The sequence below is a fragment of the Falco punctatus genome (genome assembly GCF_963210335.1).
Source record: "Falco punctatus genome assembly, chromosome: 9".
NCBI classification, from domain to species: domain Eukaryota; kingdom Metazoa; phylum Chordata; class Aves; order Falconiformes; family Falconidae; genus Falco; species Falco punctatus.
In genome coordinates, this window is record NC_137589.1 from 25,634,232 (window position 1) to 25,759,747 (window position 125,516).

At 41.2% G+C, this 125,516-nt stretch overlaps 3 protein-coding genes across 6 annotated transcripts; 1 reads left to right on the forward strand and 2 right to left on the reverse strand.

Annotated features, from left to right (window-relative positions):
- Positions 1 to 9,119: 9,119 nt before the first annotated feature.
- On the reverse strand, positions 9,120 to 57,086 carry HTR7 (5-hydroxytryptamine receptor 7). Of its 2 annotated transcripts, none has more exons than XM_080401688.1 (3): positions 50,757 to 57,086; positions 25,353 to 26,099; positions 9,120 to 16,111 (listed from the first exon to the last, which is right to left on the reverse strand). In XM_080401688.1, the coding sequence occupies exons 1-3, from the start codon at positions 51,281 to 51,283 to the stop codon at positions 16,075 to 16,077; spliced, it is 1,311 nt and encodes a 436-aa protein (XP_080257814.1). In that variant the 5' UTR covers positions 51,284 to 57,086; the 3' UTR covers positions 9,120 to 16,074. The 2 variants fall into 2 exon arrangements, with proteins under 2 accessions (XP_080257814.1, XP_080257815.1); XM_080401689.1 differs by having other exon boundaries at positions 25,348 to 26,099.
- Positions 57,087 to 58,021: 935 nt separating this feature from the next.
- RPP30 (ribonuclease P/MRP subunit p30) lies at positions 58,022 to 77,769 on the forward strand. Of its 3 annotated transcripts, none has more exons than XM_080401770.1 (11): positions 58,022 to 58,225; positions 59,078 to 59,202; positions 59,522 to 59,578; positions 60,441 to 60,515; positions 61,072 to 61,143; positions 66,801 to 66,890; positions 69,006 to 69,122; positions 72,645 to 72,674; positions 73,108 to 73,145; positions 74,259 to 74,338; positions 76,280 to 77,769. In XM_080401770.1, the coding sequence occupies exons 1-11, from the start codon at positions 58,144 to 58,146 to the stop codon at positions 76,354 to 76,356; spliced, it is 843 nt and encodes a 280-aa protein (XP_080257896.1). In that variant the 5' UTR covers positions 58,022 to 58,143; the 3' UTR covers positions 76,357 to 77,769. The 3 variants fall into 3 exon arrangements, with proteins under 3 accessions (XP_080257896.1, XP_080257895.1, XP_080257897.1); XM_080401769.1 differs by having other exon boundaries at positions 58,069 to 58,225; positions 76,299 to 77,769; XM_080401771.1 differs by having other exon boundaries at positions 58,089 to 58,225; positions 59,147 to 59,202; positions 76,299 to 77,690.
- Positions 77,770 to 79,133: 1,364 nt separating this feature from the next.
- ANKRD1 (ankyrin repeat domain 1) lies at positions 79,134 to 107,671 on the reverse strand. The gene is made up of 9 exons (XM_080401759.1): positions 87,671 to 107,671; positions 85,906 to 86,085; positions 83,974 to 84,117; positions 83,776 to 83,883; positions 83,014 to 83,112; positions 81,778 to 81,876; positions 81,557 to 81,655; positions 81,293 to 81,391; positions 79,134 to 80,049 (listed from the first exon to the last, which is right to left on the reverse strand). Exons 1-9 carry the CDS (start codon positions 87,695 to 87,697, stop codon positions 79,939 to 79,941), a joined length of 966 nt encoding a protein of 321 aa, XP_080257885.1. The 5' UTR covers positions 87,698 to 107,671; the 3' UTR covers positions 79,134 to 79,938.
- Between the last annotated feature and the right edge of the window lie 17,845 nt (positions 107,672 to 125,516).

The following is a 125,516-nucleotide window of genomic DNA, read 5'->3' on the forward strand; positions in this document are numbered from 1 at the left end:
AACTTGGATGGACTAAATGATACAAGGACTTAATGGTCAATGGGAAGACTTGCAGGGACAAAAGGGCAGCTGTCACAGGGATTAAATGAAGCAGCGCAGAGGTTCTACAAAAATGGTTTCAGTGGCATTGTATTGAATAGAAAGAAAAAGGATGCTTGTCAGGGTTTAAAAAAGGTAAGTTTAAACATAATATGTTGACATCTTGGAGATGTGGGTGGAATGACACAAAGGATGATGCAGTCTTTCAAAATAGCTAAGTAAAGAAAACCATCAAAATCTGGCAAAACCTCAAAGCACAGATTCAGATGAATTCTTGAAGTTACGAATTAAGTGGCAAATAATTTTAAAATTCCAGGACTATTATAAAATATTTGTGACAGTAGTGAGATTTTTCTTCATTTGAACTGTGCAGTTGGTCAAAAATGCCCAGAGCTGATCATTCATGACATGTAGTCTCATTATCAGAAGAAATTTTTGTCAAAATCTGTACTTGTGACATAATAAATAAATTTACTTCGAAGATCTAAAGGTGTTTAACTGAACTAATCACCTGTCGGTGAAACACCATCAAGACTACTGTGAGAAGAGCAGACTGTAGCTGCAGTTCACTAAATCAAACAAAAAGCAGTTTATCAGAAATACTTTATCTGAGGCTATTTAATTTCAGTGCATGCAAGCTGACTTCAGTCATACCTAATTATGAAATGGTTTGGGGAATGTGATGATAGTAATGCATCACCTCGTCACTTTGTTTAGAAATTATTTCCCTACAGAAATAGGAAAAATGCAAAAAGTATCCCAGTCACGGTTACCTCATCCTGACAGGCAGCACTGCTGGTGCAAAGTAAGTTTTGCCACTTGATGGTCACTCCTGCCTAAGTGATACGTGCGCTGCTTTGCTTTTATGATTTCCTTTCTGTCTTCCTCTTTGTATATCTGTTATTCTTAAATATTCACAAAATATTTAAGACTATCATGCTGGGGTTTATAATCGTGCTGTTAGGATTGATGTGTACAGTTAAGTTCATGGGGTTTTATACTGTATTTTATTTAAGTTAATTTTTAAAATAATATAACTGGTGGTTGAAATATGTACAGGAATGTTACACCGCAGGTGGAATGAAAAATCTAAATAACTTAACAATTTAAAATACAAAAGGAAGCTTTTCTAGAGTGAACTGGTATGCAAAAAGCTAAGAGAAGGAAAAAGTTATTTAAAAATATAAAAATAAAACAAAACAAAAAAGATAAAAATCTTTTTTCAGAATTGCTTCCTAAAAATCCATTGGTCTAGGATCAAAGCTCAAAGTGTATCACTAAACTGGAGGCCACCACTCTCTTTTCCCACCTCCCAATACCTCTGTTACAGAGGCTCTAGATAACAGAATTGCTTTTTGGATCAGAAATAGCTGCCAAGTTGGTTTTTGCTGTGTTAATGCAGGCAGAACCCCACAGTTACGTCTCACACAAATGTTTTTGTATTTATTTATGCCTTTGAAATAAGATCCTCAAAGAAAGTATCAAACAAACAGAAATTGTCTTAGATACAGCCATATTAATTCTCCTCTCTTTCCTCATTTTTGCCTAGTAGGGCTGTTTCATCAAACCACTTGAGCTCCACTTCATCTTATTGATTTCAATGAGACTGGCACATGATTAAATGTGTGCTTATATGCTTTTCTCACTAATGAGGGAATTAAATGTATGCTTAAATAGTTTGATGAAGCAGAACAATGTTCTTTGCTTGCCTTTTAAATAAGGGAGTGTGTATATAGATACATATTCATATTTATAGATAAATGCACATGCATAAATATACACATGCGCAGTACCGCTCAGGAGCCTAGCCAGCAAAGCAATAAATTCATTCAAAAATTTCCCAGAATCAAGTTGTCTCAGGACTGGAGCTGTACCTCACCAGACCTTTGCAGCATGGACCTTTGCACTATGTAGAAGTGCTGTGTACCAGACCCTCTAGAGAGGACAGTGTCATAAGACACCCTCTCTCGGTGTAGCCTACCACAGTTTTGACTAAAAATTCAAAATACAGTGAGTTCTGTTGTTGCCTAGATTTTGTGGCAGGTGGAAGGGACTATAATAATGGTGTCAGACCTTACCATGTTTGACGTGGTAATTGGATCTTGTCTCATTCAGGTAGCTTTATTTAATGCCCAGTACCTAAGGGCATTCACTAGTCCTGGGAATATGTAGGAGAGCTCCCTGGCAAGCCTGCTGTCTCTGTTCAGGGAAGGGTTGCAATTTTATTTTAGTTCTCTCACCTCTAAATCTCCAGGTTCCTGGTACTCTGCATCAATCTTCATACCATTTACATTATTAATTGTGCCATTCTGTTTTCACCATATGCTCCTACTTTTCAGCCATGCTCATCTTCTAGCATCTGGTCTCTTTTTAGTTCATCATGCATTTTCCTTGCTTCCATCATGGGTTATGCTCTTCTGTGCACATTCTTTAATTTCAAGCCTCACTTACTTTATCCCATTGATCATTCATTTATAGTACTTAAAGTACAAGCTGTAGCATACAGAAGCCATCTGTAGGGCCCTATAGCATTCATATTCGAGGTTTCATCACACCTTGTAGTCTACGCTATTAACTGAAGGAGGTGAATTTGGTATTCAGCTTATGCCACGTCCTCTTGTTCCATTTTACTCCAGGTGTTGCTCATTTTTCAACAGTCCTTCAGAGTAAAGGAATCTGACGGATTTGTTTTGCTCAGATTATGTCCATGAGGATGCAGTTCCATGTATATATAAGCCCCAAGCAGTTAGGTGCAATAAGTTGGTAGAATTAAAAAACTAATGCTGCTCAGCCTAGCTGAGGAGGAGGCGGCTGAAGCTACCTGGGAGGAGAATTGGCTTGTGCTGCTGCGGCAGGTGAGCATGCTGGCACAGCTTTGTCTTGCTACTGATAGGTGCCTTGCCATGCAGGAATGTCATGTTTAACTGCTCAGCGTTGCATACTGTGAACATCTTCACAATGAACTCATTTGATTTCACCCAGTGTCTCATAAATAAAAGCATTTCTACAAACTACTTGGTGTATTTATTGTTTGCAAACTCTATCTTTGCCTGCTTTTCCCGTTGGACCCATTCTGCCTCTCTAGCCAGCCAGGAGGCATTGCACGTGGGCTGACGATGAAGTTTGAATCAGGGATTATCAGCACAAAAAGCCCCAAAATGGCTAAATTGAAGTACCAACAGCTAAAGACACAAGCAGCTCAGTACAAGAGAAGGTGAAGGATTTTGTTTTGTGACACTATGCTAGAAAAGCATTTGATGTAATCACATGAGAGAGCTCTTTATGACTGTAAGAAAAAAAGGTAATAATTATGCTTGGAGACTCAAGGGGGTTGATAACCTCTGGATGTTAAATTATCTATGCTGACTGGAAATTGAAGTACTAGTGATTAATATTACTTCCTGCACCTTCAGTAACAAATGACAAATAATCACCTTTTATCGAAAAATAGTTTCATAATGTGATATGAAACACAGCAGAGTTAAGGAAAAAACAGACACATTTGTTAACAAACTAACCCTTTCAAAAGTGTTTTTTTCCAGAATGCCATTCATTCCCAAAGGGAATAATTAAATAGCTTGTAGAAAATTCGATTTGGTGTCATCCTTCAAAGTAACTTATGCCATTATTACAAACTTAGACTGAAGATCCTGCTTTATTGCTGCCGTATGTTAGAAAGCTTAAGCGTAAGGCCACAGGACCTTTCTTTTGTTCCAGTAGTGCAGAAACCTGTGGAACAGTCTTATCAGTCTATATGGCTCTGTATTTTACTTTCAATAACCGTGGAGAGTACTGAGGGTGGGTTTTGATTTATCTCTGAATTTTTTGAGTTCTACTGATTTATGTACAAATTCCGTGTTTTCCCTGCTATTATAAATGTGGAACTTTTTGCCCCCAGGGGATGTTTCAGGCAGACAATGGAGTTTAGATTTAACATAGCTCTTATTTAAAAACTACTGCTTCCCTTGCAATATATAACATGATACTGTTAAATAGATAATATCAATGGGGGATTCATTTATGGCAGTTGTATGTCAAAAAACGGTGAGGCAATCTGTTATTCTCAACAGGCTATGAAGAACTTGCTCTGGTACTGTTATATCCTAAACAATCCTTGAAACAAAAGAATGATGATGGAGTGAACCCTTTGTTTGGAACCTCCGGTGTTAACATGTATTAGTTAAGAACCTTCCTTTAAAATTCAAGAAATTTTATAGTTTTATTAGTGACAGCATGTGGTGTATGTTTACTGCCTTTTTGCATTACAGAGGGTGGTAAAATTATTGAGTTAGTTGGTCTCAAACTACAAATCTGACACCCCAGTGCTTTTAACTGCTAGGTCTGCTTTTGGTAAAAGTGATCTCAGACATGATGCCCTGTTTTGAGTGTTCTCAGTTTAATTCACTGTAAATCCAGGAAAGTTTCTTCTCTTTGAATCCATGAATGAAGTGTGCAATTAATTGTTACTAGTGAGTTCTGAAGCACTGAAGGACAGAGGGACCAGGAAGCCAGTAACTCAGCTCATTAAATACAGATCCTCTTACCACAGGTTAATAAACTCGTTAGGTTTTGAAGTGCAAAAATTTGTAATCCTTCTCCCTTGTTTTACAAAACTAATCAATTATAAGATGGTGCTCTTCATCAAATTCATTAATTTTGTTTCTCTTCTTAACCAGATATATAACACAGCTGAAACGGCTTTAACTGTAGCTCAGATCCGTTAAACTTTCAATTAGAAATGTCATTCACCTGTTACAAAACTTAAATTTTAAGGTTCTGAATACAGGTGCATTAAACTATATAACTTCTTTAACATCTGCATCGTACTCTTTTGGTTAACAAAGGCAAATATCAAATTAAAGTAAAAGCTATATTTATCTGCAAATCCATGTGTGTCAAGAATTTCTAATTCATGAGACTTCATTAGTCCTTTTGAAAGACAGCAGAACGTACAAATGCAAAACCTAAAACTGATCTTTTAATCCTGCTGTTTCAAATCTTCCATAAAAAGGTGATTTGAGAATTTCAGTTTAACAGTATTGCACAACCACTAAAAACTGGTTTAACTGCCAATTTTTAGAATCATCTTAAAGAAAAAGTGAACTTCTTAAAGCATCATTTTTTTGTGCTGAATCATCATCATGGCAGATCAAAGGACGTGTAGAAGAAACTTTTCTGTAGTTTGGTCCTCTGTGACCTTCTATAGTCGACATAAACTATAACTTGCTGACAGCTGCTGACAGGCTGTACGTGATACAGAGACATGCACCCAGACTTGGCTGTGCACCCCATAGCATATTTTATCAATCACAGGCCCATCATCTTGAGCTACTTATGTGCTGGGAAAAAATCCATAGTAAAAAAAAGCGTGCTCTAGTTGTCTCTTCCTGTAAGAGGAAGAAAATGAATCCTACATCTTCCAGTAAACAACTGGAAAACAGTTTGCTTCATGGGTCCTTGTGGATTCAAAGTATCCAGCTAGCAGACATATTTGTGTGACACCAGCAAAAGACACAGCTGTTTGTTACTGCTATCATCCACAAAGGGTTGATGTGTTCCAGTTTTCTTTCAAAGCCTTTGCTAGCCAAGAAGTAACATCTGTACTACAAATCAAAGACTGAAATACTTATCAAATGTCGGAGGACAGCGATACCTATGTGAGTTTGTATCCCAAGTAATCTCAGGACCATTTTCTCAAATAAAAGCTTAATCTTTCTCTGTATTTTATCAGAACTAGTCAGTCTTTTCTACTACATTGTTCACTAAACCACAGTTCAGGCTCTACGGACTGTAATTTGCAGGTAGGAGTTTGAAGCCTAAATTGAAAAAGGTGTATCTGTGTGAGTTGCAGTTTATGGAACTATAGCAGATAAAGAGAAATACATTTTTGGAGGTCATTCCGGTTATTTTTCTTCTAGGTATGCATTTTGCAACCTACTGTGCTGTTTAGCCAGCTAATTAGGTAGCCTGATTCATGGAAATGGAGAAAAATCGATCTATTTACAGCTACTTCTATGTAATAACTTAACAAAATAAACAACATTCTTTCACCCTGTCAGTTATCTGGGAGCAAGTTCTAAAGGGAGCATTTCAAAGGCTATAGTGTTCCTTTGTGGCAACAGAAAAATTCCGAATAACATTTTAAAACTTGCTTTGATACAAAAGCTTTTATGCTTGACAATCTGAAGATCTTTCACTGAGAAAAGTCGTATTGGAGCAAAAGAACAAGAGGCCACACATTGCAAAAGTTGCTGTCAGTTTTCGAGTTTTCAATATTATTTTGATATTTTTGGAGCTGTTACCTGGGCTTACTCTGCTAAACCCAAGCTTATACTATGTAAAATATATTAATATATGACATACAGCAAGTACTTTGTTAGCTTCAATTATGCTCTGAAAGTTTTTTTTCCACCTAAGAGTGTGTGGATAGCTAGGAGTCAGAAATAAATTCACTAGGACAAATCCAAATAACGGAGCTTGCCTGATTTCTGTTATGAGTTCCAAATGCTGAGTGTTAGGATGCAGAACATTTTTCATAAGGCCTCGCTGAAGCAAGTAATATTGCATCAGTATTAATGTAATGGCTGAGTAAGTGCCTCTGGTCTGAAGCCCTCCCTGTAAGTTACATTTTTCAGGTTGTGCGTAATGCATATTCATAGCACCCTCTCTGTTTTTTATTAACGGGCAAAATGTCAGTGCTTTCTGATTAAAGTCTTGTGAAGTTTCAACCATCACTTAGATGTGAGGGAACTTCACGATTGCATTTTGTGTATTTGTAAATCAGAGCGTAGAATTATGCTGGACTAAACAGTCAGAGCACAATCATAACGCCTGAGCCCCCTCTAAACCGGGCTCCCTCTGTGTGTGGGTTTGTCTGGCCTGCCTTCCACCTTGCAGACCTTGCTACAGCAAACACACTTTGTGCTCTGCCTTTTTTTAGTGGGAAATTAGTTGTCCTGCATTTTCATAAAACGTACAGAGTTAAGAGGTCCTAGTGCTGCTGAGGAAAAATTGAATTAATGAAATATCTTAAGTGAGAACACCTTTCAAATAGATGTGTGGTTACTTTTGCATGGCAGATGTCCACTGCTGATGGAGGTCAAAGACACAGTGATGGAGCTGCAGTGTAAGGGAGGATGTCCCGGCTTATAGGCTCTGTCTTTACAGTAGCAAGGTCAGACTGAGTATTCGGTTGGTCTGGAAAGGAGGGTCTTGCAGAAGCAAGGAGAACTTAGAAGTTAAGCACAGCAATAAATTCAGATAAAGGTTTTCCAGGAGAGTCCTAAAAGGTAAGAGACTTTGATAAAAAACATCAACATTTTAGACGGTTAGAAAATAATCTTGCAAAAATACATTGAGAAACATTGTGAAGAAATGACCTGTTAAAACAGTCAGTTTTCTGAGTGGAATATGTGCATCCACGTAGGATGAAATTATATGAGGAAACACATTTGTCATCATGTTGGCGTGCTCTGAGATGCAGAGTAATGTGTATAGCAACAAATAGCTGATGATTGTCTCAGCAGGATTTTGGATATATTAATTTTCTTGGATTTTAAGCAAATAATCAATAATGGATCAAAATATCCATAATGTATCAATAATATTGTATCCAATGACTACTTTAAATGAAGTGGTTAGTGGCCATATAGCATAAAAGCCTGTGAGAAGTAAATACGGAATAGTAGTTCAAAGCAGCAAGTTGAACATAGAATTAAAGGCTAAATGACTTAAATATACAAATTGGTTTATTTTGGCTTTTATCTTACAGAAGTTCACTATCTATATGCAAATTGCCAGTAACACTTTGCATTTTTCTTATTTACCATAACTCCAAAATGCATCATAACAAAGGAATTACTGCTGTTGCTAATGGAAACATATCTTCAAATACATGAAAATGAAAAGTTGCAAATGAAGGTTTAAGTCGCTCTCTGGTAAGCTGTATTAATGGATATAATCATTCACCGTAAAATAACATTTTTATCCCTGTTCTAGCTGCACTGTGGCTCTACAGTCTTAATAATTTTCATTGCATCTTAGTCAATCCTCAGAGAGAACAGTGTATCTTTTCATTTAGTTAATTAAAGCTGGTAATATAATATCCATGACTTCATCCACATGTTTGTGCCAGCATACTTTGAAAATAGTTGTATCAGGCCCAATGCTGGGTTAACTTCTTAGGTGCCTGATGCCCAAAATGAAATGCCAATGCCTATATTAGGTATATAGGCTTCTTCTGGAGCATCTGGGGATGGGCTGGGAGCCTCAGCGTGGGATCTGAAAGCAAAAAAGCTTCCTTCGATTAGCCAATATAATTCTGTTACACTTGAAACTACTTCCTGGAAGTGGGATGTGCCTACTATTTTTTGGATTCATTCCTAGAGATGGGCTTCTATGCTCTTTTCTCTGAAGATCTTAGTGAAGCTCTCTATTTCTTTTGAAAGGACAATTATATTGCGTGCATTTTATAGAAAAGAGTTAGTGTTTATAACACTCACTATGGACAGTGATCCTTATGCTAAGAGAGCTGATCTTCAGCTGTCTCTTGATAAAGCACCAAATCACCAAGGTCTTTTGACTTGGTGGTGGAATGGTTTCCCTTTCTGCTGTTGAAGTAATGCTCTTTTATGGGGAGAAGCATTTGGGATCTCTGGGCCGAACAGAGCCTCTAGAGGCTTGGTTCTGTAGGATCTCATCTGGGAAAAACAGTAAACTTGAGTCCCGGTTTCTGCCTCTGTAATTTTACCCACAACTTTGTGCCTTTACAATACATCCGCTTGATATAACCTCCTTAGATGTAAATTAACATCTGAAGTACTTGGCTATGGAGTCATGCACCCCTTCAGTTCCATTTTGATCCAATTAACGTTGAATTGCTTTCTGCAAAGAGTCTTCACTAGAAGGGCCAGACAATGTTTATGTCACTCTGAATAGCCTGCTGGCTGGACCGCTTGGGAATAAGTAGGCTGTGGGTTTGATGTGAGCCCTGATGGCAGATTTTCCATGTGGCAAGTGCCCTGACCATTTATAAGAAATAGAGATGCTACCCCTGTCACAACCATCTCTAAAAGGAGGTGACCAGATCTGGTTCTACTGGGTGTACAGTCCATGTTCTCACTGGATCGGCAACTTGAGTAGAGGATCTCTTCATAAGGGCTGGCTCTGGGTCTGCAGACCTCTGTGCCTTGCAGGAGCTTAGGGCTAAACAGGGTTTAGAGGCATCCATGATGCAGCAGCAGCCAGGTGGCCTTTTATTGGATCACAATTCTATAAAAATTTCATCCAATCCCACAAAACTTTTCCTTTAGGGTACTTAGGGGTTTTTTAGATATATCATATTCCTGCTCAAAAATTACTATTGGTTGGTCATACGTGTGGCAAAACTAGAGCTTGGTTTCACTTTATCACGCTCAAATTTGAAAGCGAGCATTTCCAGTGTGAGAGGTCTGAGTGATTTGAGATAGGCAGCAGCTTTTTTACCATTTTTCTCTTTGCTTTCTTCTTGCTCTTGCTGACCTTTTCAAGAAACTGACCATTCTCCATATCTTGATCTTCAGAATGTTTTAGAGAAGAGATAAGTTTGTAGTTGGGCATTTTTCTCCAGTGATTCATCTATAAATCATGTTAATTAATAAAATAATTGTATTTAGCTAATTGCTATCCCATTGTAAGTTGTTATTAAGATTTCATTTCCTACCCATAATTACTCCTCAGAAATCATATTTTATTTAATCTGTAAATCCGCTGCACCATTCATAGTGCTGTTATACCTGTGACATCGTAATAGCAAGAGTGAAAATCAAATCAACCTTCTGCTGACAGAATAGGAGCAGTAAATGTCAAACTAATGAATATAGAGTGGGCATATGTAAATGGCCTGGGAGAGCAGAGAGGTTCTTGGCAGTTCTCGTTGTAAGCATAGATCAGCCTAAGTTTCATCATGTGAAAGAAGCTTACACAGTTCATCTGTCCTGGTTGTAACTTCATCAGAAATCGTTTAAGAGCAGCTTCGCGTTCTTGCTAAAAGTTAAGTTATAGTTAATAGATGTCCAGCTTGGTAAGAGTAAATTAAGAACCGGGATAGCACAAAGACTCCTTTCTATTCAGTAAAATGACAGCTACAGTCAAGAAAATAGGCACTGGAAAGGTGAGGCTTTTTAGCTGTGCTCCATTCGCACCAACTACCTCCTCGGAGGGAGCAGGGTGAGACTTTTCACAGGGGACCTTTCCTGTTCTCCAAGAAGAGAGGGTTAATTGTGACCTGGTGTGCCCTGGGAAAGTTTGGTGATCTGACCTCACTGAGCTCTTGTTCCTTGGCAGTTTGTGCTTTGGGGGGCAGATGTGCCCTGTGGTGTGCTCCAGAGCAGGAGGCATGTTGGCCTGTGCCTCACCTTGCGCGGTGCCCACCGCCCTGCTCCCCACCCCATGGGCACAGCCTGGGGAACAGTGCTGGAGAGGAAACCTGCACTCAGATCTGGTGGTACACATCTGCGTTCAGGCACCGGGAAATAACCCTAGACTGAGGACACCGGTACAACCTGCTTCTTTGGTATACATTTGTCCTGGAGAACTATGTATATGTTTACTGCCTCAAATACTTCTCTCACCAGCTTTTTTCTGATGTGATTTCCCAGCCTGGTTTGTGTTGCTGTTTGTGTCTCTCATCTTTCCTGAATCTGGTAATCGAAACTGTAAGGGATGCGGTTTGCTCAGAACAGCTCAAATGGTTACACATAAAAGTGATTTTTTGAGAGCAGTTTCAAAATACTGTCTTCTAAAAATCTCTTTTATGATATGCTGGAAAAAGTAGTCAAACGGTCATATGTGGCTGTCTCATTTATTGGTTTGAGTCAGCTGGAAATCATGTCTGCTTATTTGAGTAAATACCCAAATTAGATACATTGTGCTTTTAACAAAAGAATTCAGTTAGGTAGTCAACTATAGGAGAAGATGTTGATATCAGCGTTGATACAGCAGAGGAAAAAGGAAGAAAACACTTGCATAAACAAAGCACCTTATTGGAAGTCTGAATATTTACTGTTTTCTGTGGATGTCTCAAGATGGATGCCCTCTGTGTATTGAATAGGGCATCAGAGGCATAATCTAGATGTCAAGTATTTATGCTAAAGGTCTGGTTTATCAAAATGATGTTTGGGTTGAGAGGTTGTGATCAGTGTTTCCTAGCCTGTGGCCTTTGAATTATCATTATCAGTAAAAACTCTGGAAGTGGTCTGCAAATTATGGGAAAAAAAGTTTGAAGGGAAAAAACAAAGCTATATAGTATTCATATATGCACTCCTGCAAGGAGACAAATAAAATGGGTGTGAATGTAAGTAGGATGCAAACAATATTTTTTTTTATAAATTAAAGTAGTTTTGACTACACTAGCCAAGTTCTTTGGGCTTTTTGAAAAGAAATGTTAGGTCATCCATTTTTAACAAACAAAACTAACATCAGAGGATTTCCTAGACAATATGCTATATGACTTCTTGAAATAGAACTAGAACCAAATCCAAATCTGTATTTAGATTATGTTATTTGAGAAATTGGACAAAATATCCTTTCTGGTCTGCGCGATCTTCTCTGGACTGAAATACAACTAAAATTTTTGAGCATTTGCCCTTCCCTTAAAAGGCTTGAATAGTTGAAATCAGTTTTTGGTTAGGAGCAATTAATCTCGACCTGCTCAGCAGGGCCTGAGCCAGTGTTCTTTGCAGCAGTGCTTGTGCTGAACAAACCAAACCACATGTTCCTCAGGAGCATCATTCAAATTTCCAATCTCTCACTCTTTCAGTTCAGTGCTATCCAACAAGTGTAGGTGCCTTTCTTTAACGTTAATTTTAATACAGTAAGGATTTTCAATAAGTCAAGCTGAAAAAAATCAGACATTTCTGTACATGAGAATGTCTTCAATGAATCTGAAATAAATCATTTAAACAAATGTATTCTCTATTTTCCATAGCATTACTTCAAAGAAAGCACATGACACAGGGATTAGTATTCAGTAGACTTCTTATTTTATTGTATAAAAGTAATTACCTTTTAAATACTATCCAAATGAACATTTTAATATCCCTCTGGGCTTACACATTTTAAAAGCATAATATAGCTCAGTACCTAATACAGAAGAACCCTATTTCCTTTTTTACTAAATTGGTCTGCTATATAAATTGGAATCATTTACAATGCAAGTGGCAGCAATTCTTTGTTTTAAAAATAAGACTCATATTGCAACCAAAGACACTCAGCATTTTCAGGGCAGGCCACTTACAACTTGAAGAACTTAATTTCCTTGTATTTGTATTTCTTGGTAAGCTATTTGTGGGAAGTAGTCTCTTATGTTAACCACCTTTACACTTTTACTAGATCTCATCAAGGAAAAATAAATTACTTAAAATATATAGAGTTTCAGCTCAATCCTCTGGTGAGTTTTGCATATTAAAAGTCCCGTCTGACTGAAATAATACATAAAATTCACTTTTATCTATTATAATTATCAAGAACATCTGACTGTTTTCATATTATACATAGATATGATTTTTTGTGCTTTCACACAACTTTTCCAGCAGTGCATCTTGTGGTAATAAGAAAAAAATTCTTCTTTTGTCATTGTATTTAGTTTTTGCTCAGGTCTGAAGTGAATTAATCACTTTGTCAAATGAATAAAGCTACCTTATATAGTAAGAATTTTACATTAGAATTAAGAGGGCAGCTAGGCAAAAAGCTTTAGGTTTGTAATGAACAGATGAACCTGGACAAAAAAATGATGATGAGGGAAGAACAGGAGAGATATAATAAAAGTGTTCTGGTCCACCAAATACCTTGGATGTCTGTTGACCCCAAGAATACATATGGAGAACAAGACAGGCTGGGGCACATAGTGAAACATCAAGGGGTTTGCAAAACTTTGGGGAACTGAATTTTATTTAGTAAAATTGATAAATGCAATGGTAACTACCATAAGGCAGCCCTTTGAAAACACAAGCTGCTCACTGTCACATCCCAGAACAGGTTTGGTGACGGAGCTAGAATGGCATCTTCTCAGACTGAGAGTCTGAGCCTTGTTCCTGGCATTATTCACTGTGCTAGTCTTATGCCTACAGCCCGGGACTTGCGTTATCTCAGTGTAAGGCAGGTCTGTGTGCAGCTTTTGTGCTGCTGGCTACAGAAACTATTGAAAGCTCAATTCATCGTCCCAGCAGGCCATCTAATCTCTAGACTTCTTTTGATCAGTCCCACTTTTTCCCTAATCGTCTAAAATACTGTATACATTGTTTGCTATGATGCATCTCTTGAATATTTACTATGATGCATCTCTTGAATATGTACTTATCCTTGAGTTATTCTTCTAGTTATTGTGTGGGTTTGTGCATTGCTTTGAGAGAGGTGACAGACCTGACAGTTACAGTAAGAAAAAAAAGGGCTTCATCTTGTATGATGAAGTATCAGTATTCTGTAGTTCCCAATGTTCTTTGTGTTGTTTACAAGTCCAAAAACTCCTGGATGAAAAACTCTTCATGAAAAAATCAGGCACAACTGCAACTTTATAGACCCATGATGCTGCAACTTATTCCAAAATATTCTCATAATTTCTGCAAGATTCTGGGAATCTAATAGATATTAAAAGAAACAAATGTTTGTTAGGTAATAACATTTGTTGCCTTCTTTTCATGAAGCAGTACTATTCTAAAATATGAGGGACTGGACGTGTGTTTTATATATATATGTATAAATATATCTATCTAGAACTGTAGATCCCTAACAGGTAAAAGCACTTTTTGACTCTTGTCCTTGGTTATATTTCTGCTAAAACATAAATTTTCACTTAAGCTTACAACAGCAGTATTAAAAAATCCCATGAATTTTCACAGAAAGGTATCATCTGTAGCATTTTTTTGGTTGTTTTTTTTTTAAAAAAAAACATTTTAATTATTCATATGATGTATAATTTTTCCATTTCACTTGTGAAGTTTTTGACACAATGTCATGAACAAGGGAAGTGACAGTCTAATTCATCTAAGTAAAATTGTTTCATTGCCTTTGTATAATGGACACGCAAATGAGACCATAAAGCTTAAAAATGAGTTTCAGAGTATGACTACTGCCCTTTATTTTAAGGTTTGGGTTTTTTAAAAGAAGAAACAGACTTTTTTTTCTTTTTAATGTTTTGGGGTTTTTTGTCCATTTATGACTCTATCATCTCTCTTTCTCATTAGATCCAGTTACAGTATTATTTGCCAGTGTAATTTTAACTTCAGCTGAGTTTCCCTGAATATATTCTCGTGTAATCCAACCAGAACTGGTCCATTGCCCATTGACAATAATTGTCCCATTTCCTCTTAAATACTTAAGGCTAACCCAGTGAAAAGCATTGCTGTCTCATTGCCTTTGGGAAATAAAGCAAATTATAAGACTCATTTTGTTTCAAATGCAGAGTTCACAGTGATTATTTTTATCAGTGAAATACTGAAAAGAGTCTTGCTGACCTCGTACAATGAAAATACGCTACCCTGGTGCTCTCTTGCCTAACTGCAGATGTCAGCTTAGGGTGTCAGACAGTGAGCAGAAAATGGGCTAGGCTTTCCGTCCTAGGTTTTATATAGACTTAGCATGGATTGATTTGCATTCTGTAGTCCTCTCTCGCTGATAAGTAATGAATTGTCTTGTGTTGGTCGATGCCTGGCTTCTTATTTAGACAACTATTGTGAACTTGTATGTTAATTTAAACACAGGAAATCAAAGCTGTAATGGTGTGTGTAGTCAGTGGATGATTTACCAGCAGCATTTTGGTTAAACTGCAAGTAGGAGACCAAGTTAGCACAAATCATATGGCTATGGAAATAAGGCAAGTGCTCATCAAGATGTAAAGATTTAAAGAAGATAGCATTTACGAATGCTATACCCTGCTGCACTGTGGATTTTTTAACCATGTATAGTTTAGAAACTGAGAAGAAATGAATATAATAAGCTCAAAAAACCCAAAAGTGTTCAAAGGCATGATCTCTTGAATCAATTTTCCCTGGGACAAATGGTCATTAACACTTGCCTATTTAAGTTTTGTCAAGTCAAAGGGGTTTATTTTAGTTATAACGAGACATTGGCATAAATAACAGTTCTTAAACACATTTTAAAAATTAACATGTATTTCTCAGTCTAGTCTGGCTAGGCAGTAGGACAAAAAGCAAAGTGCTATGGAAATTCTCCAGCCTTTTATAGTTGTTTGAGTTAAAATGAGATAGAATTGTTTTTTATAAACTGGCAGGTCAAGAAAATTAAAACATTAAAGCAAAGCAATCGTATCTGTAAATTAACTGTGTTGTAACAGGTGTGCGCTCTAATTCTGTCTCTTAACTTTTGTCAGACAGTAACTCGATGGCAGCTTTTTTAAAAGGTTATGGAGAACAAAGCATGTGTATGTTAACAAGTAAACAGACATTTACTTAGTACAACAGGATGCTTTTACAAAAATCAGTCTTTTATTGTTGCCTTTCTCAATCCCATTGCAGGTGCATAGCATCTCTTTAACACGAGCCCTGAAAGCATCCCCGAGCCACCATTGGCTCGAAAACTTCTTTTTGTAGTACAACAAAATACATTTGGTATCACTGATGATCCCTGAATATTAATACCAATATTACAATCCACAAGCATGATAAACATAAATGAATGCTCTTCTACATTATTTAATGTGATGGAAATCTGTACAGTGCTTCATCTTTGAGTTTTAGTTGCCTATTTTTCTCCTCCCCATATGCCAAGTTTATTGCTGAAATGATTTGGCTTTCTCAGGCAGAAAACTATTTTCATTTGTATATATCAGCACATTTCTTCATAACAAACAAGATGTGACTACTTCCGGTGGAAATGTATTTAACGTAATATATTGAGCTCATTGAGTATTTTTAGCATGTTCCCATCAAAAGAAGATGAAGTACATTTCACCAATCTATCTGGTTCTTCAGAAGCCAATTCTTCATTTTCCTTTCTCCAGTTCTGGCTTGGCCTTTACTGGCTGCTTTGATGCACATTTGGTCATGACTCTTTTTCCCTGGAGAAATCAGAACTTCTCCTGTTTTTAAAAAAGTGGATGAATTAGATGAGAAATGTCCTGGAGCAACTAAAAGTCCTGATCCAGATACCACTGAAATAAATGGAAATATTTCTTAAGAGGCAATTAGATCATGGCTAATAAGATAATTCTTAGAGGTCTTGTACAAAGGAGGAAACTAGGGGAAAGCGGAGGGTTCTGGTGGTTTTCGAGTCCTTTGTACTCATTGCATTTTGCGTGGCTGCAAGAACTAAGGAAGTTTCCCAGGCCATTTTACACAATTCAGTGGCAGAAGCCCAAAATGACTTCAGAAAATGCAGTTGGTTTTACTGAGCCCCCCACATCTGGCCCAGCCTTCCAGCCTCTGGTGGCAGCACAAGCCTACATGTGTCACTGCCCATGGAGATCTCATGTGTGCAAGAGAGGGAGTAAGAGGCCAGAGCCATAACGAAGGCTTCTCCCTCAATTTCATAAAACCATCTATAGGCAAGTAATTGCTGCAAAATCTTTGCATGAAACATATACATCTTAACTAGCTGGAATGACATTATATTTTATCCTACTTATAGCACCATCGCTCTAATTACAGTTAGGGCAAATTCCTGCCTCTCTTCCAGTTTGTTGAAGGGAAGAACCAACCCTCTACAGTAACCAGGCTGAAATGTTGTAACAGAAACATCTGTGAGATTACAAAGCAGCTTTCCAGGGCACCCCAACTCCATCTCTGCCTGGCTACAGCATGCTGCGAGGCACTCCTTTGTCTCATTATAACCTCCCTGTTGAAATTACTGAATTATTCACAACAGTAAATGGATCAGGAGCAAGTATTTGTACAGACAAACTGGCATTCTCCCTCATTTCAAAATTTTATTACATGAAAACACATCTTGGCCAAAATAGGTCTAAATTAAAGAAAGACAAGTAGGTAGGAACTTCTGAGAACTGACCAGGTAATTATATCCACGTTCAAAACTAGATATAAAGGAAAGCAAGGATTTTTTAAAATTATGTATTTTAATTCTAGGCAGTTTTTAAAGACAGAATAAAGTTCTGGACCTTATATAATTTGCCTTAGGAAATGTTATGTTCTGTTCATGTATTGCATTCATTGGAGGAACAGCCAGAAAATATATGGACAAAAGACGATGAGTTATTTCATTATCATGGCTAAACTTTTGCTTTTATAAATCTTTGTAATTACAAGCCATTTTGATGCTCATGATCTTTCCTGTTTTCTGGGCTGACAGGATTATTTTGGACAGAGAAGACTAATCTTAAAAAAAAAAGTAGTTGTTTTGCAGCATTAACTTTATCTGGCCAGTTGAACATTTGATTATTTATTTAATACTTTTTTGGGGGTAATTGCAAGTTAAAGGTCCTTAGCATGATTTTGTCTTGCTGTATTTACTGCTTTGTTTGAAGAGAGAAATATAATTTATGAGTTTCACAAAAATATCTGCTGTATACAAGCTAAGAAAAACTCTAAGTATTCTGTAAGGAACAGAAAGGCTCTCTGCACATTCACAATGAAGTATCCAAAAGGTTTCAAGTTCTGTCTGCTTGTTTGGTTCCCATTTTACTTTTTAAATATTTCTGTTATTTCTTCTTTCTCAGGATAAATACTGGGGTTCTTTAATGCCCTTAGCTTGGAGAGGCAATAAGTACCTTTAGTAGGTCCTCGATAGTACGTCAGTATACGGAAGATGTGCATCCTCCTTACATCAAACATATGCTAGGGTAAAATTATTTTACTGGACTGCAAAACCACAGCAACGTGCTAGAGCATTCCTTCGTCAAAGTCTCCATTAATTAAATATGCAAGGAAAACAGTCTCTAAAATTGTTGTTAAGTAGCTCTTACTCTGTTTGGAAACACATACTATTGAGGTATTAATTTCTGGATTTCTATGACACAGCTGTAATGTTTCGTCATTGTGCTGTTTAAGTGTTGAGATTACAAAAATATCTTCGTTTTTACTTATCGGGTGGGGTTGTATTGCTTTCGCAACTATTGTTTGGAATTAAATGTTCATTTAATTTGCCTATTTTATCTTTTCCTTGCAACCATCTTCACAATGGTTGATTTGACTGCAGAATCTCTTCTGTTTTATCACAGACCTGACAAAACCCTGGTTAGATTAGCTAAAGATGTAGAGTTTTCTGAGACATCAATGAGTTTGTCCAGATGCATTCTGCTATATTTTTCCATGCTTTAAAACACAGATTATCCAGAAGCGCTGAACTAAGTGTACTACAGTGGCTTTCTTTGTCTTCTCCAGCAGAAAGTAAAAATAAGTATACTGTAAACACAATTTTCTGGAACCAGCAGGTTCCATAGTCAGTTTCTGGAACTGACTTAATGAAATATTGTTTTTGATTAAGTAGATAGAAAACTAAAAGCAAAATATTTATTCAGTCTGGTATGTTGGTTTATAAAAGTGCATTGGTCTCTTCTGGAAACTTTGATACATCTGTATGCTTTTTTTTTGCTGACGTAACTTGACTAGTTCTATGTGAAAGATCACAAATGACAGAAATAATAATTTCAATCAAGAAAGTCATGAAGTTACAAATCATCAAAAATATTACCCTGTACAGTAACGATATATTAATATATCTTTAAGAAAAGAATATCTCAGTGGGTTTTTATTTGCTTGCAGCAGAGAAAAAACAATCTGGGGATTATAAGCATCTTTCAGTTTTCAGTAAATACGAGCTCTTCTGCCCTATTGGAAATACCACTGCACAGGAAGGGGGTTGGCAATGCAGCAGGGCAGCTGAGAGGGGGGCCAGAATAGCGAGGGTGGGGAACAACAACAGGCCTATTTGGCAAAACATTTAGAAAGCGGCTATAGAAAACAGTATTGATTCGCTTCAAACTCATGCTGAACCCACTCTTTAGCAGCAATAACGACTTAAGAGAATTAAAATCTGTGGAGATGGATAATATGTTTGTATTTCTTGCATGTTGCAAAGATTGCTCTTCTAATGCACTGTTTCTTTGGCTTTTTTCAAATGTATTTACTTGAGCCCTTCTCTTAAAATAAAAATAATCCAGTCCTCGCCTTTCCTACCTCCTCACCCTTTGAAATAAGGGGCAAGAGTCTTAATAATTTGTACATTAAGACCATTCCCCACATCTCTGAATTTTCTCCCTTCCCTCTCCCTGGTTCTTCCTGAGAAACAATGCTTTAAAAGATGAGAATGGATTCCTAAGCAAACTGCTAACAGGATTTGATGATACATGGATCTTGCACATTTTCTGAGACTACTATACTTTGAATAGTTTTTCCTGAAAGATAAGAAAAATAATATGGAAAGCTAAATTGATAACTAGGTGAAAGCAACAGAACAAATGACATTGCTTCAAAACACCTTCCAGTTCTTTACCTACAGCATCTTGGTCAGTGACCTCTAAACTTACCTCAATAATATCCTTCTAATGATGCTGTGCTGACTCCAGTGTCTGGAGCAGGGGCTGCCTAGAAATCCATTTTCCTGCCATAAAGCAGGGGGGAGGGAGTGAATGGATTCTGTCTGCATTGTTTATAGTATTAATTTGATAAATAATTCCCTTCTTTATGTCTCATTGTAGTAGATTTATTTCCCACATTTGACATACCTTTCTGCAGGTGGTGCTAGCTAGTTAATCATCTGAACAGAGCATGAAAGACATTGCTTTTCTTTTAACGAAACTGAAATGTGAAGCAATGGACATATAAAAATGAGATATTATCATAAATCCACATTTTATTACTCGGCTGTTTCTATTACTACCTAGTAAGTCTCTTGCTAAACAGAGGAATGTGGTAAGCGTCAATACTGTACTTGAGCACTAAACTTACAGGCTGGTAGACTGCAGGAGGTGGGAGAAAATGTTGGGAACAAGGTTTCTACCACAGGCGGTTTCCCTCAAAAAAGCATTACTGAGTGAGCAAGTGGAGTACAGTTTTCACTATATCTTGATACTGCAAAAAACCCACTTGAGTTTTATTTGAATGAGGTGGAAAAAATACCGTGGGGAATGCTGTATGTTGCTACTGCCTGGTTCATCTGCAGGTTGTTACTGCCTGGTTCTCCTGCAGATTAATTGCTACTGTGAAATCAGAGACTGGTTTCCAGTAGGCTAGCAGTATATTTACAGAGGCAGTTGTCAGCACGAATGACAATGAAGAAATACGGTCGTATTTATACGACAACATATTTATACGTATGACACTTGAGACCCTCCGAGCAACAGTTACAGATCTGACTCAGTAATTAACTCGATAGAAAGAAACAGAGGTGGGAGGCTGCAAGGTGGGCAGGGAAGGCTGTGAAATGAGCCAAACTAAACTCTTCACAAAACCATTATCTCAAATTCCCCTCCAAGGGCATTGCTTACACTGAGAATTGTTCAGCCTAAGTCTACGCTTCTAGAGCCCTTACTGTAAGCTGTTTTGTGCCCTGTTTACTGAGGAAAAATGACATAAACATGGGGCATCTGAGCAGGATGAGACTAAAAGGATGCAAGGGACTTCCTGATAAAGCACAACCCTTACACTGGCTGCTATATTACTGGCATGAGGCATGCTATGGAAAGACTATTTCAACTAAAGGAGGCTCATCCAGGACTGCCTCACCTGGGATCTGTTGATAGCTAGTGTTACCTTTATGGATAAATCACAGATAGGATAATACTAATACCACTTAATGAGCTGTGTTAGAGGGGTTTTTTGCATGTGTCCGTTTCAAAGCTTTGCTCTTTGGCTTTTAGTTTGGCCACAGGTGATGTTTATCTTCAGTAAAATGTGTTTGTGATACTGAAAGGTGGGCTCAGAGAAGGCTCTCTGGCACGGCCATGGCTAAAACTCCTTTTAGCAAACTGCCTCACTCAGCGGCTGCTCTCAAGGAGCTTTACATACACTTTAGAGGGGAACAAAGAGACACATAAAGTGAAGAAGGTCTGACTGGCATCCCCCTATGTTGATTTCTAGATAACTCTTGGCAGCAACTGAAGATCTCAGGCTGCAGCTGAAGACTCTCTGAGTGGCTGCTTGTGCTGGATGAAGAGGTAGTCTAGATGCTGTTGGCAGCTGCACAACTGCTGCCTGATTTCCTCAGCTCCTAGCACAAAATAGGGTAATCCCTCTGAAATTGCTGCCTGAGCATTTCCCAGTATAACTTTGTTTTTCCCAGTGTTTAGGTGTGGTACAGCTGAGTGATCATCCCATGAACCAGTATAGTTAGCTACGTTTCCCTAGAAATGCCAAGCAGAAAAGCAAAAAAAAAAAAAAAAAGCCCCAACGTAAAAAATGCTTTGTGGTGACTCCTTTCTCCCTGAATAAGGAGAGGTGAGTTCCCAAGTGAGAGCTATAGAGAAAACAAAACGTCTAAACAGCCTCATGAGATCCTGGAAAGCAAACATGAGTGCAATGTGTGCATAAACTAGGCACAACTGTTTTAAAAATCTTGTCAGTCTAGTAAATGGAAGCTAAATTTGCTCCCCTTTTTGTCACCATCACCAGCCAGGAATCACATAGCAGCTAGAAAGCAATTTTGGAATGACTGGCTGGTAGAAATACAGTCTAGGATGTACAGCAATATGACTAAGCTTTTCTAATTGGAAGTACTGCATGTGGCTACTGTAGCTAACAGCAAATGCTGCATTCAGTTTTCTCAGACAAAAAATTAAGCTGGGGTAAGGCCAGTTCTGCACTACAGTTAATGGGCAATCCTGTTCTCTAGGATAGCTTTTTCCACGCTATCTTGTTTTCCAGTCTATGCTGCCCTGTGCACCTAAGGACCAACTCCAGCCTTTCCTGATGTGGCTACAGTCTGTGGATTTAGACAACATGCACTGTTTCTTAAAAAGAAAGATTGGCTTAGATTTCATTGCTTTGACATCTCAACGGATCTTACGTAAAATCAAGATTCCATTCATGTTGTTATTTAAAAAAAAATTAAAAAGCCAAAATACTTTGGTTAAACCCAGAGCAGTGCTGACCTGCAGAGCCTAGCTCCCCTTTAAGCAATGAGGCAGCAAGTGTTTTCACTGGGATTGTACAAATGTATTTCAGAAAGGTTTGCATCTTCATCCTCAAAATCTTGCATATGTACCCTTGTTGCCAAAAGGCAGAACTTTTTCCAAAAGTACCTATCCAATCGCAAGTCTGAAACTTAGAACTGCTTCCAGGTCTTGCTTCCGATATCTTAACTGTCTTCGTTTGGTTTAGTGTTATGCTGGCTTCCCTGTACTCTGGCTTGTTCTGGGAGGTTTTTATCACCATTTTTTTCACCCCTCTTGCTTTCTCCTAGAAACATGTGAAAGGACACACAGACCAAGAGTGAGATCTTGTCTAGGGTTTGGTACTAGCACGTGCCAGGCTGCACACAGGATGATGTAGAGTTCTCATTCATCCATTTATATGTTACCCCTTTGTCAGATGAGTAGTGAATTACTCAGTTAAAAAAAACACTACTGCTGCAGTTAGGTATTTTGATACAGTTGTATTTATTTATCTTTTTAAAACGTAGTATGTCCTGTTCTGGAACCCAAGCAATTATTGCCTTGTGCTTCTTACCTAAGCCTCTTTCAGTTAAAGTTCTCTCTGAGAGCTTCCTCCTTTTCTCAGTGCCGTGTTACCTGTGTGCTTGGGTCATGGGACGTTCTTCTAACTTTCTCAATTTCTTCACTTTTCCCCTCAAATACAGCTCCATCTAACAGCTTCTGTTTGCCACATAGCTGTGTTTTGTTTTGGCTGTATGTTTTTTGTTTGGCTTTGTCTTTTCCTTTTCTTTCCAAACATACCCAGAGATGAAAAGTGTCTGTTTATCTTCCAAAACTTCAAGTACTGACCACAGCCCATAACAGCTGTTGTTCTTTCCTGGGCTCTCATTACCTGAAGCATATGGCAGAGGAGAGGTGGAGTACTGCAGGATGCTTTCCCTGAGGAAAGCAATTGCCTTTACTGACAGTTGGGGAAATATCAATTTCTGACTCATAAGACAACTATTTCATTTTAAAAAAATCTTATGTCAAGAAAACACAATTTCTCAGGCTTTCCTGCAGAATAAAGATGGCTGAAACTTCTGTCAGAATTCTCAAAATCCTTCAGAGTTTTGTAATCCCACCTGGAATCTTCACAGGTACATTTGTTTGTATAATCCAATACATATCCTCACATAGGGGAAAAAAAAAAAATACAGAAGGCCTGTGAAAACTCCTCACTCAGGCTAGGAACTCAGAAAAGGCTACTCTGATAGGTAACAAAGCCAGAAACATTAATTTCATGTCAAACATGGAAAATATGCTTGAATTAACATGAGCTCTACTCCATACTACAGAGTTTGTGGATAATCTGGGCCAAAACCTCTTCTTGTCCTTCTACACAGAATACTTTTGGAATATTTAAAAGAAATCGGACTGTTCCAAATGTATTTGAATCTTGTTTAGAAAATGTTTCTGAAGCTGAGATATAGCCTATCTCTTACTATTACAAAACTATGTATGAACCTTCGCTAAAAATGAGGCCAAAATGTACTTCCTACTGTGTGTATCCTAGTGTATAAATCCATCTAAAATGACTTAAGCTTGTTTCGGCACACATAGCACATCGATCCAGCTTTTGTGTATCTGCCACTTCAAAGCTCAGGTGTTTGCAACAATGTCTGTATGCTTTGAACAAGGATCTGGCACAAACTTCTCACTGCTTAGTCCAAATTAACATCGCTGAATTCATTAAAGTCATGTTGGCTTCAAACTTGAGAAAGCAGGGACAGAAGTTAGCCTCAAGTGTGATTTGCTGCTGAGGCAATTTGATAATGAATGTGTCTCCTCATCGATATCCCAATATCTGAAAAAGCAGACCGAGCTCTGAAACAGTCCTCATTCACTAACGTACCCTGTGCTTCATCTGGAACATGGTGTGCAGTGCAAACTCAGTCCAAAAAAAGCATCTTCTTATGATTTGCTTTAAGTTTATTATTATTTCAGGTTATTATCGTAATATATTACATAAGTGCATTTTATATTAATACATTTTGTATTAATATATTAATATAATTAATGCATTTGTTGATATTAAATTTTAATACAAATATTGTTATATTTGACCCTGTTCCACTGAGGGAAGAGCTTTGTTACCAGAGTCAGGAGAAGTAGAATCACATCCTGGGTTGAGCTGCAGTGGTAGGGGAAACAACTAGAATTAGAAACAGTAAATTATCTTGATTCTTACACAAGGCAAGGCTTTAAACCATTTTAAGCAGAAGCGATGACCAAAATCAATTTGTAAACATAAAGACCAGATACCTCTGAATTTCATAAAGTCTTACACTTATTTTTTCCTTACTGACTTCAGAAAGAAAAGAAATCCCAAGAAGCTAGAAGAGTTTTCAAATAGACAATAAATTAACTACTGAAGTGGAACATGGACTAGACATACATCAACAGAAAAGAAAGAAAAGATGGATAAAGACCAGACAGCTTCTGAAATAAATTGTAATCAGATATATTTGTTATGTTAGAAATGTAGAAGTATAGCACAAGGTCTTTACCTGGTGTAATTGGCATAGCAGCACTGCAGCTAATTGTGCTGCATGACTGTATGCAGCAGTAGATGTTGGTCCATGTGACTTTACTCAAACTCTTACATTCACATTGGAAGTGTAATGTACTCTTCCAGTGCCACTGTATTTCACAAAGTAGTTTATTTCCAGGCAATCCAGTAAATTAATGCTTAATGGGCATACGCTTTTTTTATAATAAAGAGTATTTTTAAGCAATAGAAGTTCTTTGATCCAGCTTTTTTTTTTTGCTTTTTTTTTTTTTTTTATATAGTAACAAAGTGGAAAGCTGTGAATTATACTGAACTTTTCACCATTTTCAGGTCTTTATTACAGCAAAAAATCTCTAGGATACAAGATGCATCCACCATTCAGACCCAAACATTTGTTTGGGGCCAGAGGCCAAACAAATGGCTTAGGCCAACTTTGCTATTTCCTCACTAGCAACTCAAACATCCTGCACCACCTTTTACCCTCCCCCTTTCTAGTATTTCTCTTACACCCAGATTCTTTAGATGGTGTTCTTATTTATCCAAGCTCACTAGGACTTAGTGGGCTGCACAAGAATTAACCTTGGTACCTTCCAGTTTCTTGATGACTGCATTAACAGTGCTCAAGAAGCCTGATTTTTCCTATCATTCTTCTTTCAAATCTGTGAGGAAAAAGCTAAGGTGAAAAAACGATAAATTATCACAGTAAAGGATGAGTGACCTTACAGAACAAATTCTGGCTTTTCTGCAAGCTTCAGAGCCTCGTGCATCCCTGCAGCTGATAGTTTCCGGTTGATGTTCCTGTATCTGCATTGCAGGAGGTTGCGATAAGTTGTCCTCAGGTCCCGATTGAAGAAGGCATATATAAAAGGGTTAATGAGAGAGTTTGCGTAACCCAACCATAGAAATGTTCTCTCAACCCACAGCGGGATACAGCTGCATGCTGTACCACAGATGAAGGGCCTGGCGGTTGAGAGGAGGAAGAAGGGCAGCCAGCAGATGGTGAAAGCCCCAACAATAATCCCAAGTGTAGTGGCAGCTTTCTGTTCTCTTTTAAAGATGGAAATGTTTTTCTTGTCATGCTTTAGGAGTCGTGAAAAATTAGTACATTCTTCAGATTCCTTGTGCAGTTTTACAACTCCGTTCATAGAAATTGCTTCCATTTCTTCCAGCCGGGGAAAGCCAGCAAACTTGTGTTTAGCAGCACTCCTCTTGGCAGCTTTGTAAATCTGATAGTACATGAAGAGCATCACTGACATTGGAATATAAAATGCAACTGCTGTGGAGTAAATGGTGTAGCCGAAGTCTTGACTGATCAAACAAACCTTTTCATCATTTACATTTTGGGCCCAGCCGAAGAGTGGGGGTATAGTGATAGAGGCAGATAAGAGCCATACACTCAGGATCATTTTGGCCATACACTTCCCATTCTGCCTTACAGGATACGTGAGAGGTCTCGTTATTCCCAGGTACCTAGAACAATAATGTAGAGTTGTTATACAGTGCAGTGGCTAACTGATAAATGTTATTTCACACAGTCTACCCTAAACCAAAACATCTTTGGCTAAGGTTTCTATTTTTCATTTTTCACTCTTCTATTTTTATGTATTTCAAGCTGGTAAATTCATCTCTCTCTTATGTTAAAATTTATGGTGCTGATATTCTGTATAAAAGGTCTTTTATTCTAGAAGGAAATCTCCTCTTGGCCATAACAAACTTGATTTTACTGAATTTGTACCATCTTCGTGCAGATAACTAATTTTTTTTGGCATTTAAGGAAATTCTGAAACCTACTTTTTATTTGCCTAACTTTTGAAATCTTGGAGTATAGATGAATGCTCACTCCACAAAGCGTACCACTTGTCGTATTGAGTGCATGGTTTAGTTAAAACAAGCATACATTCATCTGCATTCTTCTTACATATTCAACACTGCTGTTAAACTGAGAAATTATGAGTTGTCTTTCTTACCGTTATGTTTCAGATGGGAACAACAAACTGTAAACTTATGCTGGGAGTAGATTATTTTAATACTAGAACAATTCTCTTTATCATCTTTTAATTAGAAAGAAACCATATTTATTCAATTTTCAAACTTTTACTGAACAAAATAACAATCTGTCACAGTGTCAGAAGATCACCTGGGGGAAAAGAAACATAGTTTTACTAGGAGCTAAATTTAGGGTGGTAAATTGTAAACAGACACAGAAAACGTTCATGAAATGTCAAGTTTTCATAGAGAAACCCAGAGAGATCTGTTTACAACTTCTACATTTCCTAAGCTGTGATAGCTTAAACTATGTATATTTTTCTAATTAAAATAAACAGTACTACGGCCTTATATAGCTGGATAGCAATATCCTAAGTTTGTGTCTACTCTCAACTACTGAAAATTTCTGAATTTTCTCTCCAGCTATAGGAGCTTTCCCTTAGAAGGAATTAGATGTTTGTTTGGTTTTTTGTTTGTTTGTTTTTTACACCTAACATTTTTACTTTGAAATTTGGTTTCTGCTGAACTGGAACTTACCTATGAGTTACCATTAAGTTCTAAAATTGTTCTTTTTTCCTTCCCTCAAAAGAAAGAATTTTAAGAAAAAACATTGTGATTCACTTTGTTACTTGTAAAAGAAATGGTTTCAAATCAGGTTTCAGAACAACATTTGGTTTCAAGAGGTACTAGTGTTTCGTTTACACAGTGAAAGTCTTGGAGGGTTACAAACAAGAAATACAGTAACGTGATTAATTTTGTTTTTCCCCAGAGCATTTTTTCTCTCTCTGTTCACCTAGCAAATCAAATATGAGTATTTGCCTGGCTCTGTGGAATGCTGCATTGTTGATTTTACTGCAATGCAGTAAATTATGGCCAGTGCTGCTGCTTTATACAAGCACCCAGGTATGCTACAGTTCTGGAAGTAAAAAGAAGCATCATTTCAGGATCAGTTCTGATGGGTAACAGCAAATCCTTTCAACAACATCATTAATTTTATATTAATGCTGTGGGAAGTGTTACACAAAGGACAGAACTGGCTTATTGTGCCCTATTCTTGATAGTGTATACAAGTAAATACAGCAGGCCAGTATTTTGGCAGTGAAGCTGTGTGTAGTGGGGCTGTGAGCTAAGAACAGTTATTAAAATCCTCTTGGGCTGGGGTTAGACCGGTGCAATATATGGACCGTGTATTAAAAAAACTGCCATTCTTGTGCTCCTCACCATCAGCATTAGAATATAATCACCAGACCAGCTCCAGCAGCTGTGGGCACACTGTAGGGTCCACAGAGATTTTTGTTTTGCGGCATCACGGGCAAAACCCCAAGGAGCTGAGAGTTTTCCAAGGCACTCCAAGATGTAGAAGAGCAGGGTTAATGCAGTGAATTTCCGGAGTTAACTACCTAAGGGATACATCATACTGCTTTAAGTAACGTAACTGCAGCAAGGGTAAGTTATTAGCTGCAGCTGTTCTGGGACAAGAGTGGCACATCCTTAAAATGTCTCTGAGTAGCATGATAGTGCTACAAAAATTAAGCACACCCTTTGTGCAGAAAGCTTACTTGTCACTTACAACATGTTGTTTTAAAAAAGTCTTTGAGAAGTTGGTCTACCTTCCTGAAGTGTGTATTTTTCTAGGTATTACTCAATTGGTCATTAAAAATAACATACTTATGAAGTGAGCTTTATTATGTAGCTAAAAAAGTTAAACTGGATTTCTGTAAAAATCAGATCTGTGGGCTGCATGCTCTGAATGCCCACTGATGCATTCTCATACATCAGAATACAACAAAAAGAATTCATGAAAGCAGAAGTATACTGAAAAGAATTAAAATTCATTAGTTTTACGCTGGCACCACTTTTTGGGGAAGCTATCTGAGCTTCAAAATTGCTATTTGAAATTAAAATACATCAATTAACATAAAAATACACCAGCATCCTTTCTGCCTTATCCATTTTGCTAAATGTGGTATGATGGTGAAAAGAAATCAGCAGGCATAAATGAAGGAATGTTATCTTTTTATCTCTACATATGAAATACATTACCCTTGAAAACTTACTTGCAACTCTAAAATAATGTAGATCACTACTGTTGTCTAGAGAGTGTCCAAGACTTAATAGATTTTTTTAAAACAAATACGTGTAAACACATGAACACATCCCCATTCTGGGTTGGTTTATTATGATTTCTTCGGTGCCTCCTCTTCCCCGCTGGAGGATTAGAAACTGGCGTCTGTGCTGCAGTCCCATTCAGGTGTGAGGCGCACAGAGGGTGCCCAGCTCTAGGGAGGATGAATTATCCCTTGCCATCTTCTTTCTGGAGCTCTGTAGGTGGGGGGTAAAGAGCTCCTTCCTTTGTGGGGTGCTGTTATCAGCCACCATACTTAATTGTCATTTGCCACATTCACCCAGTGAATGCCAACAATGGAAAAGGTGAATGAGTAAATTCTTTCTTTCCCTTTGCTTATGAAAAATCGGGCTCCCTGTGATCCAGCATTCTTTCCCAGTACCTCTATATTGTTACCATTTAATGACAGGCAATTGTTACAGACAATTTAATGTAAAATCATAAATGCATAGGCCTGCTTCTGAGATCATTCAGTTTGTGGGTTTTACCATTCTGGCTTTTTTGATATTGATGCGTTACAACGACCACACAGAATAGGTTTTATCCTACAGCACTAAAAAAAGTCTCTATTGTCACTCGAACTGTAGATCACATAGGCATTTCTTATTACAGTGTCCTCAATATATTAAAGATTATAGCAAGTGTTAAGATGTAACGTATATGGAAAGTAGAATGGTATATGGCAGAGGGAATAGGCATCCACAGATCCTGGTGTCTGTTTCTGGCACCTCATTTTATCTCTCTGTGACTCTGTAGTTTGTCTTAGCTGTTTGCTTGTTGTGGTAGTTGTCACATGTTACCACTTACACAGTGATTATCAAACTGGAAACTGGACTGCTACTGTGCCCCGCTAGATGTTACTATATTTTAAAGGTTTGATACGGTTTCTTTTCTTGTAAATGTATCTATTTCATTCTCTAATTTAGAAAATTGTGAAAAGTAGTTTGCTTTATCTGCACTACTGTGGAGTGAGTTCACAGAGCCATCTACTTATCTCCTAGCAGAACTTTTCAGGAAGATCTTTCTCATCACCTTCACATGGATAACTCTCCATTTTTGGCTGAACTGATCAGTAATTCTATAGATGTATAGATATAGAATAAGATAACAAATTTTCCCCCAAGAAAAAAAAAAAAAGAAAGAGCAGTGCTGGCATGGTAGCATTTCAGGTTAACCAGGTATGAATTATTTTTTTTTTCAGCAGTAGGAAAGTTTATTTCCTTTTCTTTGTGTTTTTTTCCTGAGGAAGCTAAACATGGCTGTAATATTTAAGCTGTAAATGTGATGAATTGTTCATAGCTATGTTGGCAACTTTGAGATGGGTCTAGTCCTTGCACCTTTTGAAATATCCAGAAAGCAAACTGAGACTTAACAGCTACATCAACTTCAACAATAGAAAGAAAATAGTAATAGGATGGTCCAATTTGGGATCCTGTGTCCAAAATCTTTCTTTATTACCTCTGTTATATGGCTAAAAGATAAAGAAAAAAAAGTAAAAGGAATTCTCACTGTGAGCAAAGTCACAGAGTAATAGAAAACCTAACAGCTAAAAGCATTAAAACTGTTTTGAAGCCTCCTGCCCAACGCAATAATCAACTGAATGCACCATGACACCAGCATCACTTATGCCACTTTTGAAGCACACACACATGTAATTCCTTTGTCTCTGGTCTCCATGTACTTTATAGGCAGATAGAATTCCATTCTAATTAGTCCACGTTCATTTCTCGGAATTCACTGACCTGATCTAACAGACGATTGTTCCAGAATCAGATTAGCACCGTCTGACTTGGCTTTTATGAAGCAGATGTATTGCTATGGAATAGAGCTAGAAACGTTGTACTGGAATTATATAAATGTGTATTATAGCTATTTCTACCAGGAATCTTGACATATCATTGTTACCACTTATGATTTGAGTAGGAGTTGTGCTTAACCTGAGGTTCTTTCAGTTCTTCCCAGTTTTGTATTTTAAAAGAATCATAAAATCGATGTATTTCAAAGACACAAAAATGCTTACCACTTTGCTTTTGTGCTCTTTTTCTAGTACAGCAGCTTTCTGGCTTCAATACCTGTCTCCTTGTACTAGTTTCTTTGCCAGCCCACAGCTATATAATCCTGTCTAATGATTCACCTGCAATAATAACTTGTTCTGAAGAACAATGCTTATCTACTGGTTTTCCTTCAGTCACTAAAATTCTTTTATGATCTTTCATAATTTTTCTGTTTAATTCAGTGCAACATTAAGAGATACTTCACAAGAATAGGAGCACAATGCCATTCCTAAAAGCTATCCAGCGTTCAGAAATATTCTCCCTAGTATAGTGATCAATCTAGATTGTTTTCTTATACTTTGATACATTAAGAAGTAAACTAAACATAAATGTAACAAGTTGAAGCAATGATCAAAACTATTATTTCTGTTATGGCTACATCAAACTACCTAACAGAAGCTGTTCTTTCCTTTTCAAAGATACTGTATTTACACTATGCAAGAGATCTCTGTTCCACAGACCTGCTTTTAAATAGACCAAGGTATACAAAATGATCATGGAAATACTATTCCCATCACATATTTAAGTAACTGAGAAGGAAGTAAAGGGATAGAAACACAAAAATACTTAAATGCTGAGACACGAGCATTACAGTGCATGACTATGGTGTTACAATGTGAAAAGTAACCTTGTTAATTACTGTATGATAGTATTGTTAGCTGCCTTTCTGCAATACAGACTGGCTTTATAACCATATCGTGATATCTGCCATTTATTGTCTGGGAAGATATTTCAGAGGCAGTGAAACACTTTTCTCCTTCCCAGAACTGAACAAAGTTACTGCTTTCATTCCATATATGACAGCGTTCAGAATATAAATTAGATGGCTTTAAAACCTAAACATTAAATATTGTGCAGTGTTAGAGCAGGACAGCAGAACTAACAAAATCAAACCATTATTCACTCAGCGGAGAAAAAAAGACTTAACTAGTTCTGTGCTCCATCTAGTTAAATGTTGCATCTTTTCTATGTAGTGATTTTGAACATAGTTCAGATCAGCTTTCACACCTTAATTGCATTTGCTAAAAATGGTTAAAACTCTACTTTGTCCTTCTCAGTTGATGGCGAATGCAGTAATGTGAAAGATATTAATGTTTTGGTATCTATTTTTTTAGATGTTTGTGCTTCACATCTCATACGATTTCAGCATTATTCTTATTATTGAAACAGTCATACTTTAATTTTGATACTTAGAAGAATGAGAAGGAAATATTTCTTTTGCTTTCCACAAGGTCAACACTATCCATTATTACCCTTCTTGCTCTCAATTAAACGTATTTCCTTAAATTTTCTTCACAAAAGGAAGACATTCATTCCCACTGTTACAGTGGGTACACATAGAATACAGTACTATACTTTTATTGTACATAGTAAATGTTCTGACTTGATTTTTCTTTTTCTCAAAAATCATTCTAGGGGTTTATTTTTGATGGAACTCAAGAACTGTAGTCTTTCCTGGTGGTGGGGGAGGATTAAGTCAATCAAAATTAAATATCTGTTCGTTCTAAAGGAATGTAATTTGCATGGTAGATTGTTATCCTCTCTTACATTTCTTTCAGTTTCTCTGTACTTTCTTTCTCTCATATTGCATAACTTTATTTTTTTTTGTTTATTTTACCTCCTTTTTATTCTTTCATTTCACTCATTCCATTCCTACTTCACTTTCTTGCCCTGCCTTATTTCTCTCTTAGCTCTGTGTTTTCCCCTCTTTATTTTTGCGTACTGATCCAAGCCATCCATCCCATAGATGGGGGGGATATATTCTGCTCTTATTTTAAGAAATACGTAACCACTGTATTGCCAGAAACAGATGTGTAATGTCTTTCCATCCAACTTCTATCATCTTAAGTCATAATTTCTGGAATCATATTCCTCTTTCCTTTCAGACCTTGTCTTCACTCTTTGCCTTTCATTCTCCCCCTGTGTGACTGTCGAAGTATTTGTCACCAGTCACTGCCTTGTTCTTAGCTTCCTGACAAAACAGTTCTGTAGCTTTTGATTTTCCACTGCAAATAATATGCTGTTTGGAAGAAAAGGTCCCAACATGTAGCTGCTGATGTTTATCTTGCAACACTCTGAATTTTAGATACTATGTATTTCCCAGCCAATATTTTGCAATTACCCAAATAAAAATACTTTTTATTTATATAGACTAAGCACTCCTAACTGAAGAAACCTGTATATGTATATTTTCCTTTCTTCTATCTTCACCAGTGACATAAAATTAAGAGACATAAGGAGTAAAATGGATCTCGGTCCATTCCATCCTTCACCAGCCTCTTAGACTCTAGATGCATTTGAAAACTGAAAAGGTTTTGGCAAAAAAATATTTAGAATGAAGTTGCATGCTGAAATAGAAGACTTTGTATTTTTAATTTTTTCCAAAATGTTTGATCTCCAACTTTGTCGTTCTCATCATCTCTAGTTTCCTGTATATAAGTGTGGTTTGCTTACTGAGTGCAGTAGGATTAATTATATACAGAGCTCAAAAGTGCTTTTCACCCCACTTCTTGATAGATAATCTGTAACACTTCAAAAGCTCTCTAAATCTGGCCAAGTCACACATAGGAAGAATCCATTTTTCTTTACACTGTTCAACAGAATCCAAGGTTGAGGGAAAATTAAAAAAATAATGTCATGCTTTTCTAAAAGAAAATGTAAGGGGACACACTACCCACTTCTGCCCTTTCATCCCCCCTCCTAGATTTGCAAGTTCCCTTTATTTTATATTGATCTAAGTTTTTTGTGGAAAAAGAAGTGAGAAGAGGGTCCAAAAAGTAAAATTTTTCTTTCTTTTCAGAAGTAAAAAATTATATTAATTAAAATATAGAATAAAGTACTATTCACAATGCATATTACTAACATTTCAGGAACATTCCCTAGAGAAGGGCTTCTCAGGTTTTTTAAGTAATGTCTCACTTCACTGAAAAATTCTTCATGGCATTCATCATAGTATACACACAAACTGCTTCACAAGTGCAGAAGGCCAGGCCCTCGTACAGCTCCCTCTTACAGTTTTGTACCCTATGGTATAATTTACACTAGTTGTTAAATCATTTTATTGATCAAGGAGAGAAAGGAAAAGCAAGACTTCAGAAATGGCTGTTTGTTGCTATACTCAATAAAGTGATTCATGTCAGAAAACACTATTTTGTTTAAAATTCACATTGCCGTTTACTCCACATTGTCATCTTGTTATTCTGAAATATTTTGGACTCATAGCAACAAATGTGGTGTATTTGCACCATGTCAATTTTTTTTTAAATGAGTATCTAATTACATATGGACTGATATCTGTCTTCCGTGACTATTTTTTTGTCTTTATGTGGATGATGCAGTATCTCGTTTATAAAGTTATTAGAAGATGCTTGGCCCCTTTTTTGAGGGGGCAAAGAAGGTATTTCAGCCTTCTGATACTATCTTAGAAGACTAAGATAGGAAAAGCTTTATTCTAGAAAAGAAAGAGAAATCACATTCTCATTTATTTCTGTCTTGTGTTGCAATGTTCACTTGAGACTGGGTGTGCAGCAAAAAAGTTCAGGTTGGAAGAAAGCTAGGGAAGAGGTTTTATTTCATATGGTCTTTTGTATGGTAGCAGAGAACTGGTTGAATCTGAAAAGGGAAAATGATTCTGAGGACAAGTATATGATTTGCTGTGACTGGAGGGAGGTGTTGCTGGCAGTGAGCTTGAGTAGCAGCAGAGGAGACCTTGAGCATGAATGCATATATAGTTCAAAAGCTACTGAGGAGGGATGAGGCTTGACTTGATATGTTGCTTAATAGTGTTACGTGGGACTCAAGAGAGGGAAAAAAAGACAGAGGTGTACAGGGAATTACCTAGGTTTGTCCTTTGATCAGTCTAGGGAATCTAAAACGGCAAGTAAATGGATTGGATGCAGGACTGGACCACTGGATGCTGGTAAGGCACTGGAGGAGAAATGACATAGCTCTATTTTTTCTTGTTTGTAACAAAGAAATTGGGGAAGAATGCTTCAGCACTGGAAGTCATCTTTATGATGTCCTTAGTTCCTGAGGAGCTGATCTCATGTTCTGATCCTTACTCCCAAGCATTTCTACCTCCTGCACAATAAACCTCACCATTCTTCTGGCAATTACGGTCTGTCAGATAACAGGCACTAACCATGATCTTTTGCTGAATGCCTACACGTTTAGAGGATCTAAAGCCTTAGATGATTCATTTGCTCATTGGCCTGAGCCACCTATACAACTGAAGATAAGGGTCAAGTTCCTGTACTTAACTTGATCTACAGGCTAGCCAGTATAGAAAAAACATGAGAGTTGGATGTCATCAGGATAATGCAACTTGCCCAGCTGATAGGCAGAAGCACTCCATAGAGCCGATATTTGCTGATAGGAAAAGGTTTATTTGCTGCTTTGCCTTTCCTGTAGGGAAGAGTTACTTTAGGTAAAGATGTGATTTCTTGAAGCAGCAGCTGAGATGAAATCCCTACTGTGTTAAACAGAGGCAGTTCCTCTGTTTTTCGGACTTTGACAAAAGAAAACAAAGGAATGGAAAATAATAAGTTTTGCAGATTGGGAACTGGAAAATCCTCATTTTCCTCTTTCAGATTCCCCCATCTTACTCCTCTCGTTCCTCGCGCCCAGGGGTTATTGTCAAAGCCAATGAAGATTTCAAGCTTTTGTTAGAGTCTGCAGTACCTTTAACATATTTTCACACACACCTCTTACCGCCTCCAGGCTCAAACTCACAACTTGTTAACAGAGCTCAGATCTCTCGCCCTCCCCTATCCTGACTGGTGTTTTCCTGTGGCAAAGACAAGCACTCATGATTCCAGGCCAGCCTGCTGCCTTCAGCCAGGCCAGAAGAGATGTGCCAGGAGACAACCACCAGACATGCCTGAGTCCTGGGACCATCCTGTTCTGTGTAAGTATTCAAGTAGGCTGTAATAAAAAGTTGCAATGTGCCTCAGTTTTGTACTCTGCCAGACACCAGCACAAACATCCCTTAGGTGAGCAGAGGCATGCTGATAGACTGCTATGTAGGCTGATGGGATCTGTGTCTCTACTTTGGCCAAGGCATCAGCCTACCCCCTCCTCCTCCCACGTGTGTGCAGGCACATACACACACGCACCAGATGACTCTTTGCGTCTGGCAGCAAGGTGGATCCCAGCACCAAAGCAACCTCTAGGAGGATCTCCAGCGAGGGCACTGAAGTGCCAGATGTGCATGGGAGGCCCCTGTGGGTACAGCTTGATGCAGCCCAGAGTTTCTCAGGACAGGTGGTGGAGACCCAGACTTGGGGATAGGACACCAGGCCTTTGGACGGTTCTCAGGGGAAGCAAGTTGCCAAAACAGTACAGGAATGTCCAGTGCAACAACACAGAAAGGCAGGACTCCCAGGTGGCGGCGCCCAGCTGGGTGCTGTGGCTGTTCCCTGGCACCACACGAGCCAGGCCTCCTGTGCCCCCGGCTTTTCACAGGAGAAAGCCCAAAGGCAGAGGGGGCTGCAGGGAGCTCTGCTCTGGGCGGTCAGGGTACCTGAATATCCTGAGCGTACCGGGCTGTCACTTTAGATGCAGCTTAAGTGGCCTCCCCAAAACCGCAACGTAAGCCTGTAGATCCCGACCACTGGGCCATCACAAGGCAAGGGTGGTGCTTCTGTTGCATTACCAGGTTTTTCTGTGTTGCTTGAGGTAAGCTAACCTTCAACTGAAACGTGTGATGGCTCGATTGCGGAGCTGTGAAAAACTGTCTTTTATAAAAAGAAAATCCTCCTCGGGCTTCCATAAAGTAGAAATGGCTAAGGTGATTTTCTCCAACTTTACTACATGAGTCACGCTTGGATTGACACTAAACATCAGCTTAAAAGGAATTATTTTGAAAGTTATAATGGTGTTTCAAAATGAAAGCCTCCCACAACTTTAACTAGAAAATCATGACTGATGTCTTTAGTATAATTAAATGAAGCATTCCAGAAACTTTTAAAGTATAAGTGAATGAAATGAAAAATCACAGCCCATTGAACTGGTAATACCACTATATTAAAACAAAGTATCTTCAGGGAATAGCTATTTAAATGTGCTGATATTCATGTCCCCTCTCTTCCTTCCTTGAATACAAAGGATTTAAATGTAGTATCTCGACAAAGCACTTAAAAAACAACCTCTCTAGAATACTTCTTTCCTCCTCCCCCTTCTTTCTCTTCCTCTCTCTGGAGACAGGAAAAATACTGGAAGGACTTGGTCCAAATCCTCTTTGCTTCTCGGTGACAGTAATTTTGCAAGAACCCTAAGGAACACCTATATAGTCATTACAGGTGAATCTCAATACAGAACTAATCTACCTGGACATTTTTGGCTTTGTCTATAGCTGTACTGGCCTGAGGGTAGATCTGAATTTGTCAAAAATCACACAAAGATTTTGTTATGTTCTGCTGGATTGGATATTTAAAAATTGTAAATGTTTACCTCAGGTTTTCCATTTTTGCTTAAGTGCAGCAGAAAAAAACCCACGGTATATCAATGAACTGTGCTAAATACACAGGAAAATCTAAGTCTAAAGCAGTTTTAATTAGAAGTCTTATTTCTAAAACTTTGGGATGTGTAAAGCATCATATATGAAGTCTGTATAGAGCCTGGGTTTCTGTATAATATTACCTATGGAAATGTCAGCCAGAGTACCTACTGTTCCTAGAAAATGGGCACTGTGAGTTTTCATGTTCCTTGTTGCCCAAAAAATATTTTTTATACATTGTCATTGTAGTTCAGCGTAAAATACACTTTTCACTAATGTAATCCTCTCACAAAGGAACTCTCAATGCAAATAAGTCTGGAAGCATGAAGAAAACCCACTAACAGAATAAAAGTGAGAAATGGAAACGTTGGAATTGTAACTGAGGTACTGAAGCTGCTAAAGCATCTAAGTAATACTGTTTCATAAAAAAGTCTGAGATTAAAAAGGACACACTATCTCCACAAACACCAGTATTTTCTGGCTAACTTAGATCAGTGATGCTTTACTTGAGAATAGCAGCAAACAAAGCAGATTTTTTTTGGAAGGCTGAGTCAATTGAAAAAAAGAAAACAAACAAACAAACCCGACAAACCAGCAAACCATCCAAAACACGAGGTAGGGAGTTTGTGATAAATTCCCTGAGCACGAGCAACTAAGCACAACTCTAGTCAAAGCACTAGAAGAATAAGCTACCTCTGCTCCAAGTCACATGGTGGCAGGTATCTAGCAGTGCTGTGTGAAGAATGAAAAGAGCCGTGCTGTGTTTCAGGAAAGCTTTAGAACTGGCCTTCATTTTGAATTCTATAAAAGAAAAATCCAAAGTTTTTTTTCCTGAACGGACTGGTTTCCTGAACACAATGGCACACTGGACCCTGCTTTTCACATACAATCAAATGAACTGAACCAGCTTGTTCTGAAATATCAAAAGAGGACATCACCAGGAAATAACCCCTTTGCTTGATCTCTTACTCACAGGGATGCACCTATATTGATCTTGGAGGAAGCGATGCTTGAATATTAGCCAGCTCTCTTGGACCCTCCAAATTTCTGGAGCCCTAACCCATGGGATTCCTCCAAGTAGGTCCTTGAAGAAGCCAGTTAGCTCTTCTGAAGTTTAGGGTTGCAATCCTACTTATTGCCCTGCTTCCTCCACACAGGATCCTGAACTGCACCATCTCATGGTTACTGCAGCCAAGACTGTCCCCAACCTTTACATCCCCAACCAGTCCTTCTTTGTAAAGTACAAAGTCCAGTAGCACACCTCACTATCTTGTTGGCTCCTCCACTACCTGCATCAAAATGTTATCATCAGTGCTCTGCAGGAACCTCCACGACTGTATGAGCCTAGCTATGTTATCTTTCCAGAAGATATCAGGGAGGTTGAATCTCCCATTAGAACCAGGACCTGTGACCATGAGGCTACTTCCCCCATGTTGGCCTGTCCCTTAATCTTTACCCACAAGCTCTCGATTTATTCTGCATCCATCCTTGGGGAGAGCTCAATATGTTCTAGTTGCTCCCTCCCATAAGAAGAAACTCCACCACCTCTCCTTGCTGGCCTGTCTTTCCTAAAAATTTTGTAGCCACCCATGACAGCATTCCAGTGATGTGGGCTACCCCACCATGTCTCTGTAACTGTAATGAGATCGTGACCCTGCCACCACACACGGTTCTCCAACTCTTCCTGTTTATTCCCCGTGTGGGTGTACAGGCATTTCAGAGAGGTAATTGAGCACACAGGTTTCCCAGGAGGGCTGCAAGAGGATCCACCATGGCCATGCACACCCTTGAGGTGGCTGGCCTTCTGGTACCCATCTTGGGAGGCAGCAAGGGAACATACATCGCTGCCCCGGTTGGCCTGGTTTATTTCCCAGTCAGATGCAATGGCATGAGCATTGCCACCTTGGACTCCTCTCCCTGAGTCCTTCAGTGTAAATCCTGCCCCACCAGGTTGGCCAGCCTGCTGCCAAAGATTCTCTTGCCTTTTCTATACAGTTGGATCCCATCGCTGCCATACAGGCTATAGTCAAAGAACCTCCTGTTGTCTCATTCAGTGATATTTTGGAATTTACTTTCAATAAATAAATTGGTCAAGATCAAGCCTCTCCTCTATAAACTGGAAATAAAAAAATTGTAGGAATTTAGTGTCACTTTACAAATATTTCTTCCCCTTTCAATCACTCACAATCCTTAAAAACACAGCTCCAGGTGCCCTTTAATGAAGGAGAATGTTGAAGGGGGGAAACATCAAGTGATGAAAAATAACTGCAGTAAAACCCAAATTGCAGTGGGTGAAACTGTTATGTTCAGCCCTTTACAACCACAGTATTTAATAGTTCATTTGTCATAATATTTGTTCATTTTTACCAGCAGGTTTGGGAATGAATAATTTAATGGCCAAATGGACACTACTTCTTTCTAGCTAACCACTCCTCCACTGTAATGAATTCTGAGTCTCCGGGGTCTTGCTCAGACTTGCCAGGCTGCAGTTCCACATAGCTGTTTTTTTCCAGCTTGCTGCTTCAGTAAAATTTAATCCAAATCCAGAAGTCTATATTCCCCATTTCAGGTGTCAACGGGTCTACTTTTGCAAAGGCAGCTCCAAGAAAGCTTAGAGATCGCTAGACAAGAAACCCCAAAAAAGATTAGCCAGGATAATGTGTCCTCTTTGTCTTCTTGAATAAGAGCCTGCCCATGACAAGTTTCCACTACAGTATATTCTTTTCCTTCAGCAAAACATGTTATAATTTTCCTCATTTTTAAAATAATGCAAAATCCGAAACACTAAATATTTTTAAAATATAGGACAACTTTCAACACAACACAAATTGCTATCACCAACTTCACAGGCATGAAAACATAGTACATCCAATCTACAGAATGAATCTTGTGCCTTTCTCCTGTCAAGAAAGGAGTTTCTTGCCTTCTTCCCCTGGACTTTCTGTACAGAATGGCAAAGTTGGAGGCCAGATTCCACTACTGGTTATCCACAAATGACCATTTTCCCACCTCAGCGTGTGTATCACAATTCTTTTACAATGCCTTTTTATGTTCACCAGAATTTAGAGTTATACCTTTATGCTAAAACAGAAATAGATACAGCTGGTGATAAACCATCTCCTCCTCCAAAGTCTTTAAAAATAGTGGGATTTGGACATTACCAAGGATCCGAGGCCCCTGTTCTCTGTTCATTTCACAGATGCTACACCACACATGAAAGCAATGAAGTAAGTGGGATCAGCAGGAGGAGGCCCTTCTTCTTGTCTCTCGGTGAGCATGTCTTTCCGTTGCTCTTCCCAGCAGCAAGTTGGCAACTCTAAGGTTTTTTTCTGAGATGTAGTGGCATCAACTTTGTGTGAATAAAGACTAAAATACCTAAGGTTTATTGCTGTTCCTACAGCTTCCAATAATATCAGTTCTCATTGCCAGGCTGACAACTTCAAAGATGCATTTGAATTTAGGAGCAGAACTTTGGCGTCAGTGTGGGATGAATCACCAGAGGTGGCCTATGGACATTTCAGGGAGCTCACTGCAAACTGCAGGTCTTTGGGATATTTGATAAGATGCCCCCTTCAATGCTTAGGCAGCGGTGCAGAAGCTTTGTGTTAAGTAACAGGCTTTGGAAATGTTAAGCTCCTTCTTGTGTTGTTTAATTCACAGGCAGTCCGTCCACTGTGCTATTTTAATTTCAGTTATTTTTTGAAAAAAAAATGCAGATTGTGTTCTGCTAATGACCAAACTCATTTTACAAAAATAGCTTTTTAATATGGGACAATACACTCTTGAGAGACTACAATCAGTATTGTAGCTAAAACTGCTTGTGCTAAGTGGTCTCCAAATGCAGACTCTTCAGGTAAAAGGGAAACTTCAGTACATAACAATGCAAAAATTAAGTCTTTAGAGCTAAAGCTGTGCTATTTTTATCATCAAAACATCTTATTAGATTCTTAAAGAAAAGCTTTGCATCTTGTCAGCAGCTGTTTTGGGTCATGGGTATAAATATTTCCAAGTAATTTGTGGCCAGACAACACACTTTGTTCAGGGATTTAGTATTTCAACTGTTTGTTAAACGTTGACTTCTACAGCAAATAAACAAAATTTAACAACCCGCATAGAGAACTGCTTACAAAATATTATACTGGCAGATGGTACTGTGTATCTGAAATATTTCATGACAATCACAACAGGTTTTCATGGTTTGTATTCATTATGACAGTTATGTTGCAAATTCTACAGCAAGTTTAGATAACAGCATATACTTCTATTATCTGAGCTCATGCTTTCCATTTCCACCTTCTAAATTTTATGCCTATTGCCAATTTCTAAATACCTGTTACCAGAGTAACTCTTCTAGGCCATTATTCTTTACTTTGTTTCAAAAATTCCTACATTTTCTAGTATGGGAACAGTTCTCTAACCAGTAAATACATGCTACTGACAACAGACTTGGGTTTCTTGCAGTTACCTTTTATGTTCCTCTCTGGAGATCTGCAAACCATATGTTGAAATACATTGTCCCTAGTCTCTTAACACATCTCTCATAAAAAGTGAGCTGTTTATAAATAACGTACTTAAAGAAAGCTCTGTATCTGTGGCTCAATTTAACTTGCAGCAGCAATAGACCATATTTCTGATTGCAGGTATTTGTACAGCTGATGAGTGATGATGATTCCAATGCCAGCAAGGTTAGCGATCAGTAATCTTCAGTGGGAGTGAAGGTGACACAGCTGCAGGTCAGGTTACTGGGAGATCTCATGATCTGTCTGCCTAGACCTCTAATAACAAGCTCTCCCCAAGACTAAAAAGTTTTCAACTCAAAAAAGTAAGTTTATTTAAATGAAAACTAGATATTTGATATGTTTAAATACAGAAAATTCATCACATAGTGAGTTAGAAGTAAAACAGCTTGTACACAATTCTCCCACAAAATGGTGCCCTTGCAGTCAAGCCTTTGCTTCCAGTTCTGATTTTACTCAACTCAGTGAATTTCTGAGATACAACAAACTCTGCCCAGTCTCCTTTTGTCCCTGAGCAGTTTTTCCACCACCATTAATATGTGGCAAGCTGCTGCTTGCCCCTCAACCTGCTATACCCTGGAGAACAAATAGCTCCCAACATCAGAAAAGTGTTTCCTTTCATATGGCTCTACCTCCACTTCTCACAATTTCCTTACAGGAACATAGAAAACTGTAAACAAAAATGGATAACCAACTTTCCTTGTGGTTATATTTTTAACTTACTCTTCTTCAGCTAAAAAGCTTGGTTTCAAGTTTTTGACAGTACCAAAACCCCACCCATTTCCTTGATATATCTCAGGAAAAAACTTTGCTGCCAGCTTTTTCATCAAGACACAATGTACCTCTCAAAATAGACTCCACCCTGGTTTCTCCTTACTTTAAAAAACGTTATTTTTGTAATAGCTCTCCTTGTTTTTATGCTTTGGGTGTTTTTTTTTAAAACAATCATGACCATTTTGCAGTGAAATAGCTGTCCACGATGACGTTAACCCCTCTCAGAGGTCTCTTGTGCTAACTCACAGTTTCATAGCAGAGGCCAGATAAAGACAGAAATATACTGACTACTGGCTTGATCTCCCTGCATATCTCAGTTCTGCATGTTATTAGAACAGCTGGCATTATTAAAAATTTCATTCTTGTCTGTACATTACACAAAAAACTTGTTTACAGTTAGAGGTGAGTCACTACCTGATTTGCATACATACTAATATGTACAGAACCACCCATATGTATCAAATAATCTAGATGCTCTATCTATATAAAGCCTCCTGAGTAAAAAGCAAGGTACAAGAAGAAAATCAAAGCTGCTATGCTCTTTCATTTTGTTATGTTAGTTCAAACAGAATAGAAACAAATTTTCCCTATGACATATTTAATTACTGGGGTCTTGCGGAAAGGAAAACTTCACCTTTGTAGTAAGAGTTTCCTCAAAACTTTTAATCTGTTTTTTTCTATCTTCAGTATACATAGGAATAGATATACTATGAATCAATCCTTTAGAAATAGTTGGCCATGCAGTATAACATGAAAAACTAAAACTTGCAAGCTTTCCAGTTGGAAGAAGTTATCCTCACCTTACAAATAGTAGTGACCATTAGGACAAAGCTGCAGGGAGCATTGCTTTATGATGCTTGTGCTTTGTACACTCAGATAGCAGAACTTGTAATTTTGCTCCCCAGTCTTGCTTGTATGACAGCTGCAGCTTGGCAGACTCAACTATTCCTCAAGCTCTTTAATGTTCATGCAAAACCTGCAATGGCCAGCTCTGTCTGCAGATTTCCTAGTCCACAGAGGAAGGACCAGATCTTTGTATGATATACTGAGAGAAAAAAAAAATAGGTGTTTGTAGCTGAAAGACAGCACCATATGTACAGTATCAACTGCAGATTAAATGGGATGTCCTGTTTCAAAAGTTGCCACAAATGTTTCCAATAAAATATTTCAAATTCAACAAATACTGGATTTCTTTCAAAGTAATAAGATACTCTCTTTATATAATTTACAGGGATTTTTATAAATAAATTTCAGAGAAAATTATTCTAGAAAAGTCAAAGAACATTCCTTGATTAATTTCTGTTCCTGTAGAAGGCTGTGAGAGCATGCTGCCAGTGATAGTGTAAACTTGCTTCAAACACAGTATAACGACTACAAATGCTTTGATGGTTTTGTTCTATGATACTCATTCAGTTCAAGAACACTCGAGGAAAATATAGTTTGATACCAGTGTACACAGGTTGTACTACACCATCATGCCAGTATAGGTATTTGCATTTTTGTGATTTATATTAGGAGATATTTCTGAAAGCTCCCTTCAAAACCTAAGAGGAGTGTTTCTAGAATTGTATTTTTCCTGTGAATTTTGAGGCAAATCCAACCTTACTTTATGGAGACTATTTTTGTGACCTTGACAGGAACAAAGTCACTTCTTAAATGTCTCCAGAATGCCCTGTTTGGCAAAAATATGAATTAATGTTCCCTTACCTCTGTTTATTAGGCTCCTTTGAAATGTCTGGTTGAACCCCCAAGAATTAGAGACCCCAAAATAATTTCTGAAAACTCATCCAGTGTTAAACCCTAGTAGGAGCAAACAGAACATAGTTTCAAATGTGGGGGGAAAATGCAACATCATCTCAAGAAAAGGCATTCACATAAATGGGGTGTAATTCCAAATCTGATACTGGCTGAACTATAATTCTCCATTCATGCATACCTTGGAACATTACCATTTGCAGTCGCTATTTCACTGCCACCTCTAGGTTATCTTGCATGTCCATACTTCATGACTCCATTTCAGTGACACTACTTAAATGCATCCAGTATATAACAGCGATAGAATAATCAATCCACACGGTTTTTCTGTAACATCCTCTAGCTTCCCAAACTTTGTCAGCCTTTACTGTGCAGCCACAAGACACACCTACCAAACTTTAGATCTTACATCTATTCCCAGTGCAGAAGGACAAAACCACCACTCGTTTTGGTGGTAAAAGAACCCTCTTTACTTCTGAATTGTTAAGTCTTCACTAAATAGTCCCTCTGATAAAATATCTTTTATTTGCTACCTCCTATCTTACTTATTGTGCATCTGGCAGGCTAGTCATGAAGCACAATGTCTCTGCAAAGATGTAACAAAACAGTTCTTGTGGCCAAGACCAGGTTACGGTGTAAGTAACTGCATCTCTTGCAGGCTGCCTGCATGACATAGGAAAACATACCGGACAACGCCACGGAAAGGTACCTCAAGTGTGATCATTAGCACAGCAAAACACCCCATTTACTCTTTTGGAGGTGGCTCTCAGTGAGAGATACACATTGCACTGCCTTCTACTACTTAATGCTTCCAACTTCCAATTCAACTTCTTCATCTCAGGATTTGGGAGCAAAAATTTCTGTTGCATATATTTTCAATGTAAATAATAAAACTGAGATTGCAGAGGTGTTCAGCAAGAAATTCTCTGCAAAACGAATTTGCAGATTCAAACAACTTGAGGAACATTCTTTAAGTGGACTAAATTAGAAAAACTACATGGAAAGGAATAAAAACAAAACTTTTTTCCACTTTAGTGTATCAATGCTGCCTGTATCTTTCATAAGCTAGACAAGTTATGTACAGACTGAGAGAATACAGTTATTTATTGGGCTGAGCAATGGAAAGAATGGCTCTTGTGGTGGTGGTTAGGAGGGATATTAATCCCCAAACTTTATTCTGCAATGTAGACCTTAATTGCAGTAACTTCATCACACGCTTTTCCTATAGTTCCTTTTAGTTTTTTCCTAATTCCTCAGTTATTCCGGCATAAATACACATACTCACCAAAACCTCATGGGGGGCACTGCTGGTAGGTGCCTATATTTATTCTAGATCCAAAATACATTACATACGGGATTTTTTCATATCTGTCTCTACATATATATACTCTACATGTATTTTCTGACGGAACTGAGCAGAGCTGGCAGTACGACTGCAGCCTTTTCCACCCGTGGCCTGAAAGCAGAGGAGTTCCACACCGAATGGGAAGCCACGCAGGGCTCTTAGGTGTCATTAGGCTTAGGAAATCGCTGACATGGTTTTCAGGTGACATTTTCAGTTTGGGATGTAGGCACAATTTAGACACCTGGGTTCTATTGAAAGTGCTTAAGTCTTTATTTAAATCTAGCACCAAGTTTTTCCTGTGAGGCACTTGGAGGCCTCCTCAGTTCCGAGGTATGCAGCAAGGACACTGGAAATGGGTGAGCTTTTAGGGGCTGACATATTCTAAGGTGAAGCATAAGTACTCATACTTACTTGGAGCATGGCAAAAGATACAAAACAGGGATGGACAAAGAAGCGATCCTTGTGTACAAAAATCTCAGGATCAACAAAAACTTTGGTATCATTTGCACAAAATTCTAAACCCTCATCTATTTAATGGAAGTTTGGAATACTCACAAATTGTTGGCTAAGATACAGACTGGAAAAGTTCCCCAAAAGTGTTTCATTACTTGTGTGGGTGTGACGAAAGTGTTATAATTCATCAACTGTATTTGAGTAGTTATGTTACTTTATCACTTTCTAAGCCAAAGAGCTATTTTTAAATTGAATTAAAAATTGCTACTTCTGCAGTTATCCAGTGGATACTCTCCAAAACAAGATTTCTGTAGCTATCTTGGGTCAGAAGAACATGATGAATCAGCATGCAAACACCACCAGTTTAAATTCAATTAATTCCCTTTATATGTTCGTTCACCCACTAAGATGTGGTTCACATCCGTCCCTCATAATTCACGCCCAATGTTCTCTCACTCTTAAATGTAAAGGAATCTAAATGTGGTATAATTTATTTAACTCAGAACCAAAAAAGTAGAGCCTTAAGAGACAAAAAAACCCCCAACAAAACCTAAACAAAAAAAACACACTAATAAGAAATTCTTAAAAGAAGCTACTATTCACTGAGGCACAATTATCCTGCCAAAGTCTCTGTAATGCCTACCTTTCTCCAGAGATACCCCTTGTATCATGGATGGCGAGTATAGTGAATGTAATATTGATTGTTCGGGTATCAAGCTGTCTTGCCTGTTTAATCCTTCTGAAATTTGAAAAGGGAGAAATACTCTTGCCTCTTTGTCACATCTGTTTTCGTTCTGACAGACCTGCCTGTAAGCACATAGTCTTCTTCCAAAACAGGGTCTTAAATAAGGTAGAGATACTTTAAAAATAACATGCTTATCTCAGGTCACCCTGATAAAGATATGTGGAGGTTTTCAGGTTGTGAAATAAAAGGAAAGATGTTATCTGGAGAAAAGCGTAATAGTCCAAATCTTGGTATCACTACAGACATTAACTCATGATCACCACAAATTCAGTACTTTGTGGATAATAAAATAACCTTTTCAAATTACCTTCTTTCTTGTGCACCCTGTACAAAGTTAGAGATCCCCATAATAGCATGCTAACATCTACTTCACAGTCGTAACATTTACACAACTTCAGGGTAGAAGCAACTTAAACAGTACGACCAGTGCTTCATATATCTGACTAGGAAAAAAGGATGGCTTTTTTTCAACAGAATGATACCAGTCCATTTGCAGACTCCATGCTAATCTGCATCTTTCAGAGCTTTCCAACTCATAAATTCAGCTGAAAAACACATCCACCACTAAGGGCTGTGTAGCAAAATATCTCTGCATGCAATAGGCCTGCCAGCTGCTGGCATTTCATGGCTCTCAGTGCCATGTGTTGAGTAGCACATATTTGTGCAAGGGAAACAAATCAAAAAGCCTCTTCAATTTACTCATATCCTTTACTCAAACATATCCCGTTTGGAAGGGCCTCAAAGCCTCTTTTTTTACCAGTTGTATTTGTTTGTTTAACAAAAGATATTACATCTCCCTACAAACTTTGCCTAACAGTTATAACAAACTTTTTTTAAAAAAAAGCTTAATTCAATAGTAACATTCTTTCAGCTGTTTACCTTCAACAGATTTTCATATCTGCCTCAGGAAGAACCTAGAGTTTTAACAACAAAAATCTTAAAATACCCAACGCCATTTGCTGTCTCTGCACTGGCTCTAACAGCATCTTTCCCTTCAGGAGAGGCTTTACTGGATCACGACAAAGGCTTCCTAAACTGTCCTATAAAAACAGCTGGCAATGCAATTAATAATTATTATTCAAAAATGGGGGGGTTTGCCCTGTCTTAACACTTCTCCCTAAACAAATGTCTCACGTGTGACCCCAGGATACTTAACTGTGCTACAAGGCTTAAGTCTGTCTAAATGGCATCAAGGATAGTGGCAAAGTTGAAGGACGGTGAATTTCATTCACTTCTTCCCCGCTTCTGGATTTCCTGGTTCATCTTGTATTTGTATTCTTTGCACTGAGATAATAGGTACTGTGTCATCAGAGATGTCCTCCTCCAAGATAATATAAAACATGCAAGTGTTTCCATCAAACCCATGGAAAAATGGTCCTTGTGAAAATGGTCTGGCCCTCTAACGCACTATACATGTTGTGATTTGCAGGCTCCTGTACCACATACAATACTTTATCTGGAGGTACTCATTTTTTCAGAGATAAATCTCCCTTACTGATCATTCAAGGCTAAGTTCCTAAGTACAGAAGCGTAAGAACAACTGCCAGTAAGAGAGCACCATTAAAATCAATACTACACTGGCAACATTTCATCATTCACATTTATTTTAATCATTTCTCCCTGGTTTGCGTATTTTGTACGTATTCACTATTCAAAGATTAGTTAACATCCCAAGCTAATCTTTGGCCTGACTGAGCAGTGTTACAACAGTATAAGATTATTTATTTCTAAACAGGATTACAAATCATGGAGATTTTTCAATTCTTTGTTGCCAAGTGGTAGAGACATTTTGCTAATGAATTGCTGGCTTGTCACGTTTTATTTATATCACCTGTCTTAACTATATATAGGATTTGGGTGGCACAGGTTAACACATCATGATTCACAGAATTTTGGTTTTATGTAGCAAGCAGACAAGAGTATAATGAATTATGAAGAGATGATGTACAATAAACATTCAGTGATAGAAGTAAGAATGCAAGGACAAGAGGAGAATAACTCAAGTTTAAACCAGCAATTGTTAATGAAACCGAGTCACTCATAATAGGTTATATTCTGTTCTAAATATATAGCTATATCTCTTGTTGGTATTTGCGGGGGGCGGGGGGGGAGGAGAGTGGAGGGAGAATGGAAAGACGACAGCTGGAGATGCAATCATCACTGTGACCAGTTCAGCCAAAGCCCCTGCTCAGCATACAGCAGTGACCTCAATTGTTAAGCTAAGAAATGAAAAAGAGTAAAACTGAACTACTTCAGTGCTACAGTGTGAATCAGTCACACACACCCTTACTTGGGTAAGAAGGCTTAATTATACCTGTCTTCAAAAGGTTATTAGAAATGGAGGTGAAGAGTTCAGAGATGGACATCAAGAACAATCAGTAGAAATACTTTATGTGGAGAGAGTGGAAAAATTAAATCACCTATCTTAAAAATAGGTAGGATAGAAAAACACTGGGAAAGCAGATGAAACTATTAATATTTTCTTACAATACTGGAATTAAGTTAAAAGACAGCAAGCTTCAAGGCAACATCAACAAAAAAAACCCCACCGTTTGGTACTTGAAGTCTGTACACGGATTTCATTGCTACAAGATGCATTGCAGCATTCAGATAACTGCTAGCTATTACATAAGTCACAAAATAAAGAGCATTGAATTGAAGGAGGGCATGCTTATACAGAAACTAAAGTTTTGAAACTAATATAAACCATGATGTTCCTTGGCATGAAACAATCTCCAGTTATTGTGGGCAACTCTTTTGAGAGACTGTTTCTTTGCAGAAACCTAATACGGAGTTTTTTCCTAAAACTTTCTGAAGTACATAGTCAAGACGACTGCTGATATCAGACTTGAAAAACTACTTCTAGAGTCTAGTTAGGAAATTCTTCGATTTCTGCTAATTGTCTTGAGTTGTAATGAAAACAGTCTCCCTCTAGATGCTGAAATTCTTGGCATGGGATTTAGGCTGTGGAAGAGGGAAGTTACAGGCTGCAACTTACGTTAGAATGAGACCTGCATGGAATAAAGGGATCTGTTAGCTTTCCTCTGCAGAGGACAGCTTAGACATGGGCAAATGTAAGGTCTTAGGTATGGCCTTAACATCAGAAGTGAATGCCTAAGATCCTCTTCTACAGTCTGTCTACATCTTATTGCTCCAGTGTCTGCATCTTTTGGACGAAGCTAAATGTCAATGAGAATCTTGGTTTTTAAGAAGGCAGAAGAAAATGTTGAAAAAGCAAACACTCGAAAGCAATTTTTTCCTTCAAAGAAAACGTTATTTGTCAGAAATGGTTCTGTTAGTTAAAATGGAGCTATTCTGGGATTGTCCTAGAGCAATGATAAAACACTAATAAGCTGTAATTCTCTGATCCGGTAAAACTCCCCTGAACTCAGTGAGGTTACACTATCACCAGCTTCGGGAGAATCAGCTCCGATCTAGCTGTGGTATAAATAGTTTAAAGACGTAACGTTGCAAATTTTAAAGCGGTTGCAAATGCCCCGTGATTTGTACAGAGCCACAGAAAACTTACGGAGTCCAGCTCCAGCTTGGTTCTGACACTTGGACCTAACGACAGCGGGGAAGCTACCCCGAGGGATGACCAGGCACCCGGGCTGGGATAGCGGGGGGCAGCACGCCCCGCTCCGGCGGGCGCCTTCGAACAGGAGAGGCTGCAAGGCTGGCTCCCGCCTCCCGCCGTGCCTCCAGCTCGTCTGCAGCTCGTTTCCAAGGGGCCCGGAGGAGGCGAAAGAGACCCCTGGTGGCACCGCTGACGGCTGGCCCCAGCGGCGCGGCCACCCTCGGTCCCCGGGGCGGCGGGCAGCGGCGCGGAGCCGGCCCCCGGAGCGCGGGCAGCGACGGGCGCCGCCCCGTGTCTCACCTGTCGATACTTATCACGCAGAGAGTCATGATGGAGGCCGTGCAGCACATGACGTCCATGGCGATGAAGACGTTGCAGAAGAGGCGCCCGAAGATCCACTCGCCGCCGATGAGGTCGGTCACGCTGACGAAGGGCATGACGGCCAGGGCCACCGAGAGGTCGGCCAGGGCCAGCGAGACGATGAGATAGTTGGAGGGCTGCCGCAGCTTCTTCACGAAGCAGACGGAGATGACCACCAGGCAGTTGCCGGCGATGGTCAGCAGGGTGATGAGGGAGAGGACGGCCCCGATGACAACTTTCTCCACGTTGCCGTAGCTGAGGATCTGCTCCCCGCACTGGGAGTCGTTGGCGGGGAGGGGGCTCGCCGTGGGCAGCGCCGACGGAGGGGGCGACGGGCCAAGCTTGGCCAGGCTGCGCGGGGGCCAGGAGCCGGCGATCATCCTGCCGCCGCTCAGCGCCCGCGGGTCCTCCAGGACCGAGGGCCGGAGGTTACCGTAGAGGTGACTGCCGTTGAGGGCGAGGACCATGTTGGCGTGAGCCGCCCATGAAGCCCCTCCGCCCGCTCGCCAGCTCTCCCCGCCGCCCGGGATGCTCGGGCTCCTCCTCGGGCCCCCGGCGCCGCCCGCCCCCTCGCCGCCGGCGGAGCGGCCCGCCGGGGGGCCCAGCCTTCAACTTCCCCCGGCGCAGCCGGGCTCGCCCACGGCGCTCCCCGGGCGGCCGGGGAGTGGGCTCGGCGCCATCACCCCCAGCCCGCGGGGAGAGGGGGGCGGGCGGGCGGGGGTGGCGGCCGCTCCCCGCCCACCCGCGCCCACCGCCCGCTCCCACCCGCGGCTGAGTCCTCCGACGGCGGCGGGGCGGGAGCCGCTCCGCCCCCCGCTCCCGCCTCCCGCTCCGAGCGGCAGCTGGGGGGGAGCCCCTTGGCCACAGCCCGTCTGCGCGGCGGCCTCGGGCGCCGGCTTCGCCTGCGCGGCTGCCCCGGGCGGGGGGCGCTTCGGGAAAGCCCCTATGTATGTGCGTGTGTGTGTACATAGGTAGATAGAGATCGATCGGTACGTCTGTAGGGCGCGCCCCGAGCAGGAGCGCCGGCAGGCTGAGCGTCTCCAGCCGGCGGCGGGTGGGCGCCCCGCAGCCCTGCCTCTCCCGCGGCTGCTCCAGAAGAGCCGCTGTCCCCGCTACGGAAATGTCCCTGCTGCCAGATTCGGGTCCGGCAGGAGCGTGACAGCTGCTTGGAGAATTAATAGTGGCCACTCTTGTAAGATCTACCCCCAGCGTGGTCACCTGTGAAGTATTTCTTTGTATCTTCAAGCTTACAGATTCTCCTTTCTACTAAATTAATGTGAATCCCATTATCTATATTCTATCTTTTATTAATATTTATATAGCATTATTTGCAATGTATGCATTTGCTGTTACATGTGTAATCCTTTTGGTAAAGTTAGAAACAGCAGCAAAATCCCTTTGAATTACCTGCTTTTCCTGCAGATTCCTTGGACTCTTTGATACTAGCCCATTGCTGGGACTTGCTAGATTTTTCCATTCTTTAAGTCATATTGTTGCCTCCACGTGGGGTGAAAACTAACAATTTGAATTGTCCATTACCAATGGGAGACCAGCAGTCAATAACACCTCTTAGTATAGTGACAGCTAGACAGGAAGTATCAAAACCAGGAAAGACTTGCTCCTGAGCATCCCTTCGTATTTCCAACAAGAGAAAGAAACCAGATGAACTAGAGAGAGGAAAACAAAAAGACCATTGACACCTAGTAACCATTGACCAATGTCAGCGACACCTGAATTAGGGGAGGTCTTGGCAGGTAGCAACATTATAGCAAGTTTTATTTAAGTATGCACCAGACAGAAGGAAGAACTCTGTGTGTGGCCCAGCAGGAAGAGGGGTTGCAGTATGAGCTCACATTGTACAGACACAAAAATCTGCTTTGAAAAAAGACCTAACAAGTACCCAGCTACTGGAAAAAAACTCATCTGACAGTCATAGGCACTATTGAAACATAAATCCATAGCAATTGAGTCTTCCATACTCAGCTCACAGAATTTCTTGTTTTTAATGAAATCTTCCATTCTGTCACCATCACCTGTTCTTGAGAGCAGGCTGCATTGGCCCAGCTCCCCTGTGAGCATGCACGGGGCTGAGGGGTTGGGGTCAGATGTGTCTGATGCAATCTGGGCACAGGCAGTCAGTCTCCTGTGGTCAGAAATGCAGCAGGCAGCGAGCAGGGTTTGGGAATTCAGTTGCTTGCTTTCCCTTCCACCCACCCCCCCATCTTGATTTGACTAAGGTAATGGAATAAACAAGTTTCACATGATAAGGATGAGATCTAGCTAGCTGGGCAGCTATTTGACCATTATCAAGCTGAAAGTGTTTTCCTTTTCGGTCATGTATTTTGCTACATGTTTTTACTTGCCTCACTGTGTCCACTGGCAATAAAAGCTTTCCCCGGTTAACCACCCAGAATGTGTTCATGAGCCTTGCGCTTCAGGTGACTTACCCCTCCAGGTGATAAAAGCAAGTCCCTTCTGCCAGCAAATCAAATATTAGGAAGAAAAAGATCTTTAGAAATGGAAAGAGTGCATCAAAGTGAAAGCATTAAGTCAAAACGTGGAGAAAGGAGAATATTTCCTTGTTGTGTGAATACATTTTTAAAAAATAGTGTCTGAAGTACAGCTAAGGAGATAAGAACTGGGTAAATTTTGTTCAAAATAGATTCGTATCATAAAAGCTGATAACATTGTACAGTTTAATACTCACTGTAAAAGAAATTTTTCAGTTGTTTAAAATGTCACTAAGGCAGAGCAAATTATAATCTGGTGCTTCCAGCAAATGTGTTGACACAGTTCATTAAATCAGTCATTCTTCTTGACAGCTTTTCAATACACTTTCTGGAACGTGACTCTATACTCAGTGGATGATACACAGGATCATTTGTGTGTTACTGTGACCCATTCCAACCTGAAGGAAGGATTTTAGCCTCATCTTTTGTTCTGTACCTTAAATACCCATACAGTTCATTAAAGTTAATCACCTGCTTTCTTTCCTTCTCAAAGGTCATGTTACTATTCTTTGTATTTACTCTTATAATCTTATCTTTGAGGAGACAAACCAATTTTAAGTCAATTTACATACTATTATAGAAAGGGGTTTATGTACTAGTGCAGAGAAAATAAGAAACCTTGGCAAGATGAAGCAGCTGATACTCTCTAAAACCTTTTCCTTGAAAGCTTTACATTAGGACACACCTAGAATAACATTCCAGTTTCCAGGTCTGGGCCGAATCTTGTGAGGTGCTTTCCTAGAGGGATTTAGAGGCTTTCACAGCCCCAGTGCCTGGGAAAGCAGAGAGCACCCATAGCTATATGAGACTACATATAGTCTATGCATTTAGAATAATGATATGTGAAGGTAGGAGTTGATCCTTCCAAGTGTACATTTTGCTTTTGTCTTCAGTGACCTTACTTACAAATTCTAACATGCTGTTCTAGACAGCATACAGAAATTAAACAAATGGCTGATTGGGTGTCAAAAATAACAAGCTGACATTTGTTCTCACCCTGCCGTCCCACCCCAAGATATTATTTCTTCACCTGCCATTATGCTTCAATAAATACCATCAAATCAGTTTTCTGGCTGAGCTTAGTAGCATCCTCTCCTTTGAGTAATTTAGGCTCTTTATGTCTAAAAGCCTCTTAGTATTTCTCTATACCCCCAATTCTGTGCTAAGACTCTTGCCCCTCATTCTTCATGCACTTACTGAAGTTAAATTATTTTGTTCACACCTGATAATGTACTTTATTTGCAAGTCTCATCTTTGATATTTCATTTTTGTTATGTAGAAGTGTTCCAGATTAGAGAGAAAAAAAATAAAAAGAAAAAAAAAAGGTAAGGGACCCTTTTTCTTTGCTTCTTTTTTCCTCTCCAAAACCAATTAACTTCTTTGTTCAATTTTTTCTCCCCTCCTCCAGAAATAGTGTTAATCTCATAACATCTGCATTTGTGATTTATACTAAGTATATAACAGAACAGTGTGTATTGGTATCAATTCTTTGCCCCCGTGTTAGTGAGGTAAAGTAAGATAGGCATCGTCAGAGCTAGCTAAGGAAATGCAGTTTTCCCAGCAAGTGTTGATTTAGTGAGACCAGACTGCCTCTATCAAAGTATTTGTGTTGAAAGAACTTGCACTAAATCCTGGATCTTTCACCCCTTTCCAGAAGAGTCTGTTGACACAGCAGGTCTTTGCTAACTTGGAGCACCCTGACTGAAACAGGTCAAGGAGTGCAGAGCAAGAGCTTCACCAGTGGAGGAGAAAGCATTGACAGCCAGGCACGGTAACTCGTTCCCCCACACAGCCACCTCTGGAAAACAACCACCGTGGCCATATTAGCACAAAAGCTTAAAGGTGCTGCTACATTCCCCTCCTTAAACAATTTGATTTTGGATGCATGGCAGGAAGCTAATACAAGATGAGTATGCAATGTAAGAAATAAACATAAGAAATTTTTCTTGCTCTTTTTCCTTTCTTATCATCCTCTTTTTTGTCCTTTCTTGCCTGAGCCAGTCTATCTTCATAAACTGTTGTTTTCATTTGTCTGTTGTATTTTTTTTTTCTTTCCTTTTGTTTTCATCTTCTTTTCTTGGAAACCAATAAAAGACTGGTGAGGACTTGCTGTTGGGAACAATAAATAAAGTATAGGTATATGTTTCTTCTGCCTTGGGGAAATACGTTGTCAAAATGTTTAGAATATTTTGTCAGAGACTGGTTAGAATTCCATGGACAAATATTACTGAAACCTCGATTTTCATTCCCAGCATGTACTGTTTAGCAAATAACAGTCTTGTCCAGCTTCTAGCAAAGATGTTGCAGCTGCAGTTTTCTTTTCTGCCTTTTCTTGTCTTTGTGAAAATAAATCATCACCACTCTGTGGCAGTAAAACAGAGAGGTAACCGTTCTCATCTTTGGCATTTCTTATCATTGTCAGAATAAATACTTGCATCTGTGCAACCTAAATACAAAATGATGTCTTCTCTTTTTACATTTAGCAAACACTAACAACAGCAAGCTGTCATCTGAACAGAAAACAAATAATTAAGGTGAAATTTATGCTAAAAAATCTGTATCGCTCAGAAAAACAGAGCTCACATCCCTGAAAATTCAGCCTGCACCTTTACAAAGGAGGTGAGGTTATGATAAAAGTGACTGTGACATTCATGTTACCGAGTTACTAAGACAGATGGTACCAAATAATACCTTAGTTCCCTAAAAGTGCTGAATGCAAACCTAAGGCAAAAAAATGTAAAATTGTGACCATGGGCTGTCCATTGAAAATATATCAAATTAATTTATAGGGTTTCTGCATAACAATTTGCTGAAAGGACTGCCTTGAGATCCCAGTTTATTGAGAAAGAAAACACCTGGAGGGAGGAGATCTGGCTTTACCAGGAGGACTTCAGGACACCAAAGAAAAAAGCACGTTAGAAGCTTGCAGCATAACAGTGAAAATCACAGAGCTATTTTAAGTAGGTCACTGGGGCTGGCCTAAACAAAAGCAGTAAGGTCTGAGTAATTAATGTAGGAAATCAGGTTGTACACTGGTCTGAGTACATGATTCCTGATACCTGATGCTGAAAGTGCTTCATACTCAGATTCTTACACCATTACGGCAAATAAGGTTCTGCAGATCTTCTGCATGAAGATCTGTTTAAATGTTCTCCATTTTAAGTGCTTGAGGAAAGCTTTGTTTTCTTGTGTATTGCCAGACACAAAGATGCGTAATCCTGTTTGATGTCTCTGAACACTGCTGTGGTAGAGCCATTCAAAAGTAACTCATACATGCTTATGGATTGCTTCTTAAAATCCTTAAGACAAATTAAATTAAGTTCCATCATACACTCAGTCAACGAAAATCTGGAATAATACCTCCAGCTCTTCCATTTTCACACACACTGAAGAAAAGTCTTGACAATACCATTCAGGCTATGCTGCTTGTTTGGCTGACAGTGAAGCAGTACTGATCTACTGTAATACCAAGCACCTTACAGATGTAGACAGGCTAAAACGGTGCTCCTTTACTGAAGTACCTTGACTCAACATTGTCAAGAACAGAATGCTGCCATAGGTGTGGCAAGAACAAAAGCAGTTTAGCAGCTGTTTTCTTCTCCCCTTTCAGGGTGATGTGTCTTTTCCCTGCCACAGCGATGTGACAGCTGTTGTGTGCCATCCCTCAAAGCTGCCCTGAACTCCTAGCCCAGTCTCTGCAGCCCACAACTGGCTTCTCTGCTGCCACCATCCCAGGTCTCCGTAACTCATCAGACAGCAAGGCCAGAAACGTGCTGAGAAGGCACTACCGTTTCTCAGTCATTCATCGCAAGCCATATGATCTCTGCGGTAGAAATGAGCCACAAGTCTGCAGGCACAGCGGGCATCAGCTGCACCAAGGACAGACCCCGTAAGCAGGGACATACCGGGAGGTGGCAGCATCAATGCCTCGGCCTGGGTTGGAAGCACTTTTGCCTCACTAAGCATCCAGAGCTCCAGACAGCTCACACACTGCCCTTTGTGAACAGGTAGCCCAGTGAAGAACGAGAAAGCTGAGGACCCCTGGCCTGGCCAGGGCCCTGGAGAGAGGCAGGAATCGCAGACCTGCTGTCTTCAACAGCTGCTCCAAGTCCCCAGACAAAAAAAGCCTAGTGATGATTACCGCCTGTAGTTTACATGTTCTGTGTTATTTATCAATGGCAGAACGATGTTCGTGCGTTTTGTAACAGTGCTGCACAGTGAATGTTGGTTTGGTTTTTGGTCTGTTACAATTCCTCAGTCCTTTTGCATGTGAGGGGACATCTCTTGACATGGCAGCTTGGGGCCTTGTTTCACTTTTTTTTTCTTAGCTAACATAGGAAGGAGAAGCGCTTTCAATAACTGGAAAGGATTCCTTTTTTTAATTGACGGTGTTCAGATGGAGCTCAACTAGTTTAACTGGTAATGCATCAGTCCAGCAAGGTTACTGCTCCACCTGGTGGGTGCAAGCCAGGCCTCTGAGGGGAGCGAGCGGCGCTTCGGCTGGGTGGCACAGAGCCGGCTCTGGTCTCCCTCGGGGCCACCTTTGGTCCTCCTCAGACCCCCGCCTGAGACCCGGGGAATTCACCGCACAGGCCTTCCCCTAAGCCACCGCAGCCCCTCTGGCGGAGCACAGGTACCCGCCGCGGCGTGAAGCACGCTCTCCGCCTACTGCCGCCGCTCCGTGCCGGCGGCTGCGAAGCCCGGCAGGCCGACACCTGCCCGGCCGGCACTGGCGGGACTACAAGGCCCAGGCTGCCGCGGGCCGCCGGGGGGCGGTGCCGGGGGCCGGGGACCGTGCCCGCCCCGCCGCGCACAGCATGGCAGGCTTCGCCGACCTGAACGTGCCGCAGGGCCCGGACAAGAAGTGCCTGCAGAGCTTGCTGGAGGCCGCGGCCCACTGTGAGTCACCGCCTCGGGCGCGGCGGGAGCGGGGAGGGCGGTGGCGCCGGCGCGGGGCTCGGCCGCGGTGCGGAGCTGCGGGGACCGGGCTGGGGAGGGCCGGGCCCGGCGTGGCTCCCTAGGCTGGCTTCTGCCTCCCCGGGGGCCGAGCCTCGCCCGCTGCCGCCCTGCCCCTCGCCCTGCCCCGGGCCCCTCGCCCGGCGGCTTTCTGCAAGCGGCGTGGCTGGGGCCGAGGCCTCCCCGGGGCTGAGCCGCGAGGAGCTCGCGGTGTGGCTGGCAGGCTCCGGCTCTGCCAGTTTATCCCAGTGTAGCAGCTGGGCTTTCCCCAGCGTGGACACATGTTCCCGCCCGCGGTTTCTTACGGCCTACATCGGCTGTCGTGCGGAAGTGTTGTGCAGCCGGGCGCTGCCAGCGCCGTGCGGGGGGCGGCCCTTTGGCGAGCGCGGCGGCTGCCTCTGGTCCTGCCGGGGTGACCGTGCCTCCGGTTCTGCCGGCACAGTTGGGAATGCTCGCCTTGCCCCCTCCTAACTCCAACCCTCCCACCTCTGCGTCGTCCGCAGTTTTAACAGCTATCCTGAATGGTCTCAACCATTTTTTCCATGAGAAAAGTCGTCAACAGAAACAAACTGTGCCAGAGCCCTCGGGGAGCCCAGCCCCGAGTGTGCAGGCTCACAGAGCTCTGCCTCGAGTGACAGTTGTCAGGGCTGGGGAGCATTTAAAAGCTAAACATTTATTTATTTATTTATTTTAAGGCACTCTTTGGGTGAATTCATCTTCAGGAAAAAAAATGTTAAAGGTGAATATGCACGTGATTACTAATTCAGGGACATTTAAGTGTTGACTGTTTAACAGGTTTCTGCATGGATTTGTTTCCATTCATTTACTGGACAAAATATTCGTACTATGTGTTTACTTTTTCAGTGGGATATTCTGCAGTTGCTCTTAATCATGTCATCGATTTTAAAGAAAAGAAACAGGTAATTTTGGGGGGTTTATTTGTTCTTAGTGGGTTTTCTTTTATAAACCTACACGCTTTATAGCACGTTCCCAAACAGCTTTATCTGCAGAAGGCACTTCTAGACACAAGTACAAATGTCTGAATTTGTGACAGAACTCCCAGTTTATAATTCAGTATAACTGCCCTGGAGTTAACTTTTAATATGGTCTGTGTATTGTCCCTAGGAAATAGTTTTGTTAGCATGGCAAATTTCTTGTTAGGATTGGAACACAGCTTTTGTTTACGTTGTAAACTTAACCTATGACATTTTTAATAAGTTTGTTTTGTTCTCTTTTAAGGAAATCGTCAAGCCAGTATCTCCTTCAGAGTTGTTTCCATCTTTGCCTATTGTACAAGTATGTCTACTTATAATCTATCTATGTGCTATTATTCTGAGTTATGTTTTTTACCTTGGTGTGTTTGTATATTTCGTGTTAATCAAAAAAAAGAAATCTATTCATTGCTTGATTGTTAAAACTCTCATCATTGGGAGAATGGTACAGTCATGTTAGAGTAGGCTCTATTGGTTATTTTAGAAATTATTAAATTAATTGCTTTGTGTGAATTTTGACTCTTCTTGTCAGTTATATATATATATATATATTTTATATATATTATATATATATTATATATATTTTTATTATATATATATTTTTATATATAAATATATAAATATATATATTTATTATATATATTTTATTATATATATATTATATATATTATTATATATATATATTATATATATATATATATAATATATATATATATATATTATATATATATATATAATTACAGTATAATTCTTGAAATTTGAGTTTGGGAAATAAATTCCTGATTTTGATGGAGCAAGATTTGGATATAATGAACCAAGTCTGTGTTTCAAATCCCTGAGGAACTGCTTTTGCCTTCAGTTGTGGTCTGCCTGGGGAACCATAGCAGTATTAAAACATACTCTGTTTTTCTTCATTATTTTACTTCTCTTTATCTCCCTCCCTCTCTTTTCCCTTCCTCAGAGAAACAGTAAGTTATTCTTTGTTAAGGGCAGATAAAATATTGAACAGATCAATATAAAATAGGAAAATGTAAATACAGACTTTAAAAGATTAGTATAGGCAAGAATATGAGCAAGGCACCATTTTCTTTTTATAATGGAGAGGGTCAAAGTCACCACAGAGTTTTGCTTTGGAGCTTTTTAAATATGTTATTTTGTTTTTGTAGGGGACATCTAAAAGAATTAAAGTCTTAACGCGGCTAACACTTGTTGTTTCTGATCCTTCCCACTGTAATCTCTTGGTAAGTATGATTAGTATATGTATTTTTAAATTTTTATTTCCTTTTCTCAATGACATAAATGGAACTTTGGAAATTGTATGGGGAGAACTTTATGGATTTTGTAGGACAATCACCAGTGATTTCTCAGATCACGCCTTTAGCAAATAATGTGATCATGAAGAGATGCAGACTTGCAAGACTAGATATGGCTTCTGTTGATCATTTTTCAATATGGGACAACAGTTCTGTTATTCTGTTCTATTCTTTGATTTCTGGACTTCTGTGTGTAAACTAGAAGACCATGAGCAAGCCTTGTGTCTGCTTATTTTTAGCGCTACATGATCGAAGCAAAAGATGTTAAGTGCCTTATCAGGTGGGTGGGCCAAGCCTCAAAATAAGAATGACTTCACAGTATGGCTCACAGTAGACACCTCTATGTAATTGGGTGATTATTTGCTTTATTTTAGTACTTGAAAATGAAAAAGGGATTTTCTTCTCATTATTTTGGTCGTCATCGTTGTATATAGCTTTGGCATCTGCGAGAATTCAAGGTAGTAATTGTTTCCTCCTTTTGTAGAGATCAACATCAGCAAATATAAGGTTATATGACATAATAGCGGTATTTCCAAAGACCGAGAAACTGTTTCATGTAAGTACAATAATCTGATTGGTATTGCTCATTCATTAACTTCTAGTGCCTTGTGCTAGTTTGAGTACATGCTTTGATTTGATTTTATTTCCCATTTCATACAGGTCTGCATGATGTGGGGCTAATTTAGCAACACAGGCTACCTGGTCAGTTGGTAGACTGAGAAAGTTGGGAGGGATTGCAGGGGGCTGCACGGCCTTGAGGTGACTGGTTGAAGTCTGAAATGTCTACTAGATTAATGGACTTGTATGCCTCTGTTCTGTGGTTTTCTTTGTGTGTCTTGTACTCTACTGAGTACTCCTTTCTAGTGGGGAGAGAAAACATCCTCCTTTTTTTCTGATACATAAGTATGTATATATACTATCAGCATGTAGAAGACTTCTGTCTTGAACTTTAACTTCTCAAACTCAGACAGCTTCCCCAAAACACATTTGCTGTCTTCTGTTAGCACCGCTATTGGTTCCTGGTCTCTGAAATGCCAGGGAAAGTGAGAGGATTTTAAAACAGAACTAACATCGTTCTGAGAGTTACTGTCTTCCTTTTAGTCTTAGGTCTTCTCTTGAAAGTTCACCCAAATGAATAGCGGATCACTTTTTCTTTTGATTTTTCCTTTTATTTATTTTAAATCAAAAGAGGAGCAAGAGCTTATGAAACAGAGCTAGTTCTGGTTGTCATAGCATCTTATAAACAGATAAAATTTCTAGATATAAACATGGCTGATTAAACATAACAGCCCTTGCTGCGTTGCCAGAGTGAGATTTCTGGTTGTCTTTTGAATGTTTTGGATGCTCAGGTTGAGTGAGAGAAGCTTCACTTATGTGGCTTCATGACATGTTTGTTACTTTGCCCGCTGGGAAAACCATTGAGGCTGAATAAAAATACAGCGGTCTTGGGGGACATATTTGAAGGCAAGACGGTCATTTTCTCACTCAGGTTTTGTCCTGGCTGTTCAGAGCAACCTTGCAACTGGAACTGCCTCCACAAAGTTTGTGAGCATTTGAAGGTGTGCATGTCTCAGTGTTACCAAACAAATGCTAATGTTTGTAACAGCAGTGGTAGTGCTCCAAGTGTGCTAGTGAGAGAAAACAGTGGGTGTGAATCATTTTCAAAACTTCACTTAGGACTAATTTGTGACCTTAGCCCAACGCTGTTGTTTCTCACCTTGGTTTATGTTGATAGAAATGCAGATATTTTGAACAAAACACCCAATATACTCTGTCACTTCTATGATTTTAGAAAAACAAGGTGTTAGAAGTGTGTTTGACCGTGAACTGGTTTGGTCCATTTCTGGTGTTTGACTGAAAAAGACACATTATTTAGAGGTTATACCTAAATACAGCGATGTGCAGTAATTCAACCATTAATAACGGCACCAAGCATCTTACTGTCTTCCAACTTTTATCCATAGCTGCTGTATCTTGAATAAACCCTTCCTACCAATAAAATTCCTAGTTTTAAAACACTGTGCGAGGCAGAATTATCTCAGCTTGGCTTGTTGGGTGATAGGTGTTCATTATCTCAGTCTCTGTCATATTTTTAATCACATTGTTGTCAAATACTTGGTAACAGCTGATGTGAATGGTCTTATCAAGTGGAGCATCTGGAAGCAAGTTATCTTTTTGTCAGAATGTTTTTCTTACAGAACCCAAAATTGTGACATCTGACCTGTTGCAAGCTCATAAATAATATTAACTCTGACTGGAAGAGTAGGTGGAAGTGTCTCATCTCTGTTAGCCTTGGCAGGCAACAAGCAGGTGTGCAGTTTAAGGCAGTGTGAAGAAGGCACAGGGGCACCAAAAGCAGATGTGAATCTCTCTGGAGAATTTACTTTCGAAGGGAGCTTATGAATATAAAACTGAGTCTGTTTTGTTTGTTTGTTAAAATAAGTTAAAGCAACCTTCTAGTACTGTTGAGTACCTGTTTTGACACGTTAAAATTATATTGTTCTGTTTTGTTTTTTCTAAATTATTTCCCCTCCTTTTTGAAAATTTGTCCAAGTACGATACAAAGCAAGAGGCTGTAGAAGTAGGGAAACTTAAATGAATCTTTCAGCAGAATAATTCAGGCATTGGTTTTAACAGTTACAGCTTAATGAAACTAACTTCTGACTGCTTTTATTTCCCTTGCAAGATTTTAGGACTCTTGGGGGTGTGAGAGAGGCAAATAGTTGTAAAATACTTTTAAGTGCCAATTTCTACCAGTCTCTTTTGGTCTCCAGGAACAATGTAAAATCTCACTTCTCAAGTGAGGTCAGTCAGTTTGTCATGTGTTTAAACAAGCACCTGAAGCCAGGTAATCAGCAGGACCATGCTTTGTTGTTTTTTGGGGAAAAGAGCTCTCTCATTTAAGGGTGGATGGTTTTTATTTTCAGCTGTTGTGAATGCTGCTGCAGTTGGACATCCAGCTGTGGAAGTGTTTAAGCTTGCATAAACAGCCACTCATTTCTGCAGGTCCTTGTGTGCTCTGCTGGTGAAGCTGCTTGCTTGGCTGCATGGCAGTTTGGTCTGGGGAATACGCTTTTGGCTAAGAAGTAACCAGAGTTTTTGCCAAGTTGTTTTGCAGGCAGATCTGCTTTCCTGCTCTGATTTCAGCATTCAGCCACGCAGATGGTTGTGCTGGCAAAAAGAGGATGGCTGTGCTCTGGGCAGGCCAATGCAGACAGTGACTGTTTAAGCTGACACCCTCGCAGGTGATGGACAGTGTGTTAGGAAGGAAGCAGGACTGTCTGTGAGGCCATCTTCATGGCTTCCGTGCTGGCAGCACTTCGAGTTGGGGAGGGAACCAAAGCATTTTTCTTGCAAACTGCGTGAGGTGGAAGACTTCATCCACACACGTTCACATTCAGGGCAGATTTGTATGTTTATCTTTTGTATAAAGATTTTAGGTTTTCTAACTCTGTGGAGAGCTGTGTCAATTTTGTAGAGGTATCTACAGGAGTCTGGCGCAAGTGACACTATGCATAGAGTTTCAGCATATACCTCTGGATCTTGCAACTCATGGATCTTTCACTGTTAAGGATAAAGCCTTCTAGGGTGGGTGGGTCTTGCACCACAAATTATATTTTAAAATTGGCTGTTGGTAGTGAAGCATTACCTCAAGAACATCATTTTTCTCACCAACAATTTGGCACTTGCATTATTCTCCATAGAACAGGATTTTTCGTTTTTGTAGAAGAAATATGTGACCATTGGAGATGTGGTCTAATTTTAGCATGACCCAAAACCAGTCGTGACAAGGTCACGAGCCAGGGAAGCTTTTCTGTGACTGAGTGTGGCAGTCATATGTACTGAAAGATGTCCTCAAATTCTCCAAAGGGTTTATATCCTCAGGGGTATGAGGACGCTGTGTTTGCCAAGATAATTGCAGAACATGCTCCTTCTTTAAGTCACTCAAAGATTGTTTTGGGCTGCAGCAGCAATGCCCACTCCATGCCAGTAAGAAAGTCTGTGCATGTTGCTTTTAAAAATTTTTGCTTTTTAAGACTTTTGACTGGTTTAATGATATTGGTTAGTTCTGCCTGCTGTTTTTAAGCAATCAGCAGACCACCAGTATCTAAAAAAAACTTGCTTATATAAGTCTGAGGCTGTAGTGCAAAGCCAAATTTCAATGTTTATTGCTAAAATGTTTGCCAGAGCTTTCTTCGGGCCATCCAAGCCGTGTCAATTTATTTATTTCTGGCTGCCTGGAGTTTCCCAGCAGATGGGGCTCTTGCCCACCGTGTGACCGGGCAGGCGCTGGGCTGTGTAACTGCTGCATATCATTTTCTGTGTGAAGTTTTTGCTCTTCAGATCCTTTCAGCAGGCAGGGTAACTTAACTTGCCTGTGTGCGTGACTTCTCCAGGAGCCAAAACTCGGCTGAACATTGGAGTGTTTGGAAAATTCTCCTCTCCAGCTTCCCATGTAGTGCAAGAATTCTCTCTCGTGGGGAAGTACGACTCTTAACTTTATTTTTCATTGGTGGTGTTTTCTGAAATGTTCTTGTCACTGGAATCCTGTAGATAGCCTGACATTTGGGTCACTCTCTTCCCTACTGTACTTTGCAAAATGGAAAAGTGTCTTCCACTGTTTCTGGAGCTGATTAGGAAGGCTTGTTTTCTCATCACATAGGGCAGCTTGTATGTTTCTGATATGTATTCTCACTATCCTTCATTTTCAGCTTTCTCTCTTCCTGAATTTCCTACGGCCTCACTGACCTTTTTTCTAGGACATGACTCAGAGATGTGCTGATTCCCATAAATCACCTCTGTCTAGGTGGTAGTTTGTATTCCACCTGAGAAAAGGCGTAAAACTGGCTGTAGTAGGGCTAAACTTACACATGTAAGTCTAATTTGATGCATTAGATTCCAGCTGTGCCCTGCCTAACAGAGTTGGTAAAGATGGGGCATAAAGTTCTGTCTGAATGGCCTGGCAGAGACATTTTAACATCAAAACCCTTGTGATTTGCTAGATCTTTGAATTGCCTGCATGTGTGCTGTGGCTCTTCTGTCTAGGAGGGAGTGCTGTCAGCAGCTAAGAAACATTCCTAAAGCTGGGCTTCTGCTCTCATCTCCATCCAAATTTCATATGGACGAACTGGTAGAAGACTACTTTGCAAAGCAAGAGCCTGCCCTGCGTTAGAGCAGCCCAGCCCTGGGATTCCCCACAACACCTACTGCTTTCATGCTGGTGCGAGGAGGGATGAATGGCTGGCGCCTGGCCCAGGCGTATTTGGAGCAGTTGCTGGCAGGTTTCTGAATGCAGAAAGTTCCCCTATGCGTAGAAAATTCCTTTCAAACTACTTCAGCCTATTTTATCTTCTCTGTTACTATGTTGCTTACAGACATTAATCTGGCCCTGTGTGATTGTCTTTATGGGGTAGGTATATATAATTCCTACATATCTTGTGTGCGTGAGATTATATGTAAATTGAGGGTTCCCTTTTATGTGCACTCGATTTTCTCTGTCAGTGTGGAGATTCTCCACTCTTTGTTCATTCCTTCTGTCTTTTAATACAGGCTGTAAATTGTGGTATGAGTTCAAAGCTAAGCTTTTAAACTATAACCTTCAGTGCCATCTTCAGACTCCAGAGACGTGGCTTTCAGGAAGGGCTGCACTTTCCCCACCCAGCAGGAAAGTGAGGCCCTCTGCGTCAACTTCCAGTACTGGGCATATGGCACCACCAGTCACTGTCTTAACAGTCTCCTTTTCTTTCAGTCTTTTCTCAGTTTCTTCTGGTAAAAATAACCAATCCTGAAAACAAACAGTTGCTATATTGGAACTGGAGAGTGGTGGTCTAAGGGTCAGTTCCTGGGCTGTTCTCTTCGTAAACAGGGGCTGTCCTTGATTAGCTGTGAGTTCTTTTGCCAAAAGCCAATGTTGCTTCTGCATGTCCTATGTCAGATAAAAACAAAGCAGTAAGTCTTGCCTTTGGGTTTGTCATTATTTTATTGGAAAAGTAGTTCTGTGAGAGAAGGCTTGGATTTTAAGCCCAAAATGCTCAAGCTGTGCACCTGTAGCCCAGCTGTTTTATTGGCATACCTGCAAACCTCACTTTAAAACTGAACTCACCCTGGAGAGACATTTGTTGCATTAAGAAATGAAGGAGAATATTAGTGCACCTAAAGTTGGTTATGCATTTTTGAGCATATTAATAATCTGTTCCTATTTCTTTGCTGTAGATCGCTTGCACAACTCTAGATGTGGATCTGGTATGCATAAACGTAACAGAAAAGCTGCCATTCTACTTCCGAAGGCCCCCTGTGAATATGGTAAATTTACATCTAAATTGTTTCCTTGCTGTTAATTTCTGTATTTAATGTCAGTCTGTGCTGAATTCCCTCCCACCATTCCCATCCAAGTGTTTCTTTTATGTTCTTGCATAATATATAGTGTTGTTTCAGATGTCCTTCACTTCAGGGCCTCCACTGCAGCATTTAATACACAGTGATGTACGTTCTTTCTTTTTCTGCTTCCTGTCCCCCACTTAAGAAGGCAGAAGTGGTGTTCTCGAGGAATGGAAACAGAGCCTTAAGGCCACTACTATGCTAAGCAGTGAGATGTGGTGTGATTGCTGACTAAGCTGCTTCCCAAACCAGAAGTGGTACGGCTGTGTCAGAATAGATAAACAGCCCTGTGACTTAAAAGACAGAAGAATGTGAATGACACTGTTAATCTGGGAGAAGGATGCCCTGGCAGTTATTTGGAAGACAACTGTATTGAATCCATACGTAGATAAAGGAATGTCTTGGCAAATAAACCAAATGTGGAATTGCTACATATCTGCTGTGGGATGCAAGATGACTATCAGCATGGATCAAGTATTTTGTTAATACAATTCTGCCTACTGTTGGTGGTTTGCCAGAAAGCTTAATCTGAACGTGCCTTTAGGTAAACTATTTTTTTCCTGTGAGTATATGTCAGGGTTCATTCCACATGGGCATTCTTGGCAGATGTAGTCCTTAGTGCTTAAAAGTTTAAATTTGGAATTGGCTAGAAATCCTACTTCCTTCTATACAGAAGGCTTAACCTAGAATAAAAAATAACTATAATTAATCCTGAAACAGAACAGAAGTAATACTTTGGAATTTACTATAGACTGGGAATTTTAGCATTCCACTTGGAATAACAATTTTGTTTGCAATGCTGTTTGAAAGTATCCTAGCAGTCTAAAACTCCAGCAATTGACCCAGGTGAGGAGCTGGGAAGCTCTTAGAGCCCTATTTTTGGAGATGTTTTCCTTGCAAGCTACTTCTCAGCTTCCACACTCACAGCTTTAAGGCAGTCTGACTGTCAGTCAGACTGGTTTTGTGTGTCGGGCAGTCAGTTTTGGTTGTTGTGATGCCAACCAGACAGATTAGTAGGCAGCTGAAGTGGTGGGGATGCGGTTAAAATCTCCTTGACTGGAAATTGGTGTGTTGTCATCACCTGCTTTTGGTTTCGGTAAATTCTTTTTGTTTGAAGATGCTGGACCAGTTCTGTCTAAAACATTTGATGTGTACATAGTTTCTGTTGTGCTCGCATGCAGAGGTCATGTGTGGATGTGAGCTGGATTAATTCCATCTGGATTCAGTTACTGGACTTTCTTACATTATTAACACTGCAGCATTTTTAATAATACGAGTATAAAGCATAAAGTAACATTTCAGGCAAATGTATTCTAGGCCATGGAACAGACAACTTCTAGCTTTGAACTGTGTCTTTATCACTAACTCACTGTGTCCTGTAGCAGGTTGCTTAATCTTTCTGTGTATGTTTGCAAAACCAAGAATACTAGGCTTTTGGTGAGGTACTTTGACAGATAGCAAAGGGTTTTAAAGCAGTTGGAAATATAGTCGGTATTGCTATTTATAACATCTCCTGTGACTCGCTGTTATTTAACATTGTCACAAATACCAGAGTGTTCTGTGAGACAGGAGAGAAGGGTCCTCGTTGCTCCTTCTTTGCAAGGATGAATTCCTCATCTGCAGGATGTGGGTACTGTGGGAAGCGATGGCCTGCCTTACAGCAGGCTGTGGAGCTAGAGGAGAGTCCTCAACATTTCAGGGCTTGTTTCTGACCAGCAGTGGTTACTGGCTTCCTCAACTCTGTGATAGTGGAAAGCCAATTACAACTAATAAATGGATGGTATATTTTTGTTTGTTGAACTTCACTGATCTGTCATCCCAAGATTCAAGTAGACATATCTGGTGTACAGTGAAACTTCCCACATCGCCCCCCCTGCCTCCCTTCAGGCTAGGCTGTGCTCTTGCTGGAGCAATTCCGCCTTAATTTTTTCATATATAACACAGTTAAACTGAGAATAAACTACATCAATAATAGACAGCAGTTGTTACATTGTTATGCTTCTTTCCTTTTGACTTTTGATCACTCTCTTTCATGTGAAGGCAATAGATCGAGGCATTTACTTTGAACTTCTTTACACGCCTGCCATCAAAGACTCCACAATGAGAAGATACACAATTTCAAATGCGATCAGCTTGATGCAGATCTGCAAAGGAAAGGTAAGCTCTCAAACTGAAAGCGAGCTAATTAATTCAGTTCAAATTCTTCTGGAGTTGCACAGACTGAATCATTTTAAATTAGTTTGACGCTGGGGTTTCTGAAGTTGTGACTGAATCTTTGCCTACTAATACAAGGACACAGTTATTCTAGCTCCAGATGCTTTCAGCCATGCACCACTGCATGCTTTCTTTTTAAGTTGTCAAACTGTTAGGTTGCTCTGAAAAAAAGAATCTATCTGTTATTACAGTATGCAACACCCAAAACAAAAGGCGGAGGCGGAGGGGAGTGCCAGAGATCTCAGGTTTGCACTAGAACTGAAATCTGTGCATGTCTTTAAAATCTCCCATTTCATATTTCTGATTGACCAAAACCACTTTTTGATAGTATAGCTTGAATATGGGAGTAGGAAATAATAAGAAAAATTGGAAATCTTGTTTTGTTAAACAGTTAGTAAATTCCCAGTCTATAAGACAGACCCAACAGCTAGCTGGCTGTCAGCCAGGGCTTTGCTGCAGTCGGATCAACTGCATTCTTCCTTGCTACTGAAACCCAAGGAAGAAGTAATGTTTGCAGCTGAGACGCCTGTAATCCATTGCTTTCATACCTTGCCTCCTCCTAGGCTACCAGGCTAAGCTGCCTGTCATGCTGGGTCCTCTCAGGCCATGTTTTTTTTTTAACAGAGAAGCATATCATAATACATAACCAAGTTAAAAGAGATTGTAGCTCCCACCACCTTTACTGGAAAGGGCTTTGCCACACGTTGCTAGTCCGTAGAAACCAAAATTGGCATTACCCTGCAAATCTAGTCTGAAGTGGGGTATACAGCTTGGAAGGCCAATTAAAAGCAAATCTATTGTTAACTCGGTTCCCCTCAGGCGTGGCAACCTATTTTATAGGGCAGCAGAGTGGGTCAAACAGATTAATTCCCTTGGTGCTACAGATAAAAGTATTTGCATGGCCTTTCCTGAGAAGCCCAGTTCTGGGAATTAATTGCACAAAATACTGACTTGGTGATGAGGTACATACATGCAAACCCCCTTTTCTTTGGGATTCCTTTTTGTCAGTGCTCCTGTTTCCTTTGTGCAGTTAAAGATGTGCTTCTGGTGTGGTTGTTGATTTGGGGAGCACTGCTTAAGCTGGCATCACAAACAGAGCAACTGAGATATTCAGGCACTCGGTCCGCACACAGTGCCCCTTCTTTCTGCATCTGTCCATCTAGTGCATTATCTGTGCCTAGAAAGAAAATCAGCTGGAACTGGACATGACAAGTTGTTGTTAGGTGCTGCAGGAGCTGAGAGAGGACTGCTAGCTTGTCTTTATTTTTTGCTGTGAGGCTCGGTACCTGCTGGGCCAGCAGAGGTGGTTATTAGCTGTTGCTGGCGGTTTCCATCAGTTATGTAAGGCCTTTTTTTTAACAAGATGCAGGATGGCTGGTCCATGGGCTGCTTGCATTGGCACCTGGCATTCAGCTGTCACCTTCTATAACCTATAGTTGCTGAACATGTAGCAGCTTTTGGATCCTTTTGTTCCTCTCCTGTTGTAGCAAGGCAGAGAAACTTCCAGAAATGTACCGGTGTCCTCAGAACTGGTGTTGAGCAGAGTCCTTAAAACATATTAAAGCATGCAGGGAATGAGGGAGGAACTTGCCTGCTTTGCCAGACAGGTGGTGTGCATAGCCACGGTCCCTCGCCTCTTGTGTTTTGGTAACTGAGTGTGGGTACTTTGCCTGGAGCAGTGTACTGAACAGCTGCTGTCTCCTTTACCTGGGGAGATGATGTTTTGCCTTTGAATTCTTCTCTTTAGCCCTTCCCTTGCATTTACCTTTGCCTGCCTCTCCCTCACTTGCTAGCAGTGCTTTTCTTGTCCGCTCTTGTTTCCTTCTCCCATCTTACCCATCCCCCAGCCGGTAGCCAGTTGCCTTTGAACCAGGTGGAGCATACCTCCAATGCACAGCAGTGAACCACAATCCTGTGCTGGTTCAAGATGGCTCACACAGCTGCTCTGGGAGCTTCTCTGAGCCTGGGAGACAAGTGTTAGTTGCTACAACTCAGAGCAAGAGACTTGAATTTTCCCAGAAAACTCTTGCAGCCAGCACCACTGAAGCTCAAAAGCACCTTTGGGATCCATAGTCTAGTCATTTTAAAGGTGAGCTATGCAGAAAGAAATATCCTGGGCTCCATCGTGATGTGTGCTGTTAAGTCACTTTGTATGTATTGCTTCTGCCTCTGGCTTTCCTTATGCTAAGGCAGTTGTCTGTCCCGTCCTATCCTCCTTAGCACACAAAGGAGCCTTGGGCACAGTGTGAACATGCAGCTGTGTCCATGCAGATAGCTCTTATACAGGTTGAGTTCCAACTGCACACAGAGCATTAATTTCCAGTGTCTGTCCTGTTCTTTGTGCTGGGGAGGTGGCAGGAGAAGCAAAGCAAGGCGAGGAAGGGATGAAAAGCCCCGCCACTTGTAATCAGGGGTGGTGTGGTGTGTTGGTGGTACTGATGTCAGAAAGGGAAAGTCTTTTTTGATGCCTTAGTACAATCCCATTCCCGCCCACTCAAGCAGGAATTCCCAAAGCCTTTTATTCAGTATAATAAAAGGTGCAAGGAATTTTTTTGCTGCTGCAAAGTTTGCACCTGTGCAAAACAGTCTTCCCTCTGGGTGAGTATCCTTGGAGGTTTAACGTCAGAAGAGCACTGGCAGCTGGGCTATGGTACCTGCCAACCCCCAAGCAGTCATGTACCTGTTCTGCAGAAAGCCTGTGGGAGAAAAGGGAGAAAGATATCTGTATATTCACGGGGGTGCCAGTGTTGAGGAAAGCGAGCGTATGGTGTGGATTGGCAGCCACTGCATAGCTGCAGACTGCTTTCTTGAACCAGTGTGTTTAAGGCCATCGTGAATGCTGAGGTTAGGACTGAGTCGTACTGCAACACTGAGTAGGCTGAAAATTTGGGAGCACCAAACTGTCTAAAGGCACGATCTGTAAGGTGCTTCTGGGGGATCCTAGACTCCTAAGTCCATTTCTGTTAAGCTCAGCCCGAATTGTCATTTGTGTGGGGCCTCTTTCAGCTAGTGTAAATAAAGGGGGCACTTTGGAACACAGTGTGTGCATTTCTTCTTTATCCTTAAGGTCCCTTTAAAGTCTGCTATGAAAGATAGGGCTGGTAGGTGTTGGCTTAATGCCATCACTCCAACATTTAAACTGCTTAGCCTGTCCTTCTACTAGGTGCAGTGCTTCTTCAACTCACATCTGTCTGCGAGGGGCTTGTAACTGCAAGGGAGGGCTCGTCCGTGTGCCCCACTGTCTGTAGGGGACAGGGGGATAACCTGGGTTTATTCATGTCCCCAAACTAAGATCCATAGCCTGCTAGAATTCGCTAAGTCTGAGAGCACCAGGTACTCTGATGTTTAATTGGGCTCTGAGCCTGAGCTTAGCTAACACTCATGAAGTCTTTGCTGCTGGCTGATTTTTTTTTCACTTCTTGATGCTGTCTGACAGATGAACGTTTGTTCTCTTTTGTTTTCCAGAATGTTGTTATATCTAGTGCAGCTGAAAGGGTAAGTCCCAGATTATTATTTTTTTTTAAGTCAGAACAATTTGAGGATTTATCTGTGGCTGAAAATACAGCTTTAATCATACATTAAACATATAAAAATTGTGATTTTCAATATGGTTGCCATCTTGTGGGTTTTTTAATCAATCTGGTTCATCAAAGATTTATATTGTGGGGTTTGGGATATTTTTTTTTTTGTTTGGATGGGTGGGGTTTTTTTTTACCACTGTGGTACCTTCTGTGACAGTTTTCTCCCAAATGGGGACTCTGTTTTCCAGAATAGTAGTATGTGTTTGATTTCCTAGTGCATCTTCAGCAGCTTGCTATTATGTAGCATTTAATTTTGGCTTCCTGATAGCCCTGTCCTGCCTGCTTACATTTTTGTCAGCCTGCGAGAGAATGCATGCCCACATACAACCTTCTTTGTTTTGTTTTAGCCTCTAGAACTACGAGGTCCTTATGATGTGGCTAATCTGTATCCTTTTCCCAAGTCAAAGACAACAGTTACTGCTAACATGTGAAAGTTCAAAGTGGTTCCATCTTTTACACTCCTTGAACTTTACACAGCGATGCTTGTTGGTGACCAGTTCAATGAATCAGGGCTCTGAGTGGGTGTGAAAGAAGCAACATGAGGTGGTCATGGGGTGGCCTGAGCAGTCACTGTAAACAGTGATGTCTGTGTTCAGCTACAGGTATGTTTTGTTGTGATATGCATTGATACTGTGTGGGTGTAAGTGAAGAAATTAATAAAACCCACAAAAATCTGTGGACACTGGGAACCAAACCAGAAATTATTACTTGTATTCCTTGGGGTGCCCCATCTTTTGCAGAAAAAGCTATAAAATCGTATTTATGTTAAGAAAGAAAAAGTTTCTCTCTGAGTACTGGTTACTTTTGTTCTGAATTTTCCACTCCTTAGTTACATGTATGCTTTTAAATAAGTGGATGTATTCTAGCAACCAAGGAGAGTGTCTTTTCTCCCCTTCTTTCGGGAATTTAGATGCATTTTAACTACTCTCCCCCGCTCCCTGCCCTGCAAGCACGAATCTGGACTGTCCCTTAGAAAGAAGGAGCGTGCTCTGAGTCATGAGAACCGTGTGGGAGGGTGTGTGGCCTGGAAGGATTTTACACACAGCATTTCCTTCCCTCTTAAAAAGAGCAGTCAAGCTCAACCAATTAACGTATCTACGCTGGTGTCATCCCTGCTCGAGGTGGCTGGGAACTTTTTGGCACGATGCTTTCGTATCAGACCATGCCCTTTCCCCATAACTGAAATTTTCAATGGGGTAATTGTGATTACGCATATAAAAATGTTCCTGTGTTGATAGACTTTCATTTGTAAAAGTACAGCTTCTTGTCTGGAAAAAAGCAATGCTGCCAGCAGCTTTCCAGGAGCGCTGCTGGGGAACTGCAGCCAGGAGAGCTGGGTACCTCAGTTCCCTGCCTCTGGGTAACCTTATGCGAAATGTCACTTAGAGTTACAGTTTGCCAATTCCCAGTTATTTGTAGAGTAAGCAAACCTATCATGCAGACAGACTTCCCTATTCTGTTTGTTCCTGTGTATTTTGATCCTGAACAAAGGTGACAGAGGTTTGCTGTTTGGCCTGTCAGAAAGTGAAGCCAAGGCAGCTGTGTCTACCAACTGCAGAGCCGCAGTGCTTCATGGAGGTAGGTGAAAAGCACATGCAAGCTCGTTTAAGTAGCACATGCATTTGTTAAACTAAGTTCATGTTAATGCCTATGTTCCAAGAGGTCCGAGACCTTATAGAGCAAGGCACACCTTGGGGTTTTAGCTGCCCTGTCCAATGCGTGAAGAGGAGCTTGTGTGGCAAGGGTGTTTTATTTTCCCTTGTGGCCATGTTAGCAAATCAGTGGCTGAGCTGATGGTGCTGTCTGTACCAGAGTACTCACTTAACTACGTTAATGAGTCATAAACCATTTAGCCAAAACACATCTGCCTGTTGTGACTCCTAGTGAAACTGTCCCTTGTTTCAGAAAGGGTTGAACACTGATGAGGGATGACATCAGCAGATATTACATCATTGACTTCAAGAAAATCAGGATGCATATGTTTTGTGTTTATCCTCTTGCAGCATGAGCGGAGAAGCAACCTATGCCATGTCACTTTCTGATGCTTTATTATGTGATCTATTTCAGAGTTACTCTTCATGTGGAGCGTTTCAAATTTGACGCAAAATCAAATACCCTGAGTGTTTACTGCTTAGGAAAAAATGTTACATATAATGTACAATGGCTTGCAGTGTTTTGGTGAAACAAAACTTGCTTCCTCATGCTCTCTGCAGATGCAGCTCACAGTAGCTCTCTTCTAGTTGCCCATTTTTAATATTAAGAAAGTGAAAATTTAGCTTGTGACTCCCTGCACTGGAAACCAAACGTTTACAGTTTATTTTGTGTGCTGGTGTCAGTGCAGGAAAGAGCCACATTTTGCATTCCAGCAATCAATTCAGACCCTTGCTTTCCACTGTAGCACCAATTTCATCATCATTATTTATTCTTGATATGTTATTTATTTTTATAATAATCAGAATATAAAAGGCAGTTTAACTTTGACGGAGTAGTTGCATGAGGCTCTTAATTTCTGCCTCTGTCAAGATTTTTTGGGTAGGTACGATTTCTAGTCACCTTCCCAACAACTTGAGTTGCTGTAAATTTCAAATGCACGGTAGGATTTGGTTTGTATCTCTTGTTTCAGAGGAGCTGGGGCTTGAACCTGCTGTAAATTTACAGCAGCAGGTAGCTTTGATCTCTTGGAAAGGGCATTTCTGTGAACAGGTTCCTCCTCCAGCCTTTTACTCGTCTACATAGAGACAGCGTGTCGGAAGAATTTTTGTCAAGTTTATGTGCAATTCTCAAGACTGTCATCTATCTCATCTGTGAAATTAAATAGCAGATGCCATTTCCCTGTCCCCCAAAGAATACTAGCCCAGAATAAGTCAATATATTTTGGCAAAGTTCTTGTAGAGATCCTTCGCTAACAGAGTGTAGGGAATCTCTTCTACCTCAAATTTTGCAGGGAAGGCTCCCACCAGCAGTTATGAAATTGGATTGGGCTCACTAGGTTGTTTGGCAAACATGAGAAGTTGGATAACATCACACAGTAGTATTTATGGTAATGCTTAGGGTTCTGTAAATAAAATATTCTTGAATACTTTATTCAAAGTATTGAATATATAAAGCCACTTGGTATGTATAGGGGAGCCTCTGCCGATATAACTGTGCCAGTGTAGTCTAAGAAGCCTGGGGTATGTGAATACATGGGTTTTATTTCTTTTTTTTTTTAGGAATAGTATGTTTTGCTTAGAAATGCTTTTTACAATGCTTCAGGAATGTGTCCTTCTGTGGCTATTGAACTGATTAAGCCTGGTTTCCTATGGTATTGTGTGTCTGCAGACCTCAGCTTTCCCTTACATTTGATGTAATTCTGCACCCACTGTTGGGTTTCCCCACTCCATAACGCAGCATATCCCCAAGCTGCCTGCCCATCCAGATTGCTTACCTACTGTGTGTGCTGGCTGGCTGGCAGGCAAACATGTTGAACTGTGCTTTGCGGCGTGGACACCTGAAATGAGTCTGCATTAAATGCATTAGTGTCACTTTTATATTCCAGAAACTCGGAAGAGTGCCTGTGGGGTAGTGTACACTGTGAAGAAGCCTCGAAAGGTTGAGGAGGAAGAAACAGCACTGCCAGCCTGCAAAAAAGCTAAGACTCAAGCTTGAGGACTGAACCAGTTGTCAGCAGGAGCCTCTACCCCTCTTTACCCAGTGCTGAATCTTCCCCTGTCCTCTAGCCAGCCCAGTTCCTCCCTTACTATTATATTTAGCCTGGAGAAGAATTATTCTTCTGGTGTTCAAGTGAGGAAAGCTGTGGGACTGAGACTGCTGCATGGTAATTCACCACATCTGAAAGGTCATGCTGGGCTTCTGGCCATGGGCTGGAGACTGTCTCTCCACCCTGTCTTAGGTCTTTGGAGTCAGTGCAAACTCAACACCATGTGTCTAACATATGAAAATTTTCAGTTATACAAGTGCATTCCTTTTTTATTAAAAAAGTTTCTAAGAATGCATGCATTCAAAGTCTAGCTCTTATGGTTTCTCAGATTTTGAACACATCTCTACTAAACCTTACAACCACAAGCCAGTAGGTGAAGTTCACCTGCAGTGGGCTCTGAAGAATAATAGTGCAGTTAAAAAAAAAATAAAATAAATCTGCTTCCCATTCTGTTTTGTGATCAATAGCTATAAAGAAGATCCCAGGATCTGTCACTTGCTAGGAGGTGTCTTGGATTTGTGTTACAGTCTGACTGACTGACCTGACCTGCCAGACACGCATCCCGAAGGCCATCCCTGTCCTGCAGCTCTTAAAACCAAACAGTAACATGAGGTGGTGACCGCAGGCGGGAAGGAAAAGCCCAAGGTTACGGTGAACGTGTGCTCAGCATGCTGTATTGCAGTCACAGCATAACAGCTGTCTCACCTAGGCCTGAGCAGTCTCCCCGTCACATCATTTTTACTGCATCATTTCCTTCTTCATGTCCTGGTCTGGCAGTGTTGTCTATGAGAGTGTTCATTTTGTTGCCTCCTGCCTTTCTGTTTTCCTTCCTGTTAATGCCTCAGTAAACCTAATCTAGCTGCCAAAAAAGCAATCATAACAGATTTATAATCAGCAGAGCATTTTCAGAGCTCTTCCAAATGTTGACTGAAGTTTTTCTTTTGATTAAACCAACATAAAAATTATGTAAGCTGCTGTACTCTAGATACTTCTGAGCCAGCTTTACTGTGAATATTCCAGTTCTCTCTTTGCATCTGACAAGTTGAGAAGTGGAAGTTACAGCATTTAAGATATTGCAGAAGTCTTGCAGTGGGTCATCTCTGAGCTCTTAGTAACTTGACTGAGCAGAATAGATGAAGTTCTCACTAGACTAATGGTACTATATAATGCTGATGTAAGTCACAACAACTTTTACTTCAACAAATAATGAAATATTTTTCCGTTACGTTATTTTACTTGTTGACCTTGTGTTTTGAGTCTGTTTTATTGTACATATTGGGATTGTAATATATATACATGCATACATACAGTAGTTTGTCACTTACAGACTTATCTCCAAAATGATGCTTTAACCAGAGAAGCAACAAAATGTGTTTATCTGGTGCAATTTTCTGAATGACGCATTATCCTGCCTTGGCCAGAGAATAACCTACCTTGAGCGTGACAAAAGTTGTTTGGTAACTAGCATATGGACAGAACCTTTTAATTGCTAGGGATCCTTCTGACTACTTGTCTGACTTGATTTTGAAAACTTACAGTCTGCATCTTTGACCTTTAAATAGATACAGTGCTTCAGGAACTGACTGCAAAGTTTCTTCTCCCCCAGTTTCCTGAAGTGTGTTGTTCTGGCCAGTTTGGTGGTGCCTGAACAATTGAACTGCTTCTTGGTTAGAATGACAAACAGACAGAGTCAGCCAGCACTGATGTCATTTCTGTTTCCTGCAAGGCGTGCTCCCAGTGTCCGGGTGATCATGCAGAAACAAGTAGCGAAGTAGTGGCTTGCAGAGAAGAGCAGCAAGCAGAGGTGTGCCAGATTTTTATGGAGAAGAGTGTTCACAAATAAAGCCTACAGCTGGCAAGGTGATACTTGTGAGTTGTGGTGCTTGTGTGAGGAAAGTCTCATCTGCCTAAAGCTGTTGGCCTCACTCTAGGATAGCTGGCTCCAGACAGAATAGGTATTTCTTCTGCTTGCTCTTCTGCAGGGTTTCTGTAAATTCACTTTGTCTCCAGAATTTGCACTCCAGTAGCAACTATTCATTGCTGCCCACTCCTGACCCTGCCTCATTGCCCAGGACGTTGCTTTGGCCAGACTAAAGCCTGCTGGCTAGAAGCCAGCTGACATGGGTGGATGAAGGTGTGCCAGGAGCCTGTGGCATATTTTGCTGGGAAGCTACGCTATGGAGTATTAGGATTTTAACTGAATGTAGCATGTAACAGCCCAATGAAATTGGACATTGATGTCCATGTTGGCAGCACCGTTACGGTTCTGCGTCTGCTAAAGCAAAGGGAGAGGTGCTTGCCTTTCCTAGCAGGACTCAGCATCTCCCTTGGCTTGGCTAACTGAAGGTGTCTTGTGCTCCACATAGTAAGTACTGACTTGCTGAGAAACAGAGATTTTAAGTCAAACTCGGTAATAAAACAAAGTTACAGTTTTATGTACAAAGTACTGTCCTTCTGCTTTTGTATATGTGTCTCCATTTAACAAAACAAGTAAGAGACTGCATTTATCTATCAGTGGCAGGGAGGTAGTTCAAGGGCTGGCTGCTCTAGGCAGGCGAAATACTTTTTTTTTTGAGGTTGTTAAGAATTTTACAGAGGCCAAAATGTGAACTTCCTTTAAAGAGGCAGAATTATCCTGTGCATGCTCACCACTCCATAAGCCACCACAGCAAATAAAAAGAACCACTCTGTTTATTCAATCTGAAGTAGATCAGTACAAAATGTACAGAAAAAGCAGTACAAATTTACAAATATACATAATCTGTTTTTGCATTCTTCAGTCACCGGACTTTGTAGGAGCCTAGCTTAAAAAAAATTCACATTCCTGATACTGTCTCCTCTGACCTTCGTAACATTGCATCTGAATCCTGCAGTCCAAACAGTTAAGTGGTAGTTGGAGGTCTGTCCTCGAGCTCTTTATCGACCACAATTGCCAAACCCTGTGTAAACGCCATTATTTAACTGCTTCTTTAAATCCTCTTGGCACCTCAGTACACCTTCTTCCATTGCTCTTTCACATACCACCACTCATTTAACATTATTTTAATAGAATTTGGCAGAGACAAGGCAACAGGTCCAAGCATTTGCTGTTTAGAGCTATTGGAAGGCTTGAGGGAAGTTGCTAATGTAGCTGGAAATACTGCCATCCAAGGCAAAAGGGTCTATGCTGCTGGCAAAGATTGCATTAGGATGTAAAGCTATTTTTAAAAAAAGCTACAGTAATAACGAGAATCATTAAAAGTGATGTTTAAAATAAATAAATAATAAATAGTAATAAATAAAGCTATTTTAGAACCAGTGGAATTTTAACACTCAGCTAGCCTTTTAAAATAATTTCTTTGCATGTTTTCCGTGAAGGTACTACCTCAAATAATTAAGTATCATAAATATCGTCAATTAAAATACTATGTTCAGGGTTGTTTTCCTCCAGGTTCATAAGCTTTTAAAAGCAGCAAGAAGAGTGGTCTGGTTTCTCTCCTCAGAACTTGCTTAGATGGACGCTTTTATAGGAATTGTCTTTAAGGCTGTTGAATATTTCTTTGGTGCCGTTCTGCCACTGAAGAACAAGATCCATAGGGGTTTTCCCTTGCTGGTTAAAAAAGCAGAGGAAGGAAGATTTAATTTCAGCCAGTGATTGTTGAGTCCTTTGTCCTTCCCTAAATGTTTGTACAGCGCATCTGCCTGGTGTGAGACCCTTCTGCATGTGCAGGGCCAGACTTATTCTCGCCTCCTTGAGATGAGAGTCCTGCTCGGGCAAATCTGGTCCCAGTCATGGTCAGACTCGTGACAAAATTTCCCTGGGTTTCAGTGAGTCTAAGCCGTGTTAGCAAATGCCATGACTAGCACAGCGTGCAGGTGTTTCTTTTGATCTAGTTTAAACTGATTAGAAATACATCTAGCTGAAGCCTCCATAGGACACTCTTCTGTTTAATTGAGAACTCGGATAAGAGTTTGTACTGGTTTAATTAGGTTATGAACCACATCTAAATTAAACGGGAGTAACTTTTGTATGCAGCCAGAGCCTGAGGGAGCAAGTCTTTGGCCTTTGGGGCTGTACCTTTCATCATTTTCATACCCTGATGAGGGATAATGCTGCTTCAGAGAGCGTGGGCAGCGAGTAGGGAGTACCATGTGCTGCAGTGGCTGTTTTCTTCCTTGCCCCCTGATTTGATTGATTGCCAGTCAGTCAAAACCATTGTCTGGCATTGGTAAAACCCACGGTCCATCCCACCGCTGCTTGGTTTGGGTTTGGGAGAAAGGGTTTGTGATGTGCTATGCTTTTAACCAGTGTTACATTGCTCCAGCAACCAGCTCGCTGCTGCTGTGGCAGCTATGAACAGAGCCAAGTTTGGGGCTTCTCAAATTGAAGCTCTGCCGAGCCACAGGGGTTTGCTGCCCAGTGGTCAGGTTAACAGCCAGTCATCTAGATGTAGTGCTTGGGCTTGTCATCAGCTGTGGGCTTAACAGAAAGGAGATTTCTCTGACAAGCCATGATCTTTGTTGTCTCAGCAGCTGTGCAGAGAGCAAGTGTCTGCTGTATCTTTTCAATATGTGATAATGTGTAATTAAAATAAGTCATAGAAAGATGTGATGATGTTTTAAGTTGCAGCTGATGGGTTCTGGTTTTAGAAGAGGTACTGGTTTTTCCTCTTCTCCCTGACCTCACCCATGTTACGCTTTCCCTGTGTCATCTCTGCTTTAATTAACTCTGCAGCGATCTAATTAAGCCTGTTCACAACAGTCTCTCCCAGCCTTGAAACCTATGAAACTGCTCTGAAGGGAAACTTATCCTAGAGCATTTTGAATTACTGCATTTTTAAAATATTACTTACACAGTTCTTTATGGTTAGATCTGCTCCATACAGAATCAGAAGCCTGATCATTTTGTAGCGGTTCAGCCTTACAGCATCGTGCATCGGTGTGTCTCCTTCCTAGAGGCGTGAGACATGGACCACAGCATCAATCCCACTGGTCCCACACCACAGTCCAGCCTCAACCATGTAGCCAGGGATATTTACAGGCAAGTGGAACTACTGAGGCAAACAGCAGCTTGATGCTACCTGATAACTGACAGGTAAGAAGTTGTTGGTACTTACTCTGTCTCTGGCATTGAGATCTGCTTCACAGGCGATGAGGTGCTCCCCACAGTCATACTGACCCGTTCTCACAGCCACGTGCAAAGGGGTGCTGAGCAGCTGAGAGGTGGGAGGAGAAAGCAATCAGTGGCATGGAACAGGTAAAAAAAGCTTCAAGAACAGCTGCCAAAAGAGCTTTTCATCTCCAATTTAAAAAGCTGCAGAGTCCCCAAAGCACATACCTTGTCTCTTGCATTTATGTTTATCCCTTTGTCCAGTAAGAATTTCAGAACATCCAGGTTCCCCCCCCGGCATGCCCAGTGCAGGGCTGTAGATTCAAGCTGTGGCAGGAAAAGCAAAAGGAAAGTAATTTAATTAATTCATGATTTTATTTAAAAAAAATCCAAAGCATTTTGATCAAATTTCTAAATTAATCCAAAATAATTTTCATGCAATTTAACCTAAAGCACTTCACTGTGATTACTGAGTTGCTTCTAGTAACAGCTTTTCTTGTTTTGCCCTGATTTCTTTACTACTGTGAGTTTCTCACTCTTCACACTTGTTGAATATTGCTCTTAAAGACAGAGATATTGGCAATGCTGCTGTGAGAAAGGACGTGTTTTGTCTACTCTGTGAACTTAGAAGTTATCTTTAGCCAGATACCTGGCTGGTATGTGCTAGTTAATATTTTTTATTTAGGGCCTTTTGTGTTCTAAAATGCATAGAAGATGAAGCTCAAGGGAAAGAATAGGTTTTTCTTTAAAACAAACAAATTTATGCAGGTTCACAAAGTGAATTAGAACCCTTTTCATCTGCAAGATTCAGCTTGTCTACCCTCAGTTCTGCTAGGACCAGTGGAGTGTCCCTTGAAGGTCTCACTCTGCCTGTCATTCCTCCTCTTTCTTACGCTCTCTGTGAGCACTGATGGGTTAAGTAAGGGGGAGCAAGCCAAACCTTTAGCAAAGGGACACATTACTAGGAGTGGAGAAGTAAAAAAAACAACCAAAACCACCAGCTGCAGAAGCTGTTGATACTCTGCTACCCTCATGGCTGGCATTCCAGAGGAGCAGGGGTTCCTCCTGAGTGCAGCCTTGAAATCCTGGTCGAGAATGCATGCGTTGCGTGTAGCACGAGATATGTGCGTGGGACAGTGATATCTCCACCACCTGCTAGCAGGCCGAAGTGGTAGCCTGACCTCAGCTCTTTTACCCCACGTTAGGCTTTGTTGTTTGTGGCAGTCTGCTGGCCAGCATGTTCCTCCGCTTCCTGTGTTTTTCCAGCAACCATTTTGGAAATGGGAGGCAGACGCCCCCTCCTGAAACCTCTTCTCAGCAGTGTTATTTTAAGGATAGACTTACAATATGCTGTAAGGCCTTTTAATGCTCCTCTTCTATAAGAAGCACTTCTATAAGTGCTTCTCTTGGCACTTAGAAAACAAAGAGCAGTTTTTTGACAGAAGTGTGAACTGATGTACATACCATGTCTTTCTGTTCAAGCCGGGCTCCGGCTTCCACCAGCTTCTTCACCACCTCTAGATGTCCTTCAGAGCATGCCCTGTGCAATGCAGTGCGTTTGTACTGGCAAATAAAGCAGTGCAAAGTCAGACATTAAATATGGCACAGAGAGGTATCTTTAAATCTTTTCTCTCCTCCTCCCTAGGATGATGGCAAAAACATACTTTATGCTGATTCATTTTCAAGAGCTAATACTTTTGAGACCTGAAATCTGCTAAATTTTAATAGCATCGTGATAGCTCAGAGCTGCCTACCCAGCATTTTAAAGGGTATGAGAAATACCTGCAGTATGGCATTCAAATTTAAAATTATGCCTGCTGAGTTCCCCCATCGAACATGCTACGCTGTGTTTTGCAAATGCAGCTTATGCATTATGGAGTATGAGGGCAGGCAGCATCACTTTTTTTGTCATTTTGCAGGCAAATTTCTTGTCTCTTCATCTGTAGCATTGGGTGATCACCTGTTACAGAAAATCAGGGTCTCCTGGACACCAACAGCTTGCTTTTAAATAAAAAAAAGCCTTCTGGGGTAATATTTAAAGGGTCTTCATGGCCCCTTTATCACTAGAAAACTTGATATACAAAATTTCCAGCATTTATTTACTTCCCCCTACCCTTTTTTCTCCTCCTAACTGTGGAAGCTACAAAACCTAGTGGTAAAAGTTATTTTTGCTCTGTAGTGACCTCTGTTCTGTAGCCTGCTTTGCAGTAAGAAGGAAGATTGTACCTCATCACAGACATTTGGATCCCCTTTGTCTGACAGGTATTTTTCAATTACTGGCAACTTATTCTCCAGTGCAGCTCTAAAGAATGTTGGTATATCCACTGGTCCTGTCTGATGGAAAGAAATAAACAGGGCATCAATGTGTGTGGTGCAAAACCCCATCAATGTTTTCCCAGAAAAGGGTGCTTTGAGATAACTTACAATGACTTCTGGTTCTGGTTCAGGTTCCTTTAAAACAGGTGCTTTCACTTTCTTGCATTTTTTCTTCTTCCTCAGCTGAATAATTTTTTCAAGGTCATCCAAGTTTTCAAGTTTTGACCTGTCCTCTAATTTCTTCTTCTTCAGCTGAAATAAATCAGGGAAGCCAGCAAGGTGAGCTGAGTGTGACCACCGCTCCCGTTCAGAGTGGCAGGACAGCATGTGATACTATTTCAGCTGTGAATTCAGCTAAGACTGGATGAACTTTGAAATGAGTTGGCTGGTTTTTTTACAGCTGGGGCTAATTGGCCATTAGAATAAGTTACTAAGTGTGCGAGAAATTCTACATCATCTGTAGTTTTTCATACACCGTTGGACCTGTTCTTAAATGCTGCTTCAGCCGTACATTGTGGCCTGGGTGGCATTAATTTTTGGTCCATGTTAGGCCAGGAGTCAGAGCAGCACTGCAGCCCCTTTGGGCCCAGCAATGTAAGAAATCTCACGTCTCGTGCGGCTGACAAGAGCTGGGAAGCCGCTACCATTTTAGCTGACTTCCACCGAGCATATCTTCTTCAACCACCTTTATGATGCAGCCCCTTGTTTATTGTAACTGATCCTCTTTGATAAAAAAACCACCCTCAAGTGAAGAGCAAGATTTATACCAATCTTAGAATTTCAGTCAGCAAGTGTTACAGTTTGGTCAGCTGCAGCGAGTGTCCTCTGTGTCCTTGGAGGGGCAGTTCAAGCCTGCTTGTAAAAAGCATCCCTGCATGAAGTCGGCATGGGACACTGCTAACATCAAGGGCAAATGTGTTGCCCGAACTGAGATCCCAGGTGCTGTGGGGTGTCCGTGGCTTCAGAAGGGGGGTTCACAAACAAGGGGTAACTCAGGGTGAATACAGATGACAGATTCTGTCCCATCGTGATGTGAAGGTAAATACATTGGTGAAAACTTGTCATATGGTATACATTTTTTTTTCAACTGAATTATTTTCAAGTTATTTCCACCTGTTCTTTTATTGTTCTCTGCATTTAGGATTTGATCTGTAGATCATTGACTTAATGGAAAATAATAAAGTTGGCTGAGTGGACTGTGGGTCAACTAGAAACCCAAATAGTTCTTAGGACCTTGTTTTGGAGGTACTCAAAAAACCTCTGTAGCAAGTATTGATATCTCTGTTGAAGTGAATGTCAGTAGCGTTTATTTAATATTTCTGAGGCTCACTTTCCCACCCTTCTTTTTTCAGAACAAAGTCTTATGGCCCCTGCTAGTTAAACCTTTTCATTCCCAAAATGCTTTAAATTTTTAGGCCAGTTGATTGATTATTCACCAAAGAAAGCAAGATGTTACAGCTACTGTATTTTTTGGGGGAAAAGCATCAGTTCTTTGGGCTATGGAATTGTTGTGCTCTAGGAATGCAAAATGGTACTTTTCTGTAGACCAGTATCACTTTCATTTGTAATTGCTTTTCCCAAATGTGCTAGTGTTTTCATTCAGTGTTTTCATAAAAATAATATTTTCAAGGTAGATAATGCTTCTGGCTACAGAAATGCTCTCTTACATCCTTTTTGGGTTAGTTATTTTTGGTGCTGGTCATTAGGTGTGCAAGCTGGAGGTGTTTCACCAGCCAGGATTGCTCCCGACCCCATACTGAAAGCAGGAGGGACCCCCCAGGGTTTCCATCAGACATTACAGGGAGAATTTTGGGTTCTGCTTCACAGCGTTACTGCCTGCACCCACAGGCTACAGGAGTCAGCAGGTCTCCATGGCCTTCAGTGGACTTTAGACCAACCCCTTTGGTGGTGATCTCCCAAGGGTTTACCTAGCTCACCATGCATGTATTTCTAGCTTAGAAAGGAGGCAAAATTTCAAGAACTGCAGCAGAGAGTGCACACAAGATGATAGAAAGCCAAGCACAAAACCCAGGAGCCTACCTCCGCTTCTCGTTTTTTCTCCTTCTCATAAGCCAGATCACCTCGGGTCAGTGAGTGTTCAGAGACTGTCTTTAGGTCCTCCTGCTTCTCTAATCTTACAGCAGCTTCATACTCTCCATTTCTGAAGTCCTCAGGGAGGAAGCTGCCAGTCTCTTTATCGTCAGCTTTCTTCCCAGTCACCTGTAGAAGCAAACGTGATCTAATGTAAGTAGCAGTTTCAGGAATGCAGTACCCACCCCCTGGGAGCATGGATTACGGGGGGGGCTAATTGCTTGTCATTCCTGTCCTGCTCTAGGGGTGTGTGACAGACAGAGCGCAGACCTGGTTCAGCCTGTGCCTGGATTAACTGTGTATGCGGACGCACACAGCAATCTCACTTGCAGGCATGCAGCAACCCCCCTTGGCATCTTCGGGGCTTGGATCGCCATCCATGAGGCCAACTCAGTCGGCTTCCTGCCTGGCAGGGGCTGGAGTGCTGCTGTACTGGAAAATGCCGGGGAGTTGGGAAGAGCATCCTTTTTGTTCAGGGTTTCCATGTTGGCTTGCCAGAATACGTGAGGCTCATGAGAAGGCTGTAAAAGGCTGTGGGGGGAAAAAGCCACCAGCACCCTGTGAGTGCTGAGCGGGGGAGCTGCGCAGGTAGAGTGGGAGGAGAGCCTTTCTTCCTTGGCACCTTACGGTTTTATTGAAGCACATTCAATGCAGTTACATCGGGTTGCTGGGTAATTCCAAGGCTGGTTTTACCCGTCGCTGGCAGTACCAAAGTCCCCGTGTACAGCACTCAGCAGAATAGCAGGAGGCGGCTCCTGTGCAGCAGCTCTGCAGCAGCGCGGCTTTCCAGAGCTTTCACAAATACTTCTGGTGCTCAGTTGAGGGTGTACAAAGAGATAACTTGTGAAACTTGGTAGAGGCTGTTGTGTATTTTGAGAGTGTTTCAGTAAATTCACACGGTCTGGACTGCCTTTCCCTTCAATCACCTTGTAAAAATGTGTGTGCTGTAACGTTTAACGCTACAGGAGCTGCCAGGGCCTTGCCAAGGAGCGCAGGACAGCACTGACCAGTCAGGCCGCGTGGCATTGCATCCTAACAGAGCCATCCGGGGATAAAACAGTTCCTGCGTGATGTTCCAGTGTTTCACTGGATCATTCCTGTTTTCTCAGTTTATTGATCCAATCAGGCTTACTTAGTGTGGACCCTGCAATGGGATGTCCCATTACTTGTGGTCTGGTTTAGACATTTTTTTTCAAAGACTTGATACACCGTGAACAGCAGTGGGTGTAGGAACCCACTAATTTTCTAATAATAAACTAACAGTTTATTATTAGAAAATAATACTATTACTACACTGTTTTTTTAGTTTTAGAAAATACTTCTGTTTCCCTGCATGGATACCTCTTCCTAGTCCCTTACTAGATTGGAATTTATCAGTGTGATATAAACTTAACAGCTTCTAGAAAAATAAAAATGAAAATCAAGGTCAAAGGACAATACTTAGCTAAATTTTGGTCATTCTCTTCTTCCTGGCAAACAATGTTCTGATGCAAAATCCAAACAGCTATGCAGTTGTATCAGTGGTGAGCCCCCTTCCCAAGGAAAAGTTAAAGTGAGAATATAATAGGATAATGTAGGGTATATACAGGGTTTGCACCTAGAGCGCAGCAGTGCTGGTAACCTGTTAAATCACCTCAACGATCCACAAAGGTTGTTTCTCTCTGCCTGGTATAAGAAAAGAAATTATGAATAAATGAAAGAAGATTGTACCTACCAGGTCTTCTACTTTCATCATCATCATATTGGCTGGTGTCTGGAGGTTGTACTTCTGTATGGCTGAAACTCCCAAGCACTCAGGCCGGCTCTGCAGGGACCGCCACGCTAGCTTTGCTTATATATCTTTGGGAGAACTGTGTTTGAATGAGATAATCTTCCAACCTGGGAATCCAAGTATGCTCCTTGGGCTTGCCAGCTGAGAGGTAGGCTCACGCTCATTCCAGACACGTTAACGAGCCAGATCTGGTGTCCGGGCAGGGAGGGGGCGTCAGTCGGTTGGTGAGGAGGGGTGAGCCTCACAGTCTAACCACACCGAGTATGTCAGTCGGAATGAAATGTGACCTCATCGTTCCTTTGGTGGTGACTGCACGGCTCAGCAATGCGAGTCATTCTGTGTGCCCGGTGCCCACTAGGACAGCTGTCTGTTGATAGAGCATTATAACTTCATCTTTTTTTTTTTTTTTTTTAATAACTGACATTCAGATGACTGTAAGACACTGGAAAGGGTAAGTGGTTTATGTACAATAGTCATAGTAATATCTTCCTGAGAAATGGATTATGACCCCTTAAGTCTCGGAAAGCCACTCTTTTCACTGCTATTTATTCTTGGATGATAAACAGTTTTAGGGGAAAGGATTTTTCTCATCATGATGGCAGTCTTCTATATTTGTTGGAAGGAATTCTCTGAAGGGATTACTGAGCCAGAATGATGTCTCTGGTGCTAAAAGGGCCTATGACATGATAAGTTACAATCAGTATAAGATCCTAAAACAGCAAGCTTTGCATTTTTCTGGGACTTTGTCAGTGATCATAAGCAGAATAATAAATTATGTCCTATTGTGCCAAAAAATATATAAAACTAATACTGTTTTCTCAGGCAATATTTTTCTTTTGGATATTAGATATTAGGGGTAAAGAAGTGATTTGTTCATTTTTGGAGATAAGATGGGATCTGGGCAAATACATATACAAGTGACGTGTGTGTTTTGGGGAAAAGGAGTTACCGAGTCCTTTGGAAAAGCTTTTCTTGTGCTGTGAATCAGAGCAGCCTGGAAGCAGAAGAATGAACATCAGCAGAAGGGAATTTTATAAAAGGAAGATGCACTAATCCTTGCATTTGAAGAGTGTGGATAAATGCCAAGAAAAATCAGTTCTGCAATGCTTGGAGCTCCTGTCTGGTATAGGCCTGACTGTAGGCATGCGGGTCCCCTGGCTGAAATGAATACAACTGCTCAGGTGCTTCCAGTACAACATGTACATAAATGCTCCACCAAATGGAGAACTATCTTGGGTGTTGTTTATATCATTAGCATCATTAACATGCTGCGTTCCTGACATTGACCTTTCAAGGTGTCTCTCCTCTGAACTATCCCCCAGTAATCTGAGTACATCCAAACTTGTCTTCTAGTGCCCATCATACCTATGCCCTCCCTTTCCCTGAAATGAAGCTGGACATCAGGTGGTTCCTTTACTACTCAGAATATATATGACATTAGAGGATGAGCCCCAGAACTAAAATAGAGTATGTGGCAGCAAGAGAACCTTTCAGAACATTTTTTTCCAAACCTAAGTACAGCCAGGCTATCATTCCCCCCGAGTGGTATGTCCTGAATCACGCTACCAGGCTTTTTTTCACAGAGTTTTGTACTCCTGCTATATGTCTCTACGATAAGAGGCAGCTTGGTTTAGCTTTTTCTTGTTTACAAATGTGCTCTAACAGCTTATCTTGGTCTGTTTTGTTCTGTGACACTTATTTGGGAGATTGTCTTGAAATCTATAGCCCTAGCAGGGCAGCTGCAGACTGCTTCTGGTTTAGTGGAAACAGGTCACAGTAGAGACCTGATGTGGGAAGAAAAATTTAGGGGTTTGCTTAAAAAAAAAAACAAACTGTTTTAAAATCTGTGAATTACCTCTGGCTCCATTGTATTTGAAGCTTACTTTTCCTTTTTTTTTTTCTTTGCTTTCCTTTTTTTTTTTTTACACAGCCTTTTCTTTTTTCTTTTTTTATTTTTTTTGCTTCCCTTTTTTTTTAAACAGCCCGATCCATAACCCTGACTCAGCAAAACCTAAACTGGAAAGTTTAAGCGGATAGCTCTTCCTCTGCAAATGGTATGTAAATCCAGAGCTAGAGTCGCTTTACGGGAAAACTCAGTGCTTTGAGGGGAGACACAAACCCACTTCTCACATCATGAGTGCCAACAAAAAAACCCAGCTTATTTAGAGATAATTTAGTAATTATCTTTAAAACATCCCTTCCCTGATGACTAAAAGAACAATAAAGAACAGAAAAGGATCTTCCTTGATTATCCTGAGTTTCTGTGTGAAAATGGCAGCACACAGAAACTCACTTTAACCAAAGGCTGGAATCTAAATGAACCTAATGGTAAATGGTGTTAAGCTAAATGTCATGTAAACCAAGGTAACCCCATTGAAATAGTAGAAATGCACCGATTCATATCGGCTAAGACTCATGGCTTACTGCTGTTGCTTAATATTGGAGGGGGAAGTAGTATAATGAGCTTGCAACCTTGTGCTGGACTGTAACCACTTAATCACCTTTCAACAAGTGATTTCTCATCAAGGTGGTAATAGCAGATGGTCAGTGGGAGATGTGTAACAGGAATCTGAACAACTCGTGCCACTCCGCTAAAGGATAAGGGCAGAGCAATGATCTGCAAGGTGTAAGGCAATCGGATATTGTCACAAAAATATTTCACAGACAAAACCACAAAAGAGCAGTAGGTTCAGCATGACAGAGAGAAAACTATATGGCACACCCCGTTCCCTGCTGTCAAAAGAGAAGTTGCTTGAATAGTGTAAAGAATTTTTGTAATTAATTTTTTGAAGAGGTTAATGGTACAGTGAAAGTGTTGTGTGTGATGCAGATGATATTGCCACCTCCTGTCAAGTGTATTACCATCATGTTTTCAATGCCGTCACTGCTGTACTTGGCTATCTTATATTTTCCAGCACTCTGCCCTTGGCTCTGTCCTTGCATCTGAAGATGTTGCCCTTTGGAATGCTATTGTGCCTGGCTGTCTCTGTCCTTTTCCTGCTGCTAAATAAGTAAAGACATGAAAATGATCAGTTGCTGGGGAGTGGTTATGCACCTAAGAGGGTATTAATCCAGCAAACTATGTTCCATGTGTGTCATGTCAAGGATTAATTCATATCCAAGGTACACATAAGCAGCAGTAACCCATAGCTTATTCCTCCTGGATTACTGGTCTGTTGGTGCGTAATGGCTTGTTTATTTCGCAGTATGTGTGAGCATCCAGCGTGCCTTACATATACACACATGCAGCAGAGCAGTAAAAATGTATTGCAAGAACTGTATTTATTTCCTCCTCTTTTTTAGCTGTTTGTTTTCCAGGAAAGGCAGGAAACACTTTTATTTGTCTAACATATACTCTTTGACATTTACTGTAAAAAAGCGGTTTGAGTATGAGTTAACTATAATATGCAAGTTATACTGCTTGTGCTCTAACTTTTTCAACATAGTGGTATATTTCTAAAGTGATGAGGGAATTGCTACAGCAACCACCTAAAAACAACTTGGAGAGTTCTTATCAATGTATACTTTTGCATATAAAACTGCTAAAGAGAAACACATTGTCTCCTTAGGGGGAAAAAAAAGACCAACCAGAATTATTTCACCTAGGAATATAAAGTTAGTTTTAAGTACAAAATTAGCAAATGAGAAATTATTAAATTAAAGGATAAAGCTATAATTCGATTTCTTCAGATCAGTTGTTACCAAAAAACCAAGTCACAGTCTGGTAGGTTGCTGGTCTGGCCAGCACAGTCCTCTGGTGTCAAAACCCAAACCAGCAATGAGTCAATAGTTGCATCACTTACTGTAGGGCTTAAAAAAAACCCTCCTCAAATGACATTAGGGTTGAGGATTTCACATAATAGAAAAAAAAATTACTGTGATTTCTGTCTAAAACAAGGGATTTGAATTTATCTGATGCCGTGAGCTTTATCATGATGGCATTTGTATGACACGCGAATCTGGCTAATTCACCTTAATGGGTCTCAGCTAATAAGCAAGTGCAGCAGAACACACCAGAAGCGTCTGTTACCTGTGGTCGGATGGGTTTATCTGCTGGCTACTTGGCCTTCCCAATCAGCAGCGTAGGGCTAGGGCATGCTCCTGGTGCTCCAGCCCACACATGCAGGTGCTCTGTCACGTAACCTCTGAGTACGGTTTTGCATGGTTGAGGCAGAGCGTTGTTCCCTCAGCCACTACAAAAAGGCTTTTCTGTATTGACGTTGAGTTGTCCAATAGGTTTCTGCCATTCATAAATAGTCCAGAACAACTCCAAGCCAGTCAGGGAAGGAAAAGTGCTTAAAGAGCTGCAGAAGAAGTTGTTATAGTGAGAGCACGCCTGCAAATCCTGGTTGCTTGAGTCACGATCCAACAGGAACCTATGCTGGCCAGCTGTTCTGCAGTAAAGCATGGCCAGTGCTTTTGACTGGCAGCAGGGGAGAATTGAGCTTCACTCCAGAGAAGCTGTGACATTTAAAATTTATTTTTATTTTGAATTTCAAACTGTCTAACTTAAAGCCCCCAGTTGAATTGTATTGTACCTTTGCCTGAAAGCTCCTAAGTGCGCTCTCTCATCCCAGTAGTACAATGCCTTTTTCCTGTGTAAATTATAGGGATGCTGTAGTTTTGGGTGATACCAACATCCCTCTGAAATGTGACATAGCATGTGCAGGACTGTTCCTTGTTTGTGCCGAAAAACCCCAGCTCCTAGCTGTCCTTCTCTCCACTTACACAGCAAAAGTAGCAGCTCAGGAGACAGGGAAGTGCTTCGCTGGGCAGCAGTGCCAGGCTTCAGGGGCTGTTCACGAGGGAGCGATGTCACTTGCAAGTGGCTGCTTCAGTTTGGGGAATTCCCCCCTGCAAAGGTGGCACATTTTGTGCGGGGCTGCTTACCAGCAGTGGCCAAATAACATCCAACCATTGTTTTTTCCCTGTAGCGTTATGTTACAGCACATGTTGAAGTAGTTATATAGCAGGATTCCCAAATCGCGCTTCAGGCAAAATCAACCAAATTACAGTCACAATATGCGATAACAGGGAGGACCTTGGTAGGTCATCTAGTCTGAGTTTCTGCTCAAAACAAGATCAAAATCTAATTCAGGTAAGGTTGCTCAGGGTTTCGTCCAGTTACATCTCGAAAACTTCCAAGTTAAGAGATTTCATAACCTCCCTGGCCATCCTGATCCAATGCCTGAGTATCCTTAGAGTAATTTTTTTTTTTCCCTTATACACAGTTGAAACTGCCCCTGTTTCAATTTATGATCACGGTCTCTCATTCTCTTCCCATAAACCTCTGTAAAGAGCCGGGCTCTGCTTTCTTTGTAACCTCCTCGTAGGCTGCCTTTAGTTTCCCTGAAACCTTGTCTTCTCCAGGCTGAACAAGCCCAGCTCACCCAGACATTTCTTACACCGTTAAGTGCTCCAGCCCCCAACCATCTCAGGACTGATGTTACATCATTGTTTGGACACATGATGAAAACACTAAACAGTGTTGTACCAGGAACTGATCCTTGTGGGAATCTGCTGGAAATAGTTCCATTTGTTACTCTCATCACTTTGTGATCTGTCAGTCAGCCAGCTTTTAATTCTTCCAAAGTGCACCCTTTTAATTCCATATAATGGATGCTTTTTAATCATACCAACATATGCCCCGAAATGAAATGCTTTGGCAAGACCCAAGTAAACTGCATTAACATGAACGCTGCTCTCAACCAGACCTTTCATCCTGTGGAAAGAGACTTGTTTAAAAAGATCCAGCCACATGGATTGGCATTTGGTGCATCTAACGTGTCTGATTCTTTCTTGGTAAAGCTCTGTTTAACCCTTCCCCCTGTTTTCCCAGAACCAAGTCAGGTCACCCTGCCTGTTGTTCTCTTTCATCATTTTAAACCAGTCAAAATATCTTGGGAGATAAGGAAAACCAAAAAGGAGCTTCTCTGCTTTGCTGGCACTGAGACTGGCCTGTGAGATCGTTGGATGCAACCCAAGCAAATACTCTACCTCAGGGACATTCCTCCTCAGGGAGCTTCCTTGGGAATAAAAGGGAGCTCAGGGACTCAAGGTGAGAACGAATTGGATGGATTGTGCTTAAAACTGTGAGAATATTTTCAGAGGACATTGGTTTTGTAATCTCTTAGCGAAACAATAGTATGTCGCAACACTGGTATAATACGTGCACCCGGGCATAGCAGCCTCTTTCTTTCGCGTTTATTGAAACCATATCCTCTATAATGTTAGAAACAGGTTAAGGAGATTTTGAAAATCACCGTTACCTGGAAAAAACAACCTTTTATGGGTTTTTTTTGCTTTCTTTTTAACATATTGCAATTAAAATGTAAATGCATAAATCTGCCTCACGTTAAATTTGATGAAAAGTTTCTTCCCTCCTTTCACGAGATGAGGTTTCACCGGCAGTGGGGTATTATTGGATTTCTATCCAAGCTGTTTTTAACAAATATCTCCTTTGATTGCCATAATACCAGTGAGGGTGGAAAAGCATTGATGCAGCTCTGGAATTACATTATATCATATTACATTGGTCATCCTCTTGGGGCTAGAGGGTAAGTATTTTTGTGATTGTCAACATTGATGGAAGAATCAATTTTCTCTTTTTTATCAATTTGTAAAAGTGTGGTGCATATACGAAAAAATGCAATTTGAGTTTAATTTTAGAGAAGAGAGTAATTCAAAACCAACCAAACAAAACCACACACACACACACACACACACACACACACCCCAAACCCACCTTTTCCTCTGAAGTATCAAAATCACAGGCAAATTTATGTCAGATGATGCACTTGGAAAAAGCCTTGTGCCCTTCTGTAACACCCAGAAGTTTTACAGGAGCCTGTTACAACGCTTCGGCATGGTATTTCTGTATTCTGTTTTATTTCAGGAGAAAATGTAGGGAATGCCTGGAAAAGGAGAAAAGAGGAGTGAATGATCTAACCTGATTTCTCTGGGCCCGCAAACTGCAATGTATTCATCTGCAGGCACTATTTTTAGTAAGTTGTTATTTCACAAGAGAAAATACCAAAAACTTCCCCCCTAGCTATTTTCTTTAAGCAAAGGCATCTTCACGCCAGAGCCAGTTGGATAAGAAGACCATAGGGTAGGCATTTCCCCAAAAAACAGTTATCCACATTAAGGAGCTGACTAGGCCGTGACTAGCCGGTTCTTGCTGAGGCTGCACTAAGCTCATATTCTGCCTGTATCTGACTCACACATGTATCATGTAAGAAATTTTCTATCACCTTTGGGTTTTTTTCATGTCTTTGTAGACCATCTGTGTGGCAAAGCCAGTGTAGGGGTAGGCTGTTCTCGCTGCAACATGACAGAAACACCAGGGAGAGCCTTCTTTTTCCTCCCCCCGGGCACTGAGGGGGAGGATAAAGGACAGCATTAATCCAAATGAAACACTGAATTTCATGGTGAAGAAAGGTAACATTTCTTCAATTGCAACAGAAATTGCAACAGATACATACTTTCCTTTCTCTGATAGATACCAGAAAAAATATACATATATATATTGAGAAACTGAGAGTACTGACTGACATTCTCATTATCTGTGCCCAACTTTTCAGATGGCCAAGGGTTCTGTCTGAACAGAACGAAAAGGCCGCTGCCTTCTCTGACACTCATTCAGACCGCTGTGTTGCCTTTATTTCAAATAAGTGGCCATTTGGTTCTGTTGAGTAACCTTATGCTTTTGCATCACGTTGCATGATGAGGAGGGGAGAGGGCATTGCTTTCCTGCTTAGCAGCATGAGTGGGAGAGCTGGTCTGGAGGAAATAAGAAATCACCAGGATCTTTGCCAAGAAACTGCAGCTTGTGAAACATAGCATAGTTTTGTCTAGTTATTTTGTTTTCTTCATAAAGTCTCTCTGCAATTCTTAGTTTTGGCAGAAAGTGGAAGACAAACACTGAAACTGCATGTCCATCTAAATTGCGCTGGACTCCTGGCTTTCCAAGACATCTCCAACTGACAACAACTTTGTCTGATCTCTAGCCCAAATAGGTCTAGAAAACCTTTTTCCTTTCCTTTTCAATGTTCTTGAGCCGTATTTGTCAGAGATCAAACTCACGGTCACAGTCAAACTCGTACATTTGCACATACTGGCTCAACATGCCAGGCTGCTGAGCGTCTAGCCAGGTACAGGTGAATGTGTGTTTGTCCTTGCAGGTTCCTATCGGGGTTTCCTCTTTTAGTGTTTGATCATAGAAACCAGGAGAAAGATTTTTGCTTTTTTGAGGGGAAAAAAAGGAAAAGATTCACTTGGGACGTATATGACATTTGTTACCTCCTATCAGAAATCCCTGCTAGGTGACCTGGAGACCTGCACAGATGGAAGATATAAGAACTGTTGCTTTAATCAAAAGTCAATCAATACATCAGCATCAAAAGAAAAAATATATTCTGAAAAGAGCCAAAATAAAGCACTGCCATGTGCTTTGAACATCCACCCAGCAGTAAGAACACTGGGTACATTCTGTGTGCTACAATGGTCATGTCATTTTTAAGGGCTACTGTGATGTGCATCCCATCCTGGCAACACTAACACAGGGACTTCAAACACTGAATTTGTGATACCACCTCTAGTAAAACCTGAAGAAATGAATCCCAAGAGTATGCATCCATGCTTCCCTCAGCTTAATGCCTCAGATTTAATGGAAAATTGTATAGCTTAGTGCTGATGAGATTGAAAATTATGCTGCTTTCACTAGGGATTTTTAAGGGAGAAAGAGCACCACATTCTATATCAACCATAAATTGTTGATGAGGGAAAGCATCTTCTCATTGGAAATGAATGTTTGGTAGGATGAGCTCTCAAGGCATTACAGTATCATTCACAGGAACACATACAACTGTGAAGCAGGCCTCCAGTCTGTTGGAACCAAATGAATTAATTCCAAATAATATATTAGACCTGTTGGTGCCAGTTGATTGAGAAAGTCAAGTCAACTACTAAACGCATTTTGCAAGTGCAGAGGACTTTCTACTTACAATATGCACAACCCAGAACTAGTGGGAAAAAACAGTAGATGAAAAATGTAGATGAAACCATTCCCAGATAGGAAATCATAAGGCTGTAGTGCCAGGTTTTACTTTTGCTGTCTGAATATTTTTTTCAAAACTGAGGAATAGTCATGTGAAGGTGATTTTTCCAAAGACAGAACTTCTAGTCAACTGCAGCATTAAAATGCTCAGATCTGGAGAAGTCCTACCCTTTCTGCTCTGAAGTTAACATCAAGCACCTGCAAATACTTCTGTGGTCCCAGAGCCACTGAAGAACCATGTTGAGTTGCCCATTTCTCTGATGCTGCAAGGGAACAGTCAGAATGCATCTTCCCATGCTAGCTGTAAGGTAACAAAAAAAAAAAAAAAAAAAAGAAACAAAGGATATTCACATTTGTAATTACTTAGGACTTTACTGCTTAATTTTCCATTGACCTTTCAAAGAACTACTTTTTTAACTGAGCTGCATAAGCAACAGTGTGCATGTGTTCATTACGTTCTAGGACAAGAAGTAGCTGCAGAAAATAGATGAAAGAAATCCAATTTTGCTTTTCTTTTCTTTTCTTTATTGCAAGTTGGTAAATACTTAGCTAGCAACTCAGGAAAATCAGCAGCCTTGCTGTCTGATTGTCTCTTTACCATTTTGCTGCAGCATGTCACCTAGTCTTTCTAAAAGTGACACCACCCCCTGCAAAGCCCATGTCCTGTATCAGAACTCTTGGTGCATGTATAAAAATAATGATTGTGTGCTTATTTGGTGGCTGGTTGTAACAGATTGAAAACATTGAAAAAGCTGTCTTTATCCCTGGGTGCCAGAAGTCATTCATAAATAGAACTAGAAAAAAACATAAACATAATACCTCAAATAAGGGGTTAAAATGTAATTTGGTATTGTGGGTTTTTTTTTGTTTTTTTTTTTAATTACAACTGTACATTTGAGAGTGGCATTTGTTAATCTTTTATCAAAGCATTCTATTTTTCTTTGATCTAACTCTAATTTATTGAGAGCAGTTGCCATAGGCATCTGTAATCCTGCTTTAAATCCCTCTATGCATTCCACTCTGTTCCAGGCTGGCCTTTTTCCATGCAGCATGAGGAATGCATTCTCCATTTTCTTTGTGTGTGCATCTCCCATTTGTCTCCGTCAGAGTTACAGGCACTCACATACACATGAATAGTCCCTTCAAGTGTATGTCCTCTTCGTATTTTGTTTCACGTGTTCATTAATTAATGTGATTGTTTGCTCCTCAGGAACATCTCAGTTGTCTGTATTAATGGACCCTTCAGAATATGGGGAAAACATAAATGTTTTCTTGCTTGTTTTTGTCTAAGAATAATGGCAGAGACATGTGGGAGCAGCTTTCACGGAGCGACAGTGTTTCATTGACATCTATATGACATTGTTATTAAAAATATTACAAGGGACACTTTGGAACCTCAGACTAAGAAGTGCAAAATGGTGTAACTTCTGCCACTTGTAAATGCCAAGGTAAGTGGCCTGAGCAATTCTGAAGCAATTCCATAGCCATTCCATACTTGCAGTGAGGCGCTGGTCTTCCTTATGCTCATAAGGCGTTTTGCATTGGTGGACTGTTCCAAAGCCATTGATTTGGCAGAAGCGTTCTCCAGTGAAATGTACGCTGCTGAAGCTGATATCTTATACATTCAGAGACGAATGCACCCCCATTTCTTACGGAAAATAAGACCAAGCACAGTGGCTGGAGCGATTGCTTAGCTATCAGAAATCACAACCGAGTTGGTGCCAACTAGGAAACAGAGTCAGGTTGGCTTGCAGGTTCTTGGCCTGATGCACCTCCATGTTCGCAACAAAGTTACAGTGGGGTGGGATCAGTCCATGTGGTGCGTACAGATTTTTTTAAAAGTATAAACCTACAAATACATAACTGAACAGATGAGTATTCAAGCAATTCTATGGCTAACCTGAACTGCTGCATGTTAACCTAGTCACGATGGGCACAGCTATCCCTAGGCCACCAGTGTTAGGCAGATGGATGTGGTGTTATGGACTGTGACCTCCCCTTGCTCCTCAGGTCCCCACAGTGAACCACCACACAGAGATGCGCACATTGGCTTAGCCCAAGGAAGCACTGCTATGCAGGAGTTTTTCTCATTTCACCCTTTCCACAGTAACAGGTGACTGATAAAGTATATACAGAGTAGATTTTTAAATCCAGTGAAGTCTCCTCACTATCCCAGTGACAAGTCAGTGTTTACCCTTAAGTTACTTAAAACTGTTATTGCACCACTGCAGGTGAATCAATGCAAACTTCAAAAAATAGTCAGTGGTTTCCAGATATTGTAAAAAAAACAGCATTTGAACTTCGGTTTCATCTTTGGCACTTTTATCTCACATGATTGTTCGTGTTTCTTACCAGTGCTAGGGAGTGGAGGCTTGGTCAAGGCTGGAATGTGTGACAACAGGTGACTCACCTTGTTCACCTGGTTTTCACTCAGGTGGCTTTTCTGTGGAAGGCACTTCTGTGTGGCTTCAGATGCCATTAGCAGTTTAAGAGCCAGAGGCAGAGGTGTACCTCAAGTCTTGCAGAAAGATCACTTCTCATTTGCTTTGTGTTAGAGCCTGCCTTCTCAGGTTTAAAGGCCAAGTACCACTCCACACGTTCTGGGTTCTCAACCCCATCCTGCTCTTTCAACACAGGCACTTGCCTGAGGAAGAACCAGACCAGCCAGTGAGAATGACCAGTTGACTTTTCCATACATGTGAAAGCAGGTAATATGGGAGAAGTCTGGCAAAAAATAGAGTGAAGTAGTGGATGGAAGATCTGACCTCAGCAAAAATGATTTCGAAAAAAACCCACCCAACAGTTAATAGCTTGATGACTACCTTACCTTAGGCATCCATTTTCTTTAAAGCAGTTACTTCAGTGATCACAGCATTCCTTGACCCAAAACTGGGGACTAATATAAGCTTGTGCTATGTTCTGTTGACTTTTGATCTGAAAACCTCCACTGTTCACGTTACACGTTTACTTCCAGGCTGAACTCAAATCTGGACTCATGTTCTCCCCAACATTGCTAAGGAATAAAATCTATTTTGCAAGATGGTTGGTTTTTTAACAATTCCTGCTAGAATTCTGTTGTTCTGTTAGGTGTGAGTTTCTAATTCTTTTGTATTCTTCCCTTAATAGCATACTTTCAGACAGACATCCACGCGCCTCTCTTAGGGTTCGTTTCCATGAGTTGGTTATTGTGCTGGAAGGGTTCCTTTTGGTACATTTCCCCTGCATCTATATGGCATCCTGCAGTCCCACCCTTGGTGGGATCGGAGTCAAGTCACTCACCAGGGTGCCCTGGAAGCAGATTTTCTGCCGGTGTGGGTGCAGGGTCCTCCAGCAGCCACCGCACCAGCTGTGCACACCGGGCCAGGGCAGGCAGCCTCCTTGCTGCTAAAGGCAAGGTGCGGCCACGCAGCCCCAGCACCGTAACACACTGCAGCAACGGCCCCCAGCCCTTCCCCACGCCTGCTGCACCCACTGGGCAGCGTAACCCGCAGGCAGCTCACGAACGCCTAAGGACCGGACGTACAGGCTGGCCACTAGCTGAGGGAGCGAGGGAGGGAGGGGAAAATCTACTCTGCACGTAGGAACTGCTTCGTTCCTATGGTTGTCGTGAGTCTTGTGTTGCAAATCACAAGTCATGTCCTGGTGCAAGAGCTGGTGAGAGGGGCAGACCGGTTCCTTTATGGGCTGGTGGTTTTGACCACCTGCTGACAGACATTTGACATGCAGGATGCTAATCACAGCATAAGGATCTGCCAGTTCCATCTTGACCGAAATAGCCACAAGCACAAATTACAGAAATTCCACCTAAGTATACAGTCTATAAAATGCAAGTGAATTAATGGGATACAGGTTATTGAAACATAGTAAGACCTAATGAACTGTTCATTGCGGAGAAAAGTGTTAGCCCAGGCACAGCCCGTGTTTTATTTTGCAGTCTTATGCTGTAGACACTGAATGTCTAATGGCTTTAGACCTGTTAGAAGGAGCTATAATTCTGTAGCTGTCAGAATAGTCAAAACCATTTTGTTCAGAAGTTACTTCAAACCCAGAATTTACAAACATATTTGACTGGAAGTTTCAACTTATTTTAAATTGTCATACTCCCAGCATTTTGTTCAAGAAAATGGAATTATTTTTTTAATCAACTGGTAAGTTTTACCCATGGATTATCTGTATTTCAGGATATTCTCTCTATTTCTTGTTCCAGGTAGTAAGCTCCTCAGTTCATAACTGATATATGTCAAAGGCTATGGCCTAAAAGCCATAGTCTCCTGAGATGCCATAGATGAGTTTGAAGCTTCCCCAATAATCAGCTCTTACCTTCTGGCTAAGAAACAGCTGGCTGAAGCTAATACACTCAAAACAGAGACAATGCTAACAGAAGAATCCCTTGAACTATGCCATTGCTATGTTAAGAGCACCATTAGTTAAAAGCAGAAATCCCAAAGTCATAAATTAGTCTACAATGCCTTTTGAAAACCCAGTAACCACAAAATACTTCAGCATCTTTGCAGAAGGTTGTGCCATAGTTATACTGGACTTGACCTTGATTGCTCCAGTTCACTTAAGGTGACAGCCAACCATTTTACACTCCCTTTGACCAGCACACAGCAAATCTGTCTCACTTATGTTCTGCGAGCTGTGTGCTGTCAGCCAGTGAGACGGCTCATGAAGAACTGTCACACAAAGCAGAGCATCTATGCGGGAGGCATTGCTAGATGCAACAAAATGACCACAAACGTCACCATGCTGAAGTGCACACCTTGTTTCTGTGTCAAGGCTTTTCACCCCTCTTCCAGGACAGTATTTGTCCAAAGTCAGCTAAACACAAAAACTCAACAGGACTTCCCAGCTGATGGGATCAAGTTATTAATACCAGTTCTGCTCACAGGAGGGGAAAAGCTTCTCTGAAAAATTCACCGAGTGCTGCTTGTTCTAAGCGTAGACAATCCTCCACACTCACCTCCTCCCAGCTTGCCAGGGCAGTTAACTGCGAGGTTACTGCTGGGCTGAGTGAGTGCGGCAGACTCCTCGAGCTCAGCATACTTCCGACCTCATTAAGATGGCTTGAGCATGAGGGGTGAAAGGGAACAGCTGCTAACAGTATCTTCTAAAAGATGACGTGAGGTATTTATTAATCGTAATAGTCCCAAGTGAGAAAGAGTCAAGTGGCTGTTAGCAGCATCAGGCAGAAGTGGGCAAACTCGGCTGCGCTGAGGAGCTGGACACGGAGCTGCGGACACCCTTCCCTGGCACAGCAAATGCAGCGCCACCGCTGCAGCTTCCGCGGCTGCATGTTCATGGAGCCACCAAGTCCAGGGGAAACATGTGGGGTCAGAAGCTTGGAGAGTTTTGGCCAAGGACTAATAACCTCAGCAGCTGCTGACTCTCCCTTCTACTCTGTCTGTACAGGGAATGCAAGCCCTTCACACTAGAAACTATTCCCAGCTGCAGCTGCTAGGTATTCATAACAAATGTCTAATGGCTAAAATTGTGTGCTGTGGACAGTGTCACCTTTCATGCCACATGGGGACAACTGTGTATTCCTCACTGCGGCTGGGATACTGAGCTGTCATCCCAACATCATCTGGAGCCATTCTTTCTATCAAGTTACTGTTTTCTAACATTACAGACACAGCAGAACCAGACAGCTGCTGCTGTGCCTCGCTGCAAGAGGGGAAGTGCAACTGTAGTGGCCTGTGTATGACTTGCATTTGCATCAGGTTTGATTCCAGGTTGCAGCAGGACAAGGGACATGCAGGTCCTGTTCAGGTCCCTGCAGGTCTGTGCTCTCTAAGGTAGCGTGCCTTTTGTGCTGATATTTGGTATCATCAGGAGAAAACGCAAGGAGGATTTATTCCTGATGGATGAAGGGAGCTGAGCTGCTGCTGACCAAAGCGAAGTTTCTGCTGGATTGCTCTGAAATGCCTTTCTTCAAGTAATCCTGGATCAGTCTTCTGGGAAGAACATACCTTTCTACCAATTTACAATGTAGAACTAATCTGAAATAATATTTCCATGAATCAATCAGTTTTCCAACCCCCAGATTTTGCAATTTTACAAAAATCTGCTTTTTGTTAGAAATAGTTTTGTTAAGATACAATGTGATGCCACGAACAGCCTGATGACCCATAAAGCTCACAGAGAAGCTACTACACTGTGTAGGGATGCCAGTGCAGGCCAGTGACCAGAAAGCGCAATGTACCCCACGCATCAGACCTGCTAGGGACACACACCACACCAGCACCATGCGGGCCCCAGCGCCTTCAGGTCACTTCAGTCCAAGCACAAGTGGGTGGTACAGTTGACCTGATCATGTATCATGTTCAGACACATCCTGGATATGCTAGACTTAGTGAAAATATTTGGGACAACTCTGTTGTGTGCACAGCAACAAGTTGGGTGGGATTTCCTGATGTTCAACAGCCAAATAATCAGGAAGTTTCCTCTTGAAGCGATAGGTTGCGTATTGCCACCCCAGATCAGTAGAACTGGTGCATCTGATAATCATATACAACTGCCTTTCTCCAGCTCTAAATCTAATTTGATGGACAGAGGTGTGAACTCCAGGCCAAAGGCTCGTACAGACGATTGCTTTCTCCTACATCACTTGCTTTCTCTGCTTTGTAACAGAAAAATACATCGGAGCCCAGTTCTGCTCCTGTGAAAGGACAGGACATGTCCAAGGTTTAAAGGTTCTGGGATTATTTTTAAAATGACAAGAACAACCACATGATTTCTTTCTTGCTTACAGGACAAATACTCTCACAAAATAAATCCAGCAACAAAGGGGAGTGGTGGGGAAAGCTGAATAGCATTTGGTTTCACTGGAAGTCTAGTTGGATGAAAATATACTTCCTATATCTGTATCTCAGGGTGTGTTGCTGGTCAAGTGAAGCCAAGCTGCATCATGTTCAGTCAAGACAGCACCAGATGTGTTGATGATGAGACTTATTAGAGTGTATGTGTACAGAATCAGTATAAAGAGGCACTGCAACCTTTGTTATCAAGTAGAGAAATGGCCTCATCCTAAAATGCACGGAGATCACTTGCCCGGTGCTGAGCCACTGGACTCCTGTGGGAGTTAACCGGAGCTGAGAGCTTTGGATGTCTTAGGGTGTACCTCATACAGGGGGTGATGTACAGGGTTCTGCTTCTCAAATACTGACAGGCCCTCATTCTTTCCTGCAATTTAATTCTAGAATTTGGCACTGGCGTGTGTATTTTTTGCCCCCTTTTGTCATCGTATATGACACACATAAATTAAGGTGCAATTGTTATTGAGAGATGAGAGGTAAAAGTCCTTTTTGCGTAATTTTACCATAACTGAAAGAACTTCTCATGATGCAAAGCAGGAAAATAGTGTCTGTCCCAATGGAAAACTGGAAGTTAGCATAACTTCAAGTCAGTAACACCTCTTCCCTTCTCTCTGATGTGCATCCTTTATTTATGTACTGATTTAATCCTTCATTTCATAATGAAGCAATCCTTGCAAAGGGTAAGGTTTCTTAACATTTGCAAGAATCTTGTCTCTGAGTTTCACTTGGGTTTTAGTTTGGGTTTCTGCTGTTGAAGAAACAGTCTTAGAAGACCATTGAAGCCAATCTATCACTTGATTGATCTGGGTTTCTAAATTCACTTATACCTCTTACAGAAGAGTATAAACTATTTTTAAGGACTCTTTTAGTTCAAACTGACCCTCTGAAATGGATGCCAAGAAACAAGCAGTGTATATGAAATGATGCATCTGGGAAGAAAGAACTAAACCTAATGGATTAGCAAATTCAGGTACTTGTTCAGAGTTTAAATGTATAGAGGATCTGAGGTTTTGGCTTTCATGCACATAAGAAGGATCCTTCCCAGTCCCTCTGACAGTGGCATTGTGTCTGCACTTAGGAATGACATGAACAGATCGTACCAAATCCATTCACAGTTACATTCCTTAAATTTACACTCACAATATGTTTCATCATGAATAGCATTATACTAAAAATAAAAGGAATAGTGATTAATTATAATAAATGCAAATGTATACATTGCTCTTTGCTATTCCTCTACTATTCCTTCACCGTTTCTTTTACAACCTTTCTAACATGACAGTAAATCTCTAATCCATAACCTCTAATCTCTGATACTGTATTATATCATACTAAGCTGTTCCTGAAATAAAACCCTTTACTTTCTTATGTCATTTGTATTCTCCAGCTCCCACCCACATGTTTGGAAGCTTTTGAGGTGTTCTATGTGTGTTCATACCACGACACAAAAGACTGGGCTGCAGAATTGTGTGGTGTTAATTTAGATGAGTTAGGTACTTATAAGTCACAAGACACTTCTCTGTGACAGCATGATTTAAGGTCATTTATTCACATTCATACCATATCTTTTTAAAGCAATCAGAAACAGTGCTATTTGCATATTATTGTATTCTCATAAAATGGTGTAACTCTTTATTAGACCACTAGGATGGTATTGATCAAGTCTGAATGCAGCTGGTTTTAACCAGAAAGCTAACATAAAAATGTCCATTAATGCTCATGGATGGTTAGAATTGCAACAAACTTCATAAAGAATCATTAACTGTATTCTTCTGTTTTAAATCCCAGTCATCCCTGCACTCTGCTAACAAGCTGTGCTGCACTGGCAGGTGTTTCTACTAAGGACCACGGACTGGCCAACCTGCTGGCAGTTAGGTAATAAGGGAGGAGAGGAGATACAACCAGCCCCACGTGGAAACGCGAGCTAGAGTGGAGCAGTTTTGGGTTACAGCAGTTTCCTTTTTTAGCTCTGAACTGAAGTAAGTCCTCCCTTTTCTTTGGGCTATGGGTGAGAGAGATCTGCTTGCTTTGTTTGCAGTAATATGTTGTAGTCTAATTACTATGTTTGTGTTTAATTGTCATATATAATGATGCCTCAAAAGAGCTGTGCTTTGAAATTATTGCTTGTGTGATCTGAGATGTTGTGTAGATTTTCAGATTTTGTTTGGGTGTTTGGAATCTGTTCTTGAACTTGTTGCCTTTCCCCTGGGTGACTGACAAAAAAAAAAAAAAAAAAGTCAGGTAAAAACTTCACTAAGTTCTCTGACTTTGCAACTCTAAGCTACTTGTTATGCTTTTAAGAGTTCCTTAATGTCTAGGACAGAAGATAACTGAGAAGAGAAGATGGGTATGATACCTGTGTTTCTTGTAGAGCAGCAAGAAAAGGGATGAGATGTGAATAGAAACATTCAGTTTGTGTGATGTACCACTAGCTGATCTTCTAGAGGAACAGTTCTTTAAGTGGGTTGGAGGAAAAAAATCCTAGATGGCTTTTCTTGAGGAATCTGTTTTTCTTGGCTACAGCCTTCTAGTTCCTCATTTGAAGAAAAAAATCCCAAACCCCTGACCCCTCAGATAGCTGCTCTAATATTTGTGAAAAAAATTGCACTCTTCTCTTAAAAATCTGTTATAAATCTGAGTTCCTTAAACCCCTTGTTCCTTTTGTGATGCCAGTTCCCCCCACAGGCTGCAGAAGGGATGTGGGATAGTGAACTTGGAAACCATCAAAGCATGGGAGATACCATGAGATGTACTAATTACTGCAATACATCTATGAAAGGTACTACTAAGTATTCCAGGGCAGGGGGAAAGAAAATGTGGGAAATGTTGTTGGCTGTTCTGGAAGCTGGAATGTTCACACAGACTCCCACATGCAGAGAGGTGCTCGTGTCTGGCTGCAGTGGGGCATGGCCAGGAGCTCTGCAGTAGCCCTGTGTGGCCTCTGCTCTAAGGGCTTTGTCTCTGCTGATGGTGAGGGATTGCTGAGCACAGGAGGCAGCAGGTTCCTCTGTTTCTGCCGCATGGTGAGAGGCAGAGGTGGTTAGTGAGAAGTGCCTGCTGACATTGAGCTGTGTTTTGGCTGGGAGTGCTCAGTGTCTATCTTGCTATTTGTTTGTAGGTCTCGAGGAGTGTGAAAACCATGTTTAGAAGAGTTGCCAAACACTGTAGAAGCAAAGGAGCTTTGTCTTTGTAGGCGTCTTTCCCTTTTGGTCTTGCTGCTTCACCAGAGTTGGATGGCTCTCCAGGCAGCTCTGTAGCAGGTCCCTGTCAAAAGCCTAACTTCATCACTGACCTTCCCGAGCAGCTACAGGCTTGGAGACACGGCAGGATACTATCTGCCTGGTATCCGTGATGGTGTGTTGTGACTGACTTTTCCCCTCAAAATGTTTAAAAATGCAGTGACTTATGCTTTGTGCCTCCTGAATCTGTCACCCGGAGCAGGTGAACAGGATGACTAAACCTTGCTTGGTTGTGGCTCTCGGCCAGAGTCTTGCTGTGACTATCTAGTGTTGCTAATACCCTGCTAATTCTCTGCAGAGCTCCTTGTTACAGGTGCTGTCATTACAGACACTAATTGTTCCTTCCCCCCGGTCCCCCAGCAGCAGTGAGGCTGCAGGGGAATAATGCACAGCAAATAGTTTGACTCATGCCCACCTTTAGCCTTACTTTGCAATGAGACCTGCATTTGCACATCGGCTTACGGAAGGATGATTTCCATAGCAACAGCAAGGATATGTGGGATAGCACAAATACTGCCTTAGAGAGCATGTAAAGCACCTTCTTAAGAAATGACTGATTACACAGGCTCTAAAAAAAACCCACAATTGGCAACGTGGAGGAAGCATTGTGTAATGTTACCTTTTTGTGGCAAAAAAAGTTTATATTAGTATTTTGTTTTGGACACCACTTTTCTTTAAAACAAATTCTGGGTATAGAGAATGAGGGACTTCTGCTTTATGTAAATTGTTAGTGGATGCAGATGGCATGGTTTTTACCTGGGGTGATTCTTCAGCAGCACAGTAAACTAATACTCTTACAGAAGATCTAAAGGGGAGTTACTAAGGCAAGCATCAAGGGGGAGGGGAGAATGACAGCTGGGTTGATTGAGGGGAGGAGGGAAGCGGGATCAGCTGGCAGTCTCTTTAAATAACAGGTTTGTGGTTATTACAGGGAGGCAGGCTTTTTGCTATCAGAAGACAGGGAGGCGATGCTCTGTGCTTGGAGATGCGGAGAAACAAGACGGGAAATGTGCAGGAAGGAATGAAAAACGTTTAATTCTTGGTTACATACATACACCTCTCTTCCCCTTGCTGCTGTTGTCCTGCTGCTCTTTCTGCTTTTTGTTGCATAACTCCATGTAGACACAAAACAGTCCTGTATCGGGACACCCTCCCCAGGCTCCTCTGGGGAAGACGGGCAGACAAGCAGGTTGGCTTCTGCAGGTTCGGGTGCATTGCTGGTTTAGGAGGGTTGGCCCTTCATTCTTGGCCCTTTCATGAGCTCGGGGGAGATGTGTCCCTTGGCACACATCTGCAGCAAGCTCTGCGGTGCCAGCAGTGGTTACCTGGATACACACGGCTGTGTCTTTCTGAATGGCATGAGAGTGGGAGGAATAGCTTCAACTCATTATAGGTGGAATGAATAAAAGTAACAATGCTGATTTCATCACTTCCTTAGTAAGGTGATAGCTAATCAACGCTGTGTGCTGCACTGCAGCACAAGTATCTTAAAAATAAGCAGTTTTGGCAGGGGAGAATTTTTTCATGTTTCAGATATTTGATTTAATCTGTTAAACTTATTAATGCTGGGGACAGCTAAAACCACTGGAAATCTTGAATCCCATGCTTGAGCTGGATGCTGCAAAAGACTTCCATGTGCTATGCAATTTCTGCACCCTCCACACAAAGAAATCTGGATGAGTTTGCACAGCCCATCCTCCTAGATATTTCCCTCACCTCTTGATAAATGGCTATGGTTCCTGGCCAGGTTTATTTGCTTACTCAACCAGCCAATTTTATTTTTTTCTTCTTCCTCAGCCTGAAGGTTGTATCCTGTAACTTTCATGTGTGCATGCAAAGTTAGCGGCAACAGCAAGAGATTTAGGAGCATCCAACGGGGATGGGGAGGGAAGATGACACATCCATTCTTGTGTGCTTTAATAGTGAGAAGGGCAGGGTGGCATCAGTGACAACTGGCTGTTGGCTCTGCAGAGGTCTGCCTGTCAAGCAGCAGCTGAAAGACTAACTGGGCCCTTATATTTGCAAATTCCCTTTGGCAATGCATGCGTTCTCCCTCTGGCAGTTGTGCTGAGTAGGGATCCTAGACCTGTGTCTTCATATGGGAGCTACGAGCAGGGCTGTGGGATTTTTTCAGGCAGTGAAACTAGGGATGGCAAGTCCTGCCTGTGGAGATTAATAATGGTGGGCTATCCCACAGGGTCTGCTGCTGTGGGGTTTAAATCTCTGGAACAAAGCAAGCTATTTTCTTTTAATGAGTATTATGTGCTCCAAGCTTATGCTTTAATAGGATTAAACAGTCTCAGCATGGCCTTGGCAGGGTTGCACATACCCTAGGGCAGGAGAGTCTAGACTCCCTGTCTGCCCCAGGCATCCTCACCCCCTTGATGCTGGCAGGTGAGGAGCATGGCTCTGAGGGCAGCTTGGCAGGCGTGGTGTGGCTGGATCCAGCCCTAACACAGGCTGCCTTAGTCTGGGATCAGGTTATTGTCCTGTAAGCATGTATTTACCTGCGAACTTTAACTTAAAAAAAAAAAAAAAAGTGAAAGATGAGCTGAAATGAAGCATGCACTGATGCAAGCATTGTACTGAGGGATGCATTTCTCTCTGAAGAGAACTGGGCAGGATCCATTAGGAGCTCAGTGCCATCTTCCTCTACGGGAATCTTTCTTTCCTGCCTGTTCCGTCATCTTCCTTTCTTTTGTCTGTATATGACTTGGTCATATAGAGATGTGTAGTGTCTAACATAGTGTGACCATCTGAGGGTGCCCTTGTTCGTAGGGTTGCTTATTCCAGGCTGATCTGTTGCAAAGCAAAAAGAGGTTGAGAGTCTGAAACAGGGTGGGATGGCAACCAGGGCTAGACTGGTGTAAGCAACAAGCTTTATGTTGGGAGAAGAGGTCTTGTGACGAGAGGCATGAGTGCCTTCTCTTCACTCTTGCTCCTCTGCAAAGAAAGTACAACTTCTTTTCATTCACTCTGTCTCACCAGCTACAGCTGCTCTGCTCTTATGCCAGCCCTCCTGGCAGGTCTGAGATATGGAAGTTGTGGGCCCACGTTTCAGTGCCTGCCCAGCAAACACTGTGAAGGAAGAGTGCAGTTCCAGGATGGAGCTTTCCTCTTGCTCTGAAGGCAGCTCTGTGGAAGCGAGTTCCAATTAAAATAGATGACTCTAGAAGACCAGTGCTGGAAGCTGTTTTGTTTTATTCCACGTATCAGTTTTCCTCATGGAAATGCAATGTGTCTGTGTCAAGGCTATAAAATAAAATACCTCTTTTTCCAGAAATGAATAAATTAATCATGAATGTCAGATGGCATTGCCACATATGCTGAAGAGAGAACAAAAAGGCAACAGCAGCTTGTAATAAAATTCCTTTTATTGAAGCAGTAAAGATCCACATGATCTTCCACCTACCCTTTAAGATGGTAATAAAAGTGACTCAGCTTGGCAGCACTGGTAACAAGTGGTAGATGGCTTCAGAGTTGTTTTGTTAAAGGAAAAACACGCATTAAATACAGCCTTGGGTTGATCAGGTATTGGCTTCTGAAATAAGTGTGAGGAGGAGGATCCGCCTTTACTGCTGGAAGGTTCATGATAAACTTGCACCGTGAAATGAAAGCATCCTCTGCTACTAACACTTCCCCTCTCTGCCATCTTTCTGCAAAGGCACATGTAAAGAGGAGCTGAGCAAGCAAACAAGAAGTAGTTCAGAGTCTTGCCAATGATTTCAGGGTGATGCTGTGGCAGAAATGGGAAGATGAAGTTCTCTGTGACCTTAACTGTGTTCTCACTTCTCACGGTTGTTTCTAAGTCAAAATCACCACTTTGAGGTCTTGTAATGGAAAGCTCTGTAGCAGGGTGGGATATTGAACTCTTTGTCACATAAATGGCATCAGGAAATAGACACCCCCTCATCCCATCTTCATTCAGCTACTTCTCTATCATCTTTTCCAAACACAGCATATCTGTAGGAGTTTCCAATGAGAATGATCTAGTGATCTGCTTACCTAAAATAAGCAGGCAAAAAGTCATTTACAAGGCACTGTAGTACTTGGAGCAAAATCAGCAGAGAATCGAACTGGAAGCACTTATGAGATAGGCAAGCAAGTCTGGTGCTTCTGCGATGGTGAGAGTGCAAAGGGAGGGATGGTGGGGAAGAGCTGATTGTGACAAGCTGCAGAAATAATAACGTACCTGTTCAGGGATCCTTGTGAACAACGAGGGGTGGGGTAAATCTCTGCAGGGGAAGCACCCCTGCAGAGGATGGCAACAAATGCTGCTCTGGGGGTTCATTTCGTGTGCAGGCTGGTAGAAGTTCGTGCCAGCTGAGGTACTCTGCTCTGACAAAGCTGGTTTGACAGGCCAACGTGACTCTCTGAAATGAGCAATCTTTCTGCCTGCCTGCAGCCCTTTGGGATCTGACTTCTGAAGGCAAACCACTGGCCTACGCAGAAACTTGCATTGTGTTTAGCATCTTTGGTAGGAAGCTCAGCTGCAGTTCTGGGGTTCTGGTGGGACTTTATCAAAGCAGTCACCTGCTTTCAGGATTTGGGGCTGAAGAGAGATCAGGGAAAGCTTTTGTGGCTCCACATGAAACATAATGTCCAGGACAAGAGGAAGAGAGGGAAGGAAATCTGTTTTGCTTTAACTTACTTAGTTTTCCTAGATGCTCTGCTAGACAGAGCATGTACTGATGCAACTGGCTGTACATCCTGGAAGCTTGTAGAGAGCATGTTGGTGATCTCATGGCTGAAAAAGTGTAGCTGAGGGGTTATGGCACTGATTCTTAGTGGTCTGAATCTTGTGTAGGTACCTGTGTTGCAGCAACATGGTAGTAGTATTTCTGGTTTTGTTTCTCTGCCAGAAGCTGAATTTTTACTACTTAAAAGGTCTCTGAATGCATCCTCAGCTTTGACCGCTGAGTGCACAAACCACTGCTTTAATCTTTGACAGGGCCTGCACGCCTTTGGCTTTAGGCCAGGAAATCCTGCAGGTCCATACTCAAACCCATACAGTATTGCTTGGGAGTTTAATTATCTCCCACTGTAGGCTGTGCCTGCAAACATCCGGAGTTTGGATTCAATCATCTGCAGGAAGATGCCTTAAAGGGTATCTTAGAAGAGCAGAGTTGAGCTGGTGCCCTGTGGTGCTGCTGCGTGAAATGGAAAGATACCGCGGATGGCTTTGGGTGGCGGGGAACCAGCTCAGTTTAACTTGGAAACACTTTGGCAAGTGAGAAGTTCAATGCAAGGAAAAGATGCTGAAAGCTGAGGAGGAAAGGGGATTTTAGCTGTTGTGCTGAAAATGCTTGTTTCTCAGTGTTGGGGTATGTGTGAGGTCTGCTGGTGCCTGGGGCAGAAGAATTGAAGTTGTGCCCCTGCTGGTCTTTGTGGAGGTTTTTGGGAGAGAAGAGCATGGGCAGTAGGGCCCTGCATCCCAAACAGCAATGAAAGAGGGAGAAGAACTTCTGTTAATAACCTGCTGGAGAAAACTGCTCAGATTTTCCCAGAGTAGCACTACACTGTAACAGGGCTTGGTTAGCAACCTCTGGGGATGAGAAGTTATTCAACCTTGTCATCTGGTACAGCAGCAACCCAAGAACAAAATATCTTGGCGCATTGCGTAGCGAGACCTTTCCAACACCAGCTCTCTGAGGGTGGGAGTGATCCTCTTGCTGCACACACACCACATGGTAATGCTTCCATAAGCTTCTGCAGACCCTCACTTTTTAACATGCATAGCTCCTAGTAGTCTCTCTTCTGATCATTTCAGCAATTGAAGGGGGCTCATGTTTTGTGATGGGAACAGATGTGGATACCCATATTTTGTTCTCAAAGGGTATGTCTGCTTCATGCAACAGAGTGCAAAACTAACCCCCCCACACACACACACTCTCAGCTATCGCTGGCTATGCTCTGGACTTCACATGGGGCAGCTCTGTGCAGCATGACCTTTCCCCTGGACACCAAAAGCAGCAGAGCTATTAAGAGGGCTGCAGGCAGCACACCAGCTGATCTGGGTTCTGCCCTGTGTGGATGTTGCTTCTGCTGTGAAGCTCGCCTGGCTCTGTGCACCTACGCTGTCCCACAGCACTGGAGGCACCAGCAGAGCCGGCACAGAGGTGGCTGCTGTGTCTTGCCACAGAGCAGCTGTGCCTGTAGCACCTCGAGCAATAGTAGCACTGAACAGAGATTTCTGTCTTGGACTCCTTCAGGTAACCTATTGCCCACTCATTTATACTGGCATCCTGCTGTGCCGTCAGCTAAGCCTCCAGGTCTCCCATGGTCAGCAACTGAACTTTCACATGCAAGTTTGCAAAGGAGATGAATCTTTCCTGGGACAGTCTCCAAGACGGTGAAGCATGTTCCTCTTCCAGCTAGAGATCACCACAGCTTTTAGCAAAACAAATCCCAAGAACATCCTCCAACCTATAACACAAACATATAGCAGTGTCTATGTTCTTAGAAGGGGGAAAAAAAAAAAAAAAAAAAAAAGCCCTACCACAACAAGGTACTCCTCTGCCTGTGCCTCAAGGGAGAGATAGGAACAAACAGCATGTGACAGACCTTAGCTGTGTTTTCTAGTTCCAGGCTGGAAGGCACTCAGCTGATAAGCTGGATGTAGGAACCTAGACAGAACAGTGCTGAAGAGACTTCCACAGATCAACATGCTTTGGTTACTAGAGCATTAAGCAGTCTGCTTCAGTCCTCCTAGAAATTTAATTTAAAAAAAAAATATAACAGTTGATCTAGCTTTGAGTTGTTATTGGAGGTTAAATAAGATTTCTCAGGTGTGTCTTGATCTTCTTGGATGGACATGGAGAGAATCTGGGTCAAGGGTGTCAGCTGTACAATGCACACATCCAAGCACTACCTTGGGATGAGCAATGTGGTTTGCTAAGTGGTGGTGTTTCCTGAAAGAAATCACTCGCTGTGCTTAAAAAATGAGGTTTGAGTGTGGTAAAAGAGGAAAGAGTGGAGGGGAGAAAATTTGCCTGTGAAGACTATTGTGAGCAGGTGTCTAAAATGGGACCAAGGTAGGGGAGGTGGGGGGGAAGAGAGGGGGCACAGCAGCTATCAGAGAAGTCACCTTGCTACTCATGATGCAAAATAGTTAATTAGGTTCCCCTCAACCTGTTTGTAAGACCTAGTGATTCATCCTCTTAAGGATGAGTCACTTGAAACAGTGAACAACTGGCTATGAAAATATTTACCTTAAAGTCTTCATCACATATTTGGCCTGTCCCTATTTCTTTAGTTAGAATAACTCATCTTGTTCCTTCTGTTCTTTAATATCATGATATTACAGACGTTTTGATAACCTTGTATAGACTAGGTGTGATAGGTAGGAGAAATGGGAATAGCATAGAGGTACTTTTCTGTGGATGGTAGAGATAAGGTAAGAAAGTGTGGAGCTTGTGTAGACTGGCTCACAGAGGATTAGTGGGGAAATGGCAGTTATTAAGGTACCTCTTAAAATCAGTTTTACGGAAACTGTAAGCAACTGTTTGGACTGATACCTGTCTTGAGACAAATCTTCCTGGGAATTTTTCTCATTTTCAAGAGACAGGCTTCAGAACTCAGGCAATAAAAAGATTTGCAACATGGAAAACATTCTGATAACTTACTCTAGGAGAAAACACTTAGAAATTATTTGTCTTTTATCAGAGACATCCCATGATGAACCAAATCTGTGCATTTACGCTTGCCATATAATGAACATAGGAAAAGAGATGTTCAGAGTTAAGATGAAAAATACAAGTGATGTACAGCTACTTAGTGTACTGAGAGCTCACAGCATCATGGTGCAACCCTTCATGTGGCATCACTTTGGTCTGGATGCCTGCAGTCTTTCTGTGGCTGACTGACAACACGGTAACGGTTAGCTGAAGTTTGCATATGTTCTGTGATTCAAGGTTACATTTTCTCAGCTTGATAGTCAATATCCAGCTGGATGAATCTCATTGCTTTAGATTCAGTTTATGCTTTTGCAGCAGGCTGTACTGATGTGACAGCCCAACTCCTTCAATTTGGTGGAGTTTAGTTGTTGCTGAATATACAGCAGCGCAGCCAACATCAGGGCTCAACTGTGCACTACTGTATGGATAGTGGACCACCCCCACCCCCCTTCGACTCCAATAGTGCTTGCTGGTGATCTTGTAATAAAGCTCCATTGCTGCTGTTATGTGAATAAGATGTGGTATTAAAACTGTGACACTCATCAGAGTGATGATTAAAACTTTCATACGCTTGTCCCAAGTTGTTGGCCCCTGAGTAAGACAGGATAAAACTTCTTGCTGCCAGCCTTCGAGGCACTGCAAGACCAATCCCAGTATCTCCCGTTGCAGTAAGAGCCAGTCCTGTTTGTTTTCAGGTCAAGTGAAAAGAAATTTTTATGGTAATGACATGGAGCTATCAAAATGCCCAATTCAAGGCAGGCAGGAGCTTGGGAACCACCTTTAGTCCAAAGCAAAGAGTGAGAGGTCATGTCAGCTCTTAACGTCTTCACAGAAAATGATCTGCAGGCTGCTTTTATGCTGTTTTGATGATCTAGTTTTCTTTAAAACAGCTCTATCATTAATGTAAATGTGTGTTACTGCTTGGCTTTTCCTACTCCTTACTTTTGTTGTTTATTTATAAAAAAGAAGGTGCTGCAATTTCTCTCCTTCTATACCAAAGAATTTCTCATTTTTTTCTGCTCTCGCTTTAAAATCCTGAGGCTAAGCCTTCCCTGAAGACTCTGTTTTCCCGTTTCAAATAACTCCAAGTTCACCAACATAAGCTTATTCTCCTTGTGCCTCTCTTGCTCGTGCTTTAGATTCTGCTGCTGCACATGTGCCAATTTCACTTCAATTGCTTTCCATCTTCCCCTCTGCATACAGTAAATTTCATATAGCAGCCACTCAGCTGTTCATCCCTTCTTGATCCTTGCTCTGCTACAATTCAGTTTTAATGTTATCTTCTCTCCACTCCTGCTTCTCTCAAAGTTAAATTCAAATCACAGAATCTCAAGTAACCTGGATCTATTAGCTACAAATGAGGAGCTAGGTATTCTTTCTCTCCGCAGTACCTCAGATCTTAAATATTCACAAGAATGGATTCTTACTACCTATCTTGGTTTTATGCTCCCTATCCACTCAGTGGATAAGGAATTGGCTGGTGGTTGACAGCTCAATGTCCAAGTGGAAGCCAGTGACAAGTGGCATTCCTCAGGGGTCAGCATTCGGACCGGTGCTGTTCAACATCTTTGTTGGCAACGCAGACCCTGGGACTGAGCACAGCTGCACCAAGTTTGCCAACACCACCAACTCTGTGGTGTGGCTGACACGCTGAAGGGAAGGGATGCCATCCACGGGGACCTTGGCAGGTGTGAGCCCTTGTGAACTTCATGAAACTGAACAAGGCCAAGTAAAAGGTCCTGCATGTGGGTTGGGGCAATCCCAAGCACAAATACAGGCTGGGCAGAGAATGGATTGAAAGCAGCCCTGAGGAGAAGAACTCGGGGGTGCTCGTTGATGAGAAGCTTGACATGACATAGAAATGGGTGTCTGCAGCTCAGAAAGCCAACCATATCCTGGGCTGCATCGAATGAGGCATGACCAGCAGGTTGAGGGAGGTGACTCTGCCCCTCTGGTCTGCTCTTGTGAGACCCTCCACCTGGAGTACTGCGTTCAGTTCTGGGGCCCCCAACAGAAAGAAGGATGTGGACCTCTTGGAGTGGGTCCAGATGAGGGCCATGAAGATGATCAGGGGGCTGGAGCACTTCTCCTATGAAGACAGGCTGAGAGAGTTGGGGCTGTTCAGCCTGGAGAAGAGGAGGCTCTAGGAAGTCCTTATTGCAGCCTTCGAGTACCCAAAGGGGTCTGCAGAAAAGCTGGAGAGGGACTTCTTACAAGGGCATGGAGCGATAGGACAAGGGGAATGATTTTAGACTGAAAGAGACTACGTTTAGGTTAGATATTAGGAAGAAACTCTTTACTGTGAGGCTGGTGAGGCGCTGCACAGGTTGCCCAGAGCAGCTGTGGGTGCCCCATCCCTGGCAGTGCTCAAGGCCAGGCTGGATGGGGCTTTGAGCACCCTGGTCTAGTGGGAGGTGTCTCTGCCCATGGCAGGGGGGTGGAACTAGATGATCTTTAAGGTCCCTTCCAACCCAAACCATTTGATGACTCTGTTTAGATCTTCCTGAGAAGTTCTCTTTGGGCTTGCTCCTGCTACTGTCTCTAAGCTGGACCCCAAAGCCACTTGGCCACCTTCTCACCTTCAGGAGGAGCCTGCTGCAGGATGCTTGATAGCAGAGCCTTGCTCTGCACACCCTAGCTCCAGAGACCTTTAGTGTCACTGGGAGTAGAACTGGTAAGGATTTTTTTGATGTATTAGCTTTTCCTATCAAAATACTGGTTCACTAAAACAGACTCACCTTTCCATGGAAACTTGCCCTTCCTTAAATTCTTGTCACTACCAGAATACAAAAGCAGAGCAGCAAATAGCTACTGATTAGGACATTTTTCCTGGCCAAACAGAAACAGGTTCAAAGCTCTTGTCAAAATAGGACATGGTAAGGTGGTGAACCTGGGTACATGGTGTCTCAGGTCAGTTTGAGTCACTGAATTATTCTAGGATAGAAATTGTATGCCCATTTATCAAGCAGGTTTCATCTATTCCTTTACTCTTCAGGAATTTATATAAATAAACAGAGGCATCTTTCCCCCTGCCCTCCCTCTCCCCCATAAAACTCATTAATTTTATACTGAGTTTCTATTTTGAATTGTATATTTGACTTGCCATGTGTGGAGGTTTGCTTGGGGAGCTCTTGGCTGGCACTTGTTAAATCTGTTTGCAGATTACTAAATCTTATTGTATAAAAGCACATTCACATAGCCAGGGGCCATGTGAATACCCAGGTAAATGCTCATGTGGATAAATCACTTCCAATAGCTATGTCTTTCTGTGCAAACAACAGTTGTTTTCCTGCCAAGGAAAACTACTGCAATAAACATAACATACAAAAATATGTAATTGCATGTACTTCTACCAATTAAAAATACTTCTAAAGAGATAATACAAGAAATGTAAAGCATTTAATGTTATTTACATGTGATGTTTGGCACTCCTTCTTTGTTGAAATGTTGATAACAAGATTCCAGCAAGTACAAATAACTGAGGAAGGTAGTTTATTCCACTGATGCATACTTGGCTACCTGCTGAGAATGGTGTACTCCAAAGTGATCTCTTCTTAGGAAAGTGAGATGTTCCCAGTTGAGGGTATTCCTTCCATAAACTAAAACTGAAAAGACTTCCTCCCCTCCCCAGTTTTGAGCCCTTCTTCCATCAGAACCCTGAATAAATGAGCAGAATTATAATGAATGTTAAGCAGATGTTTCTCTTAGAATACTGTACAAACTTGCAGAGATGAGCAGGCAAGAATGAAGATAATCACAGTGGAAAATGAAAATAAAATGGAGACAACTAAAAATGAGGAGTCTGACACAGTCCTGAAAATGAAATATTTTTCTACTTCTCCTGCCATGACTGCACCATAAATCTACTTAATTCTTTATATGTGTTACTGAAGCAGAGGGAGCAAAAACTAAGAAACCACCTAAGATAGATGTGTGCTTTGCCAAAGTAATTAAATCTCATTTTGCTGCTGTAATGACTCCCTGGACTCTGTCCTTTGCTCCCCTGTAAACACTTTTCCTCTGTGATTTCACAATCCTTTGCTGCACCAATCCATTAATGTATCTACAGCCACATATAGTTCCAGACTGTTGAATTTACTCACTCGAACCTGCTGCACGTAACCACCAAGCCTGCCTTCGCTAAGGAATAACACTTAGCTGACAGCTGGGTAAGTCCCTCAAAAAAGGCCTTGGGCACTGCAACAGGAATTCTTGGCTGAGGCTTTCGGGTACTAAAGTAATACAAATAACTAACTACGTTTTATCATGGTGATCTGTGTGGTGTTTTAGCAGACGGCCCTTTCAGTAAAGCATAAAATTATAGGTGTAAACTTGTTCTAATGGATTTGTGCTGATGATCTCTGCTTACTGTTCTTATGTAGTTGTTTGGCAATGTGCAAAACGGATCAGAGGAAAGGGCTTACCCTTCGGCAAGGGAAGTAAGTGTCTTCTGGTACACAAAGGACAGTCACTGCAACAGTCTCAAATAATAATGATGCAGCTACTTGCAGGTAACACTGGCCTGTTACCTAAAAGCAAGCAACAGGATTGTGTTTTTATTATATCCCCTGAATTCTTACTGGGCTGCTGAGAAGGCAGCATTTACTCTGCCTTCTGCCTGTGGTAGTTGTAACATAAAGGCTGCCAAAAAAACCTGCTGATTTGTGCCAGGTATTCCATCATCGTGTGATAAAGCAGGAAATGGAGCCATAGGAGTGCTAGTTTGTCACGGATGTACTGTAGCTTTGCCTGGCTTCATCTGCACTGGCTGCTAAGGGAGCAGGAATACTTACATGTTTGCAGGGTCGTGGCCCATGCTGACAGTAGATGCAGTCTCTCTTCCAGTTCCATGTAAGACAAAACTTCATATGTGGCATCTGTAGCTATTTGAAGAAGACAGTCCTTATGATAGCAAAAAAAATTTGCTATTTTTCCCCATGCTGTCCTTATAAAAAAGAGCTTAGTGTTTCATTCTGGTTTTCATTCCATAAATCTTCCCCTGCACCTGCTGTGACAGGTATGCAAACTTCTTCAGTACTTCAGAATAATTAAGTAGATTTCAAATTTATAAACAAGTTGTAGGGTATAAAACAAAGAACAGCAGTTGGACATGCAAGTGGCACAGCAGAAATAAAGAACTAGGACTGAAGCTCACAGCATCCCCTTCCTTTAAATAAAGCAACCAGTATTGGCTGGAGTGGGGAACTTCACTTAATGTCCAACAGCAATTCCATACAAATAACATGGCTGTAAACTCATTCTAAAGTATGTTACAGCATTGCCGGCTTGAGTTGACACCTCCTGAAACTGAAGCAAGAGGGAAGGTGCAAAGCAGGTTTCTGTGACCAGTCATTTCACTTCTAAAACCCACCACCACATAAATTCAGATCAATGTTGGTTTTGGGTTTTGTGGCTAACCTTGCATCTATGCTTAATGCTGGGAATGGTCACCAAAACAGCAACTCTTAAAGAAAACAGCAACTCTTAATATTTCAGAATCTGGTTAGAAAACTGTTGCAAATCTGTTAGAAAACAAATACTAAAGCTGTAACCGTGAGCTGTTTCATTGGGAAAGATGATACTGTTATTTCCTTGTAACAGCTGGGAGTTCATCTGTTGGTAATGTCTAATAGAAAATATAGCTTGTCATGGGTTTTTTATTTTTTTTTATATCATGTTTGAACCTGAGTCAAAAAAGCGAAAGGGGGAGATCTTGCACTAAGAGTCGGGGGGGGGGGGGGGGGGGGGGGGCGGGCGTAGTAAGACAGCCCTCCCCTAGAGTCATGAGGTTCAGAAAGGATCCTTTCACTTTCTAAACCCCTTCTCAGAGAGGAGTCTAGGTGCAGCTAAATCCAACCCTAGTCTCAGACTTGGTCAACAGGTTTAAGTCTAAAGGCTCAGATGTGCAGCCACTCGCAGAACCAAGGTCTGCCTGTCAGAGCCCAGTTAAGGACTTTGGCTGAAACGGTTTTGCAAAGCTGACAAAATAGATGATTTATTAAGGCAGCACGTATAACAAATTTGGAATTGGCTTTGATAAATACACTCGCTGCAAAAATCGAGCTTGAGTTAGGTGTACAGTGCTTGTCCTGGCTAATGTCCAACGTAGTTGGAGGCGCAAATCTGATCAAAGAGGCATCCCTGATGGGGAGGAGAGGTCCAGGCCCACCAACCCCTGCTGTAGTTAAGAGCTGAAGAAAAAGTCCCACCTTGCCAGGAGTATAAAAGTATAAAAACTGGCATTTTAGGACTAAGTATTGTATGCTAACTGGCCCTTAACCCAGTGCCAATTGGGGAAGGGCCCAGTGGTTCAGTGCGGAGCTGGGGGGTCAGTGCAGACACAGGTGTGTGGTTACAGATGGGGGGGGTCTTCCTGGCCTTTGCTGCAGCAACATTGGGCTGTGAGGCCCCTGCCTTACCACGGGCATCACTCGGCTTTTCTCATTAGACCATCTCCGTTGCCTGTTTTGCAAGACAGATGTGCTGCTCAAGCCAAACCCTGGACTGCGCTTTGAGCTGGAGGCAGTCATTGGCCATGAGGTCAGGGTGGGGGGTAGCACACTGTCACAAGAGAGAAGAGCAATACTTCAGGTAACTTAAATCAATTTACAGCAGTCCAACTGACATCCCCTTCCTTCGCCTTGTCCCCTAAAACCAAAGCCAAAGGCTGTGCAGGGGAAGGGAGCGCATTCGAACCATTCTCACTTCGGTACAAATCAGGAGGGCTGCCACCTCAGGAGAACAGGTTTGTTCTCCCAGGCACCAGCTGGTGTAGCTGAGAGTACTACAGCTACAGGGCACAAGCCTGTGGTACAGTGAATTTCTGTGGTAGGAGGGGGAAGATTTAAATAGAAAGCTTCTGTGATGGTCGCTCTAGTTTTCTTTTAGATCTGAGCTTTGCAAGCATTTCTCTCCCTCCTGCCTCTTTTTTTTTTTTTTTTTTTTTTTCTTAAGCCACATTTCTTCCATTCTTCCACACAATCCAGTACTAGATGTGCAAGTAAAAATATTTTGTAAGAGGTAGAAATACAAGAGTTTTTATCCATTCCAATGGTGTTTTTTCTCTGAATTATATATCTATATTTTATATATAAAATAGACATATACTTACATAGTCACTGCACTGAGTTGCTGCTGGACCAACAGCCAAAGGTAGACTTTTCTTTATTGGTGTTAATTAGTGCATCTGTTCACTGCTTGCAACTAAAACATGAAACAGGATTAGGGTCAGAAGACATGGAAGCTGCAATGAAATTAACATTTCAACAGGTGTCTCATCTATTTAGGATTATTGAGTTACTGTCAAATCCCAGTCGTACAAGATGCAGTAAGAATAGGATCTGAATCAGTTATTAAAAGCATCTTCTTTGTTTTCCAAAGCCAGAATAATTACCACCCATCCAAATTTAATTGCGTGACAGCACCAGCATTGTTTCTTCTCAGGGTGACTAATAAATTTTCTTGGTCTCCAAACCTTTTTTTCATGTTAGGCAGCTTTTTGTATTCCAAAATTGGGTTTTGTAGCCTTACGTTGAACAAGTGCATGGTTTATACAAATAGACTTCATTAAGGTAATAAGGTGAAATTCAGACAAACCAATAATTTTTGGAGTTTAATTAAACTGGCATCTTAATTCTGAAAGGATGGTTTTCAAGGATATGGGATTTCATACAGTTCCTTCATAAGCATTGTTTTTGCCAAGAAAATTGGGTTGTGGAAACAATGATTTACCTCCCTTTTCACCGATTACAGAAAAATAACAATTTGTGTGAGAAAGGAGTCAACTCTACTCAGAAAGTTCTTCTATTGCTGATAAATGATTATTCAAACATTTAAGTCCTTGTCAGCCTCTACAAATGTCACTGGCAGTGGAGGAATACCTGGTCTCCGGAAGGTCCATATAGCTGAAAAAGATTTTACAGCTAGGAAGACTTAGAGGATAACTTATATTTACATTCTGAAATTACACATGGATGTGTTTTTCACTTTAACTGATGCAGTTTCTCCTGTAATTGAGCCTACAAAACATTCCTCTTTGAGCATCAACAAAAACCTTCTCAGAGCTCCACTTCTAGAAACAAGCCAAGGGAGTGGGTTGCAATTAGAGCTGCCTAAATAAGCAGGGGCTTTTGGATCAGTGGCTAAGCTGGAACATCCAAGAAAAACGTTGAGTTGACTCAAAGTGAAATTCACTTGGGTTTTTCTCTGTAAAATAATGAAGAAATCTCCCTACCTGCGACTGTTTCACTTGAGTCAATGTCAGGTAAATGGTTGAAGTATTTTGACTTTCCCTTTTCTCCTCTTCGGTCACCATTACACCCTAAATCTGAACTGAATTCATGAAAGCTTTCTCTACCTATTTCATCTTCCCAAGGGAGGAATTTTTCAACAAAATATTTACTGAAGGGTATTTAACTTCAGCTCCAACTCCAGTCAGAAGTAGGTCTTACGGCCTTTGAACAGGTTGGGTACTGAAATCTTTGTCTGAAAGATGGTGAATTCCAACAGCCTCCAGTAACCCCTGCTCAATTAAAGATTTAGATAGCTCTTTTTCTACACATTAAGAGCCTGGCCCAAGTGAGGTTAATTTTCCTTAGATGGGGCTGGCATTACTGTTCCCAGAGCTGGTGTTGCTGCCTGGGGTCCCGTTGAACCAGGCATTGCCCAGGTCCAGGAGATAAAGCTGGTCCCTGCTGCAGGGAGGTGGAATTGCTTCTCCAGGCATGCGGATAGGTGATGGTGAGGGAGATGAGCAGCCAGGGCCCCCAGGATGGTGGACAGCAACCACTGCATGGGTGGCAATGGCAGTGACATCCAGGTGCCAAACAGCTGTCAGCTTTGTGTTGCTGCTGAAGCAAAAGAGAGGCTTGAAGGAAGGATTCAAAAGGGGATGAGGAGTAAACACTAGCAAAATAGCAAAACCATCTCTCCTCAAGCCTGCAGGGCAGAATGGCAGGGACAGAAACGCCTGTTCAAAACTTCCAGTGGGCAAGGCTGGCTGACAGTGCTGTTCTGCTAAGGGCAGGGCAGGACAGCACATCTTGCTGTCTCTACACCCTTTATGCCCATTGCTGTAGCAGATCAAGCCATTCTGTTGTGTAGGAAAGCTGAACAAGAGCTGCAGGTTAGATAAGGAAAAATAAACACAAGAGTAGTTGTGTGTAGCATTGGTGCTGACTGATCCAGGACCAGCTTTCCAATGTCTGTGGGGTTCTGGAAGACTGGAAACATCAGAAATTCAAACCATCTCCTTTCTGCCAGTGTGTTAAGATGACTGCCCAAAGAGATGCTAGTCAAACAGATCAAATGCCTTTGTGGTTTGAATGTGCACCTGTCCCAGATCTGGGGGATGGCAGGTTTGAGCATATTGAGCCTTATTCCGGATTTCTTGTTCTGGTTCTGGCTGGAGATGTGGACCGGGTACTGGGTTCTGGTCAAACGCTGGTTCCTTGAAGTTTTTGTGCACAGGAATCCAAGTCATAGTTTATTCCAGTTTTTATACAGTGGCAGAGTAGTGTTCAGTACCTCATGGAAGTGCACAGCCTTAGTCTCCAGCTTGCACATATGTGCAACCCTTAAAGCCGTCCCAGCTCACTTGCTATGTGCTCTTCTCATGGTGCCTTTAGGACAACAGAGAAGTATGTGTGTGTAAGCATTCATGCATATGTTTTTAGTGGTGAAAAGGGTTGTTTGCTTTAATTAGTGCTAACCTTTATTTAACAACAAGGTTTTATGCATTCATTGGTGTGTCTGCCAAATTTGTAAACAGAGTGATTCAATAATTCTTCTAGTATTGTGATAATTACTGTGAAACAAGATAATTGCAAGAAAACTACAGACTTCTTTCAATATTGAATTATAGATGTGGAATATTTTACTTAATAGATTCATTCAAATACTTAATTTTTAGCCTTGCCTGTTCAGGAGGAAGGTTAAAATCGCAGCTTGGGCCGACACAGAATTTTAGTCAGGAATTATATTATTGTATCAGACTATTTTAGCACTTATTTAAAAAATGGATAAAGCAGGAAGAGGAACCATTTTAACAGAATTTTTGTTCTATAAAGCCCAAAATGAAAAGCTTTGCATGAGGGTTTGTTTAGACTTATCTTTTAAAGTTCTAAAATGCACTCAGTATTATATGAAAGACCCCTCAGCAGCAGCTTACTGTTGATGTTTAAGGGAGAGTGAATGCTAAGCTGCCACATGGAACTGTTGCAAAGCTGTATAAATAGAGAAAGAAAAAAAACTTCACTGTTCTAGGTAACTTAAACTCTGACTACGCTGTCAGTTCTGTCCTTAGGTTACCTGCTCCCAGCATATCTAGTTGCATGGTAAGCTGTGATCTCCTCTGCCTGGGAGTCTGTCCTAACTCCCAGTCTTCCTGATCCACAAAATGCAAAACATAGCTTCTGCCTTCAGCTTTGACCCCCTTCCCTTTGTTCATTTAGATTTAAAGCACCTGAGATGTGAGTTTGCCCAACCACTCTGGACTGTGCCAGACTGCGTAAGGTCTTTTCGAATTCAGAGCTCCAAGCAAGAGGCTTTGAAATCCATGGTTTAGAGTTGTAAATCCATAGTACAAATCTTATCTTTTGCTAGACGAGCCCTTAACTTAGCAGCTCTCTAATTTTATGACAGACTAGTTCCTGGGCTCCTGTTAGAGAGCTGTGTTATAAATGATTGCCAACTGATATATCTGCCTTTCTACTTTGCAGTAGGAAACAAAATTGAAGTTGCTTTGCATCTGGTGGGACACAAGGGAGTTCCAAGGCTGAGGATGACAGAAGATGCATTCTCTAATGTAGGCAGCAGAAAAAAAATGTGTATTTTTAGACTATAAGTTATGACCTCAAAGAAAAATAAGACATGCCTGAAAGTATTAATTGTAAAGACAAGGGGAGGGTAGTTTTTTGTTTGCTTGTATATTTAAGGGAAGAAAAACTTGGCAAACAACTACCATAGTGAACTACTTATCTCAGAAAAGGATGCAAGAAC

Coding starts and splice junctions, on each gene's coding strand:
- HTR7 (XM_080401688.1), bottom strand. CDS start 51,283: ATGGTCCTCGCCCTCAACGGCAGTCACCTCTACGGTAACCTCCGGCCC. Junction 26,100..50,756: donor TGCGTGATAAGTATCGACAG/GTGAGACACGGG, acceptor TTATTGTTCTAG/GTACCTGGGAATAACGAGAC. Junction 16,112..25,352: donor GAAAAGCCAGAATTTGTTCT/GTAAGGTCACTC, acceptor TTTTAAAAACAG/GAGAAGTTCTGATTTCTCCA.
- RPP30 (XM_080401769.1), top strand. CDS start 58,144: ATGGCAGGCTTCGCCGACCTGAACGTGCCGCAGGGCCCGGACAAGAAG. Junction 59,203..59,521: donor ATTTTAAAGAAAAGAAACAG/GTAATTTTGGGG, acceptor TTCTCTTTTAAG/GAAATCGTCAAGCCAGTATC. Junction 60,516..61,071: donor CTTCCCACTGTAATCTCTTG/GTAAGTATGATT, acceptor CTCCTTTTGTAG/AGATCAACATCAGCAAATAT.
- ANKRD1 (XM_080401759.1), bottom strand. CDS start 87,697: ATGATGATGATGAAAGTAGAAGACCTG. Junction 83,113..83,775: donor ATCCAAATGTCTGTGATGAG/GTACAATCTTCC, acceptor TTTATTTGCCAG/TACAAACGCACTGCATTGCA. Junction 80,050..81,292: donor ATCTAACCATAAAGAACTGT/GTAAGTAATATT, acceptor TTTTTTAACCAG/CAAGGGAAAACCCCTATGGA.